The 103,730-nt window shown below is 33.6% G+C and overlaps 7 protein-coding genes across 19 annotated transcripts; 3 read left to right on the forward strand and 4 right to left on the reverse strand.

Annotated features, from left to right (window-relative positions):
- The first annotated feature begins 8,550 nt into the window (after nt 1–8,550).
- LOC112789657 (cytochrome P450 84A1) lies at nt 8,551–13,318 on the forward strand. Its single transcript, XM_025831642.3, has 2 exons — nt 8,551–9,667; nt 12,468–13,318. The coding sequence occupies exons 1-2, from the start codon at nt 8,735–8,737 to the stop codon at nt 13,086–13,088; spliced, it is 1,554 nt and encodes a 517-aa protein (XP_025687427.1). The 5' UTR covers nt 8,551–8,734; the 3' UTR covers nt 13,089–13,318.
- An 11,383-nt stretch (nt 13,319–24,701) lies between these two features.
- On the reverse strand, nt 24,702–32,866 carry LOC112789664 (uncharacterized). 3 transcript variants are annotated; one of them, XR_003196343.3, is made up of 15 exons: nt 32,377–32,866; nt 31,349–31,430; nt 29,124–29,618; nt 28,720–28,888; nt 28,462–28,614; nt 27,732–27,829; nt 27,467–27,558; nt 27,204–27,274; nt 26,981–27,116; nt 26,438–26,492; nt 26,265–26,347; nt 26,047–26,123; nt 25,875–25,945; nt 25,479–25,536; nt 24,702–25,233 (listed from the first exon to the last, which is right to left on the reverse strand). XR_003196343.3 is itself a non-coding variant. In XM_025831656.2 (15 exons), the coding sequence occupies exons 1-15, from the start codon at nt 32,634–32,636 to the stop codon at nt 25,111–25,113; spliced, it is 2,028 nt and encodes a 675-aa protein (XP_025687441.1). In that variant the 5' UTR covers nt 32,637–32,866; the 3' UTR covers nt 24,702–25,110. The 3 variants fall into 3 exon arrangements, 2 of the variants coding, with proteins under 2 accessions (XP_025687441.1, XP_025687457.1); XM_025831656.2 differs by having other exon boundaries at nt 26,438–26,497; XM_025831672.3 differs by having other exon boundaries at nt 26,438–26,497; nt 29,916–31,430; nt 32,377–32,753.
- A 3,654-nt stretch (nt 32,867–36,520) lies between these two features.
- Nucleotides 36,521–42,926, forward strand: LOC112789681 (uncharacterized). Its single transcript, XM_025831688.3, has 11 exons — nt 36,521–36,872; nt 37,299–38,437; nt 38,525–38,614; nt 38,704–39,168; nt 40,215–40,329; nt 40,412–40,579; nt 40,725–41,002; nt 41,124–41,214; nt 41,291–41,343; nt 41,428–41,511; nt 41,600–42,926. Exons 1-10 carry the CDS (start codon nt 36,683–36,685, stop codon nt 41,494–41,496), a joined length of 2,658 nt encoding a protein of 885 aa, XP_025687473.1. The 5' UTR covers nt 36,521–36,682; the 3' UTR covers nt 41,497–41,511; nt 41,600–42,926.
- Nucleotides 42,927–45,459: 2,533 nt separating this feature from the next.
- Nucleotides 45,460–56,191, reverse strand: LOC112789687 (kinesin-like protein KIN-7H). Its single transcript, XM_072235050.1, has 13 exons — nt 55,844–56,191; nt 55,649–55,738; nt 54,773–54,873; nt 54,574–54,690; nt 53,836–53,917; nt 53,628–53,695; nt 52,819–52,884; nt 52,586–52,710; nt 51,420–51,759; nt 50,235–50,339; nt 48,374–49,210; nt 47,129–47,370; nt 45,460–46,157 (listed from the first exon to the last, which is right to left on the reverse strand). The coding sequence occupies exons 1-13, from the start codon at nt 56,061–56,063 to the stop codon at nt 45,833–45,835; spliced, it is 2,718 nt and encodes a 905-aa protein (XP_072091151.1). The 5' UTR covers nt 56,064–56,191; the 3' UTR covers nt 45,460–45,832.
- Nucleotides 56,192–60,673: 4,482 nt separating this feature from the next.
- Nucleotides 60,674–65,330, reverse strand: LOC112789693 (protein FAR1-RELATED SEQUENCE 9). Of its 8 annotated transcripts, none has more exons than XM_025831710.3 (5): nt 65,084–65,330; nt 63,956–64,115; nt 63,622–63,720; nt 61,848–63,329; nt 60,674–61,189 (listed from the first exon to the last, which is right to left on the reverse strand). In XM_025831710.3, the coding sequence occupies exons 4-5, from the start codon at nt 63,324–63,326 to the stop codon at nt 61,022–61,024; spliced, it is 1,647 nt and encodes a 548-aa protein (XP_025687495.1). In that variant the 5' UTR covers nt 63,327–63,329; nt 63,622–63,720; nt 63,956–64,115; nt 65,084–65,330; the 3' UTR covers nt 60,674–61,021. The 8 variants fall into 8 exon arrangements, with proteins under 8 accessions (XP_025687495.1, XP_072091156.1, XP_072091152.1 ...); XM_072235055.1 differs by lacking the exon at nt 63,956–64,115 and adding an exon at nt 64,153–64,205 and having other exon boundaries at nt 65,084–65,307; XM_072235051.1 differs by having other exon boundaries at nt 63,956–64,205; nt 65,084–65,297.
- Nucleotides 65,331–84,813: 19,483 nt separating this feature from the next.
- Nucleotides 84,814–87,077, forward strand: LOC112789707 (L-ascorbate oxidase homolog). The gene has a single exon (XM_025831727.2). The coding sequence runs from the start codon at nt 85,249–85,251 to the stop codon at nt 86,896–86,898; it is 1,650 nt and encodes a 549-aa protein (XP_025687512.1). The 5' UTR covers nt 84,814–85,248; the 3' UTR covers nt 86,899–87,077.
- A 4,454-nt stretch (nt 87,078–91,531) lies between these two features.
- LOC112789711 (histone deacetylase 19) lies at nt 91,532–100,537 on the reverse strand. Of its 4 annotated transcripts, none has more exons than XR_011880925.1 (8): nt 100,295–100,537; nt 99,479–100,034; nt 97,392–97,832; nt 94,480–94,710; nt 93,471–93,538; nt 93,330–93,407; nt 92,131–92,214; nt 91,532–92,012 (listed from the first exon to the last, which is right to left on the reverse strand). XR_011880925.1 is itself a non-coding variant. In XM_025831741.2 (8 exons), the coding sequence occupies exons 2-8, from the start codon at nt 100,007–100,009 to the stop codon at nt 91,908–91,910; spliced, it is 1,518 nt and encodes a 505-aa protein (XP_025687526.1). In that variant the 5' UTR covers nt 100,010–100,034; nt 100,295–100,537; the 3' UTR covers nt 91,532–91,907. The 4 variants fall into 4 exon arrangements, 2 of the variants coding, with proteins under 2 accessions (XP_025687526.1, XP_025687535.1); XR_011880926.1 differs by having other exon boundaries at nt 99,479–100,037; nt 100,295–100,460; XM_025831741.2 differs by having other exon boundaries at nt 93,330–93,387.
- Nucleotides 100,538–103,730: the final 3,193 nt, after the last annotated feature.

A 103,730-nucleotide genomic window follows, 5' to 3' on the forward strand; every position in this document is an offset into this window, starting at 1 on the left:
CTTTCTCCATGTTCTGCAGCAATCTTCATTTTTCGTCGAGTTACCATTATTATTCACCTGCGTCTGCTATTTCTGTTTTGATTTATGCTATTATTTTTGTGAATTTTATCTATGTTGTCCTCTATTTTGTATTTTTTCATATTTTTTACTTTAAGATTGATATTATTAATTTTAAAGAGTTAGAAATGAGTAAATATACATTTTATATATATCATACATAACAGGTAAATTCGTACGAATCTATAAGTTAACTCGTAAATTAAGTTTAAATCAGTTTCAAAAATTTAGTTAGACTCACGAATTTAGAACCTTAGAGTATGCATGCTTATCCGTTATCAAAGAAACTTCAGTTAGGTTAATCATATTATTATGACACAGACTAGTTATTCTGAAGCTCACTACCTCATCACACACAACAACAAATAAATAAATAAATAAATAAATAAATAAATAAGTAAATAACAAATACAGGAAACGGCTAATTTTTTTGGTTATGGAAGAGGGACAGGTGTTGTGTCGGATTATGGAATGTGGGGGTGCTACACCGAATTGTGGGAAGGAAGAAATTGGATCCTTCGAGTTTTTTGTTTTGAAAATTTTGTAAGCAAATCGGAGGGTCCATTTTGCTTGTATACAAAATTCACATGGGAGAAAACGGACTGTGCGATATATCTTTATCAAAACGGAAGGTCTGTTTTTTTTTTGGTTTTTTTTATTTTTATTTCGTTATACTAGTCGTTGGGTCGATTTCTGCTTGAGAGGAATTTTTTTTTAATTTACAAGAAATCGGAAGGTCCGAGTTCCCATCAACAACTCGCAGGATTTAATTACTGTGTTCCTAACACCACAGCCTGATAAAACTTTCCTCCTCTCCATATCTACGTCCTACACTAACGATGACTCCATAATAAAATTAATTTCTGCTACAGGAAACTGTCTCCTTGATAGCGTTATGGTTTTCTCGGGGGTTTAATCAACAGTTCTTTTCACTTATTTGATATTTTATTAAAAAATAAAATAAAATGAAATAAAAAATCGAGAGAATCTACTATTCTCGGATTGTTCACGTGTTCAAATCGCCAAAATCCAATAAATGGACTAATAAATTGACTTTCATATTTTTTAGCCAATGAAGTTTGTTGAGGAACTAAATTGACTTTCATATTTTTTAAATTAAATATATAATTATTTTATGTATTTATTTTTATAAATTTAAACTTTTTATATAAGTGGTGCATGTATTTAAGGATTTTTTTTAACCAAAAGATATAAAATTCGTCTTTGCTGCCGGAAAAAAGAAAATTCAGGATAAAATACAATATAAAAATGTTTATAAAATTTCACATTTCAAATTTAAAAGACATTGTATTAAAAATATATCTTTTATCTGTTTAAATTTTTTATATAATAAGGAGTTTTATCACATTTTTAATGTCATGGTAGCTAGTCATGATGTTGTTACAATAATAGTTACGGTTTTGTTTGAATATAAAAAAGAAAATAAAAAAAAGAAAATAAAAAAAACGAAAAAAGAAAAAATATATAAAAAAAAAAATTGAGTTATTTATGTATTGTTTGGATAAAAAAAATAGATGAAACAAAAAGAATTTTTGTTTGTTTAAATAAAAAAATTATAATGATATAAAATTATATTAATATCTTTATAATAAAATAAAATATATATATTTTTATTTATTTATATTTTATTATATTTTATAAATATTATAAAATATTATAATTTTATATATTTAATTTAAATTATTTATCTGATACATATATAATATTTAAATATAAATTTTTATTATAATAATATATTAAAATTATTAAAATAAAAAAGATAAATATAAATTTTTAATAATGTTTGTCCTTCTCTATCGATTTTTTTGGCAACGTTGAGGAGAAAATTTTTATATAGACTCCACATATCTTTTTTTTTTTATTTTTCATTCAATTTCTTTTATAATCTAAACAATAAAAAATTGAGTTTTTTTAAATTTAATTTTTTCTCTTATATTTTCTTTTTTTCTAAATTCCACTCATACAAGCACAGTGTAACTGTGTGAATATGTTTTTAACGGAAATATTTAATAAAATAATAATTAAAAATAATCAAATTTTATTTTATTTAATATTTATTTATTATTATATTTAATGAATATTAAATAAAATAAATTCTGATTTTTTTATTTTTTTAATATTATCGTGTTCTTAATTGGGTTGGTGACGGAAAAATGGTGATGTGTTATTCATTTGATATGTTTTCTTTTTTTCATTGGAGAATATCTAAAAAATTCTTAGGGGGAGAAAAACCTAAGTTGCTGGATTTATTAAATTTCTTAATTTTAGGGCCATCATTGTCAGATTATTAAGAAAGATATTTGAGAAGCAAAAATATCCTCATTTATGAGTATGATTGAGAGACTTCAATTTTTTATTTGATTCACTTTTTAATTATCATCTTGATTTGTTATTCTTAATTTTAACATATGGCTCTTTAATTTTTTTTCCAACCAAAAGTACTAAAGTTTTATTCGAGTTGAATAACAATTCAAGGTAATTTACTAATTTTAGTATATTAGAGACTAAAATTCTATAATTTTATTTATATTTAGGCTTTGTTTGAATATTAAAAAAAAATAAAATAAGAGAAAAAATGAAAAAAAATAAAAAAATAAAAATAGAATAAAATTTAAATAAAATAGAATAATAATATTTTATATTTATTAAAATTCAAACCAATAAATAATATTGGTTTATTCCTAACATAGGTGCCACTTGAACTACAGTTCATTAGCATTTGATGGGTTTCCTTGTCATTCGGATAGTGACTTGTTTTTTAATTATAGTATTAGTGCATGTGTTTTACTCAGTCAAAGAAAATCAATAAAAGTGAATAGTTTTAGTCTTGATGATACAGCTAATTAATGAAGTAGGAGTAGACACGTGAGTCAACATATGAAATCATGATGTGTCTAGCCCCTGGTCGGATTATACCTGCAATTGGAGTTTAGGAATATTTATCGAAAAAATTTGAAAGTTTGAATTTTATTTTAAAAAATAAAGTATAATTTTTTATTATTTATTTTATAAATAAAATTAAAAATAAATATAAAAAAATTATTTAAGATTAGAAAATTATATTTTATTTTTTAAAATAAAATTTAAATTTTAAAAAATTTAAATCTGACCAAAAGATGATTCAGACTTTAAATATCTTTTAAATTTAACTATTCTAATATTATTTTTTAGCTAGTTACGTTTCCTATTTTTAAAGAATTATTTTAAATTTTATTTAATTTAAATTAAAATAAATATAATAATTACCCAATAATCTAACCATATCCCTCACTCAATCATTTTTTTATAGAGAATACTGTATATATAGCTCATTAGTCATCATAAAGGTGTTTTATTTTCATTTTTTGAAGCCACACCAACCACATTTGAATTCAGGAAAAAGGTTCAACAAAATTAGGAAAACACTTCTTAAACTAGTCAATTTATAAATTAATTAATTTTTTTATATTAGACATCAAAGTACTATTTGGCAAGTCTCTCTTCATACTTTTATTAATTATTTATCATGCATGAAAAACTATATTGTGTTTGAACATTATTTTATTTTTCTTTTTCACATTATTTTTTTGGTATTTCTTATTATTTTACATTATTGATAACTTATTCAAAATAATATGATAATACACAATATTTTTTATACACATCCAAAATTCATTTAAATTTGTACTTATATTTTTAACATAAATATCTTTTTTAACAAATTCAAAATAATAATATAACACAAAATATTTTTAATACATATCTAAAATTGTTTAAATCCGCACTTATAAATTGCTTACTAAATAATTTTTTAACACATCTGAAATTTATCCAAAAATAATTATATTCATCACTCTTGTTAAATAATTAATTAATTATATATCAGACTTAGAATAAAAAAAATTGATTTCGATAGTATTATTTTAATTTTAATTTGATTAGAATTTAACTTTAGTTTGTTATTTTTATTTTATTAAGTTTAAATTTAAATTTGATTTTTCTAACTTTAAGAAGATATAATTTTAAATTTTAAATATATGAGAGAGAAAATTTAAGACATAATATTTTAAAATAATTATTAGAATTATTTTACTAGTTTTTTTATAAATAAAGATTAATTAAAGAATAAATTATAATGAATAATACTTAGTTATACTGTTTGAATTAATATGAAAACCATGCTATATAAATAAGTTATTGTAATTTTTAAATTAAAAAGTTAGTAGTTTATAGAATTTTCAATCAAATTGATCACTTATATGAATAAAAAATATAGAATAATATTACGAAGACAATAATTTAAGTTATTTTATTTAATTTAATATATATAATTTTATGGATGTATATAATATTTAAAATTATGTATTTATTTTATATTTAATATTATATATTTATTTTAAAATAATTAATAAATATAAAATAAAATAATGTTTGACTAATTTAAATTGATTTTTATTATTTTTTAAAAATATATTAAAAAATGATGAATAAAGTATCTGATTATTAATGTACGGATGCATATAACAACCTTTTCCTTTACATGCACCATGCATGTGGGCTGTGGCGGCTCAAATGACTGTCATTGAGAGAAATTATTCACAAATAAATAAAAATAAAAAACTGATAATACAAAAAAAAAAGACTAATATTCCCTAAAACAAGTAAAGTGAACTTTGTTTATAAAACACTAAACTAAATATATATACCTGTCATTTCTTAAAAAATGATATATTGTTATAAAGTATTAGATGGACATAATAATGTTATACATCTAAATCTAATTAAGTTGATTTAATATAATAAAAATTAATTATAATTAAATTATTATTTTAATTTTATTATTTAATTTAGTTAGATTTGATTTATAAAAAGATTTAAATAATGTGTAATATTACTCTTGTATAAAATATAATGATTCAAATGTTTAAAAAAAAATTCTAGCTTTTGAATAATAATTATTGATAGATGGTATTTTGGTACATAAAAATATTTAATAACTAAAATAAATTAGCAAAAAAAAATCAAAATTTATTTTATTTAGTATTCATTAATTATTATAACAATTGATAAATATTAAATAAAACAAATTTCGGGCATATTTTTTCTCCCTAACATTACTATTTGGTACATCATGCATAATTACAAATTTCATGAGAATTAATTTAACATTGGATACTTTTTTCTTTTTCCTTTCAAAAGATAGAACTTCATGGTAATTTTGCATTATATATTTACAAACGTTATATGGATATTAAAAATTATTTATTAAATATATAGTTTTACAAAAACAAATTTAATATAACAATATATAATTTACCACCAAAATAATGAAATTTGTCATTATAAAATAATCAAACTTTGCTATATAGCAAAATAATCAAGGTTGTTTCATAACATTCAGCTCTAATGAAATTTTAATGAACAAAAAAAAATCAGTTATCATTATATTTAGAAAGATTAAGTAATTTTTTTTAACGTTTGGATCAAAATCAAAATTATTTTTAATATTTTTTTATTAATATCATTCTTAATATTACAAAACGTTATAAAACTATTTTTTTTCTAATTTTTAGACCAAAATATCCTTTATTATTATCTTTCTCCTTCATCCTTTTCACTCCACTATTCACCTCACCCGCATCATCTCCACTACATCCACTGAAACTTATATTGCCACAGCTCTATTTTTCAGTTACCACTATACTTGCAACACTTCCATCACAACAATACTCTTTATTATAGTAAAATTAGAAGCAAGACAAAAAAAAAGAAAAATTGAAAAGAGAGAAAGAAGGACACGACGGGGAGAGAAAAAAACCAAGCTAATCACCTTTTTCACACATCAACGTTCGTTTAATCCATAATGTACTGCAGATTTTAGCTGCGCTGCTGTCCCAGAGTACTACCTTATCTACCCGCTTGTTCTTCAACTATATTCATTGCTCCTGTAATAGTGTCCATTACAACGAGTCCAAGAGGGATCAAGTATATCTACTAAAATTAAGACAGATTTTAAATGGAAAGTTTAATTTATAAATGTCAAAAATGTATATTTATAGATCTACAATTAAAAGAAAAAAGGTAATACGTATATTGTATAATTACTTTAATCAGTTACTCACATATTTAACCTAAAGAGACCTCTCTACTGATTTTACAAGTTTATCTCTCTTTCCTACCAAATATGTCTTCAGCAAATATTGAAGTTTTGTAGAAGTAAAAAAATATTAATTGAATGAAGAAAGAAGATATCTCAATAAAAACATGTTAAGAAAATGATGCAACAGCTGCTTCATATATGTTGTTAACATGCTGTTGCTAGATTGTCGTTAGCATTGGGTCGGCGCTGCTGCCACTGAGTCGGTGCTGCTACTGCTGGTTCATCGTAAGGAGAGAGAGAAAGAAAAGCGATACGAACAAAAGGAGGGTTTGCTGCTGCTGGGCATCGCTGCCACTGGATCGCCACTACGCCCTTTCTCATTGGCGCCTTCTTCTTCCTCTTCCTCTCTTCTTTTCCCTCTTCATTCCACCTCTCCCTCTATTATTTTCTTCATTACTTGCTCTCTCTCCTCTCTATTTGTGCATTTTGGTTATGCCGACGGTGGAAGGTGAATTTGAGTTAAGGGTATTTTGGTCTAAAAATTAGATGATTTTATAACATTTTGTAATATTGAAGATGATATTAATAAGAAAAAAAGGTTGGAGACGATTTTGATTTTGACCTAAGATGTTAGGGACGAAAAAAGTACTTAACCCTATTTAAAAGAAATGAAGAATGCTAAATGACTATCAGAATTTATGATTTTTGACCATTATTAGTCATTAATGTTTAAAAATATAAAATAAAATATATTTTAATTATTAGACTCAAAAAATAAACTAAAAAAATTAAATGGATGGTTAAATATATAATAGTAAAAAATAATAAATTATAATGATCTCCTAATATTTCTCTTATATTTATGAATTGAAGTTTATTGATTATAATTATAAATCAAGTTTGGTTATATGATTTATCAAATATATATACACATAAATTTTTTGACAATAAATATATGTAGAACTTTTGTGACAATCAACACATAATAAAAAAAATATATAAGATATAGAAATTACTTTGTATTAATAACAAAATTACTTGAAAAATAAGACAAAAAAACATCTTATTCAAAGGAAGAAGAAAATGAGAAGGATGAGAAAAAAAAATACGGAAACGAAAAAAAAAGTTAAGAGAAGAAGAATTAGAAAAAAGGAAAAAAATAAAAAAATAAAAATGTAAAGGAAACAGCCTTTACCACTGCTTTGGCTCTTTTCTGTTTTATTTTCGTAACACACGACGCACTAGAGAAAAGCACGTGTTTGATTTTTGTTGACTAAAAGTATAAAACGTGTTTGTTTGATTATATTAAAAGCATGAAAACATTTATAAAAATTGGTCAAAAATGAACCATTGATTTGTTTCTTTTTTACCGTTTTATTTTGTAATGGAATTTTTTAAAAGAAATAAGAGTACTAAAAGTAATAAAAGACTCAGAAGAAGATCCAAGAAAGAATACTCAACAAAAAAAGGATAGAAGGAGAAGATGCACTTGAAGCTCATCACGTGAATAAGATAGGGAAAACATGCTTAGAGATGTATTTGGTTAAAATTAATTACAAAAATTAATTAGTAACCCAATATTTTTTTTAATAATATAAAAAGATAAAATAACATTATCCTCTATTATTAAATATTTAAATGACACTTCTCTTTATTCTATTCACAAAATATATACTCGTCTCTTTTGCAAGATTAATAACATGCATTTTAATTTATTTTTTAAAATATTTATCAATAATCATTAAATATATAAAACATTCTAAATTAAATATTTTTGTAATAGGTAACATATTTTATATTATATGATATAATATTAAAATATTTTATATTATTATTGTTTTTTAACCGAATAATTACCATTAATTTATATATAATAATAATAATAATTGTTAATGTATGTGTATTTAATTTTGATAAAATAAATTAAAATGTATATTATTTAATTTTGTAAGAGAATAAAGTGTACATTTTATAAATAAGGAATAGAAAAATATCATTTAACATCTCATATAAAAAAATGTTAATTTTTTATTAACAAACTCATATATATGAATTAAATTATGTTAGGTTGAATGTTAAAATTTATTTTGATGATAAAATATAAAGTTATTTTAAAATCATAATTTAAATTAGGGAAAGTATGAGTAGCCAATGGAATTTTTGTACCGTATGCATAATGGAGGTTTATGAAGTATTAGAGATATAATCATTAGTGTTATTTTTTCTCATCAGCTAAAACTTTTGGAATGAGTGGTATCACGACATTATATTAGAGTAATCCGAAAGGTCAAGAGTTCGAATTTTGGTGAACTTTAAAATCAATTTAAATTTTTTGAAAGATGTTTATTATTGTCTCGAATCCTTTAAATTATTAAAGACAAGCAACCCAAACTATGTTTAATGTTTCTTGGTTGAAAGTTGACCAATTAGCATGTTATATAAGGTACCATAATATGTCCACTCAACTCAGCAACACTAGAAGTTGCGATCTTATACACGCCCTCTCCATATCTTCTTCATTCCCTTCCAAATCAAAACCCACTATAAAATTTTCAATCCGTTTAAACACCTCAAAAAATGGATTATTACTTACTTCAACATGAACCAATAATTCGAATGGCTCTATTGTTCGCCATCCCAATTTTACTTCTTCTGCCTTTGGTGTCACGAAAACTTCGTCAAACGACACCGTTTCCGCCAGGGCCAAAGGGGTTGCCAATCATTGGAAACATGAACATCATGGACCAACTTACACACCGGGGTCTTGCCAACCTGGCAAAACAATACGGCGGCGTTTTGCACCTCCGCATGGGGTTCCTCCACATGGTTGCGATTTCGAACCCGGAGGCAGCACGCCAAGTGCTCCAGGTGCACGATAATATCTTCTCCAACCGCCCTGCCACCATAGCCATCAGTTACCTTTCTTACGACCGTGCTGACATGGCTTTCGCTCACTACGGCCCCTTCTGGCGTCAGATGCGTAAGCTTTGCGTCATGAAGTTATTTAGCCGTAGACGAGCGGAGTCATGGCAGTCCGTAAGAGACGAGGTTGATACCGCGGTTAAAACCATAACTAAAAATTTCGGGAAGCCCGTGAATATTGGTGAGCTTGTGTTTAACCTCACCAAAAATATTATTTATAGGGCAGCGTTCGGGTCTAATTCGCAAGAAGGTCAAGATGAATTCATTTCTATATTACAAGAGTTTTCTAAGCTCTTTGGAGCTTTTAACCTTGCGGATTTCATTCCATATCTGGGATGGATTGATCCGCAAGGAATTAACGCTCGGCTTGTCAAAGCGCGTGGGGCGTTGGATAGATTCATAGACAAGATCATCGATGAACATGTGGAGAAAAACAGGAAAAAGGGTCACGGCAAGGTTGATGAAGAAAGTGACATGGTTGATGAGTTGTTAGCGTTTTATGGTGAGGAGGCTAAGTTGAATAATGAATCTGATGATTTGCAGAACTCCATCAGACTAACAAAGGAGAATATCAAAGCCATAATCATGGTAATTATTTCGTTTTCGTTTTCATCTTATATATCATATATCAGCCTTTTCAAGTTCACTACTATTATAAAATGGGTATACCAATTTTATGTGGGTGAAAACTCATGTGTAATCGACTTCACCTGAAGTTGATAGTTGAGAGCTGTTAGATGAAAATTTAGTTAAATCAATCAAATTATTTAAACACTCTCAATTATCAATTTCACATGAAGTCGACTGCACCTGAGTTTTCACCTTTTATGCGTTACGTTTGTTTAATTATATAATTATATATTTTTAATTTGAAAAAACTAAAATACTCCCTCCGATCTAAATTTGAGTGTTCAAAATTAATTAAATCATATAAATAAAAAATATTTAAAACATTAATTTTAAATAAATTATATTAATGGAATAAAATTACTTTCATTGTCTTTTCTTATCCTATATCCATTTTCTTTCTACCATAAGATTACAAATAAATATCTTTTTTGTCCATGATCATTTCTCCAAAAAAAATAAAGTATATTTTTATAATGTAAAAGTTTTTAATTATTTTTAATACTTAGTCAAATCAGTTTTTGTTATTAATCTAAATGGCCCACACATCGATAATTTATTTTTATAAAGATTGCTTAAATTAGTTACTTGATGATTCAGAATTGATTAAAATTTTTTGGATTATGAAAAGATATTTTATTCTTGAAATAAATAGTCAAAAAAAAAATCATTCTAAATACCATTAAATGGCATGATGCTGACTAAATAAATTAGGGTTGTTGCTTTAATAGAGGTCTTTTTCCACAGTCTTTATATAACATCCGAGCAGGACTCACTTTAAGTAAAACGTCAACGATGATCGCATTTAATAATTTGTAGAACCAATGAAAATTTTGTCGGAAAATCGATAAATTTTATGAAACTTGCTTAGTTTAATATATATAATTGTGAACGACTTATTGAAAGATGGATGAAAAGAAGTACATACGAAGGAATGAACATATAAGTAAGAAAGGAATGCTAGTTGTCTTTTAATTTAATCAGATTTTTTTAATTTATTATTATTTAATTAATTTAAATATTTATTTTTGTATATTAGTTGATTAAAAAATTAAAAATTTATTTATTTTTTATTTTTTTAAATTAAATAAAGAATAATATTTAAAAAATACTTAATTACACTGATTAAAAAAATAGGAACGTTTCATTTCAACACAAAGAGCTCGTGCTCAATTACTTTATGTTAGATTATGATGTAGCACACGCAATTTTTAAGTATAGATTTATTTCCCTCAAAATACGTAGTTTATTATTAATTAAGGATATACAAAAACCATGGGTCAAAAGGAAAGAAGATTAAAAATGGGGCCGCCCGCCGGGGGTGGGTGGGTGTGGAAGAAACAATGGAATAAAGTATAAACATTATATGGGATATGTTTTTCAAAGTAAGTGTTAGAATTACACTTTTCTGTGATTACTTTTATTTGTGATAATAATGAGATTATTTTAAAGAGATTTTATTTAGAAATTATTCTGAGTAGGAGATTTTAAAAAAAAATTATTATTACGAAAAACTATTTTTTAATTTTTATTTAGTTAAAATTATGCTTTGTTAACAATTTATTTTCAACATTATTAATCGTAAAAGATGAAAGAAAAATTAAAGTAAATTAAATAAATAAATAAAATTTCAGCTATATAGTAAATTAAATAAATTAGTATATTTTGAGGTGAAAACTTAAGTGAAGTTGATATTTAAGAACTGTTAGATGAAAATTTAATTAAATCAGTCAAATCATCTAACAGCTCTCAGATATCAACTTCACGTGAAGTCAACTGCACCTGAATTTCTATCACATACATATATATATATTTGAAAATTACACGATCGGCTCAGTGTAATATTAAGGCTACCTTAATTCAGAAATTATTTTTACTATGGAAATAGAGATGGTGTTTTGGTTGAATATTGACATTTGAAATATATTATAGTATTATAAAAGTTATTCAATACGCCTCACGTGTTGATCAAGATGTTGTCACATATTTAATACGTTCCTTATATATTGGTCAAAATATTATCACGTGTCCAACACACCCCTTACATGTTAATTTATCACCTACAAAATTCACGTACCAAAAACAACGTCTTACTCTTTTTTTTTTAATTTTTTTTGGTGAATAGTACTCTTTCATTTATTTATTTATTTTATTTTTTATTTGTAGTCTCTGTATTACTTTTGGTAGGCCGGAATGGTAACAATTAGCTGTCAATCCATTAGCTTTAATTTTTTGGTGAAAAATCCATTAGCATTGAAATCTAAATAGTACCAAAAAACAAAAAATATCTATCTTATTAATTATTTTTGGTTAGATGATTCTACTTATTTCAAGTCCAAAAAACATAGATGATTGTACTTATATATAGAATTTTAGTGGATCTTGTCATTAATTTATTTTATCTCTTCACCAGTAAATATTTTAAAAAATCTGTATAATTAATTAATTATAAATATAAAAACTTTTAACGGTGAAAACTCAGGTAAAGTCGACTTCAGGTGAAGTTGATATTTGAGTGCCGTTAGATAAATATTTAGTCAAATTAGTCAAATTATTTAACGAATTTTAAGTATCAACTTCACATGAAGTCGACTAAATTTCCACCTTTAATTATATATTTGTATGGAGTAAAATCTGGCCGTTATTTTTATCTCAAGTTGATAGTTAAGTCACAATTTTTGTATGCATGACTTATTTTTCAATTCATGTCTTATATTATTTCAACCAAAATAACTGACATGAAGCAAGAAACACAATCCAGGACGTGATGTTCGGAGGCACGGAAACGGTGGCATCGGCGATAGAATGGGCGATGGCAGAACTCATTAGGAACCCAAATGAGCTGAAGCGCGTGCAACAAGAACTCGCCACCGTCGTTGGCCTCGACCGGCGCGTGGAGGAGGCAGACTTCGAGAAGCTTCCCTACCTGAAATGCGTGATCAAAGAAACCTTGCGCCTCCACCCGCCAATCCCCCTCCTCCTCCACGAGACAGCGGAGGATGCAACGGTGTCCGGATACTTGGTCCCGAAAGGGTCGCGCGTGATGATCAACGCGTGGGCAATAGGGAGGGACAAAGACTCGTGGGAAGACCCTGAAAGTTTTAGGCCTTCACGGTTCTTGGAGGAAGGAGTGGCGGATTTCAAGGGTAGTAACTTCGAGTTCATTCCATTCGGGTCGGGTCGGAGGTCGTGCCCCGGGATGCAATTGGGGCTTTATGCGTTGGAGTTGGCAGTGGCACACCTTCTCCATTGCTTCACGTGGGAGTTGCCTGATGGGATGAAGCCGAGTGAGATGGACATGAGTGATGTATTTGGACTCACTGCTCCTCTAGCTACTCGTCTCTTTGCTGTTCCCGCTAAGCGGGTCACCTGCCCTCTCTAAGCGACTAAGCGTCTGAAACAACTCCTCAAATAATGCAAGGAAAAAGAAAAAAAAGAAGCAACTTCGAGTCGGCCCGGGTGTTCAAGTATATTTTTTTATGTAAAAAAAATGTAATTTTTGGGCTGGTTTCAGAGTTTTGGACTGGGCTGATCCGATTTAAAATTATTTTATAATCATAATATATGTTTTATGATAAAATTAGTAATGAAATGTTATGTTTTTAATTTTAATTCATATTCTTATATTATATAATTTTTTAAATATTTTATTTTGATATAAATATTATATATCACTTATTATACAATAATTGAGTTAAGCTTCACTTAGGCTTAGTTTGGTAAAGTTTTTATTTTTCAAAAGTAGTTTATAAAAGCTAATTTTTAAAATATAGCTTTTTAAAAGTGGTAGCATTTATATTTGATAAATCAAATTAAAAATAACTTTTAATAAACACAAGTAATAACAATTACGTTTGATAAAATAGCTTTTAAAATTTAAAAATACTATAATAGACATAAATGTAAGTATTAAATTTGAAAATTAGTTAACATATGAATTTATATTAGACTTTTAAATTTTGAAAAGTACAAGCCAACTTTAAAAAGCTCTATTTTAGATATTTTTAAAAATTTTCCAATCTTTTAAAAGCTGCAAACACAAGTACATGGTCTTTTTAATTTATTAAACATAAAGTGAGGAGGTTGAGCTTTTAAAAAGCACAAACACCTCTTCGAAAAATTTTACCAAACCAAGCCTTAATCCCTACAAGGCTGCAATTATCAAGTTGCACTGATTTAATATATGACTTTTTAGTTATTATAATTTGGTCTTCTATATTTAAAAAGTACACCAATATAGTTATTTATGTATTTTTTATCATTAGAGCTCAACATCATTAGGGACGTGACTCAACTCTTGCCATATTGAATATATTAAAACGACATCGTACCCATTTTAACACTAAAAAGACACTAAACAATATCGATTTAGAATTATTAAATAAAAATTTAATTAAATTAATTAAATTATTTAATCACTTTTAATTAACAATTCTAGGTGAAGTTGACTTTTCACCTAAAATGATTTAGTATACAATAAGTACTCGAAAATTGAGTGGTCGTCACCGTTACGTTGGATTAGAGATTTGCAAATAATTAAACGCAATAACTTACAAAACGGAAAGACAAGGAACAAAATACAAAGGAATGTGAGAGAATTAAGCTTAGCTTATCTTTGTAGAACATGTTTGACTTTAGTTTGATCCCTTTCTGGAATCACTTGTATTATTGTTGTTCGAGACTTCGAGCCATCAATATCTTTTATCTAATAATTGAATTTTCTCGCGTTATTGAAGCATGTAAATAATTAGTTTTGCAATTGGTTGATTGCATGCAACTGCGGATGACACTTGCATCGTATGTTCTCAAAGGTTCGTTTATTTTTAGTTTTTTACTATATCTGAAATAACTACCACAAACGAAAATACAATGCATTTGTTGTAATTTTCGAATAGTTAGTTCACTTGTGTAAATAATAAGTGTTAAAAGTTCGAATATTGTTTTATATATTAATTAGTAATAGACTTTTAAAATAAAATTCAAATTACGATTAATTCTTAATCTATTATGTTAGGAACAAGATACTAAATTGAAAGAAGAATTTTGTGTTATTTAGAGTTGTGTCTAAAATATAATGTACAAGGGATATATATATATATATATATATATATAGAAAAATCAAAGTAATAAAAGTACAGAATCCTACAATTAATATACAGATATGCTATATAAATATAAATGATACTAATTGATTCTAATGATTCTCTAACATTTCCCCTCAAACTCAAGTGGGAGTTAAGGACACCATCTTGAGTTTGGATAACAGAGTCCGAAAACGAGTCAGATGATGAGCTTTCGTAAAGATTTCAGCAGTCTGATCCAGTGTTCCAACAGCGATGAGACGAACAACATCAATAAGGATGCGTTGCCGAACAAAGTGACAATCAATCTCAATGTGTTTGGTGCGTTCATGAAACACATAATCATGGAGAATCTGAATAGCATTGCGGTTGTCACAAAAAAACATCAGTAGGGGACAACTAAGGAGCATCCAAATCTTCGAGAAGCTAATGAATCAAGACAACCTCAGTAGTGGTGTCAGCGAGAGCACAGTACTTAGCTTCTGTGCTTGATCGAGCAGTGAACGTTTGCTTCTTAGCACGCCAAAAAATGAGAGCGTCACCAAGAAACAAACAGTAACCAGTAGTAGAACGACGATCAGTGGGATCACCAGCCCAATCAGCATCAGAGTGTGCCTGAAGGGACAAAGATGAATGAGCAGAAAAATAGAGGCCATGAAATAGGGTGCCTTTGATGTAGCGAAGAATGCGAAGAACTGCCGCATTGTGAGTTGTACAAGGAGCTGATAAGAACTGGCTAAGTATATGAACCGGATAGGCGATGTCTGGTCGGGTGAGTAGACGAGACATCCAACTAACTGCCGATAGAGAGTAGGATTATCCAAAACAGTGCCATCCATAGGGGTAAATTGAACATTAGGCTCAAGGGGAGTAGACTCAGTGCGACTATCTGTAATTCCGGTGAGAGCAAAAAGATCTGAAGCATACTTTTCTTGAGAGAGATAGATGCCATCATCTGTGGATATGACCTCGAGACCAAGAAAATAGTTGAGAAAACCAAGATCTTTCATCTCAAAGGTATGGTGAAGGAAGGCTTTGAGATCAGCGATACCATCAACATCATCTCCAATAATGATCATGTCATCCACATACAAAACCAGAAGAACAACTCCACGTTCACTTTTACGAATAAAAAGTGCATTATCATGAGAACTGCAAGTGAAATCGAGATTACAGATAGTGGTGCTGAACTTGTCAAACCATTCACGTGGAGCTTGCTTAAGACCATAAAGTGCCTTGTGAAGGAGACAGACTTTGCTAGAAAGACAAGGATAACCTGAAGGTGGTTTCATATAGACCTTCTTTTTCAAATCGCCATTAAAAAATGCATTCTTCACGTCCATCTGACTGAGAGACGATTTTTTAACTGCAGCAATGGCAAGAAGAGCTCGAACAGATATAAGATGAGCAACAAGAGCAAAAGTCTCTTCATAGTTAATACCATACTCTTGCGTACATCCTTGAGTAACTAAGCGTGCCTTATAATGATCAATCGAGCCATTGGAGTGAGTCTTGATCTTGTATACCCATCTACTACCCACAACTTCCTTATTAGAATGAGGATCAACCAAATTTCAAGTGTGTACTTTTTCAAGTGTCTGTATTTCTTCCTGCATTGCTTGCTGCCAATTTGAATTTGTGGAGGCTTCTCTGAATGACTTAGGTTCATGCTGATGAAGTATAGTAGAAAAGCAATGATAATCAAGAAGATGAGGAGGTGGATTTCTTACCCTATAAGAACGAGTGGTAGGAAGAGGCATCACGGTAGGAGCAGGATCGACTTCTAGTCTGGAATCATTGGAAGATGGAGAAGGCAAAAGAGCAGGAGGCTATAGAGAGTGACCTGAGATAGAACCTGTAGAATTATCACTAGAAAAGAGGTCAACATTGGGATTAGTGAAGAAAGGTGACTGAGTAGGAAGAATGGACTCAAAGGAGGAAAACCGAGAAAACATGTGAAGCTCCCAAAAGTCAACATGACAAGATATATGGATACGCTTAGAGAGAGAATCCCAACAACGATAACCCTTATGTTCAGTGCCATAACCAAGAAAACAGCACATGAGAGCTCGAGGTTCAAGCTTACTACGTTCATGAGGCTGAAGAAGAACGAAACAGACACAACCAAAAACTCGAAGAGAACTGTAATCTGGAGAGGTATGATAAAGACGCTCAAAAGGAGTAACATTACCAAGAACAGAAGAAGGAAGTCTATTGATAACATGAACAACATTAAGAACAGCTTCACCCCAAGTACGCTCAGGACACAAAGAAGAAAGAAGCATTGCCCGAATAGAGTCAAGAATGTGACGGTGTTTGCGTTCAGCTCGGCCATTTTGTTGAGAGGTACCAGGGCAAGAAAACTCAGACAAAGTACCCTGTTTTGCAAGAAAGGCTAAAATTTTGGAATCACAGTATTTCATAGCATTATCATGTCGAAAAACCTTAAAGGCCTTGGAAAACTGAGTTTTAATCATAGTGGCAAAGTTAATATAAATCTGAGGTAACTCATGGCGATTAGCCATCAAATAAACCCAAGTATAGCGTGAATAATCATCAACAAAAATGACAAAGTATCAAGCTCCCTTCATAGAGGTGGTGGGAGCGGGTCCCCAAACATCAGGATGAATAAAATTAAAAGGAGAGCAAGCAAGAGAGGAATTATTGTGAAAAGATAAAGCAGGTTGTTTAGCAGTTTGATAAGAAATGCAATCAAAAGATTCATTAGGAACCTGACCCAAAACACCCTGAGACACAAGTGGACGTAATTTTCCTAAAGAGCCGTGGGAAAGACGTTGATGCCATAAGTGAAGGGTAGATGGAGAAGAAGCAGCACAGAGATTTGGCACAGGAGGAAAATGAAGATTCTCGAGTTCAAACAACCTTCCAACCTTATGTCTAGTTCCGATGATTTGTCCTGTCCGACAATCCTGTACACGACAACTAGAGAAAAAAAGTGACATCAAAATCAAGATCAACAAGTTGACCAACAGAAATAAGGTTAAAGTTCAAATTGGGAATATAATAAGTATCAGGGAGATTAAGAGTTGACTGGAAAATAGAACCCTTGTGTGTTGCGTGTAAGAGGGAACCATTAGCAGTATTGACAAAAGGTGTATTTGTAGTGGTAGACAAAGATGAGAAGAGATGACGCAAAGGTGACATGTGATTAAAGCAACCGGAATCAAAGTACCATGTAGAATTACCTGGAGGAGTCGAAAAAGTAGCAGGAGTATTACTAGAAAGGGAAAGAATATGCTTAAAGAGAGACGCAATATCAGAGAGAGAGATAGGAGACAGGTTGAGAGGAGCAAAGGTGGTAGATTCAGTAGTAGTAGCAACAGTAGAAGCAAACACATTCTTGGAGAAGTTGGGATGACAAGCATACTTGAGGTGATCAGGACGTGGTGGGCGAGTAGGACATGCAGTAATCAAATGTCCCGAGAGCTTGTAATAATGGCAGAACAGCTGTGAAGAATGGCAGCTAATGTGACCTTTCTGGTGGCATGTGCGACATTCAACAGAAGGACAGTTTGAGAAGAAGTGTCCGGAACGGTTACAATTTTCACAAAATTTATCCTTTCTGTTTGTGGCAGCAAAAACATCTGACTTTTTCATAATAATAGGCACAGAGATCAAGGAAAGGAGAGAAAATGGCAGTTTCAGAGCAGAAAACGAGAAAATAGATAGAAAAATCAGAAAGAGCTCACAAAAAACCTTAGGGAGGGCCCCACTGTCTGACACGCCAGCTGCCAGGTCAGATTCCATGTTAGGAGCCACGTCAACAGGAAACGTGACACGTGGCGACGTTTGAGCGGAAAAGGGAAGCCATGTCAATGCAGAGTCAGTGAAGGCGGTGCTCAGGTCACGAAGCGGTCCGAGTCGGGTTGGGTGCAGGCGCGGGTTGCTGTAGGCGCTGATTTCGCGACACGTGGTGCTCGCTGGACCGTTGGATCGTTACTGAAGATCAAACGGTGCTGGGTGAGCGGGCTGCTGGAGGCGTTGCTTTGCAACACGTGGGTCAATCCTGGGCGTTGATGCTGAGATCAGACGGTCTTGGAAGCGTCTGGAAGAAGGTAGAGAAGCAAATGGACGGCGACCTTCGGACGTCGTGTGGCAGTGCGTGCGGTGGTTTCCGGCGACGAGGCTGGTCTCGTTGAACTTGCAATGACGAGACAAAGACAATGGTAGGGGCGGTGACAAACCAAAACGTCGGGAAAGGGTCAAAAAATGAGGCCAAAAAATACTGCCAGAAGAGGAAAAAATAAGGGGTCTATGAACGAATTTTCATTGAAAAAAAAGAATCTATGCTCTGATACCATGTTAGAAACAAGAGACTAAACTGGAAGAAGGATTATGTATTATTCAGAGTTGTGTCTAAAGTACAATGTACAAGGGATATATATAGCTGCTAGAAGAATCAAAGTAATAAAAGCACAGAATCCTACAATTAATATACAGATATGCTATATAAATATATACGATACTAATTGATTCTAATGATTCTCTAACGTATTAGATTGAAAAATAATATGAATAATAAAAAAATAATTATTCAGATTTCTTTTTTGTCATGGATCATTTAGATTAAATTATAAGACAGAGAAATAATTTTTAATTCTTTGTATTTATTTTTATCTAGTAAAAAATTTTTGCTACTTATTCAATCCTAGATCAATAAGTCCACAAAGGTGAAAGAAATTGAGATTAGTTAGCCCTATGAATATGTTTTTTAGAGTTAAATTTAAATTTGGTGAAATTTGGTTCGATATTCAATTTAACTTCTATAATTTTGTTAGTCTCAATTAGAACCCCTAAATTTGCAATAGTGGCTCTCGGTTGCTTTTGTGATTATTTTTGTCACCAAAATGCTAATCTGACACATTTACTTGACACATTATTCTCCATGAGACCTGTTTAGTGTTGAGTGTGCTTGATAATGATTATATGACCTAGAAAAAGTATTAGATGACTCAATCTGGCCATACAATTAAAATGAATTCCTAGATAAAGCCCAAAATTCCCAAACTGATCATTCATTGTTGTTTATCCAGAACTCTACTAGGTTGCGTTCACATGGAGCCAACCATTCCCATCTATCTTACCACAGCAACCACACACTCACCACCCCTCGTATTCCTATCCAAACCACAGACTCCCTCCTCTTCCCTAAACTATATACCACCAACAACTCCAAACCCACCACACCCTAAACACATCCAATTCGTGGTGGCTCGTGACAGTAGCAACAACAAAAGGGGAGGCAAGAGTGGCCTTCGGATCTCGTAGTGTCTCACATCTATCTTTTTCCCAACTTGGTCGGGGTCGTGGGCCTTGCATGAGTGACATTCACATTCTATTTCTCTACTCCTCCATCGATGTTTGAAAATTTTCACTCAAGATGTCACCTCGAATGGCGTCGTTTCAGTCCCTCTCTCCTTCAACACAAAGGCCCGCCACAACTTCAACAACATTAACAATTCTCAAATCATCGGTGCGTCATGGTACAACAACTTTGCTTGCTCTTCTGCTTCTCTCTCTGTCTGTCTCTCTCTATGCTTTTGTTCTTTTTTCAAAAAAAAAATCGAATGTTTTTATTGTTGTTGTTGATAGTGAAGGGAGTTATAGTAAAGCTTGTACATGGAGAGAAAAATAGTGGTGGTTGTAATGGTGATCGGTTAAGAGTCTTTGCTGTGTAGTGTGGTTTGAAAAGAGAGTTCTAACACACATCTATACTTATACTTAAACGACGCCGCTTTCTTAGGGTTTGGACACGAAGCTAACACGACGTCGTCTTAAATGTGTCCTGTGTGTTAAGTAAATATACCATATCAATATTCCAGTAACGAAGATGATCACCAAAGCAACCAGGAGCCACTATTATAAATTTAGAAGTTCTAATTGAGGCTAATAAAATTATAAGAATTAAATTGAGTATCGAACCAAATTTCAAAAGTCAAAATGCGATTAACTCTGTTTTATATAGAAAAAGTCTATAATATTAATGTATATATATGTTGATCTAGCATTCAGCAAACACCAATACATCATCATAAAACAAAAAAATGTTACAATTTAGCTTAAAAACATCTCATGCTAAGGATCACCTAAATCAGAATGTCTATATTACAGCATACAAGTTAAATTTAAACATTTTAATTAATTTCATTATTCACATGTTTACATTAGTTTAACAGTCTAGTCACACACCAAAGTATTTTTGGTCCAAATTCAACAAAAACTACTTTCATCACACTAGTGTGTATCACATGTGTATTTCAATAATGCAACTTCTTCGTCTTCGTCTTCTCCTTCTATTTTTCTTTTTTCTCCTCCTCCTCATTCTTTTAAATTCAGTTCTTTTTCTTCTTTTTCGCGCACGTAGATTCTTCTTCTACTTCTTTCTTCTTCTTCTCTTTTGTTTTCGTAATCACCAACACCACCAATATTTTGATAACAAAAACCAACATTTTGAATTGAATTTGAATTTATATAATGGCTAATATTCGGTTCATTTATTATTATACAGTGGTTTTGCTTTGATAATATTTTCGATGCATTCTAGACGCAGGTGTTTCTGAATTCGAATTTATGTAATGGACAAATGTTCAGTTCATTTGGTATTATACAATGGTTTCACTTTGATAATATTTTCGGTTAATTCTAAACGCAGGTGTTTCTAAATTCAAATTTATATAACGGACAAATATTCGGTTCATTTGGTATTATACACTAATTTCGCTTTAATAATATTTTCGGTTCATTTGCAGTTCAGGTGTATTGTCGACGAATAATTTGTCCCAACGGTTGGAATGACTTTCAAGACAAATTGAATGGAATGGAATGAAATCTAATACGATTGAATAAAGTAATAATAAGTAATTTCATTCCCTTTTGCTAAAAAAAGACTCAATCATTAACAAAAATACATCGAATTCATTTCTAGATCCAAATGAATCTCAATTAAACTAAGAAATAAACCGATTACTTAACGAATAAAAAATTTGGTCAATACTTATTAGCAACATCAAGCGAACCTCAACTAACATACAAATGAATCGAAATAAATTAATAAATGAACCGAAATTATTTAATGATGGCAACAGAGAAAATTAGAACTAATAAAAATGTTCGCAAAATGTTGGTATTATTGGTGATGACGATAACGAAAAAGAAAAGGAAAAAGACACAACATTGAAGAAGAAAATACGTGTGCGAATTTGGAAGATGAAGAAGAAGAAAAAAAAGGAGGAGAAGAAGAAAGAAGAGAAGAAGAAAAAGGGAAGAAGAAGAACCTGGATCAGGAGAAGGAGAAGGAGCGCGTGATTTGAAAAGTTGTTATAACAACTTGGTTAGACTTAGTTAAGTATTTTCTTTGGATGTAGAGCTTTATTCTTAGTTTAATTAGATGAAAAATGAAGATTAGAAATGAAGATTAAAAAAAAACTTTTTTCGTTATTTTTAAATTTTTTTGGTACAGCTATTATTGGATTGTAAATTTATTTTTGGGAGTTAACAGTCAAATTCGTCCCTGAAAGATTACTCATTCTTCAAATTAGTCCTCAAAAGATTTTTTTAGTCATATTAGTCCTTAAAATTAAAACACAAGTCAAATTGGTCATTTCGTTAATTAGATGATAACGGCATAATGATATGTCACGTTAAGTGTCACGTGTCACAACATGATTGGTTGACATGTCAGGTCAGTGACACCTAGCATACCACGTGTTACTTGATGTATAAAAAAGTTATTTATAATCAAAATAGTTCGTAAAAGTTTAGACGTAAGTCATTTTCGTCCTTAAAATTTTAAAAATTAATCAAATTAGTCCTTATATAAATTTCTTTTATTTTTTCCCCATAATATTAAATTTGAAGTATTTTTTGACACTACTAATTTTAATATTATTTTTTAGACCTTAATAAATAAATTTTTACATAAAATAATAAAAATAATTAAATTATTATAAAGTTATTTTGTCATTTGTATTTTAAATTTTATATTTTCAAATTTTAATTTTTTATAGTGACATTTTTTATTTAAACGAGTTTATCAAATTATTGTTGATTATATATTTAAAAATTTAATATTTTAACTTTATATTTTTTTAAAATAACTACTATAATTATTTTTAATAATCATATTAGGTGTACACTAAAATCAGTCATTAAAATTAGTCACTAAAATAAAATATATATTAAAATATAAAATACACATTAAAAATAAGCTAAATTATATATATATTTATACGCAAATACATAATAACTTATTTTAGTGGCTAGTTTTAGTATGTAAATAATATTTTTGTATTTTTAAAAATACCTTTTTTATCTGAATAAAACTAAAAAAAATTAATAATTGAAAAGTACTTTTTAGAAAACATATAAAAATAAGTAATTTTTTTCAAAATCTAATTTAAATTAATTCTCCATTATGTTAAATCATCTTTTTCCTAAAGTAAAAAAGATCTTTAAAAAGAATGAAAATTTTAACATCTAAAAAATGTTTTTTCAATTATCCTTCTAGTGTTTTATTTTATTAAAAATAACTTACCAAACATACTAAAAAGTTAAAAAACATCTTACAAAATAATAACACCCAAACACATTTAGTATCCCTTTATCTCGCTAAGCAGTGTCATGCTTATAAAACCTATGTACTAGCTGATATTTCAATGAACTACCAATTGATACATCTTTTATGAAAAAGTATAAGAAATCAACTCCACTATAAGTATAAGTCAACTTGAACAACTTTTTAAAAATTAAGATTTTGAAAAAATAGAATTAGAATATTAAAAACATACTGTATAAAGCCTAACGCCAAAACATGCTCCACGTACTATCCTCACGTAGCCGTATCCACAACGTGAACGCCATCTCCTCAGGTTGTCGTTTCCCAAAGCTCCAGCAACCGTCGCACGCCGTCACCTCATCCACCATTACTGATCACGTCGCGACGCTAGTCCCCTTTAAATCGAAACCTCTTCACTGCGACGCACCGATCTCCACGCAACGTATCCTACGGCGAGATCAAACTGTCAACGTCGTGTTTCAGTTGCCACGAGTCCAATTTGCCACTAATCGCTGCCAAACATCCTAGACGGCATCGCCGTTCTTCTCGCTTCCAATTTCATCGCCGTGACGTGCGACTATGCATGCAAGGTCTCATGAGACCCCATCGAACCTTCAATATGAAAAAGTTTCTTTCTATTTAACTTGAAATCTTTCTTTTATTAAATTTGGAATTTTTTTTGTTACACTTTCTTTGGTAAAACTCGGAATGCTTTCTTTTATTAAACTAAATATGAGATGTTTCTTTTATTAAATTTAAGATGTTTTTATTACACTTGGAATTTTTCTTTTGTAAAATTTAAAATATTTCTACCATTAAATTAGAATGTTTCTTTTGTTAAACTTTAAATGTTTCTTCTTTTTTTAAACTTGGAATATTTTGATGCAAGTCAGCCTTGCACGGTGCACAGAGGGCAAAGGGTAAAACGACTAGTGCGACGGACGATTGAAGACGAGATACCAGTAACGCGATGAGAGATGATGAGATGGGACTTTACGTAGACAAAGCGATTACAAGTTTAAAATCTTATTTTTAAAAATTCAAAATTTTATTTTTAATATTTTGAAATTTTTTTTTCCAATTATTCTTCTAGTGTTTTATTTTATTAAAAATAACTTGCCAAACATACTAAAAAATTATAAAAGGAAAAGTCTAGGGAACCAGCAGTTTTGTTGAATTTTGGCCAGCATGTAACGAGCAGAGAAGGGTGAGCCATTAGATCAAATCTCACACCAATCTCACACCATCAAATCATCATTGATGGCTAGTTGATGGCTAACAATCACAAAAATTGCTGGCCCCCTAGCATTGCTCATTATAAAAACATCTTACAAAATAATAGCACCAAAACACACATTATCTCATTAAGCAATGTCATGCTTACAACACCTATGTACCAGCTGATGTTTCATTGAACTACCAACTGATACACCTAAGTGGTGTTTCTTTTCACATATGAAAGTAGTGTTTTTGCTCCAACCCACCAAATAACAAGTTGAGGCTTCTGTGCAGTTGATAAAGAAAATGTATATATACTACAGCTATCTTAACTCAGGTGGTCCACTCCGTAAAAGTACTGAGTTTTAGCATTTTATATCTAAAATCGGTGCATTTACTGGTGGACCACCAGCAATAACTATAGCAATAACTATGATATACAGAGAAGTAGAGCACCTGAATGGTTGTGATTTTTCTGCTTTAGTTTTTTCTTTTCCTCCCATTTTGGGATCCACAACGGCAGGGGGATTTCAAGATATACAAAGAATGTTGTTATAAACGGGATAGTACGTATCCAATTGAAGATCATCCATGATCTGACGGGTTGCCCACAGATAAGAAGAATGGCCTTCAATGTGGTTTGTGACATCGACCTGCAAATCAAAACACCACCAAATTGTCACTATTCAAACTTTTTAAGCGACTGCGCCGCTTATTTAAGGGATGGAATGACTAAAATGAATCAAGATAATTCAATGGTATATATTTAATAGGAGTTATTGGTGTAAAGTTATGTTAAGATCTATCTATCCAATTATTTGTGTGTACGGAGAGAGTTTATCTAGGTGTAAGAACAGTTGAAGAAAAAACTGCTAGTAAAGAAGGAGACGCAAGTTACATTTTGGATCCCAGGTATATTGACCGGTTGGATTCCAGATAATCCTTTCGTTAGTAGGCTGCATAAAATAAAAATAAAGATATTAGTTTCTGCTACTTGTAAAAAAAATATCATCAAATTCTACACAAACAAAATTATGTCTGTGATAAAAACAATCATTATATTATTTTTAGATATTACCATAATATTATAACAGCGATAGAATTAATGTAATAGAAATACATGTCCAACAGAATTAATGCATACAAAAGCATTCATAGAACTCCATCCTAATATTCCCTGGTTTATTATTATTTCCTTGAAATGAGCATTTTTTAGCATTAATTGTTCAAAGGTTATGTTAATCCCTACAACTTTGTAGAAACTTTATAATACTACATTAGTATTTTAAAGTACCTTGCGCGGAAGGCAACTCCAAGCATCCAGTCATTCCTTGAATAAGCATTTATAAACCTTCCTGCTACCATCTGCAGAAGAGTTTCATAATCTTAGAAAACCTTTTTTTCGTCTCAGAACAAATGAGAAGACTCTACAAGAAGGGAGAAAAAGGTTGAATCCCCCCATGAACCTTTCTAGCAGCTTCCCAGTTCTCATCCTTGATTGGGATTGGTGCTCCAAGAAGAACAACTCTTTCTACTATTTCGGCTGAAAATAAACATAAGGATTGCCTTGTAAGTCAACAAGAAATAATCTTATCCAATAGACAAATGTAAAGAGAAACAAAACACCTATCATATAAATAATTTAACATGGTCAAATACAAAAGATTAAACAGGAAATACCTACCACTGTTTTCTGTCTGGGACAAATACCGAAGACACTTGAAAATAACTCTTGCTCCGAGTGAGTAACCTACAAGTGTCACAGGCCTGAAATCCATAGATTAATAATATTGCATCTTTACAACTTTCTAGGAGCGGGAGTAAAATGATGCATTGAAATTTAGTCTAGTCAAATACCTATTTCCATGTACTCCACTTAATAAGACTTTAGCAAGCAACTTTCCTGCTTTATCTGCTCTGAAAAACAAAATTGACTTGGATAAGGAAAGCAGATTGAAATATAGCAGTGTGCACTAAACAGAGAAGCTGTTCATAGCAAATTATTCATTAGAATGATGGAAGAATCATATCCAAAGCATGAATATACAGAAATGAAAAACAGACACAAAGTTCGCCATTCTTTTGACCAAAGATGTATGCCTTTTAAACTATGTAGTACACAAGATACATGAGTAGAATTTCACTGTCAAAAATTCAGAATGGTATTTATTAGCAAAATAATCCAGACCCCAATCCAACCAACCCCCCCCCCCCCACCCAAAAAAAAAAGAGGAAAATACATTCAATTATAAATTGATGAAAAAAATAAAAAACTCCCAATATTTCAAAATTCAAACTGTTTGAAATGCATTGCACAGATGATAATAGCAAAAAAAAAAGATGTTTTATCCCATGACCACACAGAAGTTATGTTCCAAATAGAAGAGTTAAAAAACAAACCTGTTGATAGCAATTGTCCATTTACTATCTATGAAATCAGTCGCTGCAAGTAACGCGGCAGGCCAAGCCAATGCAGTTAAAAGTGTGCTCAGAACAGTCATCATTGCCCCTCGTTTCATCAACTCCATTGCAAGTCCTAATGCAAATTGAAGAGCATTTTCAGCATATCCAGTGCAACTTAAATACTAATGATTTATTAGTAATAGCACCATAAACCTATTACTTGAAGTAAGCCAATCTTGAATTGCAGTGCTCACGGCAATCAGATTCTTGGACTCCCACTGCAGTGCATATCTAGCTTTGACCAAGGTTGTATTTAAGGTAAATTGTTACGTCAGGATCGTGACTTACAGAAATATTAACATCAAATTTTCTGAAATCAAACTGAATGAAATTTCAATGTAATAAGATAATCCATGCTTGAAAACACTTCCCTCATTCCCTGACAAAGGAAAATATAACAAAGGGCAATATTACCAATAGTACCTCTCTGAGTAGTCATGCTGTCCTTCCCATGGCCTTAAAAAGTCTTCCTTCTCAAAAACAAATCCAGAGACCATGACCTCCACACCTAGCCTCTGGAAGAAGTTCGACAAGAATCTTTTATGAAAAATATATCAAATGCGAAAGTATCCTTGGAAAATACAAGAAAGGTGAGATAAATACACATGCATCCACAGACACACAGATAATAGATCAAGTGAAATAAAAAGTCACATGAAAATGAATATTATTAGCTAGAAAAACTTACACCTTGCTTATGGTTTTCTCCTACAGCTTTGAATTCAAATTCTTCAACACCACCAACTCTCCTAGCCATTTTGCTTCCAGTAAGTCCAGCTCCCGCAGCTGGTAGAACAAATTGTTTCATAAAAAAATTTAATCATGCAAAAATGGAACATCTCTAACTAAATTTTAGAAATAAATGCATGGCTGGAAACATCTTGCTCAACAGATGCTAATTTTGCCACAACAGCAAACAAAAGACTATGACTGCCAAAATATCTTCTAAGTTAACTATTAATAGCCATGCATTGACCATCCAGCCAATTACTTATAAAATTAAAGACAAACTCCTTTGCAAAAGCGGTATATCCTTGTCTGAACAACCAAAAGATAAATGTATGAGTTCTATTGCAACCACACTGGAAGTATCTAAGAAGCAGTTAGCATATGCAAGTCAGTCAACAATTGCAGCAGCCAAAAACAAAATCACCCTCACTAATCATAACGTGTTTATTATTGAGTATTGACACAACACTCTATCAGTTAAAATGTAAATGTAACGCAAAAACCATCATATTAACAGCAATTAAAAACCCCCAACACAAACACAACCATAAGACACAACCATGTTAATAGTGACTTGGAGATCCCAACAATACCTTTAAACTGCAGACCACATTCAAAGAAAGGACAAAAATATCTATACATCACATGAAAACTTCTAGCAAACTAAACATATTTAGGCAATAAAATACCTCCAAATGATGCAGCAACAGCAACAGAACCAGCAACAGTTCCTGCAGCACTAAAAGCTGCAGCAAATCCACTTGCTCCAATTACAGGGATCAGAGTACCCAAAGTTGGGGCCAAAGCACCTAGTCCTGCAGCAATTGCTGGTGCGGCCAACCCTGTAGAATGCTTAAAATAAAAAACAATCATATACACGAGGAAATATTCATCTGGAGTTTCTAAATTCTACAATGCAGTTACAATAGATGTTAGGGTCTCCATACCACCAGTAACAGCCAACAAAGTTCCCCCAGTTACAGCAGCAGCACCAATAATCCCACGACGCTTCCATTTAGCCCACTTGCTTTCATTTAATTGACTTTCTTCTTTTTTGGATTCTTGTTCTTTAATTATAGCCATTGCCGCAGATGAAACCATGGTCTCAATGGACTCCTACAAAATGAATATACATCATTTTTACAATTAGGCTGAACTTGAAAGTGAGTAAGAAATAAGGAGAAAGGTCAACATATAGGCAATGTACAATGAACTTCTGGTCCCTGTCAATTAAAATGAACACTCAGAAACCATAGCACTCATATCCCATGATCCTCGGCTCAAAACAAGTTGTTTCTTATTCACATAATTCTCAATTAAAACTTAAAGGATTCATTGTACATATACAAACCATTTTTGTCCACTTGACATCAAGCCAAGTTGCCAGCAACCGCAAAGCCACACGATGCCGAGCATCATAACCTTTTCTTCTCCGTGTATATCTCTTGTTATCTTCACCTAAATCTGAAAGACAAGCTGAAAGAAGTTCATAGAGAACAGTCACTTTCCTTTGATCACTAAGCATCGTCACCTCTTCAATTGGTTTCTCATCAATTTGGCCATGGACAAACCCCTGGGAATCTTTACAATCAACAGAAGGGGTAGCGTTCTTCTGAGCTTCAAATGGCACATCTATCTTTTCAGAATTAGGATTAACATCGGCAGATGAAAATTTCTCACGACAATGATGCTCATATTCGATAAGCTTTCCCCTTTTAGCCTTGGAAGAGCTTAAATTTTCTTCCATGCCAAGTAGTATACCATCAACAACTTTTGATAAAGCAAGTTCTTGATCTGACCTTTCAGAAGAACCATCATCAGATTCTTCTGCAAGCAATCTCAAGAGCTGTAACATTCACATACATAGTCTATTAGTCATATACTAGAAAAAAAACATAGGAGTGCAAGCAACATCAATAGTTAGTAGAAATGAAAGCAAAAGATTAGAAAGTTGTTATAAAAGGAAAACACTAGAACAGTGGAGTCAGTAAAATGAACTGCAATAAATATCATGTCACATACAGTCCTACAATTTTATTGTGAAATGCTTTCAGTTGTAAGTGTTACTACTTATTTCCAATAAATAACATAACTATCTTTCAGTCGCAATCCCCATCAGGTCTCACAAGATTGACTACTCTACCTTCCTCGGGTTCCTCTTTGGGACACTCAACAAGCATTAATTGGAAGTGTAGCTTGAAAAAGTGATCTCGTCCCCAAACCTCGCCACACTTGAAGTAGAGAACTCTGCAGCTTCACTGCTGCAATTCTTCTTGTGAGAGGTGCTTATGGCCTAGACCAACCACCTTCCTTGTTCTTCCAAATCCGAGTTGGAAGCAGCTCAGACCCAATAGAGTTTGCACCTTTCAAAAGGCCCACCCTTCTCCATCAGTTTGCTCCACCTCCCTTCAATTCCCTATTTCTCTCCTCAAGCAAAAACGGCCTTTCACTATCTCACAATTAACAAAATGCAATGGCTCATAAACCTTTTAAATTGTTCAATATAATTCAGCATGATACTGTAACAACTGGTACCCAAGAAATAGAAAGAAAAAAAATAGAACTAGAAGATCTGAGGTAGGAATGAATGATTGTGAAATCACCCCTTTCTCAATTCTAACTTAATTCCCACCCTCTCATCTTCCTTAACAGAATCAGCCTAGGATCACACACCCACCCACTAACTCAGCCACGGGGCCAATTAGTTACACAAGTGATTCCCTAGTCAGCCAGTCCCCACCATTTGCTCTTTTCCCTCTCCTATTCATCCTACTGTAAATGAAGGGTAAAGGAGGAATTCTCTTAGCTCTTGTTGCTGCCTCAGTAGAATTTTCTGTTTCGCTCCCACTCTTCTCAGGGTATGTAACAGATACCAATTGGTTTGACTTTTAGGAAGCGAAACAGGTCCTTGACCCCTCGAAGTTGAAATAAACGCAGTGCTGGATCTCGAAACAGTTGCCATGAAGGAATGCAACCTGTTTCTCTGGAAACCGGCAAGGTACTTCCCTTCTAATGCCATCAACATAAATTCCATCCACACATCCCCTTCAGTTCCATTAACCAGAAAATAACTTCCGATATTGATGAGCAACCCCAGAGTGTCATCTCCTTCAAAGAGGCGAAGCTCCATCTCCTTACTTATCAAGGAATAATAGAAGGCTTAATTACTCTATCTGTCCTAGTTTCACCAAATTTTCAATTAAGTACTTACAATAGAGTTAGCAATACAAGGGAGCTCCTAAGCGCTGAAACAGCTCAGACTCCTCCAACCTAAATTCGCAAGAATTAGCCAACCTTTTTCTCATTCCCCCACTCTATATACACTCTTTCCTCTAACAGAAAGCAAACATTATGCACACACCCTCTGCTGCCAAGCTGGCAACAGCAATTCCCTCACTAAGACGAATACCGAATTAGTTAAGCCTACCAGCTGTATTTACTACTAATTCTGATTTCTATCATTGCCCAAAATGTCCCTAAACTCTATACACTTTAAGCCATTAGGGAATTTATCTCTCAGCCTAAGAGTAACATCAAGGAATATTTCTGATTGATTGAAGAAGTTAATAGACATACTGGTCCCACATGATGTGTAGCCGATGAAGAGCCAGCAGTTTCCTCAAGTCCAGACCATGCAGCAGGATCAATATCCAGAAACCTGTTAGACACATAATGCTAGCATGATTAAACAGAACCCAACAATCTGCAATAACTGGATTTCCAAATAACTCTTAAGTTCATCTATGAGTAACTCAAATTTTGAAACAATAGTTTTTTTTAGAAACATAAATAATCAAATAAATAAATCATCACCTTAGTCCCTGAGAATGTAAAAGTCTACCATAATTAGAAAACTCACTCTTAAATACTCAAATATATTTGTTTTGGGGAAGGAACAAAATCAAAATTTGTATGGCAATGTACCATATATGCAACTGCTTAAAGAATTTAGCTAATGTGTCATTGTCGCACATTTTACAATAGATTTCTAGATTAAGTAATTTCCCTCTCTTATAATGATAAACTGGGAAGCTACACTGGTACTATTTTCTCCAATTCTTTTTTCTTTTTTCCTTTTTTTCCCTTCCCTTATATCAATATCCTCTTGTCCACCAATCTTCAAACCCATACAATATTAGACTATTAGATGGGACCATAAACAAAAGAATAATTTGAATTGCAAAGTTGTAATTAGTGAGCCCTTTGACTTGCCAATGACTCCCTAGTCAAGTAAAGCTAAGTAGGGGAGAGGTCTTGAACTTTCTATCTCTTCCCCTTTGTTGAGCATTCTTTCTTTTTAGAGCTAATACCCAATCCGGTCCTTGTCCATTACCACGCCATCCTTAACCAAAAAACGGTTCAACATGAACGCGACCTCTCCATTAAAAAGTTCATCAATAACAGAAATTGAATTCAGCAGTTCAATTAAGCGAATAAAATGATCAAATAAAACCAGTACTATTATTGATGTTACAAAAAGTTCGATTATAACCAGCGCTTACAATTCCAATGCTAAAAATGAGCGTTTACTCTTCTATTTTATAAAAATGCACTGCAAAAAAAAAAAAAGGAGAAAAGAATATCACAGTAATATTAATACGTACTTGAAAACGGGTCGGAGCAAAGCCGAGTTTTCGTGGACCCAAAGATCCGGGTCATCGGAAACTGAGTCGGCGCTGGAGCTACTACTGGTACGTTGTTCTCTGGAGAGGGAATCGTCGGAAGCAGCGGGTAAGGGCAAAATTTGGGTCTGGTGGATCTGCCCCTCGTGAAGGGCAAGCCCGAAAAGGGATGCGGCGGCGTACCTCTGAGTCGGTGACAGAATGGACGTCGTCTTCGCCGTCGTCTCCGGCGGCGATGCCATGAAAAGACGAGTGAATGTCCGTTGGTTCGTCCTTTCCTTGTTGTGTAAGGTTATGGGGATTCCTGTTCTTGTTTTGGTGAAATGAGGATTCTGATTGATTTGTGTGTTTGAAAAGGTGAAATGAAAGTGAGAGGCAGAAATGTTTATAGTATTGTTTTGCTGTCGCCACCGCACGCCCGCGGAGGAGCTTGACGAGACACACTGGGTTTAACTTTAAATAATAAACCCCAAAATAGTTGTTATCGAATTTTATATTTATTAACAAATTAGTTTTATTTTATTTTTTTATTTAAATAAAAAATTATTTTTTAAATTTAAATGATAATAGAAGTTATTATACTTTTACGAAGGTGAACATTTTCGTGTAATTGTCTACTAATGGATGGAGAGATATTAGATAATAATTTAATTAAATATATTAAATTATTTAATAATTTTTAATTAATAATTTTATATAAATATAATTATAAGTGAATTTTTACTTTTTTTATAAATTATATCTCAAAGTTTGCATTAGGATTACAAATATTTATCAAGATATCTTAACTTTTTATATTGCAACCTATATTTTATAGTGGCTGACTTGTGAAAAGGGGTGTCTTGGGAGGTTGATAGTCTTACCACACCTATTTTTCATGAGATTAAGCAGTTTATTTGTGGTCTGAGATATCCTAATTCGACTGAGTTGGAGTCACAGTGAAAATGGTGGCCTGCAGCAACAACAAAGTATAGTGCAAAGAAAGGTTATATATGGTTATTAGAGAAAAGATTAAATTGGAATGCTAATAATAACTAGAACTGGTTGTGGAATACAAACATTTTGGAGAAGTTCAAATTTACTATGTGGTTCGATTCAAGCAGCAATTAGCTTCTTCAGATATATGTAAGAGATGTAACAAGGCACAGGAGACAATGGAGCATTGCCTTAGAGACTGTGAACGATCAAAGACAATTTGGCATATGTTGGATCCTAATATCCTGGACTCGACGACTGGTACTGCTCTTGAAGAATAGTTTCAGAAGGTCTTGGCTAACAATGAGACGTCCTTTGGTGCAGGGCTTTGGTAGGTATAGAGACATAGGTGCTATGACATATTCAATATTGACAATCTTTGGACAGACCACAAAGTTGTTGTCTTGACCAGAGTTACCGCCAAGGACTTACATGTTTACAGGAATCGAAACAATGCTTTTACGTCTCTCCGAAATTGCCTGTGTTGGGAACCACCGGTAGGCAACAATTTTAAAGTTAATTGTGATGCAAGCTTGTATATGGATTCAAATTTAGCGGGATTTGGGTGTCTTATTAGAGATTCTAAGGGAGATTGGATATCGGGCTGTTCTGGAAGCATTCTCCCTGGTCTATCATCAGATGTGAATTATTTGCTGCTTAGAGGGGGCTGATTTTAGCTTGGGATTGTGGTTTGAGGGATATTATATGGAAACGGATTGCCTTGATATTCTGCTCATCATGCATGAGCTTACAAGTGGGTATTCATCTGAAGTAACAGATTTGGTTCACAAGATTCAGGAGCTTTTATCTCATCCTTGGCTTGTTCACGTCGAGTGGGTGTCCTGAGAAGCAAATAGAGCTGCGGATTGGATGGCTAGATATGATGTCAAGAGTAACTCTAATCACATTATTTGGTCTGAGCCTTGTGTTGATCTCCAACAAATCATCCGCTCGGATATATAATAGTGTTGGCTTTGTTTCTTTCCATATTTAGATACCAAAAAAAATATTGCAGCCTATCAAATAACACCTATAGCTCAACTACAACTTATTTTGTGATCGATCCCACTAGCGCTAATTTAGGACTAATTGAACCTAAGAAATATCCTAGAGCTTGTTGTTAGACGAAGTAAGCTGTTAGAAAATTATTAATTTTTTAATCTATTTATAGATAATATATATTAATTTTAATTATAAACTAAATTATTTTATATTAAATAATTTATATAATAATAATTTTATTTATTGTCATTAATGTTAAATGTAATAAGTTATTATTACTTTCGATTTGGAATTAAATAAAAATAAAATCAAAGATATTGTTTTATTTGAACTTTAGCATTTAATATGTGTCACACTCAAATATAAATAATAACTTTAGTGTTTTGGTCTCCAACACATCAAAGTCGCTTCTGTAACTCTTTTTTCATAAGAGCAGTTGCAATTCAACCCTATCAAAAATACAGAAGGTTTTAGTTGAGAAGAACTGAAATAGCTCTTCAATCATTTTTATAAGTATAGGTACGTGTTCATTCCTTGGCCCAAATTGATAAAAGTCAGGCTCAATAAGGATAAAGGTCCAACCCAAAAATGGGGTCTCCAACCCATACTTGACCTCTTTGAAGAAGTCGGACATCGCAAAGAAACCAGCTTTACTTAAAGAAAAACTATAAAGAACCATAATAACCTAAATACAACCAAAATAAATATAAAATCAAAGGATACTAAAGATTGGGTTGCCTCCCAACAAGCGTTTCTTTGACGTCATTAACTTGATGGTTGATTATTGTTATGGTGGAGGTTGGTCATAATGCTTCAACTCCTCACCTTTCACTGTGAATTGTCTCCCTGTGTCCTCATGGATTAGCTCAACATGCTCAAGAGAGAGGATCATGTTCACTATATGAGGCAACACTGGATTACGAATTAACACCACTTTCATCCCAGGTGAGAAATCGTTATCTTCTTGTTTCTCCATCCCTTGAGCACTTTTTTCTTGGGAACTTCCTCCTTAGTGGATGACACACACCCAACACCAAACTTAGGTTTGATGTCAAGAAAAATTTTATTGATTTTCATTAAAGGAGACTTGAGCTGCAAACTTGATTAACTCCCTTCAATTTATCCATGAATTTTTTGAATTCCAGTACAGTAGTGCACCTAGCACACTCTCAGACAACCTCTCTGATGTATAAGTCTTTGAACCAGTTGATGAAATTTTTTCAAATGTGTATCACACAATTGCGTAGTTTTATATGTGGCATGACCTTTCTTAGAGCAAGCAATAAACCCTACATTGAAGAGGAGTAGGAAAAAATTTCAGCCAACCACTCACAAAGCAATCAGAATATGAAGCAAAATTATCATGTGTAAAGTAAACATAATATATGCAAGATTAAACTATATCTTCTATTGGTCCGACATAAAGTTCCAACCATGAAAAACCGGCACCAGAAAATTACCTCCACGATGAAAAATCAGTACTACAAAAACATCAACTATCTGAAATTAATCCATAAATAACTATGTGTAAGTTCAACCAACTATACACACAACAGATAACATAGTCACATTTCAAACAATAACGACTCTCCAAAACAGAAACACAAATTTATAAATCAAACACCTTTGTCCTAAACAACCCTTCTTCAAATTCCAACACAATATTTTAAAAGTAATTTTTACACATCAATATACTATTTTTACTAACACTATCAACATGCATACATAATACCTTTAAAATTAGTTCACATATGCATAATCAACTATAAGCACAATGCAACCTTTTTCATCCTTTCTGACACCGATTTCACACTGCAACGATTGCTTTTTTGTGTAGTATAATTTTTGGAAGGAGAAACAAAATGAAAAAAGTTTGATTGTTTGTTTTTATTTTCAGTAATTCTCTGAATGTGACATAAGTGTTATAGATATTACATAAAAAAATTATAATGTGTATGAAATACTTTTAGTAAAATAGCGTTGTTTTAAAGTGGAAGGATGGATATGTTCTATTTAAAAAAAATTTATACCACATATATTTTTGTAACCGTGAAATTAGTACAACAAAAATTACGTTAAATTTTTTTTGTCAAATTCAACGAAATCATTTTAATGAAAAAATATATTTATTCAAATTTTGAAGGGGTTTAGAATGTAAATATATTTTTCAATTATTAGAAACAAAAATATTTGCGAAAAAAAAAAACTTTTCTCTTATTATATTATAGAGACACTGAGGCCTGCTTCACATGTAGATTTAGTTCTTATTCAGTAGAATAGAAAACACCGATCAATTGAGTTATTTATCGTCATGAGGACCCGAAATGCCGATTCCTCTTCCAAATCCACAACCCCAAAGAAGGCACCGCCGGCTAGAAAAGCCGCCGCAAAATCCGCCGGAGAATCCCCTGCAGCAAAGCGCAATTCCACCGTCAAAACGAGGCAGATCAAGAAGAAGGAGGCCTCTTCCGCTTCCAACTCGATTCCCGATCCCAATCCCGGTAACTGTTTTTCCTATTCGTAACTTCCCTCTCCGTTTCCGAGTTCTAAATGAGGGTTTGACAGAACGGATTTCATGTTTAATTCTTTAAACTTAATGTTATTAATAATGTTATTTCATCCTGCTGCTTGATTCCTTTCATGATAATCTCGGAATCATTTTTCGTATCATGATTGTGTCGTAAATTTCATTTTGTTTTGGATTTTCTCTTCTTGTTTTTACTCTGGGTACTTTTTAGCTAATTATCGTTATGCAAATTCAACTTTTGCTTCTTTTTTTTTTTTAATTTTGTTCATGGTGGTTGTATTTTCCATGAGTTGATAGCCGAGAATCCTTGGATGACAATTCAGTCAAACATATCAAATTATCTAGTTTTGCATGTGACTTTTCACCATTTTGTTTCTATTTTTTGTTGATGGTTTGTTAGATGAGCCGAATTCAGATGAGGTTGTTACCACTACACCGTATTCAAAGAGGAAGCCAGGGAGACCAAGAACTAAAGCAGTTGCCACACCTAAGCTGGAGGAAGAACTGAAGGCAGTGGCTGATGAAACTCTAGTTGTGGATAACTCTGGGGATGTGGAGGAAGCGGAAAAGCCTCAAAATGTTGAAGTTGTCGATGCTGATAATATCGATCATGAGAAAGAGGAGCACCAGGAACAAGTTGTTGAATGTGTTGGACAATCTGAAGAGAAGGAACAAAAGTCTATGGAAGTGGATGAAACTGTGAAGGGAAACAATGCAGTGGAGGCTGAAGCGACTGCTTCTCAGGATGCCACTATGTCTTCCAAACAACCTGAGCGAACTCTTGTGGACCTAAATATATCGGTGAATGAAGATGATTCTATGTGTCAAAAGGAGGGAGAGAAAGAAGATGAAGAGTTGAATGAAAGGGACGGTCGGGAAGAGTTGAAGGATCAGGAACAAGAGAAAGGAGATGTAGAGTTGAAAGAACAAGAGGGAGAGAAAGGAGGGGAGGAGCTGAAGGAACAGGAGGCAGTGAATGTAAAGGAAGAACTGAAAGAAGAGGATGGAGATAAAGGAAAGGAAGAAGTCAAAGATGAGGAAGGAGAAACAGCAAAGGAAGAAACAAAGGAAGAGGAAACAAACATTACTGGACACAAAGGATGTTCTAATACTGATAGTGCAGTAATGAAAGACCAGTCGAAGGAAGATTTTAATACTAGAATAGTTGGTGATGAAGTGACAGAGAGCAGTGAAAGGCTGGATTTTGAAGAACATGGTGGGGAGGATATTGAGGAAGATCCTGAGGAAGGTCCATGGGAACCTCCTGAAGAAAATGAGGCGCTCCAAGAGGAGCATAGGGAATTGGAGGCCATTGCAAACCAGCGAAAGAGTAACAAAGAACATGAGATATTTGTTGGAGGGCTTGACCGTGATGCTACAGAGGAAGATCTGAGAAAAGTTTTTAAGAGGATTGGGGAGGTAGTTGATGTCAGGTTGCATAAGAATTCATCAACAAATAAAAATAAGGGCTATGCATTTGTGAGGTTTGCTAATAAGGAACATGCTAAGAGAGCATTGTCAGAAATGAAGAACCCAGTTGTATGTTTCTCTTCTTATGTGTTATTAATCTAGTGTTGCGCTTTCTTTTCTTTCTATTGTGCTGTTCATCAACCGCAACATTTACAGATACGTGGTAAAAGATGTGGGACTGCACCCAGTGAGGATAACAACACATTATTCTTGGGAAATATTTGCAATACGTGGACGAAAGAAGCTGTAAGTTTGTTGCAGTTTTCTCTTTTGTAAATAGCTAATGTTTACCCTCACTGCCTTGTTTACTCATTCTGTTAATATCCCGGAGGCAGATTAAACAGAAGTTGAAGGATTATGGTATTGATGGGGTTGAAAACATTACACTTGTGCTAGATGCTAAATGTGAAGGATTGAGCCGTGGCTTTGCATTCCTTGAGTTTTCTAGTCATGGTGATGCAATGCTTGCGTACAAGAGGCTTCAAAAGCCTGACGCGATCTTTGGGCATCCTGAGAGAAGTGCCAAGGTAGCCTTTGCTGAGCCTATGCGTGAACCAGACCCAGAGATAATGGCACAGGTTAAATCTGTGTTTATTAATGGTCTTCCTCCTCACTGGGAAGAAGATCACATCAGGGAGATGCTTAAATCTTATGGTGAAATTGTAAGAATTGTACTGGCAAGGAATATATCTACAGCCAAGAGGAAGGATTATGGATTTGTTGATTTCTCAACACATGAAGCTGCTGTTGCATGTGTTGAAGCTGTAAATAAGTCTGAATTGGGTGATGGGGCATCAAAGGTATCATTTAATTTGTTTACTTGACCATATTTGTTGCACTTTATAGAATTAATTTATTATGTCCCTTGTTTTCCCTTTCCTCTATCATATTTTAAAGAACTTTGAGAAGTATGGGATTGAGAAGAAACCTATATTTTCCTAATTGCATTACTTTTAAATTGAGAGAGTTTAGAAGAAAATGCCCTTTGATTGAGCTACATCCTTCCCACTTCCCATTTCTCTATTTTTTCTTTTTCTCCCTTTTATTTAAGGTGAATGGGAAAAGAAAGGAGGACCAAGCAGCAGAGGTATAAAAAGGAATCAGTGGAATCAGAAAAGAGTTTGGCCTTGAGATTGGGCCCACTATTTCATATGTAACTTCTGAATTGTCTTTTGGTGAGTGGCGAGAATGAGACTCAGGGATGATACAAGGAGAATATTTGGTGGAGAGTGGGTACTGTGAGATAGTCTAGACTTGGATTCGGAATTTTCGGATATATGAGGCACTCAATCTAAATTCGTATTTCATAGACAATCCGGATATATTGGATCTGTTCGCATTTCGTTTTTATTTATTTTCAAGATTTTGCAACGGAAAAAAAAAAAGTGAAAATAGTGGAGACAGTCAATTTCTTGTTTCTCTTTTATTTTATATTTTCATTTTTCACTATTTCCTTTACACAATCCTAAAAATGGGAAATATAGGGGGGAAAAATAGGAATCAAAGAGACTCCCACTTTTATTAATTTCTGTATTCACGTGAATGATTTGTCTAATTCAAGTTTTCACTTGAAAAGATCTAGTGTGATCACTTGTCACACAATCTCTTGTATAACATGTTCTGGTCATTTGACTTTGACAACTGAAAGCATTAAATTGAGAGAATTCCTTTTCATTCCTTTTCATTTTCCTGAAACCAGAGACTATTATAATATTGATACCATCCGGGAATCTGAGAATTCAAAGATCTTTTTAATTTAGTTCTGATGGCACCTATTTTATTTGCTTTTAAAATCCTGGACTTGATTTGTTTGTTAATTGTTCTTTTTATTCAATGTGCTTTTTAGATAAAAGTGAGAGCTAGGCTATCAAATCCGGTGCCTAAAACACAAGCTGTAAAAGGTGGCATTTGTGGTGGGTTCCGAATAGGTCATGGAAGGAGTGGAGCCTTTGCAAGATCTGGTAAGAGAATTATTTTATTTCAATTAAATTTGTTCTTTGTTTACCAGACATCATTTTGCATATCTAATTAGATTTTCAACAGGAAGGGGTTATGGACGGGGAAGGCAGCCCTTCAACAGCTGGGGAAATATTAACAGGGGTAGGGGTGTCTATCATGGTGGACCCAGGCAAATAGGGAGAATGGATTTCCGGGATGACCTTGACTTTAATATGTATCCAGATTACCATCATAGGCAATTTGGTCCTGAAGGTCATTTGTTTAGATTCTAGTTAAATTCTTTGTGAAGCTACTTTTGCCATATTATTGTTTGTATGAAGTGTTATTATTTTTGTTTTTTAAAAAGAAATTGGTGAAAAAACGGAAGCTATATTAAATTTTTACTATATTATAGCAGGAGCTATGAGGGGTGGACATTACCCAAGTAACAGAGGTGCTGCATTTGCTGGTCCTGGTCCACCTAGACCTTATCATGATAGAGCATGGGGTAACATCCCTGCAGAAGGCCCGAGTGAGCCTTTTCCTTTAAGGAGGCCATATTCCCCAGGCGGACAGTTCAACAGGCCATTTTCACCGGGTGGACAGTTCAACAGGCCATTTATGGGAAGGCATTTTGATGATCCGTATTTTTATGATGACAATGTGCATGGGATGAAACGCCCATTTTATATGACTGTAAAGATTCTTTTACTATAAACTTTTCTTTTGTTTGTATTTCCATGCATAGTTTGTTTTTTACTTGTCATACAATTTGAAAATACTAATTAATTTGAAATTGTACCTCCTGTTGTGTTAGGACCCTGAACCTGATTATATGGGAGCTAATAGACTTCGCCCACGATTGGATTATGCAGATCCATCTTTATTTCACGAAAACCGTCACAATGGTCTAAACTTTCTTTCTCCTGCTCCTACATACTCGTTATTGTGTTTATTGGCTTGATTTCAATTTTTGATATACAGATTCTTATGGAGCTGGCAGCAGACAGTACCCTCCTGATTATTATGGTTCTGATGTATGTGAACATTCTTCATCGTATTTTATTCTATATAGAATTTAATCACAATATTAGTGATGCATTATGATATTCATGTTGCAGTATGGTAGAGGGCCATATTCGTCTTTTTATGGAGGTGATAGCTCACATGGGCATGGATACTACTATTAATATGAAGAACCATTGGTAAGTATTAGTTTCTAGAATTTATTAAAACTTGACACAGTGAATCCTCTTTGCTAATAATATTTTGTGGAAATTTAATAATGTTTAGGTGGATCTTGATTGTGAGATGGACATCTTCAACTCTGAGGATGCAGCTTGAGCATACAATTTTGAAGTTGCATATTTATTTAATTCTGCTTTTATTAATTGGTTCCCTTTATATCTATCTATATATCTATATATGTATATATATTGTTACCTGATAGGTGGCATAGACTAAGTGATTTAACGTGTCTGGGGTAGGTTAAATCTCAAATCTTGGAATAAGGATTGGTATGGTTGTGTGGACTGGACTAGATATCCATAGTTTACAAAGGTATGATGACATTGAGGATGCATTTGAGGATTCCTTGTTGAGTGACCAACATATTATGATTCATCAAGTTGATTGTAACACAAAATATTCCTTATAGGAGTATGGGATACAAAATATTTCAGGTGATGGATTTATCATTTTATAAATGGTTAGATGGCTTTGATATTTGGATATGCTTATGGAGGCTCTTGTGATCCTAATAAAGGTTGTAGAGTGTTAAATTTCCTTTCTCAATTTCATGATAAGGTGCCATATTATTAAATCTAGATTCACCCCTACCTTTGGATTTCTTTTGATCGAGGGGGTCCGTCAAACTATAAGTTGATATACATAGTAAGCAGCCTTTAGATGGAAATGCCATTTATTGAAATATGTGCAAGATTAGACTATGGACTATGTATTAACAGGTTGACCTTCATTTGAATGATGATATTCATGGATGATATTATGGAGAAAACAGTTTATTTGTTTGGTTCCTTATAATATTAAAGTCATTGCTAAGTTGAGTGTCCTTGAGGGGTGGTCTTCAAGCTTTTGAATTTTTTTTTCCTTGGTCTGTAGAATTGACACCGGATGAAAATAAATCATCGCTGATTCAGTAAAGGTTATTGAGGTTGCTTCTTTCTGGAGTTTTATAGAATCTCTTTTTTGTAGTGGATAAGTGGTAAGTGGTGAAAGGAGAACACTATCTGAACTAGTATGGACCCTTCTTTGATCAGAGAGAATTTAATGATTTGGCTGTAAAATCCTCAATGGATTGCGTAGTATCATTAGTTCATTGGTAGGATTTGATTAAAGAGTGCAATGGTAAACCAGAGCTCCCGAATGTGTAATATGTTATAGCACCTTAAAATTTTCATTAGGTGCGGATACGATAGCATCTTGATCTGGGTTTAGGGTTTAGAATTTATGATTTTTTTTTTTGGGGGCTTTTGTGGAATAAATTAGGCTATATACATTAGTGATGGCAGTAGGCAACTTTGTTTTATTATTGTATTTTAACCTACGTGTGTATATTTTGAATTCCTTGGTGTCAAATTGATGACTTCTGCATTCTTCACTGCTGTGTTTTCTTCGCTTTCCCTGGGATTCCTTTGCATCCAGGAAAATGGGTTTGTCTCATCACCTTATGCATTGATGGTATAGGGTATTAATAAAATTTTCTGTTTTATATATTTGTTTATTATTTATTGTGTTTCATGATAGTAGGGTAGCGTTTTAAGTTTTCTTGGGGTGTAGAATATGCATTGAGGATGCAAAACTCATTTGGTTTGTTTGTTTGTTTTTTTTTTATTTCAATTTTTTGTTGGATATTATGAAGGGAAAAAAAATAAACTAAAATTTTATTTTTCTGTTTTTACTTTATATTTTTTATTCACAAAATTAAAAAAAATACTTAAAATAAAAACAAAAAAAAAATGCAAATCAAACGCATTTGCAATCTCTCCAACCTGCATTTATGCTACATTGATTTACTGGTAATATAACTATTATGTTTTGTTTGGACTGATGTTTTGAAATATATTAATTTCTTATGTTTTGAACAATTTCTTTTATTTGTAAAATGGTGATTTTTATTTAGATGTTAAACATAAAAAGTTTGATGATAATTAATTCATTAAAATATTTTAAAATGTATATTTTTCAAGGTAATGTGTTGCTAGCTTAAAATAAAAGGATTCTTTTAATGAATTTTGTTTCCCTAAAAAAGAGTTATATCCAAATCCTTTAATAATTTTATAAGAGTATATTTTCTCAACCAAAAAATAAAAAATCAATTTAGACGTAAACTGCAATATAATAGTAGACTACAATTGAATAAACCATTAAAAAATATTTCGAAAGCTTTGTATTTGTTTCTCTAGACTGCGCAGCGCCATAAAGATATGGCAAAATATTTGATGGAGCTATCAATGGACTGTCAAGAATAATTTAAGTTGTCTCAAATAATATTTTCGTATTTCTGATTTTGTTACCATCTCTGCTTGTTAAACTTACAAATTTTCTCCAAATTAATCATTAAATCAGTTTAATGACTTTAATCTCCCCCGAAGTAATCACAATCCCAGACTGATCCTTGCGAGTGATTCCCTGTGCTTCCTCCGTTGTTGCTTTCTCCTCTCTCTGCACCTCAACCATGAAGCTCCGAAGGTGTGACGCTGTCATGAGCCCGTTCTCAGAGCACTGCTCGAACAGGTAACAAGTTCCTTACCTCCGGCAGCGTCTCAAAAACTTGAAGCAACCCCAGCAATAGAAGCAAACTTCTCTTCAGTTCTCTCTCTCTCTCTCTCTCCACTGAGTTTTAGTTTCAGTTTTATTTATGGATTATATTGTGACATAATAATAAGCGGGTGTTTTTCGTGTGTGAGCTTTGTATTTCAGTGTTTGAGGATAAGTGCGTGAACATACCTTGTTTTTGAAGTAATGGAGACATAGAAGAGAAGAGGATAAACCGTCTGAGAGTGATTATTAAACTGCTCTGATGATTAATCTGAGAAAAAATGGTAAATTTATTAAGTAGAAATGGTGCCAAAATCAGAAATAAAACAAAATTATAGTTTGAGATAGAATTTTTGTTATTTTTAACAGCTAGAACAGCTCCATCAATGGAGCTGTCCATGAAGCTCCATAGAATAGTTTGTCTAAGGATAAGGCAGTAGGATTACACTTTGTGAGTTGTAATGGGAGGTCGTTTATAATTTTATTGAGTAAAAGTGTCATTTTGTCCTTAAGGTTTAGGTAAGTCTTAAAGTTGAGTAAAAATCTTGAATTCATAATGGTGAAGTAATTAATTTTGTTGAATTTCACTTTTATTTTAGTTGATTTTGTATTATTTTAAGAGTATTGTATCATTTTTTTTCTAATATTTTTGTCTTGTTTAAATCTCTAACATTTTAAAATTGTATTAATGTTGTCCTATCGTCAACTTTGTTAACATATTACTAATGACAGACTAATATTGAGATAATTTTAAAACGTTAAAAATTTAAATAAGATAATTTAAATGTTAGAATAATTTTGAGACTTACTCCAAAATATTAAAAATAGAATGATATTTTACTCTAATTTTATTGTATGTGTATTGACTATTGAGAGGAAGAGAGAGCTTTATTATTTTTTTTTTAACAAAGAATTTTATTATTTAAAATGTATATTTTCTTTCGACTCATTTTTACTTTATATGTTGCAATACTGAAATATAAATTTAGCATATGATTATATTTTCTTCTCGTTATCTTTCAACAGAACTAGTCATTAGGCAACAAAAGCTAAATTACTTACGTCAATTATTTTAATTCTAATACTAATCCACTATTCGTCAATTAGCATATCAATTAAGGTACGAGTTGCCCACAATTTCTTATAACAAAAATGTTATGTGTAAATAAAAAATTAATCATAAAATTAGTCATTATGTATTTGTGTATAAATATATATTATTTAATTTATTTTTAATGTATATTTATTTGTTTCATTGTGAAAAGATTTATTTTGTTTAACTTAATATAAAATAATTATATTGTTAAATTTGATCAAATATGAAAATTAAAAATAAATAAATTAACTCAATAAAAAATAATAAATAGTAATAATTAACATAATAATACTTTTATTTTCTAAAAAAATAAATATTTATATTTATATACATAAAAGGAAAACATATCTCCTAAAAAAAATTAGGCAAGGCCATCCTATTAAGTTAGTGATTGGCATCAAGATTGCTCAACTTTGCAAAATATAGCTGATGAAAGTTACTTGGATCAACAAAAGTGAACTAGTATTTGGGTAAGGTGGAAACTCAGGTGCAGCCGACTTCACGTGAAGTTAATAACTAAAAATGGTTAGATGATTTGACTAAATTTTTACCTAACGGCTCAACTATCAACTTCACGTGAAGTCGACTGCACATAAGTTTTCACTTTCGGATAAAGTTCATCCCTATTAATATCCTTAATTCGCGAAACTTCACAAAATACGTTTTTTCATTGTGGCAGTCCAAGCAAAAGATTTCTTAGGTTTGCGTCTGGGGGCGAAGTTGAGACCAAACATCTCCTTGTAAGCTTGATCTGGCTCCACTGTTCCAACCAACCTTGTAACAATGGCGGCACTCTCTCTAACACGATCCATGTCTTCTGTGTCCGACCATAATAGGTTCGCCAATTGCAACCTCCTATGCTTTGAATGCCTATCAATACGCCATTCCACATACAGCTTGTTTCTCTCAGATTTTGGTAGCTTCTTGTGCATCTTCTTGCTCAACATTTGTCTCTCTTTCTTAAGATATTTTGCGCTATTTGCAAACGAAAACACATCACGTCATCAATCTTATCTTACAAAGTCATGAATCTAAAGGTATCAATTTAGTACTCCAAATGATTATGGATGAGTTTAGCTTGCCTTTTAGAAAATGTAAAGCTAATTTTTTTTTTAAAATAGAAATTTTTTTTTTCAAAAAGCTAATACCAAAGAGACAAAAAAAAAAAACAGAACTTGATATTTTTGGCTAATATTTTTTTGTTACTAAACATTTTCGTTTTTTGAAATACAAAGTACACATTTAAAATATATTTATATATAAATACATATGGTGTTTAATTCATTTTAAATGTGTATTTTGTATTTCAATATGTAATCTATACAGATAGTTGATATAGTGACTAATTTTTTATATACATCTAATATAGTTGTATTGATAAACAAAAATATTAAGTGTGCATTAAAATCAGCCACTAACAAATTTGTGTATAGATACATGTATAATTTAATTTATTTAATATATATTTTGTATATTAATGGATATTCTACATTAGTGACTAATTTTAGTGGTTAATTTTAATATAATCCTATTATGATATAAAACATATATGCATGCATACTTACCTTGAATAAGAGGAAAATATACTTGTATAGAATATATATTGAAATACAAAATACACATTTAAAATATATTTGTATATAAATGCGTGTGGTATTTAATTTATTTTAAATGTGTATTTTGTATTTTAATATGTAATCTATACAAATAATTGATATAATGACTAATTTTTTTATATATATCTAACATTGTTGTACTGATAAACAAAAATATTAAGTATACATCAAAATCAGCCACTAATAAATTTATATATAAATATATGTATAGTTTAATTTATTTAATATGTATTTTGTATATTAATGAATATTCTACATTAATAACCAATTTTAGTGGTTAATTTAATGTGTCATGATTGCTTAATAAATCATATATACATGCATACTTACCTTGAATCAGGGGAAAACGTTTGTTTTAGATAAGACAACCTTCTAAGCTCTACCTCCATATAGATAGAATCTAATGGATCCCCTTTGAAGAGAAGGAAGAAGTAACTCCTATGAACTAATGAAACATTACATACATTCCAGAGTTCAACAATCTCTCTTTGTAGCCTCTTAAATTCTGAAGGCCAGTTTGAATTTTTTTCATCTTCAGATTGCTTTGAGCCCAAGGCAACATCTTTGGATTCCTGTATGCAAATAAAACAAGTTAAAGAATGGTCTTTTTGTTAAGAGAGGTGTATATAATGTATATTTATACACTTAATTATATATCTTTTTTTTTGTATATATAATTGTTTTGTAATGTAATATTAGCAATTAAATCATCTTTATCTAGCAGTCTCAAAAGGAAGTATAAATTGGAAGTTCTAAGTTGAAAACTATCAAAGATGAAACAATTAAAGGTAGCGAAAACAAGAGACTGTTAAAGTTGTCAAATTTGACAAATCAGACTTAATTTGGATAAAATTACCATGATAACTCATGTTTTCTCAGATACAACTACTGCAAGTTGCATTGCTTCATCACCAAGTCATGTTTAAATTAATATTTTATTCACAAAGTGTTGCCTATGTAGTAAAGGCATGTATATGTGTCTGTAATGTGGTAGCTTCCATGAATGAAAATGCTTATGATGAAAAGCTTCTTGTCTTTTTTTATTTTTTTGTGAGTGCTAGTGAATTTGAGGGAAAAATATGATAGTGTCATTTATGTGAGTAATCTTAGATCAATTAATTGTGGGTGTTAATAACTTAAGTGCAGTTTGCAATGATAGTTGTTTAAATAATATTATTAATTTTTTAATATATGCATAACACTTACATCTTTAGAAAAAACACAAATTCGCCAAATAAATCTTTAGAGATTTACTAATATTTATATATTTTTTTCTCTATATCAGTAGAATTGCATAACAAATCTAAATTTTTAGTAGTACGAAGAAAATTTCATGTTCTAAACTATTTAATCTGTGATGTTAATGGTTTCACGAACGAAAAAAAGAGAAAAAGAGTGAAAGTTGAGAAAAAGAAAGAAAAATTGGTTCTTCTCATACTTAATAATTTCCAATAAATAAAAAACAAAAAGTAAAAAACTTGATATACTTGTTATGTATTTCTATTATAATTAATTATCATCAATGGAAATAAGACCAATATTAAGCTAGATAGTTATAAGAATGGAGAAGCATACCTGTAGATTATTATTAGAACTTCCAAGATCTATCTTTTCCTTTAGTTCTGAAACTAAAGAACCATTGGCATCAATGTCCTTAAAAGTAACCCTTCTCACATGTTCTGGAGTAGTAATGGAAGCACTTTCCGGTGGATTCCCATCGCAAAAAGGCGAAGCTCGTTCGGCATCAGCATCATAGTTCAGTGTATGCGACCTACTTGGGAATCCCACAGGTCTCTCTTTTCCCATTCCCACCACCATTGGAGTTCCATATCGAGCTATATCTTCCTCGTCGAACCAATCCGGAGAAGGATCCCTCATAATGCTTGCTTTACAACTTGTGCTTCTCGTCATTTTCGCATACCCTGGCCTCGGTGATGGAGATAACTTGTTCCGCAAGGGAAGAGGAATAAAATCTTTCTTTTTCTTTAATTCAAAATATGCATTATTCTCCTCGTGTGTAAAGTCAACTCCTTCAGTCAACTTTTTCCCTCCCAATCTAATTGTATTTGCCTCGGGAGACGAGGCACTAGAGTCTGAGATTGTGCCTTCAGAGTCAATAATGCATTTTGTTTTTTGCTTAGTGTTGTTTTGATTTGAATCAACATGATGATCAGGAGTTAAAATTGGTAATATCAAGGGAGAAATTCTGAGGGGAAGATGCTTTTCCAAGTCGGGGAGTTGGAAAAAGTTGTCATCAGAACTGAAACTATTTCCGTCTGAATACAAAGAATTTTCAAAATATTTTATCTTATTAAAACTGTTCAAACTAAATAGATTTGGTCCGTCTTGTTGGTTTTCGAAGTCCCACGACCTTCCCACGCGCGATCTGGGATACCGAATATCCGAGCCCTCCTGCAGGTTTTTGATGAATAATTAGAGTTAAATATGAATAAGAAAAAAAATTTATATTTCTATGTTTTCTTAATTTTTATCGAATCACTTTAATACCAAGAGTCCAAGAGTAAAAAGTGTAGTGTAGGCATAAAATAGTAGACACTGTTTTTAGTAAGGTGAAAATTGCATGTAATTGTCTTTATACGAAGTTTTTAGTTAGAAATTAGGTGGAAACTCAGATGCAGTCGATTTCACGTGAAGTTGATAGTTGAGAGCAGTTAGATGAAAATTTAGTCAAATTATCTAACGACTCTCAGTTATCAACTTCATGTAAAGTCGACTGCACCTGAGTTTTCACATAGAAATTATTAGATTATAATTTAGTTAAATATGTCAAATTATCTAACAGTTCTAAATTATTAACTTCATATAAAAACAACTATACGTAAGTCTTTAACTTTTTGTATATCCAACCTTGAGTATAAAAAATCAGCCATTGAACCAAGTACTATTATAGTATATATATTGAAATACAAAATATAAAATAAAAATAAATTAAATAATATATATTTATAATAGTATTAGGAGACTAGCACATTTTATGAATTGTAACCATCAATCAGTCATCATTAATATTTTTAATGGTATAAAATTACATATGAAATTATACATTTTTTTCTTGATAATTAAATGTTACCTAAATTTTAATGAAAGTGCTGACTCTCATACACAAATATATAATGATTTATTTGGTAAATAGTTTTTGGTCTATACTCAATACTTTTTATCTATCATCAATATCGAAATATCTATTACTAGGGTATGTTTGGTTTATACATTCATTTTAAATATTAAATTTTAAGGTTTAATGTTGTTAAAATTTTGTAAAAAAAATTGAAAATCTAAATAAAAATAGATAACAAAATTAAATTATTTTCACAAAATTTTAAAACAATAAAATACTAAAAATTAAAAACCGAAAATATTTGTTCAAACAAACAAGCCTTTCATATTTTTGAGTAGGCAAAAGGCATGTGCTTACGGATTCAGAGGAGGACAACTCGTCCCCAACAACTTGAAGCATGTCTTTAATTTGAGATTGAGCAAGATCCCGTTGCATAGTTAGATCTGATATTTCTTTCCTTAACTGCAATTACATAACAAATACTTCATATTCAACTTGCAAATGGAGTATCATATATTGAAATATTTATGGTGAACTTATATTAGAGTATTTGTGTTTAATTTTTTTATCTCACTTTTTCATTTTAAAAATTTTGAAAAATATAAAATAAAGATACAAAAATTTCTTATCATTTTCATTATTTTATCGTACCTATTTTTGCAAAATTTTGAAAATTACAAAATAATGAAAATGGAATTCCTTATTATTATGTTTCTTAGAAGTTTTACTTAGAACGAGGATGTGTCTAAAAATGAGCAATTCTATTGTTTTTTACCGAAAAAAAACCAACAAATTATAAAAGTTTTGAATAAAAATACGTAAAAACTTATATGCAGATATCTTCGTATGAAATTAATAATTAAAAATAATTAGACGACGATTCTAATTACCAACTTCATACGAAGACAATTACATATTAGTCTTTACTAATATACCACGAATATTAATATACTTTGATAAAATAAGAAATTCTATGCTTCCTAAAAAATAAGGGAACTACTTAGATAAAGATGTTAAAAATGTCTTTTTTTTAAAGATGTTTTTTAAAAATTAAAATTTAACACATATAATCAATTAAATTGTGTTATTTTTATTAAAATTAGACCGAACAAATCAGTTTAATTAAAAAATTAATAAATTATATTTTGAACTAGTATAAATTAATATTTTTTATAAAAAATGACTATAATATCTCTATTATAAAAAAATAACTAAAATACTCCTATTTATATATATATTAATTTTGAAAACTCTAGATGCTGATCCTATGACGACAGAGAAGAAAAGGGCTAAAATTTAGAATTCTCAAAATTAATATATATAATAAGAATATTTTAGTTATTTTTTATAGATGTATTGTAATAATTTTTTATAAAAAAATAATATTAATTTAGACCGATTCAAAATTTGATTCACCATTTTTCGGTCAAATTAATTTATTTGACTTAATTTTGATAAAAATAACACGATTTAATCGATTATATGTATTAAATTTTAATTATTAAAAAATATCTTAAAAAAAATGTTTTAGACGTTGGGTACCTTCTCAATTTCAAGGTCTTTTTCTTTGAGCACTTCTACAGAATTAGATTTACGTTGGGATGCCAATGATGATCTCAACTCAGTCTCCAATCTGGTCAACTCTTTTTGCAATTGTTTGACCAATGCTTTATCAGACAAGACTGCGTTGACTTGTGGACTAGTTGAAACTTGACGAGCACAACTTGCAAATAAAAGGGTGTTTCTAGTTTGCTCAGCATGGCTTCTTGCTGGGCTCATGGTGCAGATTATTGCAGTTTTGGCATTCCCTCCTAATGAAGATTGTAGTATGCGAGTTAGCTTTGAGTCTCTGAAAGGAATGTGTCCACCTTTTCCCCCTTTGCTGCAATTCAATTACTTAGTTAACTTTCTTTAAACTATTTTAAGTTGGATACTACTAGATTGTCCTAAATCTGAATGCATTATAATTTTGTGCTCTTAACTTTTTATATAAAAATATTATCAGCATACTAAAATTAATTATTTTATATTTATTTATAAATATATATGTTGTTTAACTTATTTTTAAATGTATATTTAATATTTTAATATATATTTATATTAATGGTTGTTTTTTTAATTATCTTCTTAATTTTTAAATAAAAAAATTTTGAGTTTTTTTATCATTTTAATATTTTTAAAAAAATAACATATATATTTGATTTTTTACTCATTTAAATATTAAAAAATTATTAGAAAGATAAATTAAGATTCTCGATAGTTACTCAATAATAAATTGGTTTCTTACTTTTTCTTTTTATTGAATAGCTAAATTAGTTTTTTAATTTTAAAATTGATCAAATTAGTCTCCCTATAAATTATAAATTAAGTTAATTCTTTTGTTAGTGGTGTTAGTAAAAACCTAATGTAAAATGTTAGGATATGCCATTAGATAAGTTGACATATTAGGAAATAAAGAAAAGGTGTGGGAGAGGCCAAATAATCATCAAAATAAAAATACGAATTAAATTTAATTTTGATGTATTCATAATGTAAAATATTTTATTTTTTAGATGATTATTTACACAATTAATATAAAAAATAATTATTTTTACTGAATTGGTATGTAATTAATACATCAAAATTAAATTCAATAAAAATTCGGTGAGATTAATTGTAACACATTCTAACATTTATGAACTCGAATGAAACAAAATGAGAAAGCTAACCTGAGTTTACGGATACAAGTTCCTAAAGTTAGTAAACTTCGATTTATGTGGCTACCCTCTTTCAACCTTGCACCAGCTGCATGGGTTTGTGATGCACGTTCACTCCCAGCAAGATCAATAAAATTCTGCACCAAATAAAAAATCCAACATTTTCAATTTCTTAATTTCCTTTTTACATAATAAAGTAATTCTCACGTATATATTCTCCTGAAATTTGCATGAATCTTTCCTACCACAGAGGCAGCAAGAGAGCTTGATCTATCGATTACCAAAAAATCACATGGACAGCTTTCAACTGTCTAAGAAAAAAAAAAACAGAACATAAGGTTAAGAAATGTAAGCAATAATGTAAAGAATCATATGGTCTTTTGAACTAATTGTAACTCTTCTTTAAAACTAATTATTTAAAGGTGGAAACTCAGGTGCAATTGACTTCATGTGAAGTTGATATAACCGTTAGATGATTTGACTGATTTGACTAAATTTTCATGTAACGGCTCTCAGGTATCAACTTCACGTGAAGTCGACTTCACCTGAGTTTTTACTTTATTTAAATGTTTTACTCATTTATGAAATATAAGATTAATATGTTCTTTCATATAATAATAATAAAATAATTTATTTTTGAGTTTTTCTTTAAGTAGCTTTTGAAAAGTTGAACCCAAAGAAAATACCTGATCTAATCAAAATTCATTAATATGATTTACTTTTCAAAACCATTTTTGGGAGCTCAAAACACCCTATAAAACATTATAAAAACTATAAAATAAAATAATTTTACTAGTTTATTGTTATAGAAAAACAATAGCATATTGGTAATATAATTCAAATAAATGACACTTAAGTAATCAATTTTAAAAATAGTAGCAATTAAGTAGATAGACTTATATTGAAAACTAAAATACTAAGTGTATATAAAAAATCTAACTACTAAATCAGTCCTCATATATATATTGTTTGATTTGTTTTTAATATTTATTTTATATGTTAGCATGTATTTTATACGAAATTGATTTAATAGTAATTTTCTGTTTATACATACCAGTTTTAGAATTTGATGAGATCTGGAACTTGCTTCATTCAGGGATGTCTCCCCTATCTTCCTCTGAGCTGATAAAAGCAATCAAATTGTATGAGGAATATATTCTACTAAAAAGGAAAAGAAAAAAGACATATAGGAGAAAATAGATGAAGAAAAAGAAAGTAGGAAAACCAATCAAAGCAAGCATATAGTTCAAAACCATCCTTACCTTCACAAAAAGAAAGAAGTTCTTTAAAATGATTCCAGTCACGTAGAGTTGCTTCAGTGAGTTTCTCAACAACTGTCCCTCTCTGCTCAAATATAGTAGTTCTGTTAGTTACTTATTAAAAAATGTTTATTATAATCAAAGGTTTATTATGATATTTTTTGAGATAAAATTATAAACCTTTTTTTTAAGAGTCAAATTGGTGCTTTAATTTAATACGCTCAAGAAAACATATATTATTTAGAAGATGCTCCCATAAAGACGTATAAAAAAGGTATTTTTGTAAAGACATTTATGTTTTGGACGTATTAATAAACTGATTATTTTTTAATTTTTTAACAAATTAGAATAAAATTGATTTTTTTATAACAATAACAATAAACTCAACTCAATTGTTATCAGATCTGGTTGAACCGATCAATTTACATAACCACTGGATCATGATTTTTGTTTTTTTTTTTTAACAAAAATTAGGGATATATTTGTCTTTTTATCAAAAAATTTAAACATGATTCGGTTTAGATTGTGTAAATCGATCGGATCAAATCGGGTCTAATAATTATAATGCGGATAATTGGGTTTATTATTGTTGCTATAATAAACTGATTTTATTTTGATTTATTAAAAAATAAATTATTAACCGATTTAATAAAGATGTCCAATAATATTATAACACGTATAAACGTCTTTATAAAAAGACATTTTTAGTATCTCTATGAAAATGGTTTTCATATTATTTACCTCCGGATCATCAAGAAGTCTAAGAGGCGTAGTATCTGCAGTAAGGAGGTCCCTGACAGATTCATTGTAGATCTCCAACGCTGAAAATTTCAGAACAAATTCCCTTTCTTCCTTTTCCTATAATTAAGGGAACTTAATCCAAATTAAAATAAGGTTTTGAGAAAGAAAGTTAATATATACATTAATTATTATTATTTACCTTCTCTATATGGTTAAAAATGTCTGCTACAGCATATTCAGTTACACCACTCATTGTGTATGTCTTTCCACTGCTTGTTTGTCCATATGCAAATATGCTTGCTAATCAATTAGATAATCACATTAACATGTTAATATGAAATTTTCATGGTTTCCATGCTTATGAAATAGCTAGTAAAGGAAGATTCACACACTGCTGAATCCTATGACAAGCATGCTAGGTATACATAAAAATTCAGATACCAATATAAAATACACGTTGGAATATAAAATATATTTTAAAAATAAATTAAATAATGCATATATTTATACATAAATATATAGTGACTAATTTTTGTGTGTGTATATAATATTTTTGATCCTGTAAAAACTATAATCATATTATATTTATACTAAAATCAGCCATTAAATAAGCTACATGTTAAAATATAAAATATATATTAAAAATGAGTTGAACAACACACATATTTAATTATTTATACACAATATATGATACCAAATTTTGTAATTGATTTTTTGTGTGCACATAATATCATTTGTAATACGGATCTTGCCTTAAATCTTAATTATTAAATATGGAAAAGTCTAGGAGGTCAGCAACTTTTGTGTTTTGTGGCCAGCACTTAACCATCAAAAGAAAAGGGAATGATTTTCTACCATTGAATGTAATCTCACACCATTAAAAATATTATTCATAACCAATTGATGGTTACAAAATACAAAAGTTGCTGCTCTAGCACTCCTCTTACTAATATTGTGAAGGAATTTGTTTTTGTTAATAAGCACCGATTATTGTTTAATACAAAAATGAGAAGGGACAATATTATGTGGTTTTACTGGCAAACAAAAAATTACTAAAGAGGAAATAAGAACTCACAGTTGATGCCTTTGAGAACTGAGAGAGCAACTTCCTTTGCTGCTGTTTCATACACCTGCCTTGTGGGACAATCCGGTCTAAATACTCGGTCTACACCCAAAACATATATAAAGTAAAGTGCAATAATTAATCCTAAAGTTATAAACAACACCACATGGTGAACGAGTTTAGAGGCAAATTCAAGCATGCATGTACCAAATGTATATGATGTTGGATAGAGGGACCTCTCTGAAGCTGAAAGGTTATTATTGTTCCTGGAAACGACGGTGGTGTCATTAATGCATTCCCAATCACACACATCATGTCTACTGATCTCTTTATCGTTCAGAGGCCTCAAACGAACAGAAACAAGAATTCTCTCCTCACGCCCGGCGGCGGCCTCTTGCACTCCCTCCTCCCCTCCAACCAAACCCATTTCTCAAAAGATTTATGATATAGAACTCTTCTAATGAATGGAATTGGCTTTAACTTATAGGGAAAAAAAAAATAATTTTATATTTGGAGATGTCAAATATCACAAGGTCCTAACTTTTGACATTGGAATATGATGCTTTGTGGAGCATGCAAATTTATCAATTTGGAAAAGAAAAAATTACCCATGGTGACAAAGACTGGGGAGTCAAATCATCAAACGAGAAATCCTTCACGGACTTCATGAGTTCATAGATTCAAAGAGGGGAAAATGGCTTGAAGCTGGATTAGTATGAAAAACAAATGAATGGATATAATTTACTTTACTAAAAATCCTAGCATTGCTTTTTGCGGTGCAGTTTCTTAAATTTAGTCCATTGAAGATTGAACACAATCCGGTTAAATACTCCATAAATAGAATAGGAGATCATTCACAAAATAAATATTATGTAAAATTGAATCTAAGAAACAATCCAAAATTGCAAAGTTTCATAATTCATTTAACCTTGGTTAGTATTATACTATTATAGTAAAATAGCAAGTTAACTCTAATTCAACAAAACTCACTTACATAACGCGCGCGTAAAATCATGTCGTTCCTCCTCCAACATTTGTATCTCAGGTTCCTTCTCCTTCTACTATTCCTCTTTCTTCTCCTTCTTCTTTACATTCCTCTTCCTTTATCTTTATATTCCTTCTTCTTTTTCACGTGTTTTATCCTCTTTGACGTTCTTTTTATTACTGCTGTTGTTGGTGTATTTTTTCTCCTTCCCTTTCTATTGATGTTTTATAATATTATGTATTTTTTTAAGAAAGTAAAACAAGAAAGAAAAGATAAATAAAAAAAAGAAGAAGATAATAATGATGATGAAAAAAAAAGCAGTAGAAGATGAAGAGGAAGAGGAAGAGTTTTAAATTATACAGAACTTATCAGTATAAATAGACCAAAAATTTTTAACAATACATATAAATATCTTAGTTTTACACCGAAATTTGCTATAAATACACAAATATTTTCTTCAATGTTGCATTTTTTCTTCTTTTTTTTCTTTATTTCTTTCTTTCTTTTAATTAAATAAATGTAAGTTCATCATTTTCCAAGTAAATTTGCAACATTATGTGCTTCTTCTTCTTCTTTGTTTGATTTTTTTGTTTTTATTCTTGTTAAGAAAGTAAAACAAGAAGAAACTTGAGAAGGTAAAATCGAAAGGAAAAGACGAATAAGAAAAAAAGAACAAGATGATGATGATGATGAAAAAGAAGAAGAAGAAGTAGCAGAAAATAAAGAGGATGAAGACGAAGAGTTTTGAATTATGCAAAACTTATTAATAAAAATACACCGAAAATTCTTAACAATACACATAAATATCTCAGTTTTACACCGAAATTTGCTACAAATACGCAAAATATTTTCTTTGATGCTGCATTTTTTTCTTCTTTTTTCTATTTCTTTTTTTCTTTTAGTTGAATGAATGTAAGTTCATCATCTTCCAAGTAATTTTGTAGTATTATGTGTTTCTTCTTCTTTGTTTGATTTTTTTGTTTTCATTCTTGTTAAGAGAGTAAAATAGGAAGAAACTTGAGAAGATAAAACAAGAAGAAAAAGATGAATAAAAAAAATGATGATGATGATGAAAAAGAAGAAGAAGAAACAACGGATGATGAGGAAGAGGAAGAGGAAGAGTTTTGAATTATGCAAAACTTATCAGTATAAATACACCGAAAATTCTTAACAATACACATAAATGTCTTAGTTTTACATCACAATTCACTACAAATACACAAAAATATTTTCTTTAATGCTGCTTTTTTTTCCTTACTTCATTCTTTCTTTTATTTGAATAAATGTAGGTTCATTATTTTTCAAGTAATTTTGTAGCATTTTGTATTTTTTCTTCTTCTTTGTTTGATTTTTTTGTTTTTATTCTAGTTAAGAGAATAAAAGAAGAAGAGATTTGAGAAGGTAAAACAAGAAAGAAAAATAAATAAGAAAAAAAATGGTGATGATGATGAAAAGAAAAAGAAGAAGCAGCAAAAGATGAGAAGGAGGAAGAGTTTGAATTATACAGAACTTATAAGTATAAATACACCGAAATTTTTTAACAATACACAAAAATATCTTAGTTTTACACCGAAATTTACTACAAATACACGAAATGAATGTAGGTTCATCTTCTTTCAAGTAATTTTGCAGTATTATGTGTTTTTTCTTTTTTGTTTGATTTTTTTGTTTTTATTTTTGTTATGATAGTAAAATAAGAAGAAACTTGAGAAAATTCTGTGGTAAAAATTTTGGATCAGGTAACGTCATCAATATAGCAAAATTTTTACAATAATAATAACGATAACGATGATACGTATAAGAAGAAGATGACGATGATAAAAGAGAAAAATAACAAAAAAGAAAGAGAAGAAGAAGACGAAGTATCAGAAGTGACAAAGAAAAAAGAGAAAAAGAAAAAAAATATATAGAAATACGTAAATATAAATGACTTGTATGCAAAAAAATATTTGGGTGAAATAATTACTCTAACAACTAATTTTACTTATTTATAAAGGAAGCGTCAAAATCAAAATAGTAGCTCCCAAATGAAAAATCTAAGCTGAAAATAATAATTATGCATATCTATTGAAATTCGAACACACAAGAAAATCGAAAATAGAAGTCTAAATTGTTATCGAATATACATAATTCAATTTCACTAAGTGTTTAGAATAAGTAATATGACCACAATTTAATTTATTATGTGTCAAATAATTTGTTATTGTTATTATATTAAAAAATTTATAATAAAGTCTTTGATTAAATTTATAAATTTATTATTGTAATATTGATCATAATATTGAGAGATAAATCTTTTATAATTTAATTTAAATTGTTCTTGGTCATAGGATTATTAAAAGAACATTAATAATTTGAAAAGATCAATATATATATATATATATATATATATATATATATATATATATATATATATATATATATATATATATATAGATAGTACATATAGAGATATGACCATTAAACTGACTTATTTTGAGAATTTTTAATGATTATAATTATTACATATTTGTTAATAGGATATTTTCAAGATGAACATAGTAATAGAGTTTCTTTTTATCTGCGACTGTCATAGTAATTAACAATGTATTTATTATACTTTGATTCCAGACAATTAATAGCCTAGGGTGCTAGTTGAATGGATATTGGGTATGATTTAAATACTTGTAGAATTATAATTCGTCAATAAGAAATTCGTCAACTCTCGATAAAGAGTTTGAACTCTATGATTATAATGACGGAAATAAGTAAAATCTTGGCCAAGGAGATTGAATGAATGAAGAAATGAATTTCTTAGGTCATTCATAGTTCATTACAATAATGGTAACAAGTTAGAGTTTTGACAATTAAACCATAATCTAAAGATTAACTAAGACCTAGAAAGATGGAAGAAATTATACTTTGTTATTGTCGGGTTCTTAGTAAAAATATATTATTGATTTATTTCATACTATCGAGTCGTTAAGGAGTATTGCTAGATATCAATCTTGATTAATAAATTTAGTGTGACTAATTTACTACCTGCTTAGTATTGAACCTAGGTCACATACTGACCAGTGTTCTAACTTTTGCTGTAGAATATTTAATTATTATTTTTTATTTGATCAAATAAATAATTATATTAATTCAAATGGAATATTATTATACTCTTTGTTAGCACTAAGAATATATTAATAATATGATAATTAAGAATATTTAATGAGAATGGAAAATAATTAGTTATTATATTTTTAAATTTGAATTCTAAATTTAGACAAGATCTTAACTGATTCTGTTTTAAATTGAGTTATAATATGATTTATAAATTTAAAAGATTCAAATTTAAAATAAGATAAAATTCAAATTTAAAATCAATAACAAATCTCATACTATATATATATATATATATATATATATATATATATATATATATATGCCAAGAGTAGAAAAAAACACTAATAACACATAAGTATTTTATTCCTTTATCTCTCCATATATAAATGTATGTGAGTATAATTCTTAAAGAAGAATTTTATGGTGTGCAAAGAAATTTCTCAATTTAGATCAGATATCCATTAGTTAAAAATTGACAACAAAGATTGGTCTCGGTGTGAATATCCAAAACGTCTTCGTACTATCGAAGAAAAAAAGTAATTTTTACTATCATACTCAAGTATTTGAATCAGATCTATATTACTAGAATAAAATTTAAGCCACAAAATAAATTACTAGAATAAAATTTAAGCCACAAAATAAACTTTTAGAATTATTTTCTTTTTTCTCACTGCATATTATGAACACATGGTAATCAATAAGTTCACTTGTTCTCACAAGGACCAATCCGAGTGTCATTTTAGAGTATATTTGGAAATTTTAATGAGATGAAATTAAATTAAAAATTGAGAGAATGGATGTGCAATTCAATTGTTCACTTGTTCTCACAAGGACCAACCCAAGTGTCATTTTAGAGTATATTTGGAAATTTTAATGAGATGAAATTAAATTAAAAATTTTGAGAGAATGGATGTGCAATTCAATTGTCACACCAATTCTTAAATTTGGAACAAAAAGAATTGAATTAAAAAGAATATATTTAACATTACTATTTTAACCACAACTAAGGTAACTGCGGCTTCGTTTTTCTTCTCTTCTCTCCCTATGGTTCTGAAGAACATTCAGAGGAAATATTATACAAAAAGAAAGCCAAGCACAAACAAATGACTACACAAAACAGATGCAAAATATACAACAAATGATATGAACAACAAAAAAACACTGAACATTGAAACACTGAAAATCCATGCCTAAGAGTCTTGGACTGAAAAATTAACCCCACTTTCACAAGTATTACACTACTTCACAATAATACATTCCACCTACATGTTTTGTTGGGTGTGTTCCTACTCTGCAAAAGAATGCAGTCACTCTTTCAAACTAAGTCTTGCATTTTGGACCTTAACAGATAGGTTCATCTTTTGTTCTTCCATATCCCTTAGCACAGCCAGCAGGTTTGCCCTATAAACTTCGCATCGTTGATTTGTGGTCTCTAACTCGGCAGTCAACTCTCGGATCTTCTTTTGCTTCTCCTCCTGACAAATAGGAAGTTAAAGTAAAAATGGAATTATATATTTATATAATGACATGAGCTTTGATAAACATAAATTTGAGGTGAGGTCAAGATCAAGTGTTGAGTACAATCAGATAGTGATCACATCTTATCACTGTATCATGGAAAACGGGTGCAATTCAAATTCAATCAATGCGATTTCCTTTTCTCAAAAATGGAAGAACTACTGTTTAACATGGGTTGGGGAAAGATCATTCTATGATGGGGGAAACAGTTGATTTGTTATAACCAAAACATGCAGAGTAAGGATTCTTCTTATAAAGCACATAAATAACAAAAAGAATAAACTGAATATTCGGTCCTTTTTAAATGTTTAGTCACAGAGGGACAGATCACAAAAACCAGCAAATTATAAAAGCAAAGTATAAAATAAGAATAGGATAGCTAAATAACCTAAATTTGAAATTACTATCAGCTAGAAAATTAGAAAGCAGCAAACAACAAATGCTCCCTTCCACTGAGTTAATTTGCTTTTAACTGTAAACAATATTAAGCATTAATACTTTAATAGCATACTTCCTTGGATGCAACTCATTGTCTAATTTATCAAGCAAAGATTTTGCATACCTAATGCTAGGTTTATTATGTACAGGGAAAATCACAAGCTCAAAGAAACTAACCGCAGATTGATAGCTATGTACATCTTCATCTGCTGCGATTAATTCATCCCTTTCTCCATTAGAGACTGTATCTCCCCCTGCAGTTCCTATACTTTGACTTTTTACAGCAGCAACCTTCTTAACAGCTTCATTCAAAGCTTTCATTGCAACATGATAGATTTGGATGGATTTTGCACCTTCTTCTACATATCTGATTGCTTCTTGTCGCAGGTTGTTGTAACGAACTGTTACACTGTCACCAGAACTGCTTGGGAACTCAGAAGCATGTTCATCTGAAAAGCCACCAGCTTTTGCGTTCCTTGTCCATCGTTTCAAAACATACTGAGATGGAAGTCTCAGAACATTCTTAGCCCTGAAAACTGATAATATATGCCTACAAATAGTTCCTGAATATTCAAACATCAGACAGCTGCAACTAGCTTTCATCTCAAAAGAGTTAAAAGTAACGATTTGAGATTTAGTCTTCTCTCCAAATTTAGCAACTCGGTAAGTAGTGATAGTTCCTGAATCTTCAATTTTTGTAGCAGGATTAGCCATAGTCTCTATAAACTCATCCTGAAATTTCAAGAATATCTTTCTTGTATAAAGACTTGCAGCTTGTTTTTCCATAGGAGATGGTGTTTTTAAAAGTGGGTTAGTGTTAATGGTGTCATAATCTGCTTTTAATTCCCTTTCATGCCAAGTTAATACAGCTTTCTCATATTGTCTAACCAATAACTGTATGGTTGTGGAAGCATTCACATATCCATCAAAGAATGCATTCAAACATTCATTTTTGTCCATTATAGAAATCTCCCCAAAGAAAGTATCCTGCAAGTAGACAGGAACCCAATGATGCCGTGCATTATACATGGATTGAAGCCATTCATTATCCATGACGCAGTATTTTTCCAACAGTGATGGCCAATAAGACTCAAACTCATCAATTGTCTCACTCTCGTTAACACATTTCCGAAAATCTGTTTCAAAATCAGGATTGGATAGCCATAGATGTGCCAGTCTCTCTCGGGTCTCTCTGAATATGCTCCCTGTAGACACCCTATGGCGAGTTGGAGGGAGAACCTGCGCAACAGCCACTTGTATTAAAGGATCAAAGTCTGTTGTAATGGAGACAGGATAGTGACCAGACATGGCTTGGAGAAAAGTCCTAAATAGCCATATATATGAAGATTCAGCTTCATTTAAAATCAACGCGCAACCAAATAACACCGGTAGGCCATGATGATTAAATCCGGTGAAAGAGGCAAATGGCATCCGATACCGGTTAGTCTTATAGGTGGTGTCCAATATAATAGCATCTCCAAAATTAGAGTAGTTCACTCTAGATGTTGCATCGGCCCAAAATATATTACCAGCCGAGTGATCATTATCATTCTGGACTGCATAAAAGAAGGCTGGATTCTCTGCTTGCATGCGCTTCAGATAGTCCAATAATTGATGTCCCCCGCCCCCAAGGGGATGCTGTCTAAGGCTACTCATGTTCTGCTCACAAATTATATTTAGATGGACAAAAAAAAGGTTCTTTCACAAAATAAAAGTGGGATGGTAAAAAATAGAAGATTTAAAAAGTTCCTCAAACAAAGTAGGCAGACAGGTATTGCAGTTCGAGTAATCTGCAGTTTCAAAGCTCACAGAAATCACAGCTATAATGTACAAACCATCTAAGTTCTAGAGTTATTAAACATTTCTTCAGCTGTTTTGCACAGAGAATAGTAGCACAAAGCCACAAACTACTAAAGCTGCAAGATATATTCAAGAACTTGTAAGATTTTACCTTTTTTAAGATTCAAGAAGAGCAATTTGTCAGTTTTTGAGCCAATTACAATTATTCCTCAAGTTCAAACAGTGATTCCACAGGTTTTTTTTTATCAACCTGCACCCAGATATAGAAAAAGGGTTTTCAATCAGTTTAACTGACATCTGTCAACATGACAAGACTGCATAGACAAGGCTATTAAATGAGAAATTGAGAATCGAAGGACCTGTAGGGGTTTTAGAAGGGGCGTGGTTCGCAGAATGATTACCCAATATGAAAATTCCTATGAATTGGAAAACATTCCACGAACCACATGCTCCCTTAATCCTTTTCAACTATTTATTTTGTTTACCTTTTGGCTTCCCTTCAATAAAAAGCATTTGGTCCATTTAAGGGTGTTTCCCTAAGTGTATATGCATAGGGATTATCTTGCATCGTTACTGGCTTATCCCTTTTGGTGTTACTCGTATCTTGGATTTATATGAGGATGTCCCATATAAAATCTTCTTATTCTATCAAAAACAAATGAATATGAACAGAAGATCGTACCAGAATATTATCCATGCAGAACAAATATCAGCAAGTTCCATCATAAGTAAATACTACACAAACAAAAATCAAGTCACTTGTATAAACATGAGAAGTAAGTCTTAGGTCGGAGGAGATAACTAAATTGACCTGGACAGAAAATTTGTCGAACAACGAATCTTGTTAAAGCTAATGAACACCAAAAAGAAGTCGAGGGAACCCTAAAATGTTAGATAAATCTACAAAGACAACACAACATGGCAGTTGGAATAGCCTTCAACCATCAGCTACAAGTTGTTAGATTGTTCCATGATAAAGTAGTATGATAAGCCATAGGTCCATATGAACAAAATTCAGAAGCATTGAACAATATGGGGTAGGGTAATGCTAAGGCAACATCAGTCAATTTTTTAAAAACTATTTTGTTTATCCTAAACTCTAGATCCTAAATCATAAACCTTTAATTCTAGACCCTAAGTTATACCTTAAAGAAAAGTCGATAATATTGGCTAACTAGAAGTTATAAATTTGAAACTAAAACTAAGGGTAGTAATTGCTGAAGAAAAAAAAATAAAGAAAACAAGTAGATTTGGCTGGAAGGCGATCTGAAACAAATTTTGTTTCAGTCTAAGGAGAGAGATTATGGTAGTGACAAAGAGAAATTGTTGCACACATGGACGCCGGTGGCATTTAATTAATATCTAACCAAACACAAACACAGACACGATCAATGATCAGTGAAGCAGCAAGATTGAAAAACAAGAACAATTAGCTCAATAACACCACAAAATCACACATGGAATTAGGATAAGAGTCATAGCAGGAAAGAGGAAACAAGTAACAGCAGAAACAAGAGAGTAAAAATGTTCTAGAAAGACTCAAAAATAAAGAACTAAAAAGAGAAACGGAAACTGAAACGGAGAGGAGTGGGGTTGAATTGAAGATAAAACACCTGCGAGCGGCGGCAGGGGCTTGTCTAGAAAGGGAAGCTCTGGCTTGCGCGGCGACATTTGCTGGTTCGTGGTTACTTATGAATGGTGTTGGAGAGTACAGAGTAGTACTGATTAAAACTACGGCGAGGAAGAAGAAAAAGAAGATGCGATGCCCAGGTTTCAGTCTCAATTGCGAAAGAGAAAAAGAGATTTTACGATGAGAGCTGGTTTAGTGCAGTAGCAAAATAATAATTGAAATTTTTAACTAATTTCGATGCAATAATTTTTTATATTTAAAAATTTTAAAATATTATTTGTATATCAAAATCAGTCACTAAAATCTTTACCAACGGAGACTCGAACCCGCAACCTCTTAACTGAGTATAAGGAGATTATGTCATTTGAAATCATCTATCAATATATTTGTATATAAATACATGTGATTTAATTTATTTTTAATGTATATTTGTATTTCAATATGTAACGTAATAATTAAAAATTTTATACTAATAATTAACTTTAATAACTGATTTTGGTGTATACGTAATGTAATATAATAGTTAAAATTTTTTTAACTGAGTCATGATATATTAATATTACAATTTTTTTATTTAAATTAATTAAATATATTATTTATTAAATTTCGTAACGTGTAGAATATTTATTGATATAATTTTACACATCTTAGATACTAAATCATAATTCTTGTTAAATAACACTCTTTTTGTTTGATGTTCGTACCTTGCTAAAACATAGACACAAGAAACGTGTCTATTATTTATATTTTGAGACACAAAATAAAAAAGACACACTTACACACAAACACACACAATACATGTATTTCATGTCTCAGTGAAACGATGAGACATAGATTTTGGGCGATGAACACGAATTTGTATCACTATTTTTAGACGATTTTATTCTCGTTCATTTTTTGAAATTCCAAAGGTCTCTCCTATTTGTTTCAAACCCTAACCAGTGATGATTTATTGTGTAATTATTTTGCATCATCAAAGCTGTACCACCGCTGAACATCGTCTATGTTTTTCACCGACTCTCCTCTCTGATTACTGCGTGCTGTGCTCCGGTCGCGGTGAGCTTGTGTTGCTATTCTGCCACCTTTACCTCTCGATCCCGCAGCCGCATTAGCCTCAAACTCTAGCTGTGTTTCTGCTGCGTATTGAGTCTTTTATCCTCCGACGCTGCACCATCTGCTCTATCGGTGTGCTTTACCTCGTTGTCTCTGGTATTTTTTCTTTTGTGGAGTTTTTTGTTTTAATTTTGATTATTGATCAGATGGGTTTTTGTTGATTAATTGCTATTCTAGTATTTGGGTATGTGAACAATCGAATTGTATGTAAATCTGGGAATTGTTTGTAATTATTCATTTTATTTTCATCTGAAATCTTCAATAGGCAATGGATAATCTCGATGGTGGTTGTTTTAATGCATTTTGAAGCTTGATAAGTTATTTTTCCTAATCGAAGAGGAAAAAGAATGAAAAAAGCCATGTGTCTAATTGAAAGAAACAAGTTATTATAAATTATACTTGATAAATTGTTCTCACCATCAAACATTTTCTGGCCAACTATGGAGCAAAATCTTCAAAAAGAAAAGAGTTGTAGAAGGAGTTTTTGCTGCTGCAATAAATAAAATTTTGTTATTGATCTGCTCTTGTTATTAGTGCTAATTGTTGATAAAACTAGTGATAAAAATGTTGTTCTAATTGCTGATTAATATGTTAATCAAATTGTTTATTAAATTATTAATAGGTGAGCTTTTTAATTATTATCTTTTGATGAATGCTAGAGGACAATTTATTTGTATTGTGTTTATAAAATTGCTTATCAAACTACTTACCAAGTTGTTGACCAAATGATTTGTATTATGTGTTTATAAAAATTGAATAAGTTAGATGACAATTGTTTGTAAAAAAATTGACATATTAATTTACAAGTCTGTTGTTTCATTGTGATAGTAGTTAGAGTCAATTTTATCTTAGAAAATTATAATCTCAAAGCATTATTTAATTTTTTTTATTTTCATTAATAAAAAATTACATATTAAAACTCTTAATTATTTTTCAACTGACATTTTTATTAATATGTATTTAATTAGATTTTAATCATATTTCTTTTATTTTGTACATGGCATCTAAGCCAGTTGGTTGGTTACTTAGGTGTGAAATCTATTAGTATGCTTTGAACTTGATTATGTGAGCATATGCTTATGTAATGAGTGTTTTTCCTATTTTAGTTTAATTGAGTGCTTTTCCTATTTATACAAATTATTAGGGTTCTTCATTTATGTATTTACTTGTTATTGTTTCTTAGGAAGTGATGATGGATCATTCTAAACAAATTAAGCTATGTATTGAATATTACTGAATTATGAGAATGCAATTTGACACGTTAATGCTGCTTTTTTTAGTAACTTTATATATGTATATTAGGAATAGATAGTGGGGTCATTCTTCGATTGGTCGAAGAGTGAACACACTGCCACTAAGGCGAGATGCATTAGATAATATCATTGAGGAGGGTGGAGATAGAAATTGCATATGGAAGTTAAGAATGAGTTTGAATGCATTTGCAATTTTATGTGAATTACTACAAGTTCAAGGTGGATTAGACGAAGATAGTCATGTTGGCATAGGCAAGCAAGTAGCTACTTTCTTAATCATATTAGCTCATCATACCAAAAATCGCAGCGTACAAGTTAGGTTCTATAGGTCTGGTGAAACTATTAGTAGGTATTTTCACAAGGTATTGTGTTCGGTTTTGCGCGTCCAAAGTATCTTATTTGCAAAGGCAGACCCTGTACTGGAAGATTGTGTAGATCTCAGATGAAAATGGTTCAAGGTAGATCGTGTATGTAGCTCTAATTTTTATTGGTCAGATTTACTCTGCGTGTAATAACTGTTTTTTTCACATTTAATAGGGTTGTCTAGGAGCATTAGATGGAACTTATATAGATGTCAAAGTTTCGAAGAGTGATAAATCTAGATATCGGACGAGGAAATCTAGAATATCCGCCAATGTCTTAGGAGTTTGCAATCGGAACATGAATTTCGTCTATGTCCTTAGTGGTTGGGAAGGATCGGCATCTGATTCAAGGGTACTTAGGGATGCTATTACTCGACGTAATGGCTTGAAAATACCTACTATTATGTCTAAATTAATTTTTTGAAAAGAATAATAACTATTGTTTATGAGAATTACAATGTATTTCTTATATTTTTCCATCCTTCCGTTTTAGGGTGTTATTACTTAGTGGATGTTGGCTATACCAATGGGAGATTTTTATCTCCTTATAGAAATGTTCGCTATCATGTGAATGAGTGAGTTCAAGGTCATCGGACACCACAAAATTGTCTAGAGTTATTTAATAAGAAGCACTCTTCAGCTAAAAATGTGATTGAACGGTGCTTTGGGTTGCTTAAGAAAAGATGGGCAATTCTACGAAGTCCCTCGTTCTATCCTATTAGGGTTCTATCCCTCGTTCTATCCCCGCCAATTGACTGAACAAGAAACTGAACAATTTGTGGTGTTCATGGAGAAATTAGTTGTTGAAGGCAAGAGGGAAGATGCCGCTCAATTTAAGACATGGGCATTTCAAAAGCTGGCAGACAAGATGAATGAGAAGTTTCCTGAATGTGGTCTCACTATGAAGCACATCAGAAACAAACACAAACGCCTGAAAGAAAAATATATGTTTGTGGTTGAGATGTTGGGTTGTAGTAGTTTTGGGTGGAATTCTGAAAAGATGTGTGTTGAAGTGGATAATAAACAAGTACTAGAAGCTTGGAAAAAGGTGTAATCATAATTTTTTCGCATTTAATCATTCTTCTTACAAGTACTCTTTCGTATGAACATGTAATTGTACGCTTTGTTTTATGTTGTACAGGATCGCAATGTTACACTCTACACTCCAAGCAAGCCATTTTCGTTGTTTGAACGTCTTGGGAGCATTTTTGGCAATGATAGAACTACTAGTCTTTATGCATGCAGTGGAAAAGATGCTGAAGAAGATGTCACACCGGGCTCTACATTTGCTGCGGCCACAGCTGGTGGCTTGGGTTTAGGCGGAGACAATATTGACATGGAGGATTTAGCAGCTGTCGAGAGCAAACTATCCAATACCTTTTCAACCTCGTTTTCTTCATCAAGTGAGAAAAATCAAGGACATCATAGTGCAATTAAAAAAAACAATGATGCTGCAGTGCTATCAAACTTAGCTGAAACTTTTAAAGTTGTGGTTAAGGATCAAGAAAAGCATGTGCAGGTACTAGCCAATATAATGTTCGGTGTTAATGAGCAAGTGAATCTTGGCCGAACGCTAAAGAGTCTTGGTTTTAACAGAATGGAGATCGTGCAAATTGCAAAAAAATTTGTGTAGAATCCAGAATTAAAGACAACCTTTTGGAGTTTGGACGAGGAAAAGATGGCATTCGCTTGAGATATAATGAAAAACTTTTAGCTAGTATTGAGTGTATTGCTAAATTTACTGAGATATTTTGGTAAACTTAATAGACTTTTCAGTGTTATGTTATTTTTTTTTTATGTTGGACAATTGAAATACACTACTTACATTATAACTTTTTTATGCGTTCTGTTGAATTTTATTTGTATTGGGTAATTTATCTATGTAACACGTAGTTAGAACATTAAATTTTGAGATTGGTTTCTGTCTCTTTCATATTAATTAATTAATTAGTTTATATTTTTAGATTTTATTAAGTTAATTTACATGTTAGGATACTTTGAGTTAATTAGTTAAAAGATATGTGAGAATAATAACAATGTATATTATTTTGATTTATATAGTTTTATTCGACATGTTAAGATAATTTGATCTAAGTATAGACGACGTGTTAAAATATTAACATGTTATATCAAATTGTTTTGTTTTAATTAGTTAGGATCATTAGATTTATATTAGCCAAATGATCATTAGTTAGTATAGAACATTTAAAATTTGAATAATTAATTTTTGAAAATTACGTGCAGTTCTTTTTTTTTATCGAATACTTAGGATATTATTAATTAATATTAATATTATTATATGATTACTGTTACGGTAGGTAACCGGAGATTAATACGATGGATGGCGTTTGACGGTCCAAGTGTGTGAAGGAGGAGAACTCCGGATGGATCTGCAACTCGGGAGGCTCCGTCCGACTTGTGCTCGCGAGTGAATGGGGGGTGGTACCTGCAAAGACACTCCGATGCCTAAGTTAGCAAGAGTGTAGGCAGGTCTAGAGAGTATTGGACTTAGGGATACCTGAGGGGTGTCAGTGTATTTATAGTGGTGAGCCAATAACCACCGTTGGAGTAGTGCCGTATCTTTAGGGTGCTAACCGTCCCTATTATCTTGGGGAGGTTAAGATATGGCTTTAAGAAGCGGTTAGAGAGATTTTAGGGGCGGTTACTCATTTGAATGAGTGTTTTTCTGCCAGCTAATCTCACATCCGACTTCTTCAGACCAAGTCGTGGTTGATACCGACTTCTTATATGAAGGTCGGTACTTCAGCTAGGCTTAACCCTTCAGGTTAGGCCTTTTTAGTTGGACCTGGGCCTTTGTATTGGGCCAGGGTATGAACAGTGCCCCTACTTGAGCCCAAATTTTTCTTTAAAGTTTGGGTTCAAGTATTAACTCGGGTTCGTAGTCGACTTGTTTGAAGGAAGCACGGGTCTTAGAAACCGACGTGATTTTCGCGACCTTTTGTTTCTGACAGTTACGTCAATTCAAGCGTCGTGTCCGTTGGGGAAGTATTGAGGGCTTTGGTAACGGTGCAATCTCATTAATGACTGCCCCGTTTTTACCATTATGCCCCTTGGCATGTTTATAAATACTTTCCCTCTCTTTCCATTTTCCGTTTCTGCAATCTTTTCAAACTTCTGTTTCTTTGTTCGTACGTGCTATACTTTCGGGCTTTGGAGACTTCTGCTTCCTCATTTTCAGAAAGAGGTCAGTTTCTTTTCTTCGTCTTTTGCATGACTTGGTTTCGTAGAGGAATAGTTTTGTAGATTGGTTCTTTTCTCCTTTCTAGAGACCTTCTTGATTTTTCTTTTCCTTTTTTTCCTTTTGTAGGTTTTCTTCATTTACCTTTAGGAAAAGAAAAAATGGCCTCCGTAGACTGGGTTGATGTTACAGTTCTGGGGAAAGAGCCGTTGGTGGATGCGGAGTTTGTTACTCACATTCGTACTCATCATCGGCTCTGTACCTCGGAGGAAGACGAACCTAAATATGAATTGATAATCCCGGGTCCTGAAGACCGGGTCTGTTTTGGGAGAGAAAATGAGGCGGCCCCTCATTTTTTCTTTATGTATGAATGCATGATCACCCGCTTGGGTGTTTTTCTTCCTTTCTCGGATTTCGAGATATCTGTTTTGCATCACTGTAGAGTTGCCCCTACTCAACTTCACCCCAATTCTTGGGGTTTTTTGAAGATCTATCAGTTTATAAGCCATGCTCTGGACTTCCCGACTTCTCTGAGGATTTTTTTCTTTCTCTTTCATATGACTAAGCCCTTTAGTGGGCTCAACAACAAACAGCAATGGGTATCCTTCCGAGCCATACAAGGTCGGAGGATTTTTACCCTTTTTGACGAATCTTTTCACGACTTCAAAAACTTCTTTTTCAAAATTCAAGCTGTAGAGGGTCACCACCCCTTTTTCCTGGATGAGCATTCCTCCCCCCGCTTTCCCCTTTATTGGTCGCCGCCTTCCTCTTGTGAAAAGTATGGTCCAGATGACCTTGACGAGGTGGAGGCGGCTATTGTGGGGTTTTTCCGAGAAGCGTGGGGGAGGGCCCCATACTTGGATACCAGGAAAATCCTCCAAGGAACACCGACTTTTGTTCAATCTCAACTAGGTAGTGCATGCATTCTTTATTTCCGAGTTGTTTCCGCCGACTTTCATTCTACCGACTTGTAACTTTTTGTTAGTTGTTTTTGTAGATATGGCAAAAAGGAATGCTCAGGAGGCCAACCAAAGGGTCCAGGAGGCTAAGGCGAAGTCCCGGGCTAGGTCCGGGGGTGCTAAAGCAGTCGTCTCTCCTCCTCCTCCTCCTCCTCCTCCTAAGAATACTGGCACTCCCTCTCAACCCCTTATAATTTCTTCCTCAAGTTTGTCTCGACCACCTCCTTCTGCCCAAACTCTCTCCGAGCTAGAGAAGAAGAAGCGCAAGACTTCAGAGTCTGGCTCTTCTTCTTTTGATGGTGGGGTTAAGGCGGATGCTCTGGCATTCGTCCGAAAGAACATCTATCCTTTTATAAGTATGGATGATGTTTCTGTTCGAAACCACCTCACCGCCATGGCCGAGGAGAGTTTCAGGACAGCGGGTGTTTGTAACAAACTCTTGGACATTTTTGAGAAGGCTCCCCTCAGCTCTTTGGGGGCATCCTCGAGGGTTGAGGAGTTGGAGGGGAGACTTCTCATTTATGAAAAACATGAGAAAGAATTGAAGGAGGAGAGAGATAGACTGAGGAAGGAGAGGGATCACCTTAAAGAGGAGGAGAGTAAGCTGCGGGCTCAATGCACTTTGGAGGCAAATTTGAGGAAAACAGCGCAGGAGAGCTACCACAGTTTATTCCAAGATATTGTTGTTGTGAGGAAGGACTTGCTAAATTCTCGGAACGCATACGCCGAGTTGGAGGACTCTATCGCCGAGGGCGCCGAGGAGTCTTGGAGAATTTTCTTGGAACAAGTCAGAGTCATTGCTCCCGACTTGGATCTTTCTCCACTACATCCTGACAAAGTAGTTATTGATGGCGCCATCGTTGATCCTCCTGTCCCCGAGGTCGTTTCCGAGTCAGACCTGAAGACTCGGGGACAGAGGATTGTTGATTCTCCTCCTCGTTCCCGAGATGCTCCGAGTTCTTCAGCTGCTTTTCCGACTTCCTCTACGGCCCCTCCTCCTGGTCCTGGTGGCGCTCCTCCCGAGTCTGGTGGTGATTCCTCCACTCCTTCGAAGAAGTGACTCTTATTATTTTTTATGGCTATATGGGGGCCCGGCCTGTGGGTCCCCCCTTTTTTCAACTTTATTTGTTTGTTGGTGGTTGTGAACAATTTCTTGTTTGGCCTTTCAAGGCCGTAAACAAAATGTTCTGATCTGTGCCCCTTTTTTGGATAAGGGTTTTTAGACAAAGCGAATGCCCTTTTTGGATAAGGGTTTAAGTTACCTTGTGCGTGCATGCTTTTTGTTTTTGATATTCCGAAGAACCCTTTTTGATCTTTTTCCTGAAAACCTTTTTCTTGGCTTGTCTTTTTCGAGCCCTTTAGCTTGAGGACTTTTTACGCAACCTTCGATCCTAGGTTTTTCAATCTCTTTTCGTATCCTTTATACTCAACTTTGCTTTTTGATGAGTTTCATGACTTAGGTTATTTTTTCGATGCGTTTTTCCTTTACTCTGAGCTCGGTTTTCTTTTACTCGGAGCTCTTTCGAGTTTGCTTTACTCGGATTTTCAATTCGACTTAAGAGTCGGATGATTCCTGAGTTCTTACGATCAACTCATATAACCTCTTTACGCCGACTTGTACCTCGTCGTTTTATCCTGACGACCATCTAGGTCGGTTCATGGGATTTTCACGTTTTGTCGAGCTTAAGTCGGCGCGTTTCGTAGAAAAACTTATAAAAAATAAAGGAGGATATTTAAAAGAGATATTGTAAATGAAAAAGATCTTTATTAATTGGGGAAGGTACCTTTCTGCTACTAAGGGTCTTGATAGCCTATTTGATGGTCTATTTTCCCTTAGCCTCTACTATGATGCCTCGTTAAAAACCCTTCTCCAGAAAAAACCCTTTTTGGGAAAAAATCATGAAGTTGGGAAAAGAGTACATCAGGGAGTAGAGTTCGCTTTTAACTGTAGTACCTTTTCATATTACAAGCATGCCACGACCTCGGTAGCTCAGTGCCATTCAGGTCGGTTACTTTATAATAACCTTTCCCTAACACTTCCTTGATTTTGTATGGTCCCTTCCAATTTGCAGCGAGCTTTCCTTCTCCTGATTTGTTGACTCCAATGTCGTTTCTGATTAGGACCAAGTCATCTGCAGTAAATGTTCTTCGAATGACTTTCTTGTTGTATCTGGTAGTCATCCTTTGCTTTAATGCTGCTTCTCTTATCTGGGCACCTTCTCGGACCTCGGGGAGCAAGTCGAGCTCCTCTTTGTGCCCCTGTATATTTCCGACCTCGTCATGGAGAATTACCCTTGGGCTTTGCTCATTGATTTCTATTGGAATCATGGCTTCTACGCCGTAGACTAGTCAGAAGGGTGTTTCTCCTGTGGCGGATTGGGGGGTTGTCCTATAAGCCCACAGCACTTGAGGGAGCTCTTCAGCCCAAGCTCCCTTTGCTTCTTGTAGTCTCTTCTTCAATCCTGCCAGTATGACTTTGTTAGCTGCCTCGGCTTGCCCATTGGCTTGTGGGTGTTCCACCGAGGTGAACTGATGCTTGATTTTCATACTGGCTACCAAACTTCTGAAGGTGGCGTCGGTGAATTGGGTTCCATTGTCCATGGTGATGGAATAAGGTATTCCATACCTTGTGATGATGTTTTTGTAGAGGAACCTGCGACTTCTTTGAGCGGTGATGGTGGCTAATGGTTCTGCTTCTATCCACTTTGTGAAGTAATATATTCCCACGATCAAGTACCTAACTTGTCCTGGCGCTTGGGGGAAAGGACCTAACAGATCCATTCCCCATTTTGCGAAAGGCCAGGGGGAAGTTATACTAATGAGCTCTTCTGGTGGAGCTACGTGGAAATTTGCATGCATCTGGCAAGGTTGGCATTTTTTCACGAGGTCTGTGGCATCTTTCTGCAAGGTCGGCCAATAGAATCCTGCTCGGATTACTTTCCTGGCCAGCGACCTTGCTCCGAGATGGTTTCCGCAGATTCCACTATGTACTTCTTCCAACACCTCGGTGGTTCTTGAGGTCGGTACGCACTTCAGCAATGGTGTTGATATTCCTCTTCTGTAAAGGACATTTCTCACCAAAGTATAATGTTGTGCTTCCCTTCGGATCCTTTTAGCTTCTTTCTCCTCCTTGGGGAGGATGTCGAATTTCAGGTATTCGACTAAGGGATTCATCCATCCGAGGTTTAATCCGACCACTTCAAGTACCTCTTGTTCATCTTCTGTTTTTGACACCGAGGGCTCTTGGAGAGTTTCTTGGATCAGGCTTCTATTGTTTCCTCCTGGTTTGGTACTTGCTAACTTGGATAGGGCATCTGCTCTGCTATTTAGATCCCGAGTTATGTGTTTAACTTCGGTTTCCGCAAAGCGCCCAAGGTGCTCCAAGGTTTTCTCCAAGTATCTCTTCATATTGGGGTCCTTTGCCTGATACTCTCCACTTATTTGGGAAGTCACCACCTGTGAGTCGCTATAGACCATCACCTTTGTAGCGCCAACTTCTTCTGCTAATTTTAATCCGGCAATCAAGGCTTCATATTCTGCCTGATTATTTGAAGCCGGAAATTCGAATTTTAAGGAGACCTCTATCTGGGTTCCTTTTCCATCTACCAATATTATGCCCGCGCCGCTCCCTGTCTTGTTGGAGGACCCGTCTACATAGAGTTCCCATGTAGTCGGCTTTTCCTCTTGTTCACCGGCATATTCTGCAATGAAGTCAGTGAGGCATTGGGCTTTAATTGCTGTCCGAGATTCGTATCTCAGATCAAACTCGGAGAGCTCTATCGCCCATTGAACCATTCTCCCTGCAACATCCGTCTTCTGGAGGATTTGCTTCATGGGTTGGTTCGTACGGACTCTTATTGTGTGAGCCTGAAAGTAAGGTCGTAGCCTTCGTGAGGCTATCACTAAGGAGTAGGCAAACTTCTCTAGTTTGTGGTACCTTAGCTCAGGGCCTTGTAGGACCTTACTGATAAAGTAGACCGGGTGCTGCCTGACCTCGTCTTCTCTGATCAGGGCTGATGAGACAGCCCTGTTTGCCACGGATAGGTACAGGACGAGGTCTTTTCCCGGTACTGGTCGGGTTAATATAGGAGGTCGACTTAGGAATCTTTTGAACTCTTGGAACGCCTCCTCGCATTCCAAAGTCCATTCAAATTGGCATCCCTTCCTTAATAGAGAAAATAGCGGAAGGGATTTTAGTGCCGATCCCGCTAAAAATCTGGAGAGGGCTGCAAGTCGGCCATTGAGCTGTTGAACCTCTCTCAAACAAGTCGGGCTTTTCATTTTTAGGATGGCTCTGCATTTGTCGGGATTGGCCTCAATCCCTCTTTGTGTTAGCATGAAGCCTAGAAATTTTCCCGCTTCTACTGCGAAGGCGCATTTTGCGGGATTTAGTCTCATCCCATGCGACCTTATAGTGTTGAAGACTTGTGAGAGGTCGGTTAGGAGGTCGACTTCTTGCTTGGTTTTTACTAACATGTCGTCGACGTATACCTCCATTAGGCTCCCTAGGTGGGGGGAAAACACTTTGTTCATCAGCCTTTGATACGTGGCTCCTGCATTCTTTAGTCCGAATGGCATGACCACATAACAATAGTTGGCTTTTGGCGTGATGAACGATGTTTTCTCTTGGTCGGGTTCGTGCATCGGGATTTGGTTGTATCCCGAGTAGGCGTCCATGAATGATAAGTATTGGTACCCTGAGCTGGAGTCTACCAGGGTATCAATACTCGGTAGGGGATAAGGGTCCTTAGGACATGCCTTATTCAAGTCGGTATAGTCGACGCACATTCTCCATTTACCATTCTGTTTCTTGACTAGCACTACGTTGGCTAGCCACGTTGGGTATTTGACCTCCCTGATAAAGCCGGCTTCCAGGAGCGCCTGTACTTGCTCTTCTACTATTGAGGCTCGCTCTGGTCCGAGCTTGCGTCTTCTTTGCTGTATAGGTCGGGACCCTGGGTAAACCGAGAGTTTGTGGGACATGAGCTCAGGATCAATCCCGGGCATGTCAGAAGCCTTCCAGGCGAAGAGGTCGAAATTAGCTCTTAGGAGTTCACCCAACCTTTGTTTTAGGGTTTCCCCTAGGTTGGCTCCTATGTAAGTATTTTTTCCTTCCTCCTCACCGACTTGTATCTCCTCGGTTTTTCCTCCCGGTTGGGGTCGCAACTCTTCTCTGGTTCTTGTGCCGCCTAGCTCTATGGTGTGGACTTCTTTGCCCTTTTTTCTCAGATTTAGGCTTTCGTTATAGCACTTTCTCGCCAATTTTTGATCTCCCCTCACCGTTGCTATTCCTCCTGGAGTCGGGAATTTCATGCAAAGGTGGGGAGTGGATACCACTGCTCCGAGGCGATTAAGGGTAGTTCTGCCGATTAAGGCATTGTAGGCTGACCCTTCATCGATGACTATGAAGTCTATACTCAGAGTCCTTGATTTTTCCCCTCTTCCAAAAGTGGTGTGAAGGGGTAAAAATCCCAGTGGTTTTATTGGCGTATCCCCTAACCCATATAGGGTGTCGGGGTAGGCTCTCAACTCCTTTTCATCTAACCCTAGCTTGTCGAAGGCGGGCTTGAAAAGAATGTCCGCCGAGCTTCCTTGGTCTACTAGGGTTCTGTGGAGATGGGCATTGGCTAGGATCATGGTTATCACCACGGGGTCATCGTGCCCGGGGATTACTCCTTGCCCATCTTCTTTTGTGAATGAGATAGTGGGGAGGTCGGGTGTCTCTTCCTCGACCTGATAAACCCTCTTGAGATGTCTTTTGCGAGAAGATTTGGTGATTCCACCTCCCGCAAACCCTCCTGAGATCATATGGATATGTCTCTCTGGGGTCTGTGGTGGTGGATCTCTTCTATCCATGTCATCTCGCTTTCTTTTTCCGTGACCGTCCAACCTTTCCATGAGATATCTATCAAGCCGACCTTCTCTAGCCAGCTTTTCTATCACATTCTTAAGGTCGTAGCAGTCGTTAGTGGAGTGACCATATATCTTATGGTACTCGCAATAATCGCCGTGGCTTCCCCCTTTTTTATTTTTAATAGGTCTAGGGGGTGGCAGCCTTTCAGTGTGGCAAATCTCTCTGTATACGTCCACTATAGAGGTTTTTAGAGGAGTATAAGAGTGATATTTTCTGGGCCTTTCGAGACCGAGTTCTTCCTTCTTCTTGCCTTCCCTTTCCCTTTCCTTAGATGAGGAAGCGGGTCCGGGTCGCCAACTCAGGTCTCTTAATTTTGCATTCTCTTCCATGTTGATGTACTTTTCGGCCCTTTCCTGTACATCATTAGAGAAACGGGGTGTCTTTTAGATATGGACTGGGAGAAGGGACCTTCTCTAAGCCCATTGACTAACCCCATTATGACTGCCTCTGTGGGCAGGTCTTGGATCTCTAAACATGCTTTATTGAACCTTTCCATATAGGCTCGTAAAGACTCTCCGACCTCCTGTTTTATTCCCAGGAGGCTCGGTGCATGTTTTACCTTGTCCTTTTGGATTGAGAACCTCATCAAGAACTTCCTTGAGAGGTCTTCAAAGCTGGTGATGGATCTCGGGGGGAGGCTATCAAACCACTTCATCGCTGCTTTTGATAAAGTGGTTGGGAAAGCCTTGCATCTCGTAGCGTCGGAGGCATCAGCTAGATACATCCGACTTTTAAAGTTGCTCAGATGATGCTTTGGATCCGTGGTTCCATCATAGAGGTCCATGTCGGGGCTTTTAAAGTTCCTTGGAACTTTTGCCCTCATTATGTCCTCGCTGAAAGGATCTTCTCCGCCCGGAAGTTGGTCTTCTTGTTCGTCGCGGGAATTCTTGAGGGAGGATTCTAGCTGTAAGAGTTTTCTTTCTAACTCTTTTCGCCGTTCCATCTCCTCTTTGAGGTATTTCTCAGTTTCCTTCTGTTTTTCCCGCTCCTGCTCCAATTGTTCCAGGCGGCTATGGACTAATCCCATCAATTCAGTTATGTGGGATGGTCCACCCTTTTCCGACTCACGTCCATCTGAGGAATTTACCTTCGGATTCTTCATTCCGGAGGTACCCTCTCTGTGTTGGTCGTTATCTTGCTGTTGGGCCATGTCCTCGTTGTCATTACCTATGTCTAGATTCTCTTGTTCAGAATCTGTTTCCACATGGCCTTCTTCGTGGGATCTATCCGCCATTGATGGATGATCTCTCGGGTCCCCGGCAACGGCGCCAATGTTACGGTAGGTAACCGGAGATTAATACGATGGATGGCGTTTGACGGCCCAAGTGTGTGAAGGAGGAGAACTCCGGATGGATCTGCAACTCGGGAGGCTCCGTCCGACTTGTGCTCGCGAGTGAATGGGGGGTGGTACCTGCAAAGACACTCCGATGCCTAAGTTAGCAAGAGTGTAGGCAGGTCTAGAGAGTATTGGACTTAGGGATACCTGAGGGGTGTCAGTGTATTTATAGTGGTGAGCCAATAACCACCGTTGGAGTAGTGCCGTATCTTTAGGGTGCTAACCGTCCCTATTATCTTGGGGAGGTTAAGATATGGCTTTAAGAAGCGGTTAGAGAGATTTTAGGGGCGGTTACTCATTTGAATGAGTGTTTTTCTGCCAGCTAATCTCACATCCGACTTCTTCAGACCAAGTCGTGGTTGATACCGACTTCTTATATGAAGGTCGGTACTTCAGCTAGGCTTAACCCTTCAGGTTAGGCCTTTTTAGTTGGACCTGGGCCTTTGTATTGGGCCAGGGTATGAACAATTACATTCATAAAATTGAATATTTTTATTAACGAAATTATATATGTATTTAATTCTAATATTTAATTACAATAAATATTAGATATTTATGAGTTAGATAAGATTAATCTGAAAGATTACTAGTTGCTATTTTGATAGAGATTTCGATTACTCTTACCACATCGTGTGACATTGCCATCCTCCCGCTTGACATGCCATTGTCTTATATTAGGGTGGCTAGATTCAGACATGTAGTAGAACTAAGAGATTTTCATGTTTCACAATGTCTTGTTCTCTGTATTTGTCGAGCGATGGATGTCCGAGACCCACAACTTTCACTTTTTATGGAGTGAGATCACCATTATGCTGCATGATGTTGTTTACCATCTTAGTCTGCACTAGATGTGAGCTGATGAGGGATCAGACTAGAGATTTTCAATAGCACCATGGACACTCTACATGGCAGTAGGTTGAAGATTTACTCGACGAGCAGGCTGCCACCACAGCCAGAGAACAGGAAGCAGACATTTTCTTTGAGGATGACCTAGTTTAAAAACAGGGTCTCACACATTCCTTGGGGGTAGATCCAGAGACTGTCCGTAAATATGCCTGGTGCAAGTTGATGATGTTGATCGGGGGTTTCTGTTTGCGGACAAGTCATTGAACCTTGTTCCTCTCAGATGGTTGTCGTTGCAGGAAGATTTTGATAGTTGCAGATAGTTGAACTACGGGCCTGCATTACTGACACACACTTACCACTCACTGTATACCACTTCTGGGCATGATGTAACAGACATTGCTGGGTGCATACTGCTTCTCTTGTCCTGGATTTATCACAGGTTTCCATCATTCTGTCCGACTAGGTATGACATACTCAGGTTTCCACTTGCAGCGAGGTAATTAATTATTATTTATTGTTGTTCGTTTTTATTTGCAATATTAATTACTAAGGACACTTTATATACCATGAATAGGTTGGTGGGATTAGGATAGTAAATCAGAGACCACGACGACGACAAAATACTAGGATTGCGGCATCAGCTGGATGCTCGTAGGCTTGATCAAGTACGATCCGTATTCGTTTATAATTTATTACATTTATTTCTCTTCCATCAGCTGGAAAATTTGCATACGCAGCAGGTGGCACGCGACGCAAGCCAACCTTGCTGTCCAAAGAATTTTGCATACGTGGAAAGTTTTTGCATACGCAACATTGTCAAAATCTCAATTCATGCGTATGCGGGTGGCATGTGTATGCATGACTACCCTATTTTACCAAAAGTGTATTTTTGTGTTTTTAACTATTCTTCTAACTTTTCAAATCTCTGTAACACCTGTTTAAGGTGCGATAACTAGTGTTTAGGCCTTGGAACGAGCGAGAGGATACGGAGTAAAGGAAAAGGGATAGTTTTTGTTATGAATTTAGAGCTGGTGACTTAAGATAATAGAGCACTGGGGGTTGATTAGCTATAGTGATTTTGTGGAGTGTATTGAGTGGATTAAAGAGAATATATCGAAGTATATTGGAGATAAGTTTGAAAAATTATATGTTAATTATAAATATAAAATTAGGCACAATTTGATTATAAATGTGACTATTTCATCTTGAGCACTTTTTCTCAAAAGTCCAGAGAGATGGTAGAAGATGAGGATCCCCTTCTTTGTTCCTCCTGGTATTGAAAAATCACATCTAGCGAGATGGTGGGAGGTTAGGATTCCCTCATTTGTTCCTCCTAGACATATGAGAACGTACCTCTTGGGTAGATTTAAGGATTGTGGTTTCATTCCACTTGCTCTAGATTAATTGGTTGAGGCTTTCTGGGTAGATGCAAAGGTATGGTACGCCCCACTTGTTCTAGGTTGAGGTGATTTTGAGCTTCCTGGATAGATGCAAGGGTGTGGTATGGCCCACTTGCTCCAGATTGGTAATTTATATTTATTTGCGTCTCCCTATGTAAACGCACTGGCTCGCCCCACTGATCCAGGTTGAGATTGAGATTCCTCTGACCTTGCCGGCGTAATGAATAATTGAATAATTATATATGCTATGCTTTTGAGAATACGCGCCGCGTGGACTGTCTAGGGTTCGCTACTGGACATGTCGGGTTTGGCTATATAACCGACAGATGATATCATTAGCCATAGGGCAGACATACATTATATGCATTTGTATGATTTATTTGAGTATGCATATTTTTTGTTTGCGTAATTATTTATCTATGTCTATATGCTACATGACTTAAATGATGTACCTATTTTTTTAATTGTGTATTACTTGTATGCCTTATGCGTGTGACCTTGAGAGATTCCTCAGATGGTGGAGGAAAGCTGGGGGTTATTCCACCTGGTGATTGGGAGGTTTGTAGTAAACTGAAATTGAGGAGATAAATTAGAATTTTTTAGGTAGAATTATCATATTTCTGGTTTGTGAGAACTCTAGGCTTGGAATATGGGTTGTAGAAGTTTAGGATTGTCTGCGGCTTTACGGAGCCTTATATCTTATCTTTTGGGCATTGTTACCATACTGAGAACCGCCAGTTCTCATTCCATATGTATTTGTTATTTTTCAGATGCAGGATATGACACGCCTCGTTGAGCGTGCTGGATTTGCTTTCTTAGAAGTGAAGACATATCTTTTGGGATTTATATTATGTTTTAATTTATGTATTTTTGTTCTTCACTTTTATACCTTATGTTGTTTATCCCTTTTAGAGGATTATTTTGGAGAAACAGAACTTTACTGTTGTAGATATTTTGAGGGCTATATTCGTGTGTATATATATATATATATATATCGGCCTTGACTTCGCAGGTCGAGTCTAGAGCTTGATTATACTTATCCGTTGGAACTCTATATATATATATATATATATATATATATGTCTTTTTATTTTCTGTATAAGTTTTCTGTCTTATTATTTTTTTGTGCAATGCATTTTCGGTTTTGTTTTGATCGTATTCTTTTCTTTTAAGACTTCTAGTTATATTATCCTTGTTATATATGTATATATTTTACTTTTAGAGGTCGTAGCACCTCACCACCTTTGTTTTACATCTTAGGCGTAAAATTTTGTGATAAGATGTTACAGAAACCCTAAACCTTAGAAGTCAATAAAAGATAAAACCTAACAAATGGACAATGCAAGAACCTAATACCACATATTATTCATCCATGACCTAGATACCATCAACATAGTGCAAACACATAACAAACAAAATACCTAAATCCCTACCATTCACCTTATGCAATGTGCAAATGTGATGATGCTTCGGGCAAAAATTGCTAGGGGTGTTTATGGATAAGATTCGATCTGCATATTCGCGATATTTATCCGAATCCAATCTAAAAATTGTAGATATGGATCCGATCCGCAAGGCTATCGGATCGGATCGGGATTCGATCCGCACACTAATCAAATCGGATTGCGGATTTTGTGTTGGTATCCGCAAAAATAAATAAGTAAATATTCTTTTTATGTTTTATTTCAACTAATAATTATCATATATGTTGTATTATTTTAATTTATTATTTAAGAAAATTATGTTTAATATTATTTTAAGAGTAAACATATTTAAAAGAATAGAAAAAATAAATTTTATCGATATTTTTTTAATAAAAATAAACTTTTAAAAATATTTTTGTATTTTGCGAATATATCCGATATTCGATATTCGATCCAATCCACAAATCGGATCCAAACTTAAAAACTACGGATATTGAATTCGATCCGATGATTTTAATACGGATCGGATCGAAAATTTAGCCATATCTGATTCGATCCGCATTCACCCCTAAAAACTACTTCACTAATCACACGTAAAGGTACCACGGAGGAGCGCCTACGAGGCTCAATAACTGGGAGCTGAGGCAGACGAAGAGACGAGACAGAGAAGAAGAATGTGCTTGGGATTTTGGAAAAACTAACAAACGTATGCTAATGGGGGAAATTCTTTTAATTTGAAGAAAAGAAATTGATACTTTAATTTGAAATTATTGCTTCATTTTTTTACATTTGTGCTATTCATCTTGAATAACATCGTTAAGTAGTAAATTATCAAGTCGGCACTTAATAACACAAATAATATTAATACTGTGTATGGTGTATCACTTTTAGACTAACATAAATTTACGTTTTTGAGAATAAGAGATTAATTTGTTCATTTTATAAAATCAGAGACTTAATTAATACGAGTTAAAAATTTCACGTTTGAATTATTTAAAAAAGATAATTTAATGGTTGAAAACATTTGTATCTAGACTAGATATTAGACTATGAGAATGTACTTTGGATGTAGCTAGCTAGCATGAATTTATTAGAGGGATTTTGGTTGACATACATTTGATTGTAATTTCTCACCTACAGGCACATACGTAAAGGCAATAATTAAAAGAAAAAATATTGAAACTAATTTTCTTAATAAATAATCAGTTGTATTTTTTGTTTTTTTTTTCTTTTAATTTTTACTACTTTACTATTTTATTAACTGCAAATAAGTTGTCTCTCTACTCTCTAGTAAGATCCATTATGTATAACAACGTTTTAAAATTAAAGATGGAAAATACTAGGGGTAAACAAAAATTGTTAAGTGTATATTAAAAATAATTTTCATATATGAATTTGTGTGTGTCTTATTTTATATATTTTTAATGTATATTTTATATTCTAATTAATAACTGTTTTTTTGTGTGTAAATACGTAATAGAATTGAGTATCAATATTTTTAATGACAAATAAAAAAAATTAGCTTATATTAGTTTAAATACAATATAAACGTAAAAAAGAAGGCTGGTTATATAACATCTCTCTTAAAAAATGTATCCTTAACAATTATATTAAGAGGAAATATAGAGGACTAATGAAGTATCTGTATAATGTATATAATGAGAGATGTTTCTTTATTATCTCTGGTATCCGGATAGTTATTTTGGATAGTATGAGTGTATTATGTTTAAAAAATTAGTAGTATTTTATTTTAGATATTCATTCTTTAACTCGTATTAAACTAAATAAATAGCTCATTATACACATCGTACAAATACTATCAAATCCATGCAATATAATAGATCAGTGTTATCTATGCTATTTATACCAAGTACACATAACTAACTATGCATTAAATAAATAAATTTCCAAAACAATAATTATGCTATAGATATAAATTTACATGATACATAATAACATACATAGTAAAGTGGGAACAATAAAATGAATTTGTTGGAAGGGAGGAAATACAGCACGTTTGTATTACTTTTTCCTACTGACCAGTACGCAAAATCCTGGCCAAAAGAGAGAAAGTCTAAAAATGGAGAAGGAATAGGAACAAATTGAAGCTAATTCAAGACCCTAAAAGATGAGGTAGAGCGACATAAACGGAAAATAGCTAAAAAAAGGGTTGGAAAGAAGGTATAAAAGGAGAGCAAGGAAGGCTAAAGGAAATCAGAAGAAGAACATCTATCTTCTTCCACTAATAAAGTGAGGAAGGAGATAGAAAAGGAAAGGGGATTATTATACTACTCTTGAATAATAAAGAGAGAGAGGAAATAAAAAAAAAAAAAAAAGAGAAAATGGGCCGCGGGGCAGTTTTGGCTTTGATGCTTTGCCTGTTGGGTGTTGCAGTTCAGGCTGAAGACCCATACGTGTACTACACGTGGAAAGTGACGTATGGAATAATATCACCATTGGGGATCCCACAACAGGGAATTCTAATCAACAACCAATTCCCAGGCCCTGAAATCAACTCAACAAGCAACAACAACATTGTCATCAACGTCTTTAACTACCTCGACGAGCCCCTTCTCTTCACATGGCACGGCATCCAGCTGAGGAAGAATTCATGGCAAGATGGTACCCCTGGAACCAACTGCCCAATCCTTCCAGGCACCAACTACACCTACAAGTTCCAAGTGAAGGACCAGATCGGCACATATTTCTACTATCCATCAACTGCTCTCCACAGGGCAGCTGGCGGTTTCGGTGGTCACAGGATCTTCAGCCGTCTCTTGATCCCAGTCCCGTACCCCGATCCCGAGGACGAGTACTGGGTTCTCATCGGTGACTGGTACACCAAGAGCCACTCTGTCCTCAGGAAGTTCCTCGACAGCGGCAGGTCCCTCGGCAGGCCCGACGGTGTTCTCATCAACGGCCAGACCACCAAGGATGACGGCAGCGACAAGCCCATGTACACCATGAAGCCTGGTGCCACCTACAAGCTAAGAATTTGCAACACTGGTATCAAGGACTCACTCAACTTCAGGATCCAGGGTCATCCATTGAAGCTTGTTGAGACTGAAGGCTCTCACACCGTCCAGAACATCTACGACTCCCTCGACGTCCACGTCGGACAATGCTTCACCGTCCTCGTCACCGCCGATAAGGAGCCAAAGGACTACTACATGGTTGCCTCCACAAGGCTCACCAAGTACAATCTCGTCGGCAAGGCCATTCTTAGCTACACCAACGGAAAGGGACCTGCTTCCCCTGAGCTTCCACCGGCACCAGTTGGCTGGGCTTGGTCTTTGAACCAGTTCAGGTCATTCCGCTGGAACTTGACCGCTAGCGCTGCAAGGCCCAACCCACAGGGATCTTACCACTACGGTGGCATCAACATCACCCGCACCATTATTTTGTCTAACTCCGTCATCAGAGGTCAGGGCAAGCTCCGTTATGCCATTAACGGTGTTTCCCACGTGGACACCGAAACTCCTCTCAAGCTCGCTGAGTACTACGGCATCACCGATAAGGTCTTCAAGTACGACCTCATCTCCGACGTACCTCCGGTCACCGTCAACAACCTCACCCTCGCACCCAATGTCTTGAGGGCCACTTACCGTACCTTCATCGAAATCATCTTCCAGAACCCCACCAAGACCATTCAGTCTTACAACTTGGGTGGATACTCTTTCTTCGCCGTTGCCATTGAACCCGGGAAGTGGAGCCCAGAGAAGAGGCAGAACTACAACCTTCTTGACGCCGTGAGCAGGCACACCATTCAGGTGTTCCCAAAATCATGGGCAGCAGTGATGTTGACATTCGATAACTGTGGAATGTGGAATTTGAGGTCAGAGCAAGCTGAGAACCGTTACTTGGGTCAACAGATGTACGTGAGCGTTCAATCTCCTGAGAACTCAACGAGGGATGAGTACAACCTGCCACTAACTCAACTGATCTGCGGACTTTGCAAGAACATGCCAAACCCTGGAAACCTCTACCATTAAATTCAAGAGACTGTTTAATTCCCCCCTTTCTGATTTTAAGCCATATGCATGTGTCATTATAAACTATGTAATATCTCTTGTATCATGCTGTGACTCACTATTGTATTAGCCCCTTCCTGATCTTATCTTCTTGATTATCTTATTCATGGATAATACAATTTACATCTCCTTCCAACCTACTATCTATTGCGTCCTTTCATTTCATTATCTTATTATAATATTAGGAATGAAGATGTTTATTTAAGCTTAAATGTTGATAATAACTGTAAAGAAAAAGTTTAAGAGGCCAGCAATTTCATTAAATTCTGTTCAGTATATAATCAGTAAAAAAAAGTGAATCAATTGAATGAAATTTCACACCAATCTCACACTATTAAAATCATCATTGATGGCTATTTAATGACTACAAATCACAAAAATTACTGATCCCTTAGCATTTCTCTGACCCTAAATAATGGAAGTAATTTGTTTATCAATACTATAAGGAACAAATTAAAATGGTTTCTAAACTTCAATTTCATTAAGTTGTATGTTCATTTTCTTTCTAAATATAAAAATCGTAACATTGAATAAAATAAATCATGACAAAATTGTTATGAAAAATTATATCGACAAATAAAAGATATTTTTATATAAATCAATTTGAATATATTGTAAACTATTTTACAATATATTAAATTGAAATTTTATCAAATCTTATATATATATAGTACTGGTGTTGTGTTGAGTCATGAGTGTGCATCTCATGGGTATGAGTTTGGTTCTAGATGGTACTTTGACTACTTTAATTTCCATAAGAAGGAAAAAAAAAAGGTAACATATTAATAAAATTTATTATTAATTATTTAATTTATAAGTACTTGACTTTTTTATTATTGTAATTATATGTAGACACTATACTTGTTAAGAGAGTTTTCTATTTAAATATTTTAACAAGTATGAAGTTGACCATAAAATATACTTTCGTTTCAGTAACTTTAAACCTAATATAGATATCTGAGTGTTAGAATCAATTATCAAAATTATATCGTAAATATATCCCAAAAATATTGAACGTAAATTTTTTTAGAAACTCTCAAGTAATAATTATTGTATATACCCAACTATTTTTCAAAAAACAACTCGGTAAGCCGGTAAGGTAATACCCTACTTCTGCTAAAGGCAAAGTGATCATTGGCAAAATTATGTTTCTGAATTCCCCTCATCTTTGTTATGAATTATGTTTCATATATGACTTTTTTACTAATGTGCCCCTTTTTCCGAAACTTATTATGAGAATGTCACTCTTTTGAAATTAATTACTCAAATAACACCTTTCTTATATTACTATAAACAACCTAATTAAAATGACAAAAGAGGGCATCTGCATAATTAGTTTAAAAAATGTGGCATTTTAATAATAAATTCTGCGAAAAGTGACATTAATTATAGACATCTCTCTTTTCCTTGCTAATGAAGCCTATTTCTTTTTCCAACATTTAAGGTAAATCCTATGTATGTCCCTAACATTTAAATGCGTGTTTGGATTACAGTTTGTATAAAATTGATTTTGTAAAATTGATTTTGATCAAAAGTGAGTTGGTATTAACGTGGTTTATGTTTGGTAATTTTTATTCAAAATGAATTATAGTAAACTAAATATTGTTTGAATTACATTATTCAAAATCACTTCTAGATGAAAAATTATAGAAAAAGACATGAATTTAAATAATTATTTTATGTTATCTTATAATTTTATTTTAAATATTTAAATAAATTTTAATAATTTTTTTAGTACTTACAAGATGTTAGGATTTGGTTGAATTAGTCCCACATTGCTTAGGATGGCAAATGGAGTGGGTGGCCTAGGCTATAAATATGATGCCAAGTTCTCCATTTGTTTTTGCACCAGTCAGAAACACTTTAAGCTTGTATCTGATTTTTCTTTTCCTCTGTACTCTTTGATTAGAGAGTGTTGTGAGGTGTAGTTAGATATTTGCTTTGAGAGAGTGTGGGTGTACTGGGGTGCCGGTGTTAGAGAGAAAGAAGTCTATGTGTTGTAACAATTTTCACATAGTGATATTCTCTGGTTGTCATTTGACAACGGCCGTGGTTTTTTCTCCGGTAATTGGAGTTTCCACGTTAAATTCTTGTGTTGTGATTGTGTCTATTTTATTTCTCTGTCAAAGGTGTTTTCTCAAGGGGAATGGTGTCTTATTCCCAACAAGTGGTATCAGAGCTTCGGTTCGGTGGGATTTATTCTTAGTATGCTTTGTGGTTGCAGCCTAGTCTGACCTTCCACATCAGAAAAGAATTTTGTCCTGTGGCTTGAGGTTGATCTTTGGTTGTTGTTGTTGTTGCTGGAAGGCAGTGTGACACTGTGAGAGTGCAGTTTGGAAAAGGTTCTGGCTAAGGAAAGACTTGGTAGATGGAAGAATCAATTTTGGCTTGTGGCAAATACAAGTTAAGGATGTGTTGATACAATCAGGTTTGCACAAGGCGTTGAAGACAAGAAGTATCCTCATGGTATTACCGCACTGCCATGGATAAGGATGAGTTGTGGCAATCGGGTCCACAATTGCACACGGGCATTGGTTGGCGTTGAGATGCAAGGTGTGTGGCGGAGTTAGGTCGATGGCTGAAGAACTTCCAGGAAAAGCCAATTTGGAAGTTGCACCATGAATTTTCAGCAAGGTTTCGATCTGTACCAAGGCGAAATGCTTAGAGTGGTCTAATTCCAAGTGAGTATACTTTCATGGTGGAGTATGATAGTTCTCTGAACTATGATTGTCGGTATAGACAATGGCAGCAAAGAATTGTCGGTGTTGACAATGGAAGCTGAAGATGTGTGACTATTTCAATCAAGGTGGAGATTGTTAGGATTTGGTTGAATTAGTCCCACATTGCTTAGGATGGCAAATGGAGTGGGTGGTCTAGGCTATAAATATGATGCTAAGTTCTCCATTTGTTTTTGCACCAGTCAGAAACACTTTAAGCTTGTATCTGATTTTTCTTTTCCTCTGTACTCTTTGATTAGAGAGTGTTGTGAGGTGTAGTTAGATATTTGCTTTGAGAGAGTGTGGGTGTACTGGGGTGCCGGTGTTAGAGAGAAAGAAGTCTATGTGTTGTAACAATTTTCACATAGTGATATTCTCTGGTTGTCATTTGACAACGGCTGTGGTTTTTTCTCCGGTAATTGGAGTTTCCACGTTAAATTCTTGTGTTGTGATTGTGTCTATTTTATTTCTCTGTCAAAGGTGTTTTCTCAAGGGAAATGGTGTCTTATTCCCAACACAAGATTCTTTAGTACTCTAATAAGATTAATAGAATCATAATACAAAGTAAAAAAAAATATTTCATACAAAAAAAATAACAATAATGATAAAAAAAAACTCATATAAGAAAATAATAATATACATAAGAGAGTATTAGAAAAAAATATTATAAAAAAAACAATAAACATATGAATATAAAGGACATAATTGGTACATAGAACATAAAGTTCAATCCAAGGTGAAAAGATCAACGGAAAAGCTAGAATTTTTAGCTTTTGGTAAACCAGGGTTGAAGACAGAAATCATCATTTCTGCGTTTACAGGATAAAAATGTTGCCAAACATGAAGATGAAGCGTTAAAGGAACTCAAACAGGCTTCTCTCTTCTCCAACGCAAATTCAAATACATCCTAAATCGTCTAATTTGTGTCCCTAACATTTGTAAAAGTGATTCAATGTTATCCTGCCGTCAATTACACATCACGAACGCTTTAGTTTGAGTTTTAAAAATCTATTCTTGAAGTTAGAATACAAATGTCTGTGATAGAATCAATGATCCACTTCGCAAAATAGCTTATCAAAAGTTGAAGCTAATTCCTACAACATTTACCTAATTCACTTTTCTAGGAACATAATTGAATCTAAACACAAATAGTAGATATAATATTAAAATCAAACACATCTAAATGAGATCTAATTGAAAATGAATACATCCAAGTGAGAATAATTGAAAAATATAATCTTATTTGTTAGTATAATTGATAGTAGGATAACATTGAATCACTTTTATAAACGTTAGGGATACAAATAGGACGATTTAAACGTTAGGGACACAAATAAGACTTACCCCAAACGTTGGGAACAAAAACAATACCAAACAATACCGTACTCTTCAATTTATTTTAAAACATTTTTAAGAGCTCATTTAGGTAAATAGTTTAATTTACTAGACTGTCTCTAGCTAAAATATGTGACAGACCTTGCTGTTAGATAAAAAGATTTATGAACACTAGGATGAGTTCTATTATTAATTTACTATGACTAAAATACCTGCTAGACCCTGATGCCTAACCCATAATAAAATAAACACTAGATTATCGAAATGAAATACCAGAGTATCTATAGAGGAACGAGTGAACCAGCCTGTTTGAAAGTTAAGTCACTAAAGTTTTATCCTTAGTGATTATCTGAGTTGTTGGTGTGATGGTTGTGAACTTAAAGACCAAGTTTTAGCCACCATCGTCGAAGTCATGCGTGGTGATCCCACTCACTCTATTTTAGCTTTTTAGGTAGTTGCTTAAACTAGTTTTTAAGATAGCATTTCCCAATTCATTTACACATGCAATGCATTAAAACTAATCTAAATAAACAAACCCTAAATTAGATAATAGGGAATATGATTTCTAATATCCGTTATGGGTTTTCTTTTTACCCCAGCTTTGTATACAATGTGAGCACAGAAAAAATTCACCTATTAACTTGAACACAGATACTACACTTGAGAGAGTTTAAATATCCATGAGAACATCACCATCCATTTTATGTTTACATCTAATACAAAGAAACCAAGTGCTGTGTGTTAACATCAATTAAATTTCCAATCCTTGCCCTCAACTCAAGAAAATGATAAGGGAGGTATACAACTTAAGAAAATCCAATTGGCCGTCACAGATCCAACATTTTGGGAAATGTGACTGCATGAACCGATCATTAAATCAGCACCATAGCTCATCAGTCAGTTGAAAACCCCATTTGCTTAACCCTTCAGATCCGTCATCTCTCTCACCAAATCATTCACAGCATGATCCTGTTCAACTTTCACATTATCTTCATCAACTGGCTGGGAACTGATATCCAAAGGCTGCAAGAAACCGCATTGAAATTATATTTTTTAAAAAAATAGCGATGGCGAACTTTCAAGTGATACTTTTATGTAATGCATGCATGCTTAGTGATAACAATTATGCCATGAAATTCACCTTCAAGCAAGCTGCTGCTTCGTCTGCTGCATTATCCGAGCTTCTTAAATGCTCTGCAGTTCTTCTCTGATCCTCCTGGAATGCCTGCATACAGAGAAGTTCCATGTCATGAATTCACATGTAAATCCATATAATGGTTTTCAACAGAAGCTAAAAACGTAATTAAATTGAGTGTTGAAATGAGAAAAGCTTAATCTACAACAGTATACACAAAATTGCTGGTAAATATCCATCATGATAGCGTAAAGATTAAAGAAACAAAGTAAAGTCCTACCCTATAAGCATCTTCAAGGAGAGGGCAACGTAATTTACTCAATGATCCCAAGGGAACATTCAAGATAATCTTTGATAAACCAACATATTCTATGGTATTCAAGGATACAACAAAGAGAAAGCAATTCACTGAAGACTTACTCAAAATGTGTTGTATAACACAAGAAAATGCTGCTAACAGACCCTATATATAATTGGTTACCTCATCTGTGACTCTAAAAACAATTGGTGATAATGAGTGGGAATCATAACCATAATTCCATCATGGTGTATATGAACTAACCACTAACACTAAGCCTGTTTACATCAACCAAACATAGCTTGGTCATGTCATAAGATCGATAGAAGCCCTAATAAGAATAGATAAGACGAAGGATCGCTAAGTAAAGAGACTATGTAGTAAAAACCATTAAAAGGGCTTGTATTTAAAAACCTGTGTTTATACACATAGTGACAGTAGGAAACAACAATGTCAACGTGATCCATTCAGCTAAGCTCTCCTAGTAGGAAAAGCATTATGCAAATATTTGGAATATTAATGTTTTTACTATATTATCTACATGTTAGATTCTATTTTCCCAATATTTTTTCTGGGTCCGTACACTTTTGCCTCGTTTAATTTGAAAGTCTGAAAGGCTCTAATACTATATACATTAAGCAGTGTGGCAAGAGAAATTGTTGAGGAATAATATTCACTTATAAGTTGTAGTGTACATTAACATTTGTTGGAACCTGGAGGTATAGTCAATATGATCATATGCAATAGTAAGAGGTTGGATTCTTTATACATGTAATAAATAAAATATATTTCTAGGTTGTGTCTGAATAACGTAGATAACATAAAACCAATATAAATTCTAAATGAGTATTGAGTTCCTGCATATTTGATTAATAACTACTTCACAAACTAACAAGGAAATACATACCTGATCATTGTGTGGAGGTTCAACTGTTTCTCTTTTCACTTTGCCCGGAAGAATCTCTCTGATTAACAAGGTAACAAACTGAAGATACGTTGATTGTCTGATATTACATGATAAGAAGTAGGCTGAGGATAAGCAACATACCGATCATCAATGTCCATGTCAGAATCAGGATCCCATCTCTCATCGCCATTATCTTGATCTTCATCTGCCTGGAAAATCACGAATTTCTCAGATATGAAATTTTACATCATGACTAGATCCATATATTTAGGCTAAGGATTAGGATATATTATGAATTATTGTTCAGGATACATTAGTTGATAGCTGAGGTTAGAAGCGAAGGTAAGACTTTGCGGGATGTCTGGGAGCTATGTCTTTTTTATAACCCTCAAAAACCATGTACTTAATCTATCTAACCTTTGTTTCTTCCATCCAAATCATCAACTCGCAATACATCTGGCAGTTATTTGCAGATCTACTTGCCCAGGACCCCAGCAGAAGACAGAGTAACCTTTGTCTCTTCTAACACATATAGGTATTTTATACTAAGACAAAAATAAAAGTTCTGGCAGAGGGGAGGACGCCAAAGCTGATGCAGCATTGCCCGCTCAGAGGATGACAGGGGAGGCAAAGATGTTAAGGAACCATTGCTAAGGGCTAGGAGGTAGAAGATAGCCACAGAAGAAGGAGGCAAGGTCAATTTCACGATGATGACGGAGAAGTGATAAGGATGTCTAAAATTGGAGCAGAATGAGCAATGAACAGAAAAGTGTTGGTATGGTGCACTATGTGACGTACACCAGAGCCTTTGCATTTAAGATTTTGGGTTACTTGGTATTATAGATTTCTTCTTTTTTTATTGGGAAAATTACACCTCCTAAAATAGACGACCAAGACTTTACAGAAGAAACAACTAATAAAGAAGAGCAATTAGTGATGGAATAACTTGAAAAGGATAACATGAATACTTTTATTCCCCTGTTTCTTTACTTGCGAAGCTCAGAAATATTATTAGTCATGTTTTACTTCTGTAGAAGTGGCTGCCAAAATAATTATCATTAACTGAAAAGAAGCACATGTGAGGGGAAAAAAGGGGGAGAAGATAGCAACTGCAATATAATTCAATAAAATGAAGACCTACAAAGCTTACCTCTCCAACATCAAAATCAGGAGGCTTTTCCTGAAACTGGACACTGGGAGCATGCTGCAGCTTGGAAAGATTTTCAAGTAGCCTAGATCGAATTTCTTCCAATAAATGACGGGAATTCTTGTTTTCCATATTACTTGGGGCAACATGAAGGGTATAATCTGGACCAAAATATTCATAGTACTCATGCTGTGGCATTTTGTCTTCTACCTCCATTCCAAGAGCAACTCCTGTCTGCCCTAACATATAACAAATACAATTTTGTGAAATATCGATATAGACAAATGACTCAATTATACAACAACAAAGAAAACTTATACTTAATTCTCTGCTGTACTTAGACAATTTATACTTAATTCTCTGTTGTATATAAAAAGTAAATAAATAAATAGGAAAAGAAAAATCCATGACTTACAAGACAAGAAAGGAAAACAATAACTCTGCTTTCACCCATCTAACATCATTATCACTGAAACTTTCATGTTTACCATTTTTTCTTTCAATTAACATATTGATAGGCCCCGTAAATTACTAAGGTGTCTGTTTCAAAAGCAGCATCGATCACAGTGACATCGGAACAGCTCACAGAGCAATTCCATAATATCGAAGATAGTCAAATAGACACAGAGTTAGAAGTAAAGTAGGAAAATGAAATAAAAGGTAAAAAACAATAAGATTTAGATATTAGTGACTTTTTGTGCATTTGATTTATCATAAGATAGAATAAATTAGCATTTCTATCCATAAATGTTCAGAATGTTGACAAATCTACCCACGGGAAAAAAAAACTGACTTTATATCCATGAAAGATGAGTTTTAGTTGACAAAACTACCCAAACTCTAAAAATTATCACGAATCCCTAAACTACCCCTTTTAACCTTCCTCCACTCCCAATTCTATTCCTTCACCACCACCTTAATCCCCAACTTTTACCACCACCACTCAAATCTTTCCTCTTCGAACGTTCATTCCCAACTCTTTACCGCTATTGCCTCTATTACCACGACCACATACATTGTTCTTGCCATTGATTTTTTTCCCAAGTTCTATTATATTTAATAATGTAGCAAGCTGAAATGGGAAATTGATTGAATAAATATCATGCAAGACGCTTGTTGAGAAATTTGAAAAGGTTGAGGCTGCCGCGGAGGTTGTAAACCGCCAATGTAGGTGACAACGGGGAAGTGACGCTTGTCGACGAATCTGGAAACGTTGGGGCTGCCGTGGAGGTTGTCGACACCATTGTAGATGACAAAGGAGGAGGTGATGCTTGTTGACTAATTCGGAAACGTTGGGGCCGCCGTGGCGGTTGTCGACGCCGATGTAGTGGCAAAGGGGGAGGTGACGCTTGTTGACGAATCTGGTAGATAAGATCGTTGGCGCCGCCCCATTGTCGCCGGAAGTAGTAATTGAAAGGCTGATAGCTGCTCTTCATGTGCTCAAGGAAAGATTTCTCAAACTCCTCGGAATAACCCTCAATTATCCAATTTGGATTTTGGCAAAAAATCTGCATCTGGCACTAGTGCCCTTCACTCATGCAGTGGCATTTGAATCATATTATACTTGTGTATAAAGAAATATGAAATCTCTAATCCATAAGAATCAAGGGAATCAGAGATATATAATAAGATTTAGAGAGAGAGCGCGAGAGAGTAGTGATAGGGAATGAATAGAAATTGGGGGTGGTGGTGGTGAAGAGACGAACATTGGAATTTGGAAATATGGTAGATTAGGGATTTTTGATAATTTTTTAGGGTTTGGGTAGTTTTGTCAAGCGAAATTCATCTTTTATGGGTATAAAGTCAGTTTCTGTTTTTCGTGGGTAAATTTGTCAGCATCCTAAATATTCATGGATAGAAATGGTAGTTTATCCCACAAAATATTATGACAGAATTTGATTCACATAGCCAACTCCATCTAGTGGGACAAGAGTATGGTGATCCTTTGTTGGGTGATTCTACTCCAATTTATGTCCATCATCTACATTTATCTCCAGATTCCGTGAGGTAAACAAACCTATTATCATCTTGTTTGTTAAAAAAAAAATAAAACAAAAAAGGCACCACCCAAAATTTAGATATGTAACAAAGACCAACAGAACATGGGGATGGGAATGCTTAAAGAGATGGCTAGGTAGGAATAAAAGCATTATACAAGAAGAGTTCAGGTAGCAATGACTATAGAGAAGATGGTAAAATCTCATCATAGGTGATATGCCCATGTTCAAAGAAGGGATCCAACAAAGAGCAGTGGTAGAGGGAGAGCTATGAAAACCTAAGAGAAAATTATTAAAAAGGATTTACATATTAATAGTTTAAAGAGAGATATGAGTATTTTGGCTGGAGCACTATTCTCGCAGCTTTTTAATGGTAGATTTTCAGATAAGAGATAGAATTAGACTTTCACTCTCTATATGGTATAAAGCTCATGATCTAGACATGTTGAGAGATTGGAAAATTATGCTTCATAGATCTTTTGTACTTATATTTAGTTGGGAGGATCTCGTATCCTCTCATTTCTTGTATAATTCTTTTCCCATCTTAATGATATTCTTCCTTTATTGAAAAGGGAAAAAAAAAGGTTTAAACACAAATGTAGTCTGTCTTGTATGATACGGAACTCTAATGTCATTTGATCCATGTAGTCAACTCCACATAGTGGGGCAACGCGAAGTTGTTGTTTGTATGAAAAATAAAACATTAGGTATAACAACAAGTAGAGAAGCATATTATAAAGGTATGGAAGATAAGAGATACTCGGTATAAAAGATTAGGATAGTCACAAACCAATAAACAAGAGAGACACAAGCAAAAATACATAAGAGTAAAAGCTCACCAATCTATCTGCATCTCCAAGAGAGATACCCATCTATAAAGATAATGATAGCAACGTGTCTATTAAAGCAATAGTTTACCTCATAGCACCAGCAACGAGCAACATTCCGAATGGTGTAGCCACCACCACCTAGTAGTAAGAGGGGAACATTGAATGATCTCATGTATTTAACACACTCCGCATGTCCCCTAATTGAAAGATTGAAACATCCCAATCTATCTCCAGATAAAGAATCTGCACCACATTGGAGAACCACTGCACCAGGCTTAAAAACTTCCATCACTTTACCAATTATAGGTTTGAACAAGAAATGATAACTCTCATCATCAATGCCATCATCAAGAGGAACATTAAGAGAGTAGTATTTTCCCTTTGCGTATCCAATATCACGTAAGTCCCCCGTGCCAGGGAAATAATCACCAAATTTATGGAAGGAAACAGTCATGACTCTATCGGTAGTGTAGAAAGCTTCCTCCACACCATCTCCATGGTGGATATCAATGTCCACATATAGAACTCGCTGAAAATAAAAAATATTACATTTCAAAATAGGAACACACACAAAATATTGCAAGTTGAAAGTATAGTTCAGAAGAGGATAAATTAAACTTCACCTCCCTGATGTTGCCCAAAAACACTTGCCAGTTGCCACCCCAAAAAATTTAAAAACCAATATAAAAATCTAACGTTTCACCCCCTTAAAATATAATTTAGCCCATTAAAACACTTAACACTCAACAATGATGAAATCATCAATAAATAAATTAAAACTAACAATGCAGGGGTCATCCTCCCAAAAGAATTTCATGTGCTCTCAAAGTTCACAAAAACAGCACACAACCATATTAAATTTTCTACAATTAATAACCAGAATACAGAGACCACACATTGTACTTCTTTAAACTGGTTGTGTACAAAACTAACAATATTCTGCATATAGGTTTAGAAGATGACTTCAATGCAATTTAGGCTAGACAATGAATGCTCTCACCATTTCTGAAAATTCAAGGGAGCGTGGTTCATGCTTTTAAAAATGAATGACCATAAACTGTAGGATTAAAAAATTGGTTCAATAAAAATAAAAAATAAATAGTTAGCAAGCATACTGAGCCTTAACAAAAATCAAAACCACCAGAGTAAGCACCTGCTCAGACCAATATTGACAAGACTCGTAATCTATGGTTTCTAGCTAATAGCCATAGTAGCAAAAATGTTTGTCACCAAAGCTTCGGGAAGTGTTTCTTTTTTTAATTTATTTTCCAGTGTAGAAGGTTTTCATTGATAAACTAAACCTTCAAGTTTCCAATACATTCATTACTTTAACAAAGTTTAAATTGTTCACTCATTTTGCTGAAAACCTTATCTTATTCCAACACTTAAAACTTTATTTCTTTTCCCTGCTTGTAAGGTTCAAACTTCAAAGGGAAAGTTTAGCCCATTTTCCATTATATATTAAACTACACAAAATTGTATATTTACATAATAAAAAAAGTGAAAACAACAAAAATTTGATTATCTCATATTGTATTCAATCTAAGTATGCAGTAACATGGTCACTGCAGTTGGTCAGTTGGTCTCAGGCCGTCCAAACATAACTCTTCCAGAAAATAGAATTAGATGATTACATACTGCTGAAAAGGCAGTAATGAAGAACTGTCAAAGCCTAACTCTGAACTATTTTCGCCCATTCATTAGGATATTGTTTTATGAGATCAGAAACCTTTTCACTTAAATGTATATACAAGAAATGTTGCATTAGAGCAGGAGGCTCAAGAATATAAATGTTCAAGCTTCCATTAGCACATCCCTTTCTGAAAGAGACAAATACTCTCCAATTTGTCAACCTAAAACTAACAGGCAGAATATATTCAAAGCAACTAGTTGGTAAAACTCCTTTGCTTCTCCACCAAAGAAACCTTAACATAGAACTAAGATAACATATAATTGAAGTAGAAACATTTTGTAGACTAATAAAGGAGAAGGAATTCCTCTTGCTAAATCTTGGGCATACAAGAAGCAAAAGACCAAAAGCGCAGGATAATAATCATAAGTTCATAACAACAACAACAATAAATGAGTATTTCTCACTATGAGACATCTTGATAAAAACATATGTAAAATGCAGCGCAAAAAATGTAAACCAGCATGAAAGAGTGTCATACAAACCTCATGCTGTTTAAGAAGTTCCAAGATTGCAAGGACAATATCATTCACATAGCAAAACCCAGAAGCCTCGCATTTCTTGGCATGATGCAGGCCACCGGCCCAATTGACAGCTATATCACATTGGTCATGGTTCAGCTTGACAGCACCACCAACCGAGCCTCCAGCATATGTTTGACAAAACGAGTACAGTCCATCAAAGACGGGGCAATCTTCGCCGACATTAAAGCGCTTGAGTTGCCTCAGATGGTCCTGCTGCGTTTCAGGGGTTATGCTTCGAAGGAATGCAACATAATCGTCGGCATGGAAGCGGCAAAGGTCCCTGTCCCTAGCAGGGAACGGCTTGAGGACCTGCATATGCTGAAGCAGTCCATAGTGGGCAAGAAGAGCATGTGTCATCCGAATTCGATGCGGCTTCATAGGGTGACCTTGGCCATAATAGTAATTCCCAACCTCTGGATCATAGAAATAACACACTTTTCGCTTCACCCCGTCCGGTGCAGATGGCAACGAGTTGCCGCCACCAGCATCCATGGCAGTTATTTATTTTTTATTTTCCCTGCTAAATTCAAGCATTCAATAATCCTAACAAAACTTACAGGGAAGCAAAACGAGCCAAGATAACTCATAACGAACGAGTGAAACACGTCCCGAAAAATTGGTCTATTAGAACTAGAAAATCGACATAGAACTAACACTAACTAGAAATTTTCAAAAACAAGTAAATTGAAAAAAGAAAACGAGAAGGTAACTCGTAAGAGAATGGGAATTGAATGCGGTAGTGATAATAAGAAGAAAAAGAAGAGGGATAGGGTTTACAGTGAAAAGAGGATCTTCTTCTTCTTCTTCTTCCTCTTCACTTTGGTGGCACTGAATCCGGACTCTCTTGTTCCTCTTCACTTTCGCTGCTTTGTTTGTTAGGAGCTGCTGTCCTGCTCGCTGCTCGCCTCGTCAGTCTTTAAAATGAGAGAAACCCCAAGAAATACGTCGCCACTTGCCAGCTGTTATAATGCCCCATGGTACACCGGTACTCCTTCCTTTTGTGGCCGTTCGATATAACCCAAAGGACTAGATTCTAGAATGGTTGGTACTTTGTATTTAATTTTGATATTGGGTTTATAGTAGTATTTTTTAATAATGTGTAAATTTTGTATGTTTTTTTCATATAAAGATCATAAATTGGAGGGTCTAATTTATAAATTTTAATTTTTTAAAATTTTTAAATCACAAAATCTACTCTCCGATTTGTGAACATTAAAAAAAAACCAATTTTAGAAAATTTACTCTCTAATTTGTGAGTTTTAATTTTTTTTATTTTTAAATGAACAAATCGGACTCAAACCTCTCCTCTAGGCATTAGTTCTAAAGTTTAACATTAGTAGGGGGTATACTACTTTTTTTTTTAGCACCTCCGGTGCTAAACGCCTCCCTAACATTTAGCGCCTCAAGGAGGGGGCTAAAATAATGTAGAACGCCCAAAATAGATGTTAAACGCCCATCTCTCTGCTTCTTCTTTGACGTTGAGCATCCTCAGCATGCCTCTCCACGGTGTTCTGTTTTCTGTTTAAACGCTTATGTCCCTGTTCTAAGCGCCGTACATAATTACAAACATTAGAAAAACTAGAAAAATTATGAAAATCAATGAAAAATAAAATGATATAAAATAAAACTGAAATAAAACAAAAGTAAACTAAAGGATACTGATGGTTGGGTTGCCTCCCAACAAGCACTCCTTTACCGTCAAGCTCTTCTAAGGAGGAGGATCGTAGGGCTTAGATCTTCACCCTTCATAGTGAACATCTTTTCTGTACTTCCATGAATCAGCTCAACATGCTCCAGAGACAAGATTCTGTTCACAGTGTGTGGTACAATTGGACTTCTAGTGAACACCACCTTCATGCCAGGTGAGAAGTCCTCAATAGGAATCTTCTTATCCCTCTAGCCCTTGGGTACTTTCTTCTTGGTGCCTCCTCCATCTTTGGCAAGTGGTGAATGTTCAACACCAAACTTAGATTTGATATCAAGGGGTACTGTATAGCTTTCCACCAAGTGAAAGGGCTTAAGCTTTGAACTCTACACGCTAGTACCTCATTTGTCAGAGAGTGGTTAAGATTTAAAAATCTTGAATAATAAATAGTCCTCATGCATCCTCAGGTATAACTCTCCTCTCTCGACGTCAATTAGGGCTCTTCCAATAGGTAGGAATGGCCTTACTAGGATGATAGAGTTGTCTGTATCATCTTCCGTATCAAGTATCAAAAAGTCTGCATGAAGGTAAAGGTCTTCAACATTTACTAGGACATTCTCCACTAATATTTATGAACTTCAAGGCATAATGAGAGCCGAAACTATTCAAAATTAGAGTGTCATTAGCCCCGTTCAGTAACTAGACATGAGCTTAAATGACAACTCAAAGTCTCAAGCATTTTCTCTTCTTGGTTCTATATTGTTTTGGTTGCTTGAGGACAAGCAACAGTTTAAGTTTGGTGTTGTGATGCATGAGCATCTTATATCCTTTTTGTTATCATTTTCCAGTTGTTTTTAGTTAGATTTTCATTGATTTTACTTGATTTTAGTGCAAAACTTTCCTTTTAATGCTACTTTGAGTTGTTTTAGTATTTTTGTGATTTCAAGAGAAATTTGGAACAGTTTGGCAGAGTTTGGAGCTAAAAAGGAAACACCAGCAGCAGTCCGAAATTTTCACTTTTGGACTTTTTAAGTGAATTTAGCATTTATTAGTTCTATTTTATTTTTTTTAATAATTTTTATTTACAAACAATACTTTTTTAGTTTTAGGAATTATTATTTTATTTTATTATTTCGTTTCAAATTAGGTTAGTATAAAAAGGAAAAGATCTTCTGTATTTGGATCTGCTTCCTTCCGCACATTTTCAGAACCCTAGTTTTTCTATAAGTCATGAGCAACTAAACCTCTTAGTTAAGGTTAGGAGCTCTGTTTATTTTTATGGATTAGAACTATTAGTCTTCTATTTTAATTAATGTTTTGATTCAATTCTAATGATTATTTTCGTTTTTAATCTTATGAATTTTGGTGGAACAAGAGTACGACTCTTATTCTACATGAGTTCTTGTGATTCTCGAGAGAGTTATCTCGCTTGAACTACAGCTTGAAAACAAACTCCTCCTAAATTGCTAATTGCATGAACTAATTGGGATGTGTGAATATAATTCTGTTAGCTTTGGGTAATTAGGATTTTTGTGGCCATAAACTAGTTTTTGAACTTAATTCTCTAATCGAAATTAAGTGACCACGAAAGTGGCAGTTAATGAAGGTTAGAGGAGGCTAAATCACTAAGAGATTTGGGTTTAGACATTTATAGTTTGTCATAGAATGAATCATGTATTGTTAAAATAGTTGATAAGAACTTTTAATTTGGAAAAGTAAACATCTCTGAAGTCTTAACTATTTTCTCATTCTGTTTTCACACCAAACAAATTTATTTGATTTATTTGCTTGCTATTTACTATTTATGTGTTTCAACCATCAAATTCCTTTTTAATTCGCCTAACTAAGTCCAACTTGACAATCATTACTTGCTTAGTCTGACAATTATTGTGGGATCGATCCTCACTCATTTGAGGTATTATTTGGATGACTCGGTGTACTTGCCGGTTAAGCTGTGCGAGTTCTCAATTCGCACACCTTGTAATTATCTCCATACTAAATTAAAACACACCATTTCTCCATAATTGAGAATAATACAACAATAATTTCCATATAAAAAATTAGCCCTTAAAAAAAATGATAAGACAAGATAAGACCTTAAGAATAAGAAATTTTTTGAACAAAAATAAATTAAAAAATATTTAATTTATTGAAATAATTAATTTTAAAAATTATTACGAAAATACGTAGAATGACTTATCTCGTTTACCGTGTAAATGAGACAAGACAGTGCGTGTGACACGTGTATATCTCGTTTACAGTGTAAACATATACGAGCAAGCTTATCTGGCTTACACTGTAAACGAGATAAGATTGGGTCACGCCTAAATATAAATGTCGTTTACATCCTTGATTTGGGCCCCATTTCGAAGTTTTCCTCCATTTTCTTCTCTCTTCTATCCCTTTTTGACTATATTATCGAGTAAGACAAAAATGGCCCACGCAGATTGACGTGATTTGAACATCAATAGACTGAACGCCACATGGCACTACATCGGGATAGCCGACTTTGCTGTTAGTTTTATTATCTTGACATTTATGTTGTCCCATATATGTATAGTCTTGGTT

This window comes from Arachis hypogaea, chromosome 1 (genome assembly GCF_003086295.3).
Source record: "Arachis hypogaea cultivar Tifrunner chromosome 1, arahy.Tifrunner.gnm2.J5K5, whole genome shotgun sequence".
Classification (NCBI taxonomy): Eukaryota; Viridiplantae; Streptophyta; class Magnoliopsida; order Fabales; family Fabaceae; genus Arachis; species Arachis hypogaea.

Coding starts and splice junctions, on each gene's coding strand:
- LOC112789687 (XM_072235050.1), bottom strand. CDS start 56,063: ATGGGTTTGGTTGGAGGGGAGGAGGGAGTGCAAGAGGCCGCCGCCGGG. Junction 53,696..53,835: donor ACTTCTTTCTTTTTGTGAAG/GTAAGGATGGTT, acceptor TGCTTTTATCAG/CTCAGAGGAAGATAGGGGAG. Junction 51,760..52,585: donor ACTTGTATCCGTAAACTCAG/GTTAGCTTTCTC, acceptor ATTGAATTGCAG/CAAAGGGGGAAAAGGTGGAC.
- LOC112789664 (XM_025831656.2), bottom strand. CDS start 32,636: ATGGCATCGCCGCCGGAGACGACGGCGAAGACGACGTCCATTCTGTCA. Junction 27,275..27,466: donor CAGCATGACTACTCAGAGAG/GTACTATTGGTA, acceptor GGTCAAAGCTAG/ATATGCACTGCAGTGGGAGT. Junction 26,124..26,264: donor GTCCCAGACAGAAAACAGTG/GTAGGTATTTCC, acceptor GTTTATTTTCAG/CCGAAATAGTAGAAAGAGTT.
- LOC112789693 (XM_025831710.3), bottom strand. CDS start 63,326: ATGAGTAGCCTTAGACAGCATCCCCTTGGGGGCGGGGGACATCAATTA. Junction 61,190..61,847: donor TACATAGCTATCAATCTGCG/GTTAGTTTCTTT, acceptor CCTATTTGTCAG/GAGGAGAAGCAAAAGAAGAT.
- LOC112789657 (XM_025831642.3), top strand. CDS start 8,735: ATGGATTATTACTTACTTCAACATGAACCAATAATTCGAATGGCTCTA. Junction 9,668..12,467: donor ATATCAAAGCCATAATCATG/GTAATTATTTCG, acceptor AACACAATCCAG/GACGTGATGTTCGGAGGCAC.
- LOC112789681 (XM_025831688.3), top strand. CDS start 36,683: ATGAGGACCCGAAATGCCGATTCCTCTTCCAAATCCACAACCCCAAAG. Junction 38,615..38,703: donor ATACGTGGACGAAAGAAGCT/GTAAGTTTGTTG, acceptor TCCCGGAGGCAG/ATTAAACAGAAGTTGAAGGA. Junction 40,580..40,724: donor TAGGCAATTTGGTCCTGAAG/GTCATTTGTTTA, acceptor ATATTATAGCAG/GAGCTATGAGGGGTGGACAT.
- LOC112789711 (XM_025831741.2), bottom strand. CDS start 100,009: ATGGATGCTGGTGGCGGCAACTCGTTGCCATCTGCACCGGACGGGGTG. Junction 97,833..99,478: donor AACTTCTTAAACAGCATGAG/GTTTGTATGACA, acceptor TTTTATTTTCAG/CGAGTTCTATATGTGGACAT. Junction 92,013..92,130: donor AAGCAGCAGCTTGCTTGAAG/GTGAATTTCATG, acceptor GGTTTCTTGCAG/CCTTTGGATATCAGTTCCCA.
- LOC112789707 (XM_025831727.2), top strand. CDS start 85,249: ATGGGCCGCGGGGCAGTTTTGGCTTTGATGCTTTGCCTGTTGGGTGTT.